At 41.9% G+C, this 142,675-nt stretch overlaps 6 protein-coding genes across 11 annotated transcripts in view; 3 read left to right on the top strand and 3 right to left on the bottom strand.

The window, feature by feature from the left end:
• Positions 1–9,139, top strand: part of TTC13 (tetratricopeptide repeat domain 13) — a 38,788-nt gene extending 29,649 nt beyond the window's left edge. The window contains exons 18-23 of one of the 2 annotated variants that reach the window (XM_066315766.1): positions 880–986; positions 2,319–2,454; positions 3,110–3,189; positions 4,323–4,401; positions 5,939–6,018; positions 8,977–9,139. In XM_066315766.1, coding sequence (XP_066171863.1) covers positions 880–986; positions 2,319–2,454; positions 3,110–3,189; positions 4,323–4,401; positions 5,939–6,018; positions 8,977–9,100 — 606 coding nt within the window. In that variant the 3' untranslated portion in view covers positions 9,101–9,139. Of the gene's footprint in view, positions 1–876; positions 987–2,318; positions 2,455–3,109; positions 3,190–4,322; positions 4,402–5,938; positions 6,019–8,976 lie in introns of both variants that reach the window. The other variant, XM_066315765.1, reaches the window with a different exon arrangement.
• Positions 1–11,885, bottom strand: part of LOC136359296 (uncharacterized) — a 12,166-nt gene extending 281 nt beyond the window's left edge. The window contains 5 exon segments of the mRNA XM_066315783.1: positions 1–91; positions 11,546–11,590; positions 11,592–11,700; positions 11,702–11,774; positions 11,777–11,885. The exon segment at positions 1–91 is cut by the window's left edge and continues 281 nt beyond it. Coding sequence (XP_066171880.1) covers positions 1–91; positions 11,546–11,590; positions 11,592–11,700; positions 11,702–11,774; positions 11,777–11,885 — 427 coding nt within the window.
• On the top strand, positions 11,875–34,002 carry C3H1orf198 (chromosome 3 C1orf198 homolog). Its single transcript, XM_066315781.1, has 4 exons — positions 11,875–12,222; positions 19,583–19,633; positions 29,008–29,559; positions 31,484–34,002. Exons 1-4 carry the CDS (start codon positions 11,875–11,877, stop codon positions 31,538–31,540), a joined length of 1,008 nt encoding a protein of 335 aa, XP_066171878.1. The 3' UTR covers positions 31,541–34,002.
• A 17,404-nt stretch (positions 34,003–51,406) lies between these two features.
• Positions 51,407–75,887, bottom strand: CAPN9 (calpain 9). Its single transcript, XM_066315753.1, has 20 exons — positions 75,434–75,887; positions 70,712–70,781; positions 70,184–70,302; positions 69,466–69,599; positions 68,944–69,112; positions 68,315–68,398; positions 67,984–68,069; positions 66,135–66,212; positions 62,738–62,898; positions 61,775–61,932; positions 60,937–61,145; positions 60,272–60,308; positions 59,098–59,178; positions 58,479–58,536; positions 57,826–57,890; positions 55,419–55,487; positions 53,947–54,025; positions 53,391–53,507; positions 52,299–52,357; positions 51,407–51,517 (listed from the first exon to the last, which is right to left on the bottom strand). The coding sequence occupies exons 1-20, from the start codon at positions 75,644–75,646 to the stop codon at positions 51,491–51,493; spliced, it is 2,073 nt and encodes a 690-aa protein (XP_066171850.1). The 5' UTR covers positions 75,647–75,887; the 3' UTR covers positions 51,407–51,490.
• Positions 75,888–86,584: 10,697 nt separating this feature from the next.
• AGT (angiotensinogen) lies at positions 86,585–98,355 on the top strand. 4 transcript variants are annotated; one of them, XM_066315750.1, is made up of 5 exons: positions 86,585–86,649; positions 92,215–93,031; positions 95,337–95,601; positions 96,057–96,201; positions 96,678–98,355. In XM_066315750.1, exons 2-5 carry the CDS (start codon positions 92,242–92,244, stop codon positions 96,867–96,869), a joined length of 1,392 nt encoding a protein of 463 aa, XP_066171847.1. In that variant the 5' UTR covers positions 86,585–86,649; positions 92,215–92,241; the 3' UTR covers positions 96,870–98,355. The 4 variants fall into 4 exon arrangements, with proteins under 4 accessions (XP_066171847.1, XP_066171848.1, XP_066171849.1 ...); XM_066315751.1 differs by having other exon boundaries at positions 86,592–86,649; positions 92,218–93,031; XM_066315752.1 differs by lacking the exon at positions 86,585–86,649 and adding an exon at positions 89,751–89,862.
• Positions 98,356–101,298: 2,943 nt separating this feature from the next.
• On the bottom strand, positions 101,299–128,310 carry COG2 (component of oligomeric golgi complex 2). 2 transcript variants are annotated; one of them, XM_066315747.1, is made up of 18 exons: positions 128,196–128,310; positions 127,527–127,688; positions 126,740–126,805; positions 125,773–125,853; positions 125,050–125,153; positions 123,742–123,850; positions 121,860–122,039; positions 120,764–120,888; positions 119,353–119,479; positions 114,850–114,989; positions 111,666–111,727; positions 110,302–110,453; positions 109,281–109,481; positions 108,461–108,533; positions 107,208–107,350; positions 106,547–106,686; positions 103,282–103,462; positions 101,299–101,736 (listed from the first exon to the last, which is right to left on the bottom strand). In XM_066315747.1, exons 1-18 carry the CDS (start codon positions 128,262–128,264, stop codon positions 101,635–101,637), a joined length of 2,217 nt encoding a protein of 738 aa, XP_066171844.1. In that variant the 5' UTR covers positions 128,265–128,310; the 3' UTR covers positions 101,299–101,634. The 2 variants fall into 2 exon arrangements, with proteins under 2 accessions (XP_066171844.1, XP_066171845.1); XM_066315748.1 differs by lacking the exon at positions 128,196–128,310 and having other exon boundaries at positions 125,773–125,911; positions 127,527–127,579.
• Between the last annotated feature and the right edge of the window lie 14,365 nt (positions 128,311–142,675).

Here is a 142,675-nt window from a genome sequence, read left to right as displayed (position 1 = left end):
GGTTTGAGTCTCCTGCATCCCCCTCCAGACTTATCAATGTGGAATGCTGTCTCACTAGAGGCTTTTTGTTCCTTTAAAATAGATGCAGATTCTCTTGAAATGAAACACTCTGGATCATAGGGTTTGGGTTAATACAAATAACTGCCTGAGTAAACATTAGTGTATACTAGTCATTATTAGTGCCTATGTAAAATAATTGTCTTTCTAATCATGATGTAATTGGGTTATTTGGGTAGCTGACAAATGCTGTATGGGGAAACCTGGGCTTTTGGCTAAAATGTGGTTCTGCCTGGTTTAGAGTCTGGCTACATATTATCTACATATTATCTTAGATACATATACATATAATATTAGATAATATAGCTCTGTAAAATTCTTAAACCTAGAGATATTTTCCTTCCCATGAGGATAAACATCAATTGAAACTGGTTCACAGTTAAGAAACTGTTGCTTTGAGTTGTATTCTGGAATTCACACTTGGACTAATAGAGCTACTTCTTAATGTAAACATAAAATGTGGTCTCAAATTCCTGCTTTTCCATTTACATCATTGCATCAAAAGGTTACCATCAATATGCAACTTGAGGAGGAATCTGTACAACTTAAACAGCTTTGTACAGCTTTTCATAAGCAGCACATTTTATTTGCTATTTAGTTATAAAGTTGAATGCCACTATGCCTCATTCAGTATTTATGGTTTCCATTAAGAAGGAAATGAAGGATGAATGCAGTAGTGGCACTAAAAGTAACTTTGTTCTGTTCTCTAAGATTGTCCATGTTCAGTTCTACTCCTAATATTGTATGTGCTTCAAAGCAATAGGTAGGCAGTCACTGCCTCTGCTTCCTCTAATACTACTTTTTTTTTTCTTTTGAAAGCAGTTTAACAGTAAAACCAGAGATGGGTTCACTGTGAACACAAAAGTTCCCAGCCTGAAGGATCAAGGGAAAGAATATGATGGATTCACAATTACGATAACAGGAGATAAGTACGTTCACTGTTTTCAGGGGTCAGGGTACATTAGTGATGAACTATGAGCAACTAATTGTCTGAAATGCCATTTCTGCTCACAAAGTGGGTTTTGTTTTTCACTAGTGGCATTTTTGTAAATAACTAAAGTTTATTCATTTGAGGACTCGATTCCTGTCGTGTTTTTAACAAAAAGGGAATATGGATAACACTGATGGAAATGAGTTGATTCTCCAACATATATCACAAAAATGAAAAAAGACTTTGTTTCTCAGCTTAGATTTTAAAATGCCTAAAGGGGAAAAATATCAAATACCTCAATCTTTATACATATCAAAATACATTTCTTCTTGTGAGACCTTGTCTTTAGTGTTGACTTAGAAGCCCTGAATGGAATGGAAATTTCTGTGATCTAAGAATAGAAGACACTCTCTATTTAAGATTTAGGCCTTTTTTATGTTTGAGATGTTTGCAGACCTTCTATCTGCAAGTAAAAATTTAAATAGTACCTGAATGTATGAGAATACAATCAGAAGGTCACTCTCTTGATGAGATAGTAAATGTCTCACTTTTTTCATTCTGATTCTTTGTCTTTTGAAAAATGAGCAAGTCTGAAGCTCAGAAGTGCTGTCATACTATTAAATCAAAACCTTAAAATTAAACTTAAAATTCTGTGCATTGGGATTTTTTCCCAGAATTTGTGTACTTTCAGTGAGTGGCATGGAATCCAAACTTCCCTGTAAAATGTTAATGTATCTCTTGGTTTTTTATTTTACATTCTAAAATACAGGCTTATATATGGTGAAAGGGCATTAAATACATAGCCTCACTATTTTGAGGAAAACGTTTTGATGTCAATAAATAGTGTAACTTTGTTCTGGACAAACTTTGTTTAGTATCATTCAGTCTGTTTTGATCCATAGTTTGTAACTGCTTTAGAAATGAAGAAAGCTACATTGCTTTCTGTACAAAGATCCTAAGTCTGTCAAGGTACTTTAAAATTTCATATTTCTTATTTTTTACCCACAATTTAAGTGAAACACTACTGCTTGTCAGGTATTCTTCAATGGAAATACTTAATCTGTGATTAGGTGGCAGTCTTTATATATTCTTTCAAACTTAAAACGTGATGTAGCATTTTTAATTCAGTGATTTTTTGGGTTTTTTTAAATTTTTTTAAATGGGAAGTAATGCATATAATCTTCTGCATAAGGAAGATGACAGGAAAAAGGTGATGTGTAACTGTAGTAGATTTGTAATTTACCCTGGATATGCATCAAGTTCTGTTCAAAAAATGTCTTACCTCCTTTTCTTTTTCCTTACCTCATTTTCTTTTTCATCTGCTTAACAGAGTTGGGAACATACTATTTTCAGTAGAAACTCAGACGACAGAAGAGAGAACACAGCTGTATCATGCAGAAATAGATGCACTATATAAGGATCTAACAGCTAAAGGAAAAATTCTAATTCTGTCTGCAGAGCTGGGGGTAAGGCTGTTCAAGGAATTATTAATTCCTTGAAAAAGCCTTTTATGTTTTTATCCTCTTTGTTTAATAGTCCTTGTTCTAATACTTTTTGACAGAGTTTTTAGGTAATAAAGTTACTTAAACCAAATTATGACAAACACCGTAAGAAGTTGCTATAATTCTGATACTTTAAAATTTGCCGTGCTTTGCCTACAGTACTAGAGAGCGTTCAGGCAAGGTCTCAATGTCACAGTGTGTTCTGGTTTGTTCTTATTTTTGTCATGGGCCTGAGTTCACCTTTGTTATCATCTCTGTAAGGCTGTTTAGGATTTGGCTTATGATGGTTACATATAAGATGAGTAACATGAGTTCGTGAGAAGCACTAGAATTGTGTTTGTGTTGGTTTGATGTGCTAGGACAATCTGACTGCTTTTGAGCTTGTGCTTTTTCATCCTTTAATAGCTGTGTAGGTAAACTGTTTCACATAAATGTTAAAGATAAAAAAATGTAGTTTATCAGAAGTCAATCAGACTTCAAATTCACAGTTTGACATTTCACATTTGAAATGGTTCTTAAAAAATAATTGTGGTAACATAAGACTTTTCAATGTGTACCTTTATAAGGTATTACCTGGCTATTAAATTATCTTTAATTCATACTTTTTATTTTCTCTTAGGAAGTAGATGCTGTTTGCAACTTGATCCTGTCACTAGTTTATTACTTCTATAATTTAATGCCACTTTCAAGAGGATCTAGGTTAGTGTTGGTATTCATCATGTCTGTTACCTTGAATGCCTGCTGTGCAATGTCCATGTCTTGCGGTATCTTAATGTATTTTTTAATATTAATATTATTTTTTAACAGAGATGTGTGCCCTGCACAGCCTCCTTTTGTGTTGCTGTGACAATGGGAACTGACTTGGTACTGTTTTAAAAGCTAGTTTGTAATTGCTAATGGTAGCTATTCATAGCTGCTTGTATATTTAAAGTGATGAATAGTCTGTATTTGTAGACATCAGCTCACACATTCAGAAGTGTCATTTTTAAATTGTAATGTTTGGCTTTCTAATCCATATTGTCTTACACCACTGTAATTTCACTTAGGAAGTTTTTCTGAAATGTGTGTTTAGGATGAAATATACTTTGGCATAACTTATTTTAATGAAATACACTAAAATAATATTTTAGCATATTGTTGCAACTGTTAGGGTCACCAAATGAAACTTAGGATTAAGTTCCATATGTCACAGAATTCTTCAACTGGAATTATAGTTTAATGCAAACCTGCTTACATCTAAGACTATTCTGAATCTCTGTTCCATAAAGCACTTAGACACTTAATGTCTTTAATCATACTCCTAGATACAGTTCAGCATGAAAAAAAACAACCCTGAGATTTTGGGGTTTTACAATCAGTTTTTGCATTTATCTTATAGAATGTAAAAATTGATGAATTCAGAAATTCTGAGATTCACAGTTTAAGAAAATAATTAAGTTAAAAATTAAGTAACTGAACATTTTTACTGTGCCTCTAGCTCTATTGCAGTAGAGTTCATATACTCATTTTGCCTACAGCTGATCTTCATGGGAACAGGAGTCTGCTCTGTTTTCAGCCCTATAGAGTCTTAAGAACTCCAAAGTCTGAAAATATAGTTCTGACTAATGTAGAAACAGTAGTGAAATTCCATAGGTTCATAACTTCATTCTAGTGATGTTGGATAGTTACAGTGATTTCACTTTTTAAGTGTTTTATGCCTGTTTTTTTTCTTCTAAAATAACTAGCACAGTAATATTTACTAGCCTTCTATGAAACAATACTATGTTCCATTTCTTTTGTAGTCTAAAATAGCATTATGGAAAGACTTACTACTTTTAATTTTATTCTTATAGTGTGATAGCTTATTCAGTGATCATGGGAGCACTAATGGCAAGTGGAAAAGAAGTATCGGGAAAAATCCCTAAAGGAAAGGCAAGTATCAAAATATCAAAGTACATTAGCTCAGTCTTGATGGAGGAAGTAATACTTGTAAATGTGGGGAAAGAACTGTAAGAATTAACAGAATTTTCATGCTTATTTGCTGGAGATGGGTCAGCTGCATGCTATGATGTCTTGCAACCTGAGAGAGTGTTGAAAATTCCATTGCTATTCTGACTGCTGGTGAATTTGGAGATGGTATGTGCAGTAGTTTGGATTAGTCAAATTTAGCAGTTTGGTCCTACAGGAATTACAATCTGTTACTGAAGCATTTCCAGTGTGCTGAGCTTGCTTTGTGAAGGGTTCTGAGAACACTGGGGCAGAATTAGCGACTCTTCTGGTGCACAGCAGAAATTTTCTGTCTGTACTCTCAGTGTATTGTAGAGCTTTTAGGGCTTGGTTAGTAGAAACGGATTTACAGCTTCTTTTGATTTCTCCTCCCCTCTGTATTTTGCTGAAGTTAAACTAAGTCCTAGTTTTTAAGTGACTACATTTGAATATTATACCTCCTTGCTCAATAAAATATTTGAGTATTATACCACTTTGTTTGATAAAGGATTTCCTTTTCTTTGACAGTTGGGGGTTGTTAGCTGTATTACGTTTTCTATATGAAAGGAGTCAGAACACCTCTGTCTCTTTAATGTATTGTCAAAAGAATCAGTAAAATTCCAGTGAGAATCCAAGTTGTTGAAGAAAATACCCTGCATGGATAACTGAAGAAAGGGTGATTTTCTCTTTTGTTCTAGAAAGGCCTGAAAACAATGTGCTCCTTTGAGTACAATGCACTCTAGTAGCTTTTAAGAGCATGCAGCATTTGCATAGCAGCAAGAAAGCTTCTTTTCAGTACAACCATTAAGCTGGTATCTTCTCCATTCTTTGGGAGTTCAAGCTAAGGTAAAACACTTCTGTGGGGTTTCTTAAGTATTTTTTTAGAACTTGATGGAGAAGTATTTTGCTAACTGATTATATGCAGGCAAGCAGAGTTTTAGGATTACTACTAAGCAGGATTTCTGACTTACCAGAATATTTGGGACATCTTTATATTTGTGGGTTTTTTCCTGAAGCAGAGTGCCTGAATACAAATAAACCTGTTTTGTAGAAAAGCTTTCATGACATGGAAGAAATTGTTGAATGAACCTGGAGTTTGTTTTTTGCTGGAGTTGTTAGAAGGGCTAAGCTGGTCCCAGACTTAAGACAACATGCATTTTCAGGCTGGTCTGAAGTCAGAGGTGCACAGTAGCCAAGAGTCCTGTTGTTGCCTGAGTCATTCAGTAGCCATGGCCAGTGTAACTTCCAGAATTGGTTGTGTTGGGGTGTGCAAACCCCAAGAGAATTTTAGTGCCTGGCTTGAATGCTGACTTCAAACAGATGGTGAGAGACAAAGTAGTCAGGGCACAGACTGCTTTGTAAGCTTACTCCTGTCTTACCAAGAACATAGGTAGCAAAGCCCTCAAAGCATTTCCTGAAGTTGAGAAATTAAAAATTCTGTAATATTAAGAATATTTTTTCTTTTGTTTTCTTGCATTTTCAGCTGGTTGATTTTGAGGCCATGACAGCACCAGGGTCTGAAGCTTTTAGCAAAATAGCAAGGAGCTGGATGAATCTAAAAAGGTAAATCCTTTAGTTCAGATGGGGAATGGGGAAATAAAATGTGAAAGACTATATGTAAAATTCAAACCTACACTTAGAAATTATGACTTTAGTAAAGGATTCAGTGTATTTTTTAACACTGTTTAGGAATTGATAAGACAAGATTTGCATTTACACACACAGTAGTATATTTCTAGTCTCACAGAGTAGTTAGTGGTCTAGACATACAGTTATGTGATTATTATTCCTTGAGGAAATTATTTGGATTAATGTCTTCTTCATTTTATCCAGTGGGTCAAATTTGTCTTTTTATATTATGGCTTATTAGTAAATGTGGCAACAAGTAAACAAAGCAAGGGGAAAGTTTGATCCTTTTTTAAAATTCCTACAGGTTTCTTCAAACTATTTATCCAAAATAATTTGCTTATCCTTTAGTTCTATTTTGATTCAGAGAATAAGTTTTCAGAGTAGGTAAACATTTTGAGTATGGAGAATTACATTACTTAGCATAAGTGCATGACTTTTGTGCAATGCTTCAAATTTTTGATTTTCATGTGAATTTATAATTCTGCATACATTGACCAGGAATTATTATTATGGATCAAGTGCATTTGATTGGTCCCCTAGTTGTTATTCCCCATACAAAAATCTAAAAATTGGGCCAGACACACCACCAGTTCTAGTCAGGACCAAGACACTTAAAGGTTCTGAGAGAATTGGCCAAGGTCTTTATAGGGCCATCTATAATCTTGAAAACATGGTGCACATCAGAGGACATTCTTGGTTACTGCAGGAAAGGAAATCTTGAGTTCCTCTTCAGGAAGGCCAAAAGGAAACCCAGAGAAACTGTAGGCTGGTCAGCCTCATTTTGGGAAAGTCATGAAGTGCGTCCTCTAGGAAAGCATTTCAGCTGATAAGAAGGAAGATGTCACAGAAAACAATCAGTGTGAGCTTCCCAAATGTTCTGTGACCCAATGATGGTTCTTTGTGATAAAAACCAACTTTTGGGGATGATGAGAGCAATCAACATTGTTTATTTTTACTTCATCAGGAGTCCCACAATATTCTCATATCAAGATAGCACATTGTGGTCTGGACAAAAGAACAACTAGATGGATTAAGATGATGTTTGGATAACCAGATTTAGGGGGTACTGAGCACTTTGGACCACACTTAAAATTCTGCATTCAGCTGCAGTAAAGACTATAATAAACCAGAACAGATTCAGTAGAGAGCCACCAATATGGCAAATGGTCTGGAGCACATGCCTTAACAGGAGAGAGCTGGGCTTGTTCAGACTAATGAAAAAGGCTAATAAGGTTCAAGGACATCTTTGTTAAACTTAGGCTACAATTCTATTTGTAAATGATTCAAATTCAGTATTCATTATGGAGTGACATTTTTAAACTACAGGTGTAGCAAGTTGTGGTTTCTATTAAAAAGTAGTCCACACAAATATTGAGACATGCTTGTCTTGGAAATAAAAAAATATTTATAGTTCCCACAATTTTTTTCTGTAATTCTCTCAATTATTTTCTTTATTAATCCTCTGTTAATGCTGGTTCTGGTTTTGTGGGCTTGTTGCTTTTTTTAAAAAAGACATATCTTTACCAAAGAGAAACTTCCTTCTTGGAAGTCAAGTCAACTTAAAACATTTCAGTGCTACCCCTGTGTTTCTGACTCCCTCATCAGTACTGTTGAAACTTATGGGACTCCATGTCAAACCAGATCAGGGAAGTCATTCATGTTAAAAATAACCTTGCCAAAACAATTTATTTTTATTCAAAACCATTTTGTAGTATAGTAGAACCTAGAGACTTGCTGAGTCAAATTAGAGATTGTAATAGGTGAGGAAAGAAGCCAGAGTGGAGAAAATGCTAAAGTTGACTTTGCTGAGAGGAAAATAAAATCTGAAGAACTGCAGCCCAAAGGACTTGATGTAATAATATAAAGGTAATTAGCCTGAGTGGCTAATTTGTCTGTGGTAGACAAATAATAGTGGATATGTTAAATAAGGCTGGAAGACTTAAAGCAATACTTTTTTTTTTCTTCAACTTTTGCTGCTTTTGAAGGCTCTTCTGTGTAGACATTGTTTTCATTCTGTATGTTGATGGAGTAGTCATGAAAAGCAAGAGCTGTTTGTGAACAGCGGATTTTGAGAATCATTGAATCATTATGGTTGGGAAAAAACTTTATGATCATCAAGTCCAACTTCTAACCCAGCACCACTGTGTTCACCACTAAACCATGTCCCCAAGTGCTGCATTTACACACTTTGGATGACTTATAGGGATGGTGATTGCACCATTTCCCTGGGCAACTTATTCCAATGTCTTCACCCTTCCCATGAAGAAATATTTCCTAATATCCAATCTAAACCTTCCCTGGCACAACTTGAGCCAGTTTCCTCTGGTCTTATCCATTATTAACCTAAGAGAAGAGACCAACTTCCCCCTGGCTACACCTTCCTTTCAGGTCATTGTAGAGAGCAGTAAGGTCACTCCTGAGCCTCCTTTTCCCCAAGCTAAACAACCCCACCTCTCTCAACTGCTTCTCCTAAGACTTGTGCTCCAGACCCTTCACCAGCTCCATTGCCCTTCTCTGGACTCCCTCCAGCACCTCAGTGTTGTTTTTGCAGAGAGGTGTCTAAAACTGGATTTGAGGTGCGGCCTCACCAGTGCCGAGCACAGGGGGACAATCACTGCCCTGGTCCTGCTGGCCACACTATTGCTGACAGAGGCCAGGATGCCACTGGCCACCTTGGCCACACTGCTGGTTCATGTTCAGTTGCTCTCAACCAGCACCCACAGGTCCTTCTCTGCCCAGCAGTTTTCAGCCACACTGCCCCAAACCTGGACCTCTTGACACAGGTCTCAAATTTGTTGGACAAGGGGATGAAGAGAAGTCTTAAGGTGGTGTCTTAACTTGCAGGTAAATTATAAAACTCATCAAAAAATAACTTTTTTTTTTCTCTTTCAGTATTTCACCTTCTTACAAGAGCCTACCATCAGTATCAGAGACTTTTCCAACCCTGAGAACGATGATTGAAGTACTAAATACAGACTCATCTCATTGTCTAAAAAAAACAATAGTTGCTGTATAATTTATACAAATAAAAGGCCAAGAGATACCACTTCGTAAATTATTTTGAATGGCAAATTATTGTCAAAATTGTTTTTTGTTTTGTGTTTTTTTTAATAGAACAAACTTATTTGACTGTTTATCACCAGTAAAAGAAATCTTTCTGTGACCAGTAATATTAGAAAGGAAAAAAAGAAGTAGAACAGCTGATTTTCATATTAAGACACGGGCCAAACTGAAGAGCAGTAAGAAACTTGATCACAGTCATGAACTGAACATACTGCAGGTGAAAATTTATTAAAAGAAAAAGAAAAGCAATATTCATTGGAAATAACACTATACTACTTGTCATTTTCTTTTTCAAAGCCTCTGACTTTTGCACAGAAAACTTAGAGCTCTACTGTGTGTGAGTAACTGGAGAATTCCACAAGCATTTTATATAGTGCAGTCCAGTGAAGGAACAGATGTCAGCTTAATAGAATGGGATTCAGGGAAACATCATTTGGAAACAAAGCAAACTAATGATTTATTTGGAGCTGGGCTCTTAGTGAGTAAATGTCAGAAACACAACACTCACCCTTTCCAAGTACCCACTGATGGTGGTGGTTGGCAAAAGTTATTAATGGATTGACAGGATCAAAGTATATTATGAACACTAGCTGGTGTTCCTTGAGTTATTTTTGTTGGATGGACTTGGCAGCATTCTGGAAAGGCAGCTTTCCTTAACCAAACCACAATAAAGGCAAATTTGACCACCTGTTTAGTACTAATAGACATGAATTCTAAACTTTCTTGATCAGAATTTCTGTAAAGGGCAAAAGTAGGTATTTCTTTGCAAGTTAGGATAAAGGAGGCTTGTAAGTTTTCATTGAAAGAATTGGGATGCTGTCCATTTGTGACACAGGTATTCTCAACATTCTATTCTTGAGGACCTTCTTCTATGCCACTAGAAATAAGCATGATTTGCTTCTTCTGTTTAAAAGTCTAGAAGTTGTAGAAATCTCTACTACATTTCATTAAGGAAGAAAGGAATTGTTATTTTCCTGGGAAAACAGCAGCCTGGAAAATATGCCTAACTTTCTACCTTGATTGTGTTCTAATGTGATCATCTAAGCCTGTAAGTTTTGTTATGCCTTGTATTATTCATTGGGAAAGGGGAATTACAGTGGCACTGCACCAGACAATCTTGGGAACTATAAAAAGGAGGGGTTTTGTTTTGGGTATTACACCAGAGGGGAGTGGAGAAGGGGTGGTGCTGAAGAAAAAAACTGCCTGGGCAAACAAACCTTGTACTGTTGTCTGGGTTTCCTTGTCCTCATTTTTTACTCCTGTGACTGACTTCATCCGCAGCCCCTGGTGGCAGACAAAAGAGATGAATGAGAGATCACAGGTGGGTTCAGGGTAACGTGTATTGCACCTCTTATGAGTGTTGTGTGTGCCTGCAAACGTGTTTCAAAGGCTTCTTTCTCTGGGCGTGATGCAGATGACTAAGAAAGAAAGCGAGCTCAAGTCAAGTGCTCTCAAACAAGTTTAACAAACAAAACAGGATTATATAACTGGGCTGGTATGTGATGACTTAGGGAACTGTAATTACCTCCTAAGAACCAAGTATGTGGAGAAATCTAATTATCATTTTCCATCCTCTTCTGTGTCAGCTGGTCTAGCGATACCATTTGAACTCTTAAATGGGAACATTAATGTATTGGAGCCCCAGTCATTTATCTATTAAGAATGATACTGAAGAAAGCAGAATGAGGAAAAAAATGAGGCTAAGCAATGAAAAACCATTAATCTGAACTTCAGTATTTGTGCTACTTTGTAACGTATTTTGAAGATAATAAAAATACCCCTGTGACTACCTAGGCCAAAAGTCAAAATAGATTTAGTCTCACATAAATCGTCTGACATATTTGTCTATCTTAGGTTATCTTGGGTTTTTTTGGTGTTTTTGTTTGTTTGTTTTGGTGTGGGTTTTTTGGGTTCTGGTGGGGTTTTTTGTGGAAAGGAGCTATGCTTCTCCCACTCCACCCCAGGAGCCTGGTCATCTTTTGGGAGTGTGTGTGTGGGGACCTCAAAATAAGGACTTGTTACAGGAAATGAGCACTTGTACAGCAAAGGAAGAGACCAGAAAGCCTAATTCTTTCAGCCTTTAGGCATCTATTTGATCAATATAACCAATGCCTACTGCATAGACTTGTTACACTTAGGCTGCACCTTTATTATCAAATTAATACAGAGGCTTCAGACCATCTTGCACCTGAAGTGGTGGAGTTGGACAAAAATACCTGTGCCAGGCATCCTGTCTCTTGTGACAGCAGCTGCTGGACCTTCTACCGTGTTAAGAAAGACGTACGACTTATGTAGGAGTGAAAAAAGGCAGGTTCTTAGCGCGGTGCTCCTCTGCCAGCTGAGGCAAGTCCTTTCCTGGTGCTCCTGGCCGCGGCAGCGTGGGAATACTACAACTTACCTTCCTCGGGAAAGAAGGGGAAGGGCTGTGGGAGACGAGCGCTACGGCCAGGAGCACTTGAGGGCCGCGGGGCCCGCTCAGCCCCACGCCATCCACGGTACCGAGACTGAAGCAAGCCCGGGAGGCGGCGGCTCCCCGCGGGAGCGGCGGGCGGGGGCTGCCGCGGGCCGGGCGTGCGGGGGGCGGGCAGCGCGGGGAGGCGGCCGCCCGGCTTTATAGGGAGCGAGAGAGGCGGCGTCTGCGGGAGGGGGGCGGAGGAGGCGGTTCTCTTCCCGTTCCCATCCCCGATCCCGCCGTGCGAGTGCGGGGCTGGCGGCGGCGGGGTGGCCATGGCCTCCATGGCGGCGGCGATCGCCGCCTCCCGCACGGCGGTGATGAACGGGAACCGGCCGCTGGACGAGCGGGAGCGCAAGCGGTTCAGCTACTTCTCCTCGCTGAGCCCCATGGCCCGCAAGATCATGGCGGAGAAGGAGCGCATCCGCGAGCGCTACGGGCCCGAGTGGGAGCGGCTGCCGCCCCGCCAGCAGGACGAGATCATCGACAAGTGCCTGGTGGAGCCGCACGTCCAGGCCCGCTACGCCGCGCACCGCGGCGCCGCCCGCCCGCCCGCGCAGCCCGCCTCCTACCCCAGCCTGCGCCTCAACACCGGGCAGAAGGTGGTGCGCTTCGGAGACGAGGTACCGGGCAAGGCGGCGGAGGGGAAGGGGCGCCCGCGGGGGCCGGGCGGGAGCGGCGCTCCCCATCCCCGGCACCGCCGCACGGGCGGGGCGCGGCGGCCGCGACCTCCCCCGGGCTGCGGTGCCTCCGGCGCTGGGCTGCCCGGCACCGCGGGCGTTCCGCACCGGCGGCGGCGGGGCGAGTTGCCCCGGTGATGAGCTCGATTCCTTTATTTCCTTGCTCCCCGGCTGTGCGGGAGGGCGGGATGTTCCCCGCGCGAGAGGCACTGGGTCGCACCGTAAAAGCAGGGACGGCGCCAGCAGCGATAGCGCTGAAGAGGATTTTGCAGAAAGGAGACTTGGAGAAGAGGACGGTCTCAGTTCCCCCGACGCCTGGGGCATGACCGTGGCTGGCGCTGGACATAGTCCCTTGCTGAAAATGGGCTGTAGGGAATGTTTACACTGAATTAAATCTCTTCCTTTTCGTTTCTAGTTTTAGACACGGTTAAAAATACAACACTGAAAACATTCCAGCTCTTGGCATGTTTGACACCTTAAAATAATGCAGCCTGTTCTATGTCACATGCCAGGAAAAACAGGGGTGTGGAAAGATAGATGGCAAAAAGTATGGATTTTGAACCTTCTGAGAGCCATCTATCCAGCAGTGAAGCGTGGCAGCACTGGAAATGCACAGTAAAAGAGTACCCGGTCTGGAGCAGTGGGTCATGCTACCGAGTGTGAGCCCTTGAGGAGAAAGTGCTTGAAGAGACCTGACAGTACTCTTCAGATACCATGTCTCTTATTCAGTGTATTTATTAGCTTTGTTTTCTGTTCTTTTATATTTGTATTCTGTTTGTTTATTCTCACATGATTACAGAGCTGGTTTCTTTCACTGTCTCCATATAATAACTTTAAGTGACCTATTGTTAATTAAGTTATGTGGCTTCTACCAGAGGAAAAAAAAATCTGCTTCTGCATTTGTAATCATCAATCCAATCTAAAGAGAGCAGTGCTACTTTTAGCCTCCTCTCCAATATCCCTTGCAATGGGGTTTCTAAGAAGCATGTGGGGCACCCATGATCCTGGGTGTCATGGATCCTGACCGGCTTTGTGCCTGTGTTTCCCCTGTCAGGAAGGTGTGATGCTGTGCTGCACACACATTGTATCTAAAGCTAGAGAGCGCAGGATGTAGCTCAGTTTTGTCTAGGTCACGATACCCAAAATTCTAGATAAATATTTGATAGTAATGGCCAAAAAGAAGTGTAGAAGGACACAAAACAACACATTTGATTGTGCAAGCAACATTTGAAAAGAAAATTAAATCTGAAGTTAGCTGTGAAAGAATTTAAGGAGTGTGGAAAATAAATACGTTCAGTTTTCCCAGCTTCTGAGAGCTCTGCTGTGCTTTCTGCTTTGAATTATGTGGATCTGGAAGCAAAGCAAGCATGTTGTAGGCTGTTGTGCTGCACTGTATGGAAATAGTAATTACCTAGAGCATCTAGAGAGTCCGTCTGAAACTGGGCAAATAGTTTTCTTTCCCCTCTCCTCCCTAAATACAATTACAGTATGCATGATGTTGGCGTTTCTGTAGCCATTAACCAAAGAAGGCATGGTTTATCCAAATACTTGATACAAAGTGTTTAAATTTAGAAGCATCTGCTTCAACTGACTTCCTCTTGGACTTCTAAGCTGAATTTAGTATAAATTGTTTCTCCGAAGAAAAGAGATTCCACTCATTTTGGCATTCGCCATTTCCATTTTAGTTCTTCCAACTGTACTGCTGAGCCTTGGAGTCTTTCCTGGCTCTTCATCTGATAGCTTCCTCTCCCCTGGCTCCCTTGCTGGCATTCGACCTGATTGCTGGACACTTGCCCTGGCTGACAAATTGTTCCTCCTTGTCTTGCTGTAGCAGAGGCACGGCTGCTGGTCTCTCGCTGGTTCGGTTCAACATCCCAGGCTTGGATGGCTTGTTCTGCAGAGCTCTGTTGGCTCTGTGTCCTGCTCAGGGAGCTGTGCCCCTGCTGCCTTGGTGAGACTCAGCTGCTGCACGCACTCTGGTCACCCAGCCCTTACTCAGGAGAGTGGGATTGGTCCTGGCTGCTCTCCCTGGCTCTCCCATACCGTTGGTGTATGGTATCCTAAGGCAGGGAAACGAGAGAGTAGCCCACATGCCTCAGAATCACTTGTGGATGTTGTAGCGCTTTCCCTGAGAGTGTTTTGGTCTGATGATGTTCTTGCTGATACACCTGCTCCAAAAGTTTCATGTTTCCAGCCACAGCTCATCTTCCCTGTTAACTGATGTTGAAATCTGTAGTGATCTACCCGTGCTTGCTTAAGCATGGAAATTTAATCTCTTTCACCTCATGTTCTTTGGAGGACTTGGTAGAAAGCAAGCCAAGGATGAATACTGAAGATACTGATTTACTGGTCCAGGCCTCTCGCTGTTTCAGTTCCATTTTCATGCATATAACCATTATGATGAGGTGGTCCAGAGGATATATGTAGTGGTCTTGTATCTCTGGACAGTTGCTTCCTTCTTTCTCGCCCCCACCATTTCCTGTGTATCTCTTCCAACACCAAATTTATCTCTTGAACTCATAGCCCAGGACTGTAAGTTCTCAAACTATAAACATCTCCTACGTTTTCAAAACACCTTTGAGTATGTTGGCTGTGTGGGAAGGGTGTTACAGAACATAGACGTGCAGTAACAGGACCGTGGCATCCTGTAGCCATGATCCAGTCATTTTATAATGCTAGAGCACTGCAGCACCATGTGTGACTCTTAGCAAATGCCTGGAGTCACTGCTCCTTCTCTTCCATCTTATCCTCATTGCAGCATCACCAGTCATGGAGTTGGCAGCGGAAGCCCTGCAGGCACTGTGAACACAGTTTCAGAAGAGAATTAGGTTAACAGGGTCATTTCACACCCCAGTGAAATAAGTTTTGGCCTGTTTGCTGAAGACTGACTTGGTATCATTGCACATGAGCCCAGCAGGAGACTGTTTGATACTTTTCTGTGTCTAGACAGCCCAGGTCTCCTGGCTGAGGGCTTTTGGGTGCTGCAAAAGAGCTTCCTCTTTCCAACAAGCCTTCAATTGCTGGCATTTCTCCATTTATAATTTCTTCTTTCTAATGCCCATAGTGGTAGAAATGAAGGTTAACTGAGCAGAGAGAAATCTGGAAATACAAGCTGAGACTGAGCATGAATGTAATATAGATGGATTATTTTTGAAATATGCCATGAACTGTGAGGGAAATAGGTGGAAAATCAGCAGTATGTGAGAGGCTACCACCCTTTGCCTGCTGTAGTGGCCAGCCTTTGATAATGCAAATGATTTGGTGTCAGTTGATGCCACTGGGTTCTCTCTGGTTGAGTGAAAGATAGTTTAGATATTCAGTTTACAGCGAGTTCTCACTGTTCTCTTAAAACCATCCCTTTATTTTTTTCCATAAGCGTGTGACATACGCACGGAGTCAAGGTCTGATTTTTCCTTTGTTTTTTATTTCCTTTTTTTTTTTTTTTCCTTTAAGTGGATATTCAGTATTTGAGCAGTAGAAGAGTTGGACATGAAATAAATAAACTTTTCATTGGAAAAAATACCATATGCTTTAGGAAGCGATAAACATTTTATGTGGAGGAAAGATAGGTAAGAGAGTTTGGTTTGCTTCATTCATTGTGTTTCAAGAGGGAAGCTTGACTTACCTGCCTTTGTTTTGCTTAGCCTTAAGAACTTTGGCACTAAGCAAAGGATCAACCCTTTTACCTCCCTACTTAAAATTGCTTTAAAGCAACAAATAATCAACATAGCAAAAACTTTTAAGTTGGGCCTGTTAGAGAGCTGTGCTTTTTAAATGCCTAAAAATTAAAGATAGCTTTTGAGTGCAGTAAAACCTCAATAACCAGCAAGTCCTGTTCTAATGACACTTCTGAGAAGCATTTATTGGTGAGTTTGTGTCTTGCCCAGCTACTGTCAGCTGTGCTGAACAATGCTCGTGTCAGACACACAGGCACACTTCTACCAGTGTCTTCCATTTTGAAATTCTGATGTTGTTTTGCAGCAAGCTGCCTACATGTACCAAACATAATTTGTGATTATTTATAATATATTTTGCAGCTGGTTGTTGAAGTCAAGTGTATGACCAGAATTTTGCCTCTCTTTCTCACTCATCTTTCTAAGCTTTGAAATATGTTGCAAGAGGCCCCATTTCTTACAAATAGGTTCTTTTTTTAACCCTGGTGAACAAAAGTTTATTTATTTTCCTTCTTTCTGGAAGAAGGCATTGTTGTGTGCTGAATACAAAAGCTGATCAGATATGGATTTTTTCTAATCTATGTTGATGACAAATAGCCTTGAATTTTCTTTAGAATTTCCAGTCATAATTTACTTTTGTTATTATTGAAATAGTTGATTCTTTTGCTCCCAGTTTCTTCAAGCATGTAAGAACTTGTTTATTCTACAAAAATCCAAAGTTACTTCTCATATTTTGTTGGTGACAAACTTGAATCAGGCAGTTTGGATAGCACAACACAGTTCAACAGTATGCTATCTTTCACTTGATCCTCTGCATATTCTCTGTGTGAAAACACATCAGGTGGAGGCTACAAACTTCCTTCCCTCCCCTGACAAGGGGCAGAACTTGTCAACTGTCTACTTCATCCTAGCCCCAGGTACATTTCAAATAACCACAGTCATCAATTGCTTGAAGGTTTGTGTCCTCCAACCATCTCTTATCTTATTCTGTTCTTTGCTATATCCCATGGAAGTTCTTTTGAATATGGACAGAGCTCCTCAGAATTACTGGCTCTGAGGTGTGCTGGGCTGTACAGCTGAGATTCAATGAGCCATCTTTTTAAGAAAAAAAAAACAAACAAACAACCCACAAAAAGATCCTTTTCTTTTAAGGAACTGCTACCTAACTGCTTCTATCTTATATAATTTATGAAACTCTTAGATGCTATCTCTGACCAGAACTTTTAACAACTCTTACCAAAATTCATTAATTCCAGGAGCTTTTTGCTTGCCTGTGCTGGAGGATGAGGTCACAAGTTGCGATGCCAGCAAGGGCAGTGATGGTTGAGAGGGCATCAGCTTCTATGAAATGGGAGGCTGACTTGCTCTGTCCTGCAGGGAATGATGTGTCCAGCTGCATGACAGCCTCATACCTTCACTCTGCCTTCCCCATGCTGCTTTTTTATCCCTCTGTGGTCAGCCTTTTGTTGTCAGGGCTGGCTCACAGCAGCAGTGTCATTGCTGAGTTGAGGGTGTGCAGGAGCATTTTGTAGAGGTGTCCCTCCCATTGCTGTCTTCTCCTGCCTCAAATACAGCGAGTGAAGAACTGGATGCTTTGGATCCAGGATGAGGATGGACTTGGCTCACTTTCAAGGCTAAAATTGGTCCCCATCTGGTTTGCTTGTCCTGTAGATGGCAAGAAGACAAAGCTTCATTTAAACTCTTTAGATAAAACCCACTAGCAGCTGTGGCTACACATCTGGAGCTTTAAGGTGCTGTGACTGCGCATAGCAGTGTTACAGTGTTCTCTGGACTTCACCTCTGTCCTTTACTGCTGTGGCTGAAGTCAGGCCCTGATTTATCCAGACCCCATGCAGACAGAAGTGTTATAGTCCTGCCTTGTGTGTGAGACTCAATCCAGTGGTTAGGTTCTCCAATCTCTCTTTGCTTCTGGGCTGTGATTACCCTCTCATGCATGCTTCAGAAATGAAGCACCAACTCCGTCTCAGAGGCAAAGGATATTGTCCTGGAAGGAGTTTGAATTAATTAGGCACATGTGCTGTGAGGCATCACACCTTGAGTGTTGTGGCATTCCCATGCAGACAGCAGGACACCACAGTGCAAATGCTGATAGATATTAAAATGCTGACTTTTGCTCCCTTTTTTCCTTTAAATGTTAAAACATCTGAGAATCTGTTCCCGGGATTGAGAGAACCTGTATTACATTTGTGTTCTTGGCAAAAGCTTCTTGTACCAAATTTCCTTTTGGCCACAATATGTGATCAAGCAGAACCCAGGCTTTTCCTCTTAGATGAGCTCTGTCAGGCCAGTTCTTTTTAAGAGCATGGAATCACCCCCAAATATGCCACAAATACCTTGCTGCTAGAAACTCTGTATTTCACAGATGAGTGATAATTGGAGTATGGCATGTTTTTATGTTTAGGAGATGGCTTTAGACACTTCTAATCATGATCTCATAGCTCTTGGCCATAAAAATCTGCCTGCAGTGAAATAAGAGAGGGTAGATCAGGAGAATGTTATCAGATATCTGGGAACTATATTTCTAGAAAGGCAGAGATGAGAAATAAGAAAAAAAAGCAGTCACAGTGAAATGTGGGGTTCCTGTGTTGTGTTAGAACATGGTTGAGTACTGTTATTCCTTGAACAGCAGGAGTGTGAGAATCCTGATGGTTGCTCTTGGCCTTTGCCTTTCCATACAGTGTTGCCATTCCTGTTCCTTCCGTGGTGTGCTGCGGTGTCCACCAGCAGTGACCTGCACAGGATGGAGGGTGCAGCTCACAACCTCTACCTGTGGGACCATCCAATGTACCAACGAGTCCCAGCCACGACAAGGAATAGAAATGCAATCATGTTGTTGTAATTCTTCAACAAATAGGAACAAAGATAATTTTTCAAATTATTTTCCACCCTTTCATTTTTCAGGTCCTCATGTATTCCTGGGGGGCATGCCTAATATGAAGAGATTGTTCAAATTTCTCAGTTTGGGATTCTTTTCAGAAATTCAGCTTCTTAGAAGGATGGATTTCAGATTTTGTGCTGTGGATGCCGTGTGGCTCCTTCAACAGCAGTGAATATTTATTCCAGAGCAGCCGTCACTGACGTGGTGTGATGATGTGTCCTGTTGGGGCTGGATCCAGCTGTGGCTTGGCCCAATGGCCACACAGCTGTCTCACTGCCCCACGACTGCCTGGTTGTGCACGTGCTCTTTGGTCTGTCAACGGGAGGAAATGGGGCTTGATTTCCCTGAGGCCCCTTCTCCTTTTGTTGTTTCTATCCCTGTGTGTTGCTAGTGGCTACCAAAGAAATGCCTAGTAGAAAACTGGAAATATAATACATTTGAAAGCTATTTGTTGAGAAACCATTTCAGGAGATTTAGACCAGGTTAAACCCTCCTAAATTTTGTAGATTAAATTGGTATAGTATCGATAACCTTCCCCTCAGAGGACCTGCTTTCAGTCAGTCTTAAAATGTAATCAGTGCCATCTTTAAGCAGTGCTTTCACTTTATAGTCAGTTCTGTAGCAGTGGGTGTTATAGTTCCAGCAGTGTAACATAATGTCATCTGTGTGATGCTTCTGAGAAGATGAAGCTGCTCTTCTGATTTTTAGTCATTCTTGAATTTTATTTCAGGACATAACTTGGCAAGATGAACACTCAGCTCCATTCTCCTGGGAAACTAAGGTAAATAAACAGCTTTTTTTAAAGTATTGGTTTGTCATTTTATACTGTTTCTTTTGCATTTATTGTCTTAATTTTGATACATGATAGATTAACATCAACTTTATTCTATGCAAACCGTATAAAGTGACCATCCATGAAATGAAACAGGACTGGTATGCTTTGTTTTACATCAGGAGAAAACCAAAATGTACTCCATGAACTAATGTTCTGGCTTTGAGTGCAGGTGTAAAACCAATTCATTACAAATTATTTGATTTTTTTTGTTGCAAACTTTTTAATCAGCTTTCCATGTTTACCAGCTCCTTTGTTTCAGATACTGTATAAACATAGCTGCATTTCACTTTTGAAGTCAGGAGTGAAGTAGCTAGAAAATGGTGTGAGAAATGTGCAGGTATCTCATAACTTCACTGGATCCTTTCTGAAAGCCTGTCTAGTACTTCTTCTTTTTATCATGAACTAGAATGTTGTCTTAGGGCAAATGTAGTGAAATTTGTTAACCTAGTGCCGTACTAGAAGCATTATATTATTTCCTTTCCAAAAGGCTCCTTTAAAAAATGATGTATTTTTCTGTGATGGGTTGATTTGGGGCTTGTTTTACACCTCATTTTACCTCTGGTATTTTGTCAAAGCATTATTTATGATGGGATTCTCACATGGCTAACACAGAGCCAGAGTTCTCCATCTTTCTGAACCTGCAGTTGTGCCATATGCGTGGTGGGAAATCAAGTTTAGTTCTTCTTGTTCAAGAAATTCTGGGAGCAAAACCACAGCTCATTGTCTTTCTCAACTGGGTATGGCCAGTATGTTAATTTAATCACACATTTCTGACTTGGTGTTTTTATCTGCCAGAGAAAGCTGTTCCCCATTTCTTCTTCTTTTTTTTTTCCTTTTTTTTTTTTTTTTGCCCTTGAACTATGTAGATAATCATGTACGACCTTATGAATATAATCTTAGCCTAATGCAGAGTAATTATTTGGAAATGCCAGTGAATACTAAATTAATCCAGTTGACCTGAGATTTAGCCCTCCCAGCTCAAGGTCACTGCCTGTAGCTGCACCCCATCTGTGCTTTGCAGAAGCTGATTAACCTATAACTTGATGTGACTCCTGGGTCCTGGCAGCCTGCAGTGCTGCAGTTTAAGAAAAACCAATGCCAGTCTTCACTTGCCTTAAAACTCCTTTAAAAGCTGTGATGGTTCAGGAACCATCAGGAGGATTTCCTGCAGTGGAAACCTGGTCACTCAGGCAAGCCCTCCTGTCTTAGGAGGACCCTTAGGACCCTTCAAAGAGGCAGCCACTTCCTTTTAGTATAATATTGTAAAGGTTTTTAACATGGATACACTTGGGTGAAGCTCCCAAGAAAGGAAAAAATGCCAGAAAAGTGTTGACCTCATTGACAGTAAGGTGAAATAAATAATACATTGGAGACAGCAGTGTTGTCTTTCTCACTTGCTGGTCCAAACACAAAACCTCAGGTTTGGGAATGTGGCGGCCGTAATCATATTTTTAAGCTCTATCTTGATAAGATTTTGTAAGTTCTGAAAATTCAAACTTCCTAGAGATACTGCTTCATAATAATGCACTGACTAGTGATGCATGATGAGATACATCTGCAATTTGAATGGATTTTCTCTTTAACTGATAGCCCTCTTTTCTTTTTAATGCTTGTGTGTCTACTGAAGCGTTTTTAAACCCAGCCTGTGGTTTATTGCTTGCTGATGAAGGGTACATCCACTGTCCTCCTGGTGTCTCAAAATGAGAGACCAAGTGGATAAATCCACTAGTTTCATCCTTTACTGTAATGAATCAAGGAACACAGAATGATATGGAAACATTTGTGTGGTCACTGAAGAGAAGTGAGGAGGGGAAAAGGTTGTTTCAGAAGTAATTGTCATGGCTGATCAAGCTGTGTTTCCCTCTTTCCCCTCTCCCTCCTTGCTGACCAGAAATAAAAGCTATGCCAGAGCTGTAAGCTGAAAAGCTGCATGACTTTTTTTTTTTTTAGGAAAAGTCTAGAGAATCCATTTTGTCTGGATTTACGGGGTATGGGTTGGTCAGTTCCTGTGGATTCTTCCTTTTGGTTTTTCCCCAGAGCCTCATATTGTATCAATCTTTCAAACAAATCCTTCCACTGCTGAGTCTTCCTTTTCAAACGTGGAGATCTTGCTTTGTCCTTAATCTTTGATCTTCCCTTACCAATACTTTTATGAGGTAAAACTGGAAGGCAATTTTTAATGAGGTAGCAGCTGAGGAAAACGTAGCCTGACTCAAGTGGTCCCATGTGAGGAAACCTGAATGAGCTGTTCAAGAAGGTTGATGTGTTGTAATGCATTGTTCAACATCCTGAGGGCCAGACCCATTCCCACTGTTATTTAAGGCCGTCTGGCTCTTTCCATTCCCTGAGCTTTACCCATGATGGGTTGTTCTTTCCACAGTACTCTTCTCCCTGATCTCCCTTTAATGCAGAGCTTTTTGTTTGGTTTGGGTTTTTAGCATGCTATTGCCTGAATGTGCATGAATATGCTCTGGCTTACCCAAGGAAGGAGACGTGGCTTTCGCACAGCAGAAGAAAGTAGACATGTAAATCAGTAAAACCAATAGGCTTTTTTTTCAGCGCTGAGACACAGAAAATACTCATTTTGCTAGTTTATTTTTCTGTAACTAACATGAGGGAAACTGAGAGAGTAGTAAGAAGTGTGGAGAAGAGGGAGGGCATGTATTCTCCCAGGTTGAAGGCTCTCAGCTGTACTAGTGATGCCAGTGGGGATTCTAGCTGATAAGGTATGGATAAATTTTTCTCACCGTAGCTAGTTCCATGGATTCCCTACTTCCATGGCAGTCAAACTTACCCAGAGAACAGTGTATTGAATTGCTGTCCTTTTGTGCAGAACATTGTTGAAGGGCTTGATAAATTCACTTGTGGCACAAGTAAACTTTCTGTATTCTCACTTTAAACACAAATGTGTGATATGGCTGCATGATTGTTGTTCATATCACAACAAACACTTGCAAGAATATCCCCACTATTTTTAGATGAGTATTTCTTGTCTCACCTTTTTATTTTTAAATCCTCAAACAAGGCAAAGTAGAGCTACGATGTAAATTGCCGAGTTGGCTGCTAGACAGTGTTTAAAGTAATATTTTTAGTAGATAACGATAACACTTCTAAGAAGCAAAACTTGGGAAGTGGTGAGTTCTCTTGGCACTGCCAATGGGCTGACATTTTAAAACTAAAGACTGAATTGGAGGGAGTGATTTGGTTCATGGGTGGAGCCCTCATGGACATAACGTCTTGAAATGTGGGTTACACTTTTAACTGGAGCTCTAGCCAGGTTTATGAATTCAGGGCATTCTATTTATGGCTTCAGGTTTACATGAGATGAAAGATGACATTTTGGCTGAGTTTAGCCTTTGAGGTTTCTTGGTTTGTTTGAAGTGAAAATTCAGTGAAACTCAGCATGGACCTCAAGATATAAATGGAAAACAAGAATCATGCCTGAACTTGGAAGTAAAATTTCTCTGCAGCTCTTCCTCAACTCAGAACTTTATGGGTTCTGAGGTTTTAGATTTGAGAGGGGTTAATTAATTTAGTAACGGGCAGAAAATATTTCAGTTTGCCACCTCAGTTAACACACAGAATGCACTGATCAGCATGAAAATAAATTGCAATTTACTTCTAATTCATGCTATTAATGAAAATAGGTTTTGTTCCAAATGGTTTAAATTGGCACATGCATATCTAAAGATTTCTTTTTCTTCATACAGATAGAATAGTTGCCAACTTTCTTCTACATTCAACAGGCCCTCAGGTATTTGCTGAAAGGAGAAGCCTCTGAGGTGTGTTTAAAATAAACCAAGAAAAAGCAAAATGAGGAAGTGACAAGCTTCCATTCTTTTAATAATCTGGTTGCTTCCTCCCTGTCCAAAATCCCTAATTATATTGCTACCGAAGTGATCTAATCCCAGCAATGATTTAGGAAGAAAACAACTATGTTCCACTTGTAATAAACATGCTTTACCAACTGTTTCCTTTGTCTAAAATTGAGGCAGTCTTCAGTATCCTTCTTCGTACAAGCCCTAGTTGGTGTTTTCTTTTAAATAAGAAAACAGTGGCAGAAGAGAATTTTTTCCTTCCTTCCTTCCTTAGCAGCATGATATTATAATTGTTTGTTACAAACTATAATTTGGTGTGATTATTTTTGCCAAGCTGACATAAATGACAGTGCTTCCTTGGAAGGAGAGTGATCCCTGAGCTTGTCAGGTCAGCCTTCCCTTTTTGATTTAGACTACATATGTTTAAAACACAGTGCTGTAAAACTTCTATCAGTCAACTAATATCGACTGTTAGTTCTCGAGGAAAAAAAGAAACCCACCAAAGCCAACTTGTGGTAATAGAAGCTTTGTTCAAGGTTTATTTTATTCTGTGTGGAGTAAGGATATGTGTAAGGATTCAGTTACCTGCATCAATCTGTGTTGGTTTTGAGCATAAAACCAGGGACTGTCAGTACAAGCTTGCTCAAGCTAGCCAGGAACAGTGGCAGACTGGATTGAGTTCATATCAGCAGAGTATGGAATGGAATTTCCTCCAAAGGTCCATACTATACAGTTTTGCATTGTCCTTCTGGATGGACTAAAATTGCTTAGATTGGGTTTGAGTGCTTTACTCTATTTTTTGCCTTTGCAATTTGCCTCTGCTGACCTAAGGATTTCTTTCTGACTCTGAAAAGATCCTGAAAACACCCACGGTGTACACAGGAAACAAAGCAAAAACTGCAGCTGCTTTGGGCCCTATATTTATTTTGGTTTTGTCCATTCAGCAAAGCAAAGTCATCTTCTAAATCTTTTAAAGATGGCTTTCTTACCTCGGCATTTATCAGAATGTGCTTAAAACAAGTTGCTTTTGACAATGTTTCTGTAGTCTTTGTCTCAACAATTTGGATTTTTCAGCCTGCCAAGCAAAACAATTTGTTTTGGCTGTATTTGCGTGACTGCTTAGTAAAATACTACACATTCCTGATGAGTGAATAAGATGCTTTAAAAGTTCCTGGGTTCTTTGTGGTCATCTTGTTTTTAATAAGAACTTATGAACTGAGACCTGATTTCATACAGTATTATTAAATCAAGATATTCTCAGTGTCTGGTGCCTCTCTTTCAGCATACATTGTTTCCCATGAGCATATAGCCGCTATTACAATTTAGTGGATTATTGCTGCCTTGAAGTTTAGTCTAAATTCTTTAATCCGGTAAACAAAATTCCTAAATACCTTCATATGGTCTTTTTTAAGGAAAGATGGGTTTGCAACCTCCTAAAACCTGCAGTTTATAGTATTATTTATATTTATGATACAGAAAAATTATCAAGACAGGATATCCTTTATTTAAACCCTTGCAGTGGTTTGGGACCAGAGGGATAAGACTGAAAAGAACATAGACTTCAAGCTTTCTGTACCTCAAAATACTTCTTTGTGCATGCTTTCACATACACTCTCTCCCACTTCTCTCCTAATGTGTTGAGAAAGATTTGCTCATGCAATATCTTGAAAATACTACTTCTGTTAATAGCTTTTATTTGAATTCCAATAATTTCTAGAAAATACAGTTGGGACTGTACTAGTCTCTCTGTAAACTCTTCTGGGCTGAACAATTCCCAGAAATACCATTTGGACAGGTGGTAGGAAAAAGAAAATATTTTTATTTTATTCCTCAAATGGGGAATTATATGTACAGAAACTGCAGCTCACGTAAAGTAATACAAAATCAATGAAAGCAGCGGGGAACTGAAACCCTCTCTCCAGAATCCCAAACTGTGCCTGGAAGACAATTCACTTTTAACCATGAAACCACACCCCACTGTTCAGAGTTTGCCTCCCCAGGGTGGCAGCTGGTAGAGGGCCACAAGTGAATTCTGCTTCGGAGTGCTGCATGGGCAGGTGCAGCCCACAGCAACTCTGCCGCAGCCTGGGGAAGGCAAACCTTTACAGGTGAGCTGCTACCCCAAGTTTGGCTGGGACCAGGAGAGATGTGCATCAAGATAACTCTCATGGCTGACAAACCCAAAGGAAAAGGACATTTTTTTCGGTGGGAGAAGCGGGAGGTTGCTGTCTTTTAAAATATCGTTTCCTTCCTTCTGCTGACGCAACCAATTGCCAATTTGCAATCTGATGTAAGGAATTGAGAGCAGAACTCTAATTAAAATCACATTTGTAGTGTCTAGTGACTCATTAGAGTGTACAGTACTACTCATTACTTAGATGTCAGCATAGGGTGTTTCACACATGGGCCTCTTCCGTCTCTGTGAAATTATCTTCCTACTTAGGCTGCTGCTTTGTTGTTTGGTTTGTTTTTTCCTTGAGGGGGTGGGTGTTTTATTGCCAATTTTTTGACTGGAAAGATATTGCCTATTAATCATTTTCTTTCGTCAGCTACATTTCTTAGGGGTTTAGATGTGTTAAATAACCTCAGAAGTCAAAGAGAAGCATTATATATTTCAGGGAAAACAGAATATCTTGTGACTGGTCCACAGAAGTTCTTGGCTTCTGGAATTAAATGCTGGAAGCAGAATTATCCGTGTGACCTCTCGGGGCTGTATTTACATCATGCTGAGACACAGTGCTTTCAGAACCTGTCGGGGTAGTCTTGTCTTCTTTGCCTTCCTTGTGGGAGAAAGAAAACTCCTGAAGAAGTGTTTTCATTTGGATTATTCTGTGTCAGCTATGTTTGATCTCCAAAGCATACCATGAGACAGATGTGCAATCTCAAGTGTCAGGTGGTCCTGTCTTCTGAAGTGGGTACACCCCCTGGGCTCTGCACAGAGGGCACAGAGGACATCCTCTCCAGAACATGCCTCCACGAGCAGGTTGGAAAGGTACAGCTCCCTGAAGTGCTGCTGCAGTGCCACACTCTTCTCTATGCTAGGAGTGTTGTGCCACTTCCAAACCGTGTCTCTGAGATGATATTTTGACCCATAAAAAAGAATATAAAATCTTGCTACAGTCAGTGGCTTTAGCACTACACCCTAAGAAGTTCTCAGAAGGCCTGGCTTTGCTTGTCTGGCTGGCTGCTGTTGAAATGCAGAAACCATCTTGTTGGTTTACTTGTTTTAATGTTTGTTTTAACAGACCCATACTTCCCTTCCATTGGCATTTTTCTTGGATTTTATTTCCAACACGCTCCTGGTGGACCTGGGGGCTGTGATGGCCACTCTGCACTCTGGGCACTGATCTTCCCTCTCCCTTGGGCTGGAGGGTGAAGGAATCGTTCTACTGAAAGTGACTGCTGCTGTGGTGGCCTTCAGCTACTGTCATCCCTAGTGTGAGCCCCGGGACAGGCTATTCAGAAGACAGCAGACTGCTGCAGGACAAAAAGTAGCACTGTTTAAATGCCTCCATGACAAGTTTTGCATGACTTAAGTCTTCCAAGATGGATGTCTTTTTTTTAACCTGTCTTTGATTTTTAGAATCTGTCTTTTGTTTTTTCTCTTGGCTGCTAGGGAATTGGAGGTCTATTTTATATTGTGTTGTGGGATTTTTTAAGCTGGGATTTTATCAGTTCTAAAGTCTTAAAGCATCTTAACTTCAGGGTGGTAAATCACTATTCAGTAGTACTGCCAAATGAGCTTAGGGAAATAAATCCCTGTATTTTAATATAGGGAATGGCAGTCACTGTAAATAATCCTCAACACCATTGCATCAATGGTTTGTTTATGCAAAATTTATCTACAGATAAATGTCCCACTCTTAATTTTACGTCATGACTTGTTTAAAAAAATAAATCAGATCACTAAGTTTTGTCCTCATAGTTTTCTGCAGGCAGGGTGGGGTGTTTAGTTGTTTGGTAAGACTTGTGTGTATCCTTGCACTCACCTTATTCTAGTTGAGCTATAAATACTTGCAGCTTGTTTATGTTCTTCATCTTTTGATAGCACAGTATATTCCCCATGAAAACATGGAGCTTGGTGCTTTCTTGCCTACAGCCTTGGAAAAAAGATGCATCTAATTCTTTAGAAAGGTCAGATCTAAGTCCATGAATCAAATTATGTGTAGTCAGCTGCTGACTCTTTAAAAAAATTGTTTTATAAATAATCAGATGCTGGGTTAACAGTTGTTCTTTGATGAGAAGTTTCTGAATATTAACTACTAGGAGTGTGAGTCCTGCTGGATCTAAAGTCCCTTTGAACTTAACATGCACAATAATGTAGGACTCAAGATCAAACACTTCAGTGAAAATTATATGCAACTAGGACTTGTTTTAGACTGAAGCCCATAGACGCTATTGCAGTTTTATTCAGGAAAGGCTGGGCAATGAAGTAGAATGGTGAAAAAACATCACAGATTTGTAATGAACTTCCAAAGGACCTTTTAACCATTTGTAGCAAAAGCTACAAGTCCTCTGAGTTTTTTTTCGAACTCAATCAGGCCCATGATGACAACGGCATAGCTTTAACAGTAGAGGCAATTTTTTTTCCTCGCATTATTTGTTCCTTTTTAGAAACACAAGTCTGTGCATTAGGTTATTCTTTCCTGGCACATATGCTTTTATGTTTCTCAGAGGGTAATAAGGCTTAACTTTTATTAGCCTGAAGAGTGTCTAGCTAGTTGAGAATCATTTTACTGAAGGGGTGGTAAGTAAAGCAAATATTTTCAAGTACTGTTCACTTTTCTGTAACTTGTAAGATTTTTTTCATGCATTGGATGTGATCACTTGCTTCCTTGGCCCAGTGTTACCTTTCAGAAATGGGTACAGCTATCTCTGCACTGCAAATGAAAACAAACCAGGGCTCCAGAATAGGAGAAAAACTGGTCCTGCTGGAGTTATTTCTCTTCCTTCAGAGGGGTATTAGAATTATAAAATTACTTACCTATGCATACCCATTACATCTAATCCTATATCTTGGAAGTAGATACACCTGTAGCAAACTATTTCAAAGACTACAATGAAAGATTGCCTTTTGAACTACACTCTAAAGCTTTTTTTGGCTTAAAATTTTCATGTGAATCGCTTCTGACTTTCAAAATGCATCTGCAGCTGCTGTAATGTTTTCATGCTGCTATTCTAATGTTTCAGTGCTGTGCATGCTGTGCACTGCTGCCTTAGATGGCACTGAGCAACTAGTGTACAGTTGCTTTCTCTGTCTCCTCTGCAGCAGGTCTGGGACTTCTATGTTTGCTTACAGTTCAGACTTTTAAAAGTCATTATTTTTATGAAACTACAGAGATAGACATTTATGGAGAAATTAAGTTAGCTTTGCTGTGGTATATGTTGTCTGAGAACTGTCTAGCAGTGGGCTGAGGTATTATGTATGTGCACTAGGGTCAAAAAGTCCAAACTGCATCTGTGTGAAGGGCTTTGAAATACTGTTTTTCTGTCCCTGAACAGAGTCAGATGGAGTTCAGCATTGCATCTCTCTCCATACAAGAGCAGGGTGGTGCCCAGCTGCAGAACGAACAGAGGCAGCCTGTTAAAGCAGCACCTGGTGTCCAAGCCCCTAAATCTTCTCAGGCCAATAAGACCCCTGGCTCTGATGGGTTGATAGCATCCAGAAAGGAAGAGGAGTCATCCTTCTGGAAGATAAACGCAGAGCGCTCGAAGTTTGAAGGAGACAAATCTGAGTTCCAGTCCCTGACCCCCAGCCAGATCAAGTCCATGGAGAAAGGAGAGAAGCCCCTTCCCTCTTTTTACAGACAAGAGCCTGCTCCAAAGGAGATGACCAAAGCTGAGAAGCCCAGCATAGCTAAACCAGAGAAGTCTGTCGCCCCCAGCCAACCTTCTGTATCTCTTGAATGGGAGAAACCTCGACCTACTCAACTCCCTACTACTTCTCTAGATGACTTCTTTCTTCCTGATCCACCACAAGATCTGGCATCTTCTAGGACAAACAAAGAAGATACTGATGGTACTATACTTACAGACCCACAAATGCCTGGACAGGTGAGTACTGCTATACTCACTGGCCTTATAGTTAAAAACTGTAGAGCACATTAAAATCTGTCAGGGCCATTCTGGAAGATCAGGGACTCCAAAAAGCACTAAGCCATAGCTCAGCTTGATGGCTTTTTGTCTTTCAAATATGAAGAAATCTATTTAACCTGTTATTTAACAGTCTGTTTAACATGTTAACTTCAATTAAGGGCTTTTTAACACATAAGATAAAGGCACAATTTAAATGTAACACCAGAAATGCTGACAGAGTATCAAGTAGCTAATTGACAGCAAGCTAGCTAGCAAGTTGCTGTAGCAAATAAAAGAGGTTGTGAGGTTTTGGGGTTTTGGTTTTTTCTTTTTTAAGCAAAACACCTACTGGAAAGAATAAACTTTTTAACTGAAAAGTAGGTGAGCTGGGGTCTAGGATACTTTACTGGTATACACAGCATAGTGGTGTGTATAGTGAACTAGTGAATGGTGAACTAGTTCTCAGCTGTTCCAAGCAGTAGCCTGACAGCCACTTCCCAGTGCTTTGTCCCAGGCAGCTGTGCTGCTTTCAAATATGTTTTCTCCTAAAATCCAAAATAGAAATAGAATGAGCTTCCAGAATTAGACTTCTCAATGTTTTTTTTAATGAAAAAAACCCAAACAACCCAACAACAAAAAATAACCTTAAGCAGCTCAATAGCCAATTGAAGCTATTTTAAAGAGCAGATGCTGATCTGTGAGAAAAGAAGGGGAACAGCAGGATATGATACAGTGAGGGAAAAAAAGGAAAGAGATCAAAAGCTTGAAAACTGTGAAGTAGAGAAGAGGAGTGGTACTTCAAGCAGAGCCATGCAGTTCTGTTTGAAATCTGTGGCATCACTCTGGCAATGGCCTGACACATTACTGTACACACCTTCAGCACTTCACACAGCTTTTCCTTTTTTTTCCCAACTGTGATTGTTTGAATTCCAGACAAAATGATGTAAAGTCAGAAAGATGCAGGGCAAGGTAACTGGTTGCAAGAGAAGTAAGTGGCAGCACTTAGGAGAGAACAATACTTAAGCCACTCCAGTATTTGAAGCCCTGTCTTTAGTTTTCATTTTCTGAAGCTGAGGGATAATGCTTCCTGAGCTACAATTTGTGAACATGGTAGTCCTTTAATTTCAATTAAAGGCTTTATCATGTTTTCTTACAATTTAACAGTTTTAATTCCTTTGTGAATGTTTTCAAGATAACTGAAATAGTTTGAAAAGCCCGTTTTTTCTCTCTGTGGAGAAACAACCCTCCCATGTGAAAATGGGAACAGAGGAACAGAGAAGAACTTAACGTATGATAAGAATTTTGTTCCTTTCTCCTTTTCTGGATTATCTTCCGTGTTCTGGGAAGCCAGGCTCTAGGGAGAAAATCCAGAGACTTAACTGTGCCTTTTGAATACTCTTCCTAAACACTAAAATCACCCTAAATGTCATGGCTAACACTGCAGGAGTGAGCATGTTCTGGATAGACTAGTAAATAACTTGTCATCAAAGTTTAATCTGCGTAGTTTTGTGGAAACAACTAGCTCTAATTGCAACAGACAATCTCTTGAATTAATGATGCTTGCCTTCTGTGTTTGTTTCATTCTCTGCAATTCCCACTGTAGTCTAAAAAATTGATCTTCATGAATTTTTTCCATGAGGAAAAAAACCAAAACATTTTGCCTGCAGACCACAAGAATATTTTTATCTGGAATTGCTTTTTTGGGCGTTGTGAGTATTTTTCCATGTCATGTCTAGCATTTTATGGTGTAGGTACTTAAGTATTCTAGACTATGGTGAAGACCTTGAAATATTATCAGGCAACATTTTAAACTTTATTTTTTACATAGGCAGTCAAACACTGAGTTTGTAATAACCGTAATTAACAACTACATCTTATTTCCTTTTTTTTTTTTACCTTGCAGACTAGTACAAGCAATGTTATCTTGAAGACTGGCTTTGATTTTCTAGACAACTGGTAAAAGATACTTCAAAACAGATCAAACCAATTTTGGGGAAGGAGTGGAATACCTTTCTCCTTGTATGTTAATTTACTAGCATTTGTGTCTTTTTCTAGAAGTAACTTTCAAACTCTTAAATGTTGCCTTTGTATAAACTTTTGTAATACCGTATGCATTTTTGTTTTTTAAACAGTGATAGAAGTGTGGTTTCATTTGGATATTTTTTTAATATCTGTTAAATTTTTTAGTAGCTACTGTATTGAGAGGATGGGAGAAGTTAGTGTACACATGATAAAGAAACACAAATGAGAGTCTCTGTGTCCTAGAAATGGAACCTACAGGACCAGATTGCAGTTTTCAGTGGAAACATTGTTAGCATGGCTTGTGAGAAATAGTTTTGCACGTGCAGTGGTTCCGACCATAATTCAGATAGCCAGCAAAAAATAGTATGAAAAGCAAGTGTCCAGAATTGCATTGATATGTAGATTTTGTTTCATTACAAAGTATCTTTTGTACCACTTTTTGAAGACACTTTTCATCTGAAGAAGGCAAAGGCATTGCCAAAAATGATGGATCCAAAAAAGCACTGTGTTTGTACCCTACAAATCTGCTAAAATAACTTAAAGAGTGTTAGAAAAATAACCTGGGGAAATGGTGTTTCTGGTCTTTGGATTGAACACCTGGGGGTAGATAGAAGGGAGTGAGACAACACCTAATGAATTGGAGAAATTCTTCAGGGAACACAATTTCTCTGCCTCCTTACTAGACCATAACTCTTCATAATACTAGTGCTGGAACTACAGCACTGGGCATTTCTGGAGTGTAGATTACCTTTGTGTCAGTAAACCACTATGTTTATGGGAGGTCACAGCAGCGTGAGGCTTTTTTATTTTTTAAGCAGCTTACCGTCTCAAGGACTCATCAACTTTGGTGCTTTTTCCTCCTTGTGGGTTCATCCTCTTTAGTGTTCAACATCTGGGTTGCATTTATTCCTAAGGTGCAGAGAGGCATCTCAAGGTGGCCCTTGGCAGCGTGGCCTCCAGTTCTGCTTTTGAATGATCTTTGGTGTTTAAAATGTAGAGAACAAGAGTAGCTGTCATTTGGATCTGTTGTCTCTGAAATGCAGCATGATTTACACACTGATTCTCACTGTGTTTACCTCACCTTGAAGCCTTAATTCCCCTACGCACAGCCAGTGACTGGTCTGCTCCAATGCCAAAGGTTTGACTTTTCCCTTTACCTCAGCAATAGTCCGACAGCATTTGTTTGGGGTAGAAGGCAAAACATAGGGCTCTAATGGGTCCCAGCCAAGGCTGTAAGAAGGTCACCATCTCCTAAGCCATAGTTGTGCTAGGCTTCTCATGGATTAGCACTTGACATTTGGTTCAGTGCCAGGGGCAGTTAAATGTGCAGAATTGGATGCGGCAGGATTTTTTTCTGCTTGTTACAGGAAGAGTTTGCAATGTCCTGGAGGAATCCTTACCTCTAATTGGTGTGCTGCTTGCTCTGAACAAGCAGAGTATGCTGATAGAGCATTAAAATTTACTTGTTGGGCAAGGAAAATGCTGTAAGCATATCCCCCGCACTCTTGCCCCCACACCCCACCCAAAAAAAAAAAAAAAAAAAAAACAACAAAAAAACCCCAAAAAACCAACCAACCAAACATCCCACCAAGGCCAAAACCTCCACTTTTTCTAGTGTTTTCTTAAAATGTTCCTTAGCTAAACAGTAAGATTGCCACAAAGTAGAAGTCATTGCATAGCATACTCTTATTTATAGAAAAATAGTTTCTGAAAAGAAGCTTTTATAGCTTCTGAAAGCTTCTCTGCATTCTTCCTGAGATGTACAAACTCCTGTAGTTTGTGGATATTATCCCTGCATTCAGCAGTTCAGAAAATATTTGTTGTTACCATCCTGGAATTTATGGCTGTTTTTTTCTTCTGTAGCATTTGCTACAAGCATCCAGAATTAATACATCTTAGAACAACTTCAACACAAATTCTTTAGGTGTGTGATTAATATTGACTTGCGCCTTCCTCTTAAAGCTAACAAATGTTAATCTTGGGGTTTACAGTTACCAGTGAATCTGATTTTCTGTACATTCAGCTGCTGAAAAGTAGTCAATCCAAAATGAAGATGCACATTCTAATCTTATTCTGATTTGGAGAGATCTGAAAACAAAATCTCCTACTGTAAAGGAGTGTTACTTTAAATCTCTGGTAATACCTTAAAGCTTCTTAGGGAAGAACCTGGGCTGCCTGTCTCTTCCATCAGCTAACTCGACCCTAATACACATTGGGACCAGCTGGTAGAACATGCTGCAGAACTTTTTACTTATCCTGGTAGGTTTTTCCTGTGCTTTGACAAGAGTTGATGCTCCTCCTTTCTTGAATATGTTTTTATTAAACATTCTTACAAAAACGAAATTGTATTTGGTCACATTTTATATTAACAATGTTTTAATAAAGTCACTTTAAATAGAACTGTCAAGGTTTTTGTGCTGCTTTGTGTGTTTTCCTTAATACTCTCCTTGCCTCGGTGCCATTGGAGTTGTTTGGGGCATCTTGAATCTGCCTCAGAGAAAGCCAAGAATAATTTGATCCAAAATTTAGAAACCAAATCTTTTTGGATCGGGGGGGCGGGGGGGGGGGGGAATCAACATGCTTCAGCTGCTTTATCAAGTCTTTAAGTGAATCTGTTTGGGGAGGTATCCTTGCTTTATTGTTTCATCTGACAACTGGGGACAGGATGAGATGTGGGAAAAACTAAAATCTATTTGTACTTCACTGTAATAGACTTCAACCTAACACACACGCTCTCCCACCAGTATCTCCAGGTAATCCAAAGCAGTATCTGGATCATTATTGCAGAAGCAATTTGAAAACTTCACGTTGTGGTTTAGCCCCAGCTGTCAATTAAACACCACACAGCTGTTCCTTCACTTCACCCTAGCAGGATAGGGGAGAGAATGGGTTGTGTGTTCATCTCACAAAAAGGAAGGTGCTGGCAGAGGCCACTGGGTAGTCTCGCTTCCTGCCTTTTGTCATGTGCAGCAAGTTCCCACAATGTAAGAGAATTAAATGTGCAGCTACAAGGATAGATTTTCTTCTGCATGCTCACATCTACTTCTTCCAGAAATGTATTTGGAAAAACAATTTGGTTTATACTCGAGCTGAATCTCCAACAGCTAAAAAGGCATTTGAAGAAGAATTTGGTTTGGAAAGACTCCACAGCCAAGTAAGGGTGGTATTCCAACTATATTTAGGATCTGGCCTACACATAATTTGCTTCAATCTTGTCTAAGCTCCCTCTCAACTTTTAAAAGTTTTCTCTACTAAAGGGAAATCCACAGCATCTGGGCACTGTCTCAGCATGAGGAGCCAGCAGGTCTGATGGATGAGTGAAGACTTGTAAGGACAGAGTAGAAAAGATGCTGTGCCTGAAGAATAGTGATTGATTGATTGATTTAGTTATGACTTTAGTGGCATTTGCTGAGGTTGGGACAGCCTTTAAGGTCATGGTTGTGGGTGCTGGTGTAGCACCCAGCAGGCAGAGCCATGCTGATCGCTCAGCAACAGCATCCCTCAAAGAGCTTGCACCTCATGCCCCTGGGATACAAACCCAACTTTGTGAGTGTTATTCACAGACAGACCCCTGGCCTTTTTGTCCAATTTGCCCATCACCCACTTGAATCAGTATGTTACTGTATATTACTCTGAGATCAAAACCATAATGTGGTGAGCAGTGACAGGACCTGAGGGAATGGCCTGAAGTTGTGTCAGGGGAGGTTTAGGTTGAATATTAGAAAAAAGTTCTTCACCCAGAGGGTGCCGGGAACATGACAGTGAAACTTGGACCTTATGCAGGATCAAGATACAGGGCTAAATGCCCTTGGCAAGTCAGGGTTTGACTGGGATGCCAACAAATCAAAAAACATATAGCTGCCCTGGAAATAGCTTACTGTAGTTTTCCTATAATGCTTGTCTCCAAAAAGAACGAAGGAATGAAAAAGAAAATAAAGTGCATGGGAGAAGGAAAGAGTCTTCTGTGATTTTTGGATGATTTGACTTCAGTGACCAAGCTGAGGTTTACACAAGGGCCTGACCTGAGCCCTAGCTTCTCATCTTACCTGAAGTGTGGAGTGCCAGTGACCCTGAAGTTCAGTGGGTCATTTATCTCCTGAGTTTGTTCTCTGAAGTCCAATAATCAGAGTTGAAAGCAGTCTTCGAAAATCTCCCACTTGCAGTAGGTGCCAATTATCTCAGGAGAAATATTTTTCTTGCTGTGAAATGCCAGCTGCTGTGAAAAGATGCAGTGGCATCCCAATGGAGATGGGAGAAGGAGAAAAGGTAATGGAAGAAAAAACAAAGTTCAGCTGGGAGGAGAACATTCACCATGTGGGTCCTCTCCACCCTGCCATTTCCAAGCTGTGTGAGCTGGGAGCGCTGGCTCCACTTAGCTTGGTGGCAAATTTTATTTTGACTTGTAAGAAGCCCAGGCTTTATTACAGCTGTTTGTTATTAAAGTTCTAACTGAACATCCTGCTCTCCTTGACACATTTTTCAGACCTTACATCTGCCAAGAAAGAAACTTCTGATGTGTGCCTATAAGCTTATATTCAAGAAACCCCGCTCCGGCCTGAGTGTTGTACTGATCCCTTTGGGTTCCACCCATTTGGCTGCAGCTCAGTTGCTCCAAGGCAAGAATACTGCAAATGTTTGTGGCCAGCAATTAAAGCTTATTTTCATAACTTCTCCATCCTGGAGAAACTGAGCTGATGGCAGTGATTCAGAGCACGTAGGAGGGCACCTTTGAGCTCCCACCAGGCTGGCAGGCATGGTGCAGTGCAGGCAGCAGTGGCTGCAGGGGCTGAGGTGCTGGGAGCTGCTGCCTGGGGCTGTGCCACTGCCTCTAAGCCCTCAGCACATCCACATCCTGCAGCCTGAGACACACTAAGCTGGCTCCAGAAACTGGGTCTGCCCAAAGTCACTGCAAAAGTACCAAGAGATGAGAATTTCTTGGCCCACCATCCTGCCAACACGGGAGTACTGCTTCTTGCTTGTCCTCTGTTTCATCCTCTCTGGCTCCCATCTCACCACGAGAATGGTTTAGCAGTCACTAAGAGTCACATAGTGCTGTATTAGGGAGAAAATGTAAAGTTGCAAGATATTTTAATAACATAGTGAAGCATCAGGGACCTGGTTTCACTGGAGCACACCTGGCATGTTGAATTTCATGCAGATCTTAACTGCTTTTCCTCCAGAAACCACTAAAAGGACTTGAGAAAGGGGAAAAAAATTCCCAGATTTTGTAATTCTGAATGCTCAATCTTAGGGTGAGTTGTACCATATCTCTACCACTAGCCTTGACCCAAGCTTTGAATCAAACAGCTAACTTTGGCATCAAATCATCTGATTGTGGAAATCCCACAAAAGTCCCAGGGAAGTTTCTCGTCACTGAGGTTTCACAAGTAACATTTCAGGAACACTGATGACTTGTAGCAAGCTTAGCAAAAAGCAAAGTACCCTCCTGGATTTTCTTTTCACCAGCTGGTTCAAAGCCAGCCCTGGCTAGGAACAAACAAATCTTACTTATGACTTTGAACAAACTTCTCCCCTCCAGCCACATGCAGTTCCTTGTCACTGATGTGTCCAGCACCTCTCTGCTCTCTGCTCCTCCCCTTCCCAGCATGGCATGATCGTGCCAAAGCAGGCCTACAGCCAGTGATGGAGACCTCTCCCTGCCCTGGCCCTGGTCTGGGTCACTCCTGGTGGACAGCTGTCCCTTTTGGGCTGTCAGGGATCTCCAGGGCTCAAGGGCTGGGTTCTTGTTGATGGATGGAGCAAGAACCATGAGTTGGCTAGGTGGGCACTAGCTGACAAGCTTGTCCAGCCTGCTTCCAGCATGGGACCTGCCCTTCTAAAGGAAGCTTTCCCCCTCAGGCTCACTCCCCAGCAGCGGGGATTGTTGTAGCTTAGCAAAGGGCCCCGTGCCAGGATGGGATACTTTCCCTTGGAGACATTTGGCCAGTAGCTCATAAGCCAGCCACCAGAGCCCACCTGCAGCCCATCGGTCCTCAAGACCCTCAGCACAGAAGAACCTTTCATCTTGAGCTGTAATTTACTCTCCAGTTTTCTGCCTTCCTGCCACAGCCCCCACCCCTGCAGCAAGCACCTTAGTGGAGAGGTGAAGCCTCGGAAGGCTCCACCAGTTACAGCAAAGTCTCCTAAAACACTCAGCTTAAAAACCCCTGGGCAAGCTTCTCACACATGCCTGAAAAATCAGGCACAGAAGTATTTGCAAAGCACTGCTATTGAGAGACTGCTGGATTTTTGTGGGCATTCTTTAAATACGTTATTTTTGTCTCTATCAACTGTATCAACTTTTTTCCTTTTTTTGTCTTGAATGGTGCAGAGCCCTAAGATGTGCAGAGTCCCGAGATGTACAGAGCCAGCCTTCGGTCCCTCTGCTGGCATCAGCCCCACCACCAGGTCACCAGCCTTGCCCCTGCCCTTTCCTCTCCTCACACTGGATCCTAGCTCTTTTCTCACTCCCACACTATTCCCTGAAGCCAAACGACTTTCACCAGTGTAAAGCCAAAGAGCAGATGGAAAAAAACTGGGTTGTAATGGTAATGTTCTGGTAAGGGAAGTTCCATGATAATAAAAAACAGAATCAAGGGTGGCTTCTGAATCTGGTCTCACAGGTTTTATGCAGCAGTCAGTGGCCCCAGTTACAGAGGATTTCAACTGACATGAAAAAAATCCAACTCCTGACTCCTTTTAACTGTACAGATTCAGTTAAAATCCATAGAAGCAATATCACTGAGTTCTTAGTTAATTTGCCATGAGTCCCCCAGGGTATAACTTTTGCTAGAAATGCCATTAGCATTTACAATTAAGTTCACTGTGAGGCACTCCTGGTTTTAATTATATAGCATTTATAATGCTTCTTCTGGCACTCTCTTAGCATGGAAAAAATGAACCTAGGATGTAGAAAGATAAAAAAGCTATTAATTCCAGGACTAGAAATGCCAAATCAGTATAGTTACAAACAGATTGCTCTCTGTAACCCAGTGCAAACAGCTGGCTTTCAGTGTTTGGGTAGGAATGCACCAAATATGACAAAAATGTCTCTATCTGGGGAAGCTAATTTTAGACACTTTTATTTTGGCCAAGCAATAGAAGTATTTGGAGAAGAAATCATTAAACTTCCAATGAAGAAGCTGTTTCTGAAGGATACATTGCATGCAGTGTTTCTGCAGCAGCCTCCCTCTGTGTCCGTCACAGGGAGACTCTGGAGCTGCTTCTCAGCCCAACCTGACCATGACCCAGCTGAAACACATGGGCTCCAGGGAAATTGCATTTGCCAGGGGCTCACACAGGTCTGTGAGAGGTGGTTGCCAGCACCTGTGGAGTCTCAGCTTCCAGACCAGCACACACCCCACATCCTCACTCACCCTGAAGAGACAAAGGTCAGGTACTGCAACCGGCGGGGGAGCAAAACAGGTTCCTGCCCCATGAAAGGAGGAAATCCAAAATTTTGGAGCTTCCCACTGTCTCAAGATAGGGCTGAGGTTCTTCATAGTTTAAATTTAAATTTAAATTTAAAAAAGGACCAACATCCTCCTAGCACACAGTTGACATGACTCAGTCTCTTCTCTGCTCTTGCAGCTGTTCAGGGCTGAGAGACTCCAAACCCACCTTGGTGAGGCAGTGACCCTCCTGAGATGAGAGGACTAAATGCCAGATGTCAGACTGGCCCAAAAAGAGCAAGCAAGCCATACAAGTGCATATAGCTTTGTAAAGAGGGTGATTATAACTCAGAGAGAGGGAAAGCACATGGCACATAAAGAAGTTGTTACTGGAGAGGTGCACTGAAAGATTTTTAATTGATCCAGAGCTCAGCTGTTTAAAAATTCATAGGCTTCAAGTTACTCTTGCCACATTTAAAATGAGTTTAACTCTAGTTTTTGAGTTTAACAACCTCAGCACTTGCAACCAACTGCCTACAAAATGTGGTCAGTTCACGACCTCTCACAAACAGCTGATCCATTTTTGTGCAGCATGTGTTCTTTTTCCATGCCCAGGTCATTGCAGGAGACAGCACGACTCAAAACCAGTGGTGGTTGTAGGGAAAGAGCATTCACAGTCCTGAAGGACACCGAGTGTCCACAGGATACAAACAAGGATATATGTATATTTTTAAACTCAAGAAACTGGGGCTGAGAAATGCTCACTCTTTGTAACAGCAGCTGAAATGCTGAAAATCTGCCAGCGGTTCTGCTCTCAGCAAAACTCCAAGGATCAGAGTCAGCTCCATCTGTCATGTTGTTTCCAGAGCAGATTGTGGCACAGCCCAGCTCTTTGCTGTCCCTTTTGGCAGCAGTGCTGGGCCTCCAACCCAGAGCACCTCCTCTTGCTCCAGTGCCAAAGGGATGGCCTGGGATGGAAGCCATGGACAGCCAAGCTGCAGAGATGAAGGCATTGCTGCAGGACACCTCCACAAAAGTCTTTGCCTGCAAACTTGGAGTGACCTTAGATCCCTCATTTCACCTAGAGATGCTCTTGCAGGCTGTCCTGCAGGGGTGCTAGTCATGTGTGTGTGTAAAACATATCCAAGGACAGTAACACTGACATTTGTTGTCATCTTTTGAGAACCAGTGAGATGAAGGCCATGGGGGCCCATGAATTGGGCTTTTATATATGAAATAGAAAATTAAAATAATAATAGAATATGAAAACCTCCTGGCCAGAGCAGTTGCTAATAACCATGGTAAAGAGGAGGTGCTCCTGGCCCTCCTGGCCTGTCTCAGCCTCAGTAATGGATGGCAGTGCTCCCCTTCCAAATTACTCATAGCCCACAGTTCCTCTCTGTGAAGAGCCAGAGAGAACACCCCTGCCTCAGCTGACTGCATGAGGAGTAGCCCAATGAATGGACACGCCAATTTTGTTATTAGAGGGCATAATTTTTTCCAGTGTTAAAGTTATTCCATCCAAAGAACTTTCCTGCACAGAAATCCTTTGGATATTCTCTTGACGATGCAAAGTACATCAAGACTCCCATTCAGAGATGTCCAGTGAAAGCAGCGGGCTCTGATCCTGGCATCAGCTCTGGCTGAATGCCAGCACACAGCTCAAAGCATCATTTTAAACTCCTGAAAAGCTGCAAAAACATCACCTGAAGTCACTTGGAAGCAGCCTCATGGTGGGAAGGACAAGAAATAGACCTTTGTAAGTCACTTGAGACTGTGGCAAAAATGCCTTTCTGGATGCCAGCTGAGATACAGGCTGCTGGTGGAGTGAATGTCCCCACACTGTGATAGGCTCCACGCTGAGTGCTGCACAGGAATGCTGCTGTGGGATGAAATTGTGGCTGGCCAGTCTACTGCCAGCAACCCCAAATCATTTCCCACACTGAGGTGTCCTGCAGAGGTGGCACCCACTGGTATGCCATAAAGGCAAGTCTTTGTTGAAGCAGTAGAGTTTATGGAGAAACTTAAATTCAAAATACACTTACAAACAAAAAAGGCTGCCAAATGTGCCTGAGAAAGAGCTTTCTATAGCCTGTGGATATTTCAGGACACGCACACAAAGTGGGACACAACCTGGAACACCCCAGCTGTAGTTGGTGGGCTTTCTCAGAGAGTTCCCAGTTCTCAGCAAGGGCACTCACCCTCACATCTCTGTGTGCTGTTTCTGGCAGGCAGTTGCTGCATGGAAATGTTTTCCTGCTTGGAAAACAGGGGCTTACTGTGCCTCCAAGGGAAGGCAGACCCTGCATTTCACCAGTGCTCATGCTGACAGAAAGAGAGGCAGCACCTCCAAATGCTCACCACAGTGCACATTTGGGGCCAGCTTTGGAGCTGCTGCTGGATGCACTTTCTACTCATAGATCCATAGCTTTTTGTTTATTTTTAACCTGCTTTGCAAACACAGCTGAACATCCTGCCCTTTGCCCAGAGGCAGTAACGAGGTTTCTCCACCAAGGATGTCTCACTGCAGGCCAGTTTTACAGCTTTCACAGGGACCTGCAGAGCAGCTGCCCTTGGGTCAGGGGGACACTGCTGAGCTCTGGTGGTCACCCCACCGTGGGGCATTGCACCCCAGCAGGGGCCAGCTGGAGCAGAAAAGGGCATCGTGTGCTGCCAATGCCAGGAACTGCCACATCTAATTTTAGCCTCCAGAGCCCTGAAAGCTCTCTTGAGTTGCCACATACCTTGATAAATCGCTTAAGTCAATGCTGCTCGGCCTAAAGCTGGCTTTCAGATGGGAAAGGCTGAGTGCTGAGTGTTTAACATAATTTTGACTGGAGCTGAAGGTGTCTGCCCTCAGGAGTAACCCAGGGCTTCTGGCTTCTGAGGCTTGTAGGGACTGTGAACTGAGACATGAAGAAGAGGCAAAAATGCCTGGGATGTTTTTGTTTTGTTTTCTCATGCAAACTTGACTGAGAAGAAATCTCTGTGTGTAATGTAAATGCAGGGTGAAAGCTAGAAGCATGGAAATAAGGAGAATATACCTACAAAGGGTATAGAACATCCTTTGGGTCTGTGGTTGGACACCAGGGACAGCTGGTGCCTTGTTTCAAGGACACCAATCACATTGTAGAGGCTTCAACAACCTACACAGCAAAGGGACCAACTAGGAAAGAAAAGGCCATTTTCAGTGAGTTCTGCATTCTGTTGCTTGCTTGGCCCTGCCACTTGGACAATATTTAGAGTTTTGAAGTCTGGCTCCTGTTTAGAGGCAAAACAAGTGGTGCAAGATTGATTGATAGGCCTCTGTCATGACAAGGTTTGTTGCACTGGCCCCAGAGGGCTCTTCCTTACAGCACCACAGCCTGGTTCCCACATGGATACACATGCACATTCCTATGTCTTTCCCTTCAGAGGTCCTTGAAGCACAAGGGAGATTTTTCAAGTTCCACGTGAATGAGTAACTGGAGAAACAGTTGCCCTTGGGACAGAGGTGAGTCCATGATTACAGGCAATTTTCTGTACAGGGCACAGGGGCTTTGGTACCCTTTCCCAGTTAATTGTGAAATTGGATAATCCATGCATGGTGAACCAAAAGTTGGCTGTCAGCACCTTCAGGGGACCAGCTGCCTCACTACTGGCAATTGTGACTGAAGCCTTGTATACAAGCTGTGCTGCATGCAACCTAAAACACATGTATATTTCTATATAAAAGTCATCATTCATATTGCATATTTTATATAAAGTATATAAGCCTGCCTTAACATACATATTAATATGCTTCTGGAGCAATAGATTTCCATATCTCCCTTCCCTGTCTCCCTATCTGAGAGCTGCCCGAGACCAAAGAGACTATGGAGAGAAAAGGAACGCTGCTCAAACAATGCAGAATTAGGAAGCTGATGTTAGGTCTTCATAGGTCTAAACCAGAACTTCCCACTCTTGGGGTAGTTTGGTGTTAATGCTTTTCAAGAACTGGTTGTTAATGATCAGGAAACTACTAAATTAATGACTCTGGAGAGTTAATTGACTGAACACTTTCAATCATTTATTAGGAAAGGAAATCCTTGCCTGTAAACAAAGCCAGTGCCGGCTTATTTTGTGTCAGGAGTGGTAGCAACACATCAAGACATACACGAACCATGAGCTAGAGCCACTGAAATTATCAACAGGGTTTAGACTTCAAAAATAATAAATTTGGATTAATCTTTATTTGTATTCAGTTTTTTTAAACTTTAAAACTTGCTCTAATGCCATTTTATAGATACTCTCGGTACTCATAGAGGCTGAAACTTCTGGTAAAAATCCTGACAATTTTCTCAGAGGTTTCTGGAGGAAATTAAATTCTACAGCACTCACAGTGCAACTGCAAAGGCTGCCAGCAAGGAAGGCGCCTTTCTAATCCAGACTGAAATTCTGAGCAGCAGTGGAATGATTTCCACCCCACATGAGGCAAAGATCATCTTTTCAGTTAGCCCAAATCGTGGGTGGTGTCTTTCTGCCATAAGCAGAGCTAAGGAACCATGTCTGGTGTCTCTTGGGCCATCCCAGGTCCCAGGTGTGGCGTGGTAATTGAGAAATTTGTTGTGAGCTGTGGAGGGACATTAGGACAGGGCTGTGTTTGCCTTCTGCAGGCATATTGTCCCTGTGCTTTGGGTGCTGTGGGAACACACCTGCACCCAGCCACAGCAGTGGGCTCCAGCAGCTGCCTGCCTAGCCCCTCACACCATCCTCATCAGGGTGTCTGGGGTGCTGCATGGCAGCATCCTGGCAGCAAAGCTGCTCTGTGTGTGCGGCTCTGCAAATGGGCTTTGGCATGGTGGGAGATTTTATACCCAAAAACAGGCATCTGTTTTTAGGAAATGCAGAAGTTAGGTGGCTGTCCTCAAGTATATGCCTTGGAGAGCATGAGGGCAATTTAAATGCAAAATCTATACACAGCTGGGAAAGTTTCTTTCCAGTGCCATCCATATGTGTTTGATTAATCAGATTGAATGGTTTTACCAGAGGTCTCTATAGGCTAAAGTAATGAAGAAAAGTGTCCCGTCCCCAAAAATTGCATACAGGCAGCCTTCTTCACCGAGGAGGATTTGCCCCATACATCATTCTTCAACATTAGTGAGCTCTATGAGATACTCAGGCCCCCCGACACATGGGTCTCTCTTCTCCTCAGAACTTCTAGGGTGGTGATGGAGCCTTTGTTTCTGGCTCCCAAGACTTAAACCCATGATAATTGTGGCTGTTTATGCCTTACACTCCTTCATCATCCTGGAAGAAGGGAGCAGCACATTCATTCCCTAGTGGGCCAGGCAAGCTGTAATGCCACCCAGTTAGGCCAGACTCACTGTGAAATGTTTGCAGGCTGCAGCAAGAGCTGCTGAGGGAGCCATCGCTCTCCAGCTCTTGCAGATTCACCATCCCACACTCAGCCCAGAGCTCATTTTCTTTTCCTCACACTGAGTTACGTATCTTTTCCCCAGGGGTTGTGCAAACTGCACAGTGACTCTTTTTCAGCCTTCCAGCCAGCCGTGAACCTGGTTTTGGCCAAAATTTTTCTACTGTAGCTCTTGTTGGCTCAGAAAAGTGCTTTGACAAGCTTGAAATTTCCTGCCTCAGGAAGAAATAACAACTCTCTTTTAGAGTGCTGTGGATTCTGTTGGAGAGGTATTATCCACGAGGTGCAGAGAAAGCTGGATTTACTACAAGGATCAGAAACTGAAATAGCCTTTGTCATGGCAGGACTAAAGATGTCTCAGAGCTCCTGGCTCCAACAACGCAACCCACAACTTGGCCTGCTGCCACTGTGACATGGCACATTTATTTATGGCACTTCTCAATCTCTGTTCCTTGGGCTCAAAAGTTTTCCTATCCCAGTTCAAAAAAATACATCATATATGATGTCTCTGTAAGGAATAAAGTCAGACAGTCTCCAGCTGAACCTGGCAGAAAGTTAAGCTGACACTGCAGCTGCTTTTGACTCATCCACTCCTCTTTCCCCAGGGACAAGAAGAAACCCTCCCTGAAATGGGAGAAATATTTAGGCAAGTTTCAATGCTGGAGAAGAAATCTCTGAGGATGTCAGCGCTGTTGAGTTTTGTCTTCACTCTCCTTGACCCATGTCCTGATAGAACTTTCAGTAAGCTATTTATCAGGTAAATAGATAAACCAGCCGTCATCATACCAACATATGGCGACAGTGACTGAGAGCTACCCTATTAATTGCTGACCCCATTTCTATTTCAGTCACTTGGCATGTCCTCTAGGAAATGAATGGGATCAGTCATGATAAATCCTTTTTCTCTGGCACCAGATTATCTGCTTTCAAGCTGGAGCAGATGCTGAGATACCCATGATAGCAGCCTGTTGCTGGATGACCAAGGGGGCTGTAGTGCAATGCGATTGCATCCCTGAAGACTTGTTTTGGGTCCCCTTTGTACAATAAATGGTTCTGCTGCACGGTACTATGTCCTAAAATGCCCTGCTGATATATCAGAGAATGGCTCAGGTTGGAAGGGACCAGAGGTGGTCATCTGGTCCAGCCTCCCTGCTCAAGCAGGGTCATCCCAGAGCACATGGCACAGGATAGTGTCCAGGAAGTCCTTAGACATCTCCAGTGAGGGAGACTCCACAAATTCTTTGAGAAATAAGATCCCACAGATTATTTCCTGAAGGAATGACAGCCTTGAATTTGGGTGTTAAACCAACACAGAAAGGCTGAGTGCCTAACAACCAGAGAAGACTGGAGAGAGGTAAATGCTATTTGAATTACTCAGGGGTTTTGAACCCAAATCTCCTCTTTCAGCTCTAATCACTGGGACATGAGATACCATAGTGTGGTGGTTGGGATCTTCTCAGCTCCCTGTGCTGGAGCTACTCTGCTTTGCAGTGGAACAGGGTAGTGATGTCTAAAGTTTTAACTTTCATGATTTCAGATTCTGTGCTGCCTAGGGCTGTAGTTCTGAGCCTCATATTAAGTGTTAGTAAGCTCTCTTCACAGAGTAGGTAGACAAAACAAATCCTTTTCCAGATGGAGACCAAGGACAACTGCTACAAGTTTTCAGACCCAAAAGCATAAACAATGGTGGACTGAAGAGAGAAGAAGGAAGGATGGGACTTCATAATCTGAAGCTGTAATTTGGAACTAACTCCAATATGTAAATGGACCAAAACTTATAAAAGTGTGAGACCTTGTGACCAGTTGTCCATTTTGTGACCATTTTGGTTCCACCTTGGGTGCAGCCCTGACCAGGCTTTTGTACTGCCCAAGGTGTATCCTTAAAGGCCTTTTAATAAATACCTAGTTTATTCTCTTAGCTCTGCCCAGTCCCTGTTCCAGGTCAACCTTCCAAAGGCATCTTTGAGATATCAGGGACAGAGAGAGTATGCAAGCATTGAAAAGTATGATTTGCTGGTGCTGCTAGTCAGACAAGGAGAATGCTTGCCATAAAACAGTGAACAGCCTAGGGGCATAGAAACTGCATCCCAGTAGTGGGTGCCCTGAGTGCCAGGCTGAAGAGCTGGACACAGATTTTCCCTCTGGCCGCAGCAGTGCTCAGTGCCCTGCACAGACACAGTGGAGCTGGGGGGCTGGAAGAGCCAAGTGTGTGTGCCCTCAGCTTCTGCAGGTAGGTGTGGGCTCCCACCCAGCTGAGAAGAGAAGCCAGCTCAGCTTGGACCCTGGCTGCCAGAGGCCCTTCCCAAAGCCTTGCAGTTGCCATTCCCCTCACTCAGCCCGGCACAGCCCCACAAACCTATGGGCATCTGGGCGAGGAGGGCAGAGGAAGCCATGGGGCTGGAGCCGGAGTGCCCTCCCAGAGCAACGCGGCTGCTTTCCCTCGGGACATTTTGTTTTCACTTTATTTGTGTCCCTGGGACCCAGCTGCTTAGCAACTGGATAAAACTGTCACAAAATGCTGGCATTGCCCCCCTCACCAGGGCGGTGGCTGGGCTGTGTCCTTGGAGGGGCTGTCTGCCAGGTGAGGTGGCCACACAACACTCATGAGGGGACCCCCATGCCTGTCCTTGCTTTCCTGGGTGGCCTCTCCCAAGGTGTGAGGGAATTTGGCCCTCATGCATGGCAAACATTGCACTGCAGGTAAGGCGTGTAGCTCCAGCTGTCCCTGGGGGCAAATGAAACATGGACAATTTTTGGATCTGTGATAAATGCTTTTTCCTCTCTGAAGAACCAGGGAAAAAGCACACTTCAAGTAGTCCAGTGAAGTACCTGAAAAGGAAAATATTCACAATTTTTGCTGTATACTTGGGGGAAATGAATACACCATCTTACTTTGGTCCAGGGCTTTTTAACTATTAAAAAAAAGGGAAAAAAGGCAATAAGAGTTATAGCTATATATTCCTTGGGTCAGAGAAGAACAAGCATGTGTCTAATAGCCTTCTTCTATCTTTGCCCTGTTTGAGTCCTCTGCCTCTCTGTATAATGCTCAAAGAGGTATCCAGGCTGCCCAGGAGGCCAAATCCTGCTCAGTGGAGCTCACTTCCTTTGAAGAGTCATGCAAAGGACAAAGGATGAAAATAAGAGATTTTAGGAGAGCAATTTATAACACACTTGCCCTTATAAGTGCCTGACGTGCAAAAGATAGTTGCTGGCAATTGCTGACATCTTGTGTGTTTACCTCAATCAGCAAGTATTTATAATTATTTTTTAAAACGCTGAAGTTCCAGCCTTGCTGGGAACATTGAAAACTGCCCTCAGCACTCTGATGTGCTTCCAAAACATATGCTGCCTAAAGTCAAAAAGCACAAAGGCTCATATATTTCAGGAGGGAAGTGGAGTTCAAATGAAAACTATTTAGATAACTCATCTCTATCCACAAATATTTAATTTTCATGACTGGAAGCAACCACAATTGTTATAAACGGGGTGAACTGTCACATCACTTCTAGCATTTTGCCTACCTGATGCCACAGCACCACAATACAGAGGATTTGCCAGCAGTGGGTTAGCCAGATTTCACTTTTTTTTTCTTTCCCCCTCACTCCCTGGGCAAAGCCTCGTGCACCACCTGTGCTGACACATGAGTTTGCAGGCTTCCAAAAGACCTAGTGGACCTTAAAATAGGTCCGTAACAAAACAAAAAAAAAAACCACCAAAAGACAAACAAACAAACCCAGAACACTAACCAAAAAAAAAAAAAAAAAAAAAAAAAAAAAAAAAAAAAATCCAAACCAAAATGAAAATGCAGTATTGCTGAGCCACTCTTTGGGAGCTTTTTGAAGAAGTGTGGGATGCTTCTGACCACCCTTGTGCCCGCAATGTTTACTGGTGGTTTCTGTCTCTGTTTATATGAAGAAAAGGCAGGGCACAATTTCAGTTTTCCAGATCTTTTATTTTTAAGGCAGTTTTTCATGGTTTTCACTGTCTATCTCCCTTCTGACCTCAGCAACAGGCTAGGGAGAAAACCTATGGCAAGACAGGAAAATGCCATTGCCAAATCTACCATCATGGTGATTAGGGTGGTGGAGGTGGCAGAGCTTGGGGCAAACCTCAAGTGAATATCCTCACAAAAGGCTTATGCCTTGAGTTGATGTTGTTCCTTTAAACTCAGAAATGTGCTATGTCTCGGAGAAGTGTCCAACATCTTGGGGTGCTGAGGTGGCTGAGAAGGCACAGGGGAGCAGAGGAGAGTCAATCAGCTCCAGGGCAGCAGCCAGCTCCTGCTAACATCTAACCTAAGGCTTTAGCAGCAGGTTTAGGGTGATATTTTTATTTTGTGAGGTAGTGGGAAAGCATGCTCAGATTGCAACCCTGTAGCTAAGTGATTCTTATTTTTTTCCACTCATATAATTATGAAAAATGACTCTCATGTTCCCCATTAATGTTGCTATTAGCAGACAAAGCAGGGCTTCCCAGCATGAGCCATTCTTGCTAACAAGGTCTGTGTGCACCACTCTGGGGAGTGTACCACTCATCTTCCAGAGCGCTGAAAGGGATTCGCCATAGCTCCTGTAATGGTACAGAACCAAATATATCTGCATCTCATCTCATGTCGGAAAAGGCAGCAAGATCTAGCTTCAAGGTTCTTGATCAAAAGAAAAGAAGACCAGCAAGCCCAAACTCCTACTTCTGGGCAAAATTGCCCTACTGCTCTAGCACCAGGCAGGTGCAGTGCTGAGAAGGATGATTGTATTCAGGTGGGGCTGTGGAATCAAACCTCTCACTCCCCCCCTCAGTCGCTCACATGAGCAGTACAACAGCACACAAAACCCCCACCTCATCAGGGATTCCATAATCCTCCATCTTCAGCTGCAAAAGTTACTACTCTTCCCTTTTTAGGGTGGGCCTTGCTGCAGTGCAGGAAGGAAATGGTCTAGCACGTAGGACAAGGGGGAGCAATTACTGTTCTTCACCTTTATATTGGCAAGGCTTTCAGCACAGGCATCTGTAATACCCTTCCAGCCAATGTGTGGGGACAGGGACTGTGCTGCAACAGTGTCTGAGTGGCCATGGAGCAGCCCAGTTGTACCCACAACTTCTCTTGTGCTTAACTCCCTTATGAGCCCTCTGCTGTGGCTGTGGGTGTTGTGTAAACCCCAAGGCAGGACTGGGACTGGGCTCACTGCACAGAGCTGGCTGCCCAAGAAAGAGGCTGATTCCTAAAGAACTCAGATGCTATCTCTCAAGTTCCTTGTGGCACAGTCAGCAGGCAACTTCACCGAGTGGGCACAAAACTCAAGTGATTTTTTAAAATGCGTTAGTTTTGTTCTTAAAGCTGAGGATACTTCTGCCTGTACCTCATTGCTCCCACCTTTGTTTTTAATTTTTGTATAGCAATCCTGATTTCTCAAGACAACACCAGCTCTGTGGAGAGGAAGAGAAAGCTACACTGGTAATGCCAGGTATTGAGGCATCTCTTTTCTTCTGCATAGCATGTGAACAACGGTGTATTACAACAAATTCGTATCCACATCTAAGCTTGTACAGTGAACTAGTTAAGGATCTGTGATTTGGGGATGTTTTTTGTTTCAAATGTGTGGACAGATTTTAATCCAAACTTTCACAGATTTAGACAGCTGTTTCTGGTGCTGTAAAAGGGCATACAATCAGCACATCTGAAAATCAATACACCTCATGGGGCTGAGTACCTCAGTTAATCAAATACTGCAACCATCAGCTTCTGTTCAGCTTCCAGCTAGCTCTAGAATATTTTCTGCTTAGTTACAAGATTATAAGTGCAAGAAAAAAGGAAAGTATTTTAAACACCATGATCTGTATGGTTTTTCATTGTTTGAGCTTCATTTTTACTGCAGCTTGATTTTCTTTCCTGAATCGTTCATTAGGTCTGAATCTAGATGAAACAAAACCCTGTCTGTCCCAGTGATCCGGGACAGTAGGGAATGCAAGGCTAGCCTAGGGCCATCTGTTACACTGCAAGAAAGGTTTTAGAAAACAAAGCCAGACAGTTGATTCACTGTAAAATAGACAGAAGTTATGACAATTATCATGGAAACAAATCCTATGAAGACTTCTTAAGTCCCTGGCTGCTATTACTGTTATTTTTTAAGTCAGCACTGGCTACCCACATCACATGAATAATACTGTATAAGTCACAGATGCAAAACAGCATCTGCAGAGATCAGGACCTCACCAATGGATACATTTAGTTAATCTAAAACGATTACAGTTGCTCTTCTGGAGCATGGTTGTTGTGGGATGGAGTCTCAGACTGCCTGGAGGGAAACGGCCCCATGCAAGCACTCACTGTTTTAGAGGCCATGTGTTTCTCTGAACTGTGTGCAGCTCTGCAGAGATGGGCCTGTGGGACATTCTCGGGCTACACTGCAAAATGGGAAGCAGAGGAACTTTGCTGGAAGCAGAGGAAGGACTAAGAAAAGGTGAGATGCAATAATTTTTCCCTAAAGTATATTTGTTATGAATGTCAAACCTTAGCTTAAGCACCCTCCTAAGGAACCCTGGGCCTGGGACCACAACTATTAAAAAGTGAGTTTTCATCCATGGAGTCTCTAGTCTTTCTTTGTCCACAGTTCACCAGACTGCAATTCATGTGGCTATGATGGGGTACTTGTTGTGTAACCACACATTATGCCTGGAAATAAATTCCAAATGGGACAAGTTTTATGCAACCTTGTATTTTTGAAAGCACTTTGGAGTAATCAGTGGACAAGCAGCAATAAAGACTTTTAATCACTGTAGTCTGTGCTATGCTGAAATTAAACACAATCCTATTTCATAAAAGCCTGTGGTCACTCAGGAGCAACAGTTTCAGCCTGCTTGACAGGCATGTGTGCCCCATCCAGATGCTCAGTGCCAAATCCAGTATCAGGCTCTACCAAAAACACATGATCTGACGCATGAACTCATCCACACGGCTGGAGAACAGAAAGGGAAGGCAGCATGCATGTTTCTCTGCAGGAAATCTCCTGGTGAGGTTTGCATGTGAAGGGGACGTCAGGTCTTGGGGCAAAAGTCTTGGCAACAAAGTCGAAAGAAACTCCTGGCATCCCATCCAAATCAGACTTCAGATGTTCATTGCCAGGTTGATAAACTAATATCAGGAAAAGATCAACTTTACAATAAAGTATTTCAGGTCCTTCTCCCCACCCCCCATATCTTTCCCCAAATGAGAGCCCTTCCAAAGCAGTGTTTTGCTCTGAATTGACCTCATGCAGGGAAAAGGGCCTTTGCTCATTTGGCTTTTACATCCTGTCATTAAGGAGAGACTTCAGCCAGCAGGAAGGAATGAGGCAAAACTCTCCAAGCACTAAAAGCTGGAAACAGCAGTTACTTTATCTGCATCCCAGCCGTCCACATGGGTTCCCACATTTCTTTTCCCTGGGAGTTCATTGTGCCTCACCCCAGGAAGCTTTGGCTTAGTGTGAAATGAGAGACAGCTCACAGTAACAGGGAGACAAGGAGAGCACAAGAAAATAAGAAAGCTGTGCTGAGCAGTGTGAGAAGAAAATGATAGACATGCACAGGCGAGGCTGATCTGAATTCCTGGGGGATTCATGGGGAGTGAAAGACCAGCCCCCCCTCCCCCATCCCCATCTGCTCCTTCCTCTTTCCCCCACTGAAACCTGGCACCCAAGGAAGGAAAAAAACCAGAGAAACTAGAAAAGGGCATGGGAAGCTGTCAATATGCCCCAGGGCAAGGAAGGAAGGAAAGAGCATGGAGGAGATTTAATCAGTGTGTGGGCTGTAGCAGATACCCCCCTGCACTCATGGACACCTGAAGTGTCATGCAGAAATACTCCAGCTCCTAGAAGACGGCAAAGCTGTAGAGAAACCCCATCATTTTGTCAATATTTATGAATCTGTGCTCATACCTCGCCTATATTCAGGTTAATGAACTCCTTGTTTTTCGCACTCAGTGCTTGGAATACTCCTGAAATGAGAAACGGACACCAGTGCTATAAATACACCTCATCCATATTCATACACGAGCTCTCCATCCCACAACGATGAGTGGCCATGCCAAGGAGAGGGAAGGCCTGGCACAAGGGCAGATTGCTTAGGATTGCTCCGTGGTGGTAGCTCCTTTGACAAAGCAAAGTCCTTGCAAGAGGAAATGTCTTGCTGACTTAAGGTCTTTATGCAAGGCTCACTTCAGGACTTGTCTAGAAGAAGTGTCCTGAATGTGTTAAACAGTCAAATTTGGAGGATACTCTGAAATCAAGCCAAGCAATTTGCATTTCTTTATATATCTTATTTAACTTCTATCTCTCAGGAATTTAATAATTCTATTGCTACAGTCAAGGCAGAAAGTAAAGAGAAGAACAAAAGCAAAAAAATCACTGAGGAAAGTTGATTTGTCTTCTCATAGAGTGCATTGGGTTTTATTTGAATTCAGAGCCACACTAATGATCACTTTATCCAGCCATTTATCCAGCCTTTTAACCTATCTCTGCTAGTGTTGCTTTGTAACGAGAGTGACCCTGTGCAAGACGTGAACTGAGACCTTGGGTGCCTTGGTGTACAGGGAACCACATCTGAAGCCAAAAGGGAACATGTTATGTAAAAGATGCAGGAGATACCTGCCCAAGCACGTGCAAATTTTCGCTTTCCATAAGGCACAAGTAATATTTGAACCTTGAACTTGCATGATCCCAAATTAAGCTCCTGAGTGAGCCACAAGAAGGGTTACAACATGGACTTTACCAGCATTCTTCACATGCCTTCAACATTGCTGCAGAGTTTATGTAGCAAGCTCTATTCACATGGGGAAATTTTCCATCAGCAGCAGAACATTTTTCACGTTACAGGAGAAAAAGCCATCCTAAATGCAAATGCTAAACACAGCTCCTTTCTGTTGGCCTTGTACTCCATCTCAGATATTGTGCAACAAATATGCTCAACAGCTGAAGAAGAAGAATTTCTTTTTAAAGGGGGATGAAATTCCAGAGGAAGAAGATACTCACGACTCGCATTCTCCAGGCGTATTAGGCAGTTCAGAAAATCATCAAATTCAATCTGGAACTGCTCATCAGAGTATCGGAGGACAATCAGTTGCAGCAGGTAATTGTTGAGCTGGTATCCTTTCCAAAGACACACAAAGTAAAAGTGAGCAACCTCACACATCAGGGGCAATCTACAGATCTCTACTAACTAATCTTGAAAACCACTTAATGGAAGGATATCCTTTGGCACACATCTGTCCAGAAAGAGATCTAACCACAAAGTTCCTTAAGCCTGCAAAGAATAACAAACTCTGAACAGGATATTTTTCAGGCACTGCAGTTTCTAGACCATGAAAACTGTAATGTATGAGAGACCATACTGTCTTCTTGAATTTGGAGGGATTTCTGTGAAATTATCTGCTTTAATAAAAATAATTTGTGATGAAATGCTAATGCAGTGATTGCTCTTCATAGCAGATTACTCACTATTCCTTCAACCCTTAAATGTAGATTGTCCTCTGCCCCTACACTGATCTGCCCAACAGGTTTACCAGATAAAATGCAGTGCTTATCTTACCTGCAGCTTTAAGAGCACCACGAAGCTCATAGGAGGACATGGAGCCAGATTTATCAGAGTCAAATTGAAGAAAGATACTCTGTTATGAAAGGAGCACACAGAAAGCTCAGTACTGGCATATGAAAGGGAACACAGATATGGCACAGAAAGGCAAGGTGTTTATCTCCAACTGCACAGTATAAGCATTTAAGAAAGCTGAAAAGGCTTTGGTCTAGATCCAGTCTTAGTTTATAATGGAGGAGCAAATCTTGGTCCCAATTCTCATTGTCACATGAGCAGGTGGTTGTGACTTAAACAAACTGCCAAATCCAAGCATTAAAAAATACTGAGTTGCCCTTCATTAAAAATGTCATGATTTTTTTAAAGTGATTTTAACTGGAAAGATGCATTGTTCTCTGACTTTTTACTCTTAATTGACACATTCTCTTAATCTTCTTTTATGTTTTTCTCCGTAATTCTGAGCACTGGAGACAAACTTTTTAACATGATGTTAATATTGTCACTTATTTGCTTCTAAGTATAAAGGTCCGAATAGACACATTCACAGTACAACTAAGAAAATTGGTCAAACAGTTTGAATTTTCACCTAAATATTAAGCGATTTTCAAGCTGGAGTTAAATTCCATCCTTTTTCTGAGACAATAAATACAACTCTCCTTTGGAATATGAGTTATTTGGAGCTGTCGTCACATTCAGCTTAAAATTTTCCAGCAAATATATGTGCAAATCTTCCTACAGGATACAGGGGCTTCTCAAGCCCCTTGTTCAAACACAGTGTGTCCTTTGTTAAAAGAGATGTGGCATTAGTGCCCAGAAAAAGTGTTGGCCATTTCTAATGGGCTAGACAAGAAGCAAAGAACTGCATATTTTGAATGCTTTGGTGAAGCACGAATTCAGAAAAACCTATTAATGGCCATAAGGAAACAATTATAATGTCTTTTATTTGAATATTCAGTCTGTGATTGATTCTGCAAGCCTACTTATTCTTACTGCCATATACAGTGGCAGGGAAATGTGTTTAAAATTAGAATCAGCATTTTCCCAGACTTCAGTGCAGTTGACTCCTGAGAGATCAGTAATGAAAATGCAGTGACTTAGGAAATTATTGTTCCCCACTAGTCATGAATCATCACTTTCTTCTTCTGTACAACAGCAGTTATGGAAATTCTTTAAGTTTTATTTTGATTGGCTTGGTTATTAGTGTCCATTGCATTCTTTATCCCAAACATAGTTGATTAGCTTACAAAAATCTCAGTTATTTCTAGAAAACCATTATGGTTTATCATCATGGAAAGCTAAGAATGTCTTTGACTATCCAAAACAAACCTCACACTTTTAAAACATTTGTTTTGTGTTAAAATTCATGGCTTGAACACACTCCTGTCTCCATTTTTGTCTGCATATACCTAATAAACTGTTCAGGAAGTAGCTAATGAAATGGAGGAAAAATTATAGTGGATAATGTCACCTACTATCCATTTCTTCATTTTTTCCCAGAAAACTTTGAACTCACTGAATTCCAGTTTCCCGTTGCCACTGGTCTGGTAATATGAACTGAGGAAAAAGAACTTGTTATATGAAAGCTCAGATTCAGTCTGAACTTATCAGAGTAATTCCTTTAATCAGAAAATGTTAAGTTGACTGGAAAGCCTATGATGCTGCTGAAACTGGCACTGGGATTTCTCATGAGGTAGAGTTCTAGCAGTTACAGTCATGCCTGTGGCTGTGATACTGCAGGAACATTATGTGATATAAAAACACAGCTGAGCAATTCAGGCACTACATGGGGAAGAAAGACAGATTATTCTAAGGCAAGAACAGTTTGGGGTGTAAATGGGATATAAATGATTCAGAGAATTAAACTACCTGATTAAAATAAATTGCCACTGTACCCAAAGGAGTTAGTCAACCAATGTGCTGTTCAGTATTTTTATCTCGAGACCAGGCTGTGTTGCAATGGCTCAACCAAAAATTAATGTGATTACTGGGGTGAGACTGGAAAATTCTGGTCCTTATGGTCTGAAATAAATGCCTGTATAGCAGTTTTAGGAGGCAGTGGTTGGATCTTCCTGGCCTTCCCTCTGCCTGAACTGAGGGACTTATTTCACTAAGTTACTGATGCCCTCTAAGCACAGTTCAGTTCCAGGATGAGGCACCTGCTCTAAAATGCTAAATAAGAAATGGCCCCATTCTCCTTCCTTTTTCCATCTTGCCAGGACAAAGCCCTTGCTCAGATGGACACTGGCTCAGTGAGAAGTCACAAAGGTCAAAACATGCCAAGTGGTGTCTGGCTAACACCTGCTGTTCTTTGAGCACCTACGCTGGAGACATTGTTGAGGGCACTCACAGATCCTAAGGACATTCTCACTTCTGCATGTTTTTACCCAGGTAACTTCTTCTTCCCAGGGTCATGTAGAATTCTGTCCCTGATCCTCACCACCACATGGTGACTGCTGCCAGGGAATTCAGTAACATGTGACACAGAGAAGACTGTGCCAGGATTGACTTGGGTTTGCATTTTTATGGTTTTGCTCCTCCATTGTGCTCCAAATAGCATGTCCAGAGAGGGATGATTGTGTCTGTGTTCCTGGTGCTTCCAAAGCAGAGGAAGAGACGTCTCCCATTTATTCAAAACTATGCAAAGATTTACTTGGAAGCATTGCAAATGATGGAAACTATTCAGCTGTATCCTAAATAGTAAACCTAGAACTGCTCCCATCCTTCAGGGTCAAGCACAGGTCCTGGCTCTGTGCCAATACCATGTAAGGATGAGATGTGATCTTGGACCAGCTCCCTATCGAGGCTTGGTTTTTAAGCAAGGAAATTTAGAACTGGTCCCCTGTTCCTCATTACATGTGCAGGGTGACTAATCTGCATTGAATTTTAATATCATGAACTAGCTTTCACAGGATAAAATTTTGTCTGTTTTGGTTTTCTCTTAGAAGTGTTTGAGTGGATGTTACCTCTGTCACGGACTGAAGCAACAAAAGCAAAAGACATCTCAGCTGAGCAAACAAGACATAACTCAAACATTAGATACCTGCCTTGGGGGACAGTTTTGTCTCACGTGTAACAAAACTGTTTATTGGGAAAGCATACTGCAGAAGCAGCTCTACCTCAGGAGAAGCCATGCTAAGCAGGAACCAGAACTCTGCAAAGGACAAATCTGGTGGGGAAGCACTGGCTGTGATTCACCTCACCTGCTGTCTGAGCAGTCATTTAGCAGCCCTCAGTTAGGTACATCCAGAACAATTAATTACACATCCCCTTTTGCTGTCTACAAAGGAAGTCTAGAAAGCTGGCTTAGATGTAGATGCCTACACCACAAATGCCTAAATTTGGACAGACAACTCTCACCCACATGTCTGTTTCCTGAAGTCCCAGGGACTAGCTGAAAGGCAAGATTTTCCAGTTTTTAAACTGATTGTCAAAAAAAGAGTTTTGGTATCAGCAATTTTCACCACTGCTGATCCTTAATTTCTGACCTATAACTTGCATGTGTGACTCTGTCTGGTGAATTTAGCTCTCCAGACAACAGACTTTCTGAACCTAAGTCTTCTAGGTCTCTTTCAAATAAACTACAGCTTAAAAACTGCATTGTTCTACACAAAAGTAGCTTGAGATTTGCTTCTAAAGGTGGTTAGCATTAAAGCATCTGCGTCTAAATCTGCAATAGAAAACAGTTTGTCCTGAAACTCCTAACCCTAAATTTCTAAAATAAAAATCAGGATAAAAATCAATCAAAGTATTTTTGTTTTCTTTGGGTACTGATCTGCCATGACATTATCAAATCCATTTCTGACATCCACGACATATAATGTTACACACAATTACATTCATTCCTCATTTAAGCTTGCAGACACTTATTTGAAAGGATACATCCATAAGAGAAATGATATTTCGGCATGAAATGAGACTTAAGTTCTTGAATTTTATGTTCTTTGCTGAAAAAGAACAATAATAGGAAAGAAATCATGGGCAAAGGTGTCCTTTATAAACAGAAAGGAGAAAATAGGACTCATGAACAGAGATAGCTGACTCTTAGTCCTTGTTGTGGGATGGCCTGTGAACTGGAAGGTGCAGGCAGCTCTCACTACAGAGAAGTCTCAGTCCAGACAGACATGCATTTGTTGGAGACATGGCTGGAAATACTGCCCTTGATTTGTAAATCAGAGAGTGACAGGTTTTCCCCTGTACAAAGGGCCTGTAGCAAGATCAGGAGCTACATCCTGATCTTAAAAGTCCCAGCCTAGTGTCTGCCTCTCCCCTCTCCCCAGCAGGATGGCAGTGTGATATAGAGCTGGCCTCAATGAGCTGACATGGATCATGCTGGAGGCGGGGCAAGCTCATGGTTAGATCATGGACCAAATGCTTTCCTGGCTCTGCTCTTGCTGGCTCAAGGACACCAGATTGGGGTCATTAATTTAATTTTCTATATGTAAATGAATTTAATTTTCTATATGTAAATGAATTTAATGGCAGATTTTGTACAGTTGTATACAGCCCTTAACTTAAAAGTTGTCAGCACTTACTTTTTTTTAATACAGCATTCAGAACATATTCAAGTTCTTCTGCGGATATCTCCATGTCCTTCAGAAAACAAAACAAAACAAAACAAAAAACAAAAACAAAAACAAAAACAAAAAAACCCACAAAAAACCCCAAAAAAACCCTTAAGCATCTGTTACTTGAATGTTTCTGTAGACACACATATCAAAAACCTCAGAAAACACAAACATCACTCATCTGTACTTGATTGCAACTCAGCAAAAGAGAACCAAACAAAACCCAGAAAAAGCTAAAAATTTAAGGGCTGAGAAAATACAGGAGTGCTGCTGTGCATAAGTCTGTCTGCAGGAGATCTCAAGCGGGAGCTGCTGATTGAAAGGAAACTCAGCTGCGACTGAACATTAAACCAGGTAGGCTCCTTCATAGCTTGAGTTCTAGCTTTGGTCCTTCTGCTTGCTCACCAGGAACTGCACCTTTATCCATCGAGCCACAAGGCATGGTGACATCTGGTGCCCAAACACCACACTGCAACTAAGGATACTCCCAAAATATGTCGGGTTTGTTTCATGTGGCCCTGGATAGGAGCAGAAGTCTTTCCCCTCTTTTAGCATCTTGCTCTGACCCAAAGTGTTTTGCACTCACCTTTCCCGAAATCTGCTCAAACAGTGCCCGAAACTGCTTTTCTTCTTCAGTTTCTCGTGGGCTTGGGGTTGGGTGTAGAGGCTGCAAGACCAACCACACGAGTCCTTATAAAAATTGTAAAATGTGAGTTTTCTCCTGCAAATAGCCCCTCTGTGCACCCGGGATCAATGCACATCTTAAAATAAGGATGCACATGCTCCTGAACCCTGCCAGATCTGAGGGCTCCCAGCCACCTCTCACTCTCTCATTTCCTTTGCCTGGGCAAGTGTGTAGTGTGCCATTGCCCTGGTAAAAAACCAAGAGCATTCATCCTGGAAAACACCTCTCCTCTCATCCCACCCTGCATCATCCTGTTTCCCTGGGCCTCCAACAGCCACAGCGCTGTTGAGCTCTCTTCCCACATCGTCCTGGGACCCCTGGCCCTTCTTGAGAGCACTTCAGCATATTACCCAGCACAGATCAATTTTGCTACAGAACATGGCCCTGAGATCCTGGAAATGAAGATGTCATTGTTAGCTGAGTCCTCGGAGCAGAGTTTCACTAAAGAGGGACAAATTAGATCTTGGCTTAGCTTGTTTCCATGGAAAGGAACATCACAATTAATGGCTTATTTGCAGGGATACACTTAAACAGGAGCTGACTCAGACCCAGCTGCAATTAGTGCTCAGCAGGCAGACCAAGCCATTCAAAGCAAAAAGAATTCAATCATTTCAGTAGGCACGTGTATGTGTAAGCATTCCCATTCCCTCTCAAGTCCTGTGGATCCTGAGAAGTAAAATAAAGATATTTACATGCAAAATTAATGTAGGTCTATTAGACATTCTCTTGTTCTTACTTTTCACAATAAATAAAATTTTTAAAGATGTGAACAGCCATGTGGCTCCCCAGTACTAATGGGTGGTGCTTTCACTGCACACGTGGTGGCTGACACCCACCTCTCATGCTGACTGGCACTGACTGCCTTCAAGGGGATGGGAAGCATAATGATTATAATTTTGATTGTTACAGCTCTTTTACCATATTCAGCAGAGCTTAGCATTTCAGTGACATACACAAAGCTGGCAACTGTGTAACATTCCTGTGAAATGAACGTGGTTTAGCCAAAGACAGTAAAAGCAATGTGCGCTGGCTTCTGCTGAGCTATTCTCTTGCTATTTTAACTCTGTAGACTTACCTCAGGGAGATCAATGGCAACGTTTTCATCTAGATCCCTGGAGAAAACAAAACCTTATTTGGTAGCTGAAGGTATTCAACATCTGCTTGGGGTAGAAGCTTGCTTATTACCTTTTCCCCAGGTGGATGATAAAACAGCGGTTTTTCATTTAACAGCTTACATTTAGCTAAAATTCATCAAACAATCAGATTTTTTCACTTTTAAATTTTGGTATAGGCCCTTAAAAGAGACATTAGGCAGGACTCAGGGAGGACACAGCTGTGCATGTCATCTGCTAAGTAATTAATCTCATTCTTTATTCATTATTCATTGTGAACGTATTTTTCCTCAGTATGTTTTTTAACATGAAATTGTCTTTTGGACAAACTTTGGGAGGAAACAAATAGGAAGCAAACACTGCTGTATTCACAGAGATCCAAACAGTGCCAGGCAGCTAGCAACTCTTCCCTGTCAAACTTCCAGCAGATTCATCATAGCATGCCCTATTTCCCCACCTTCTCAACTCCTCTTAAAAAAAAAAGTCAGGTTTAGCAAAAATGGGCAAATACAAAAAATCTCCCAAATGATCAAGGGTTTGCCATGCGGGGTCCCTGCTGTAGAGTTGGCTGCCAACAACCCCACGTGCAGGGGAGCACCGGAGGACCCAAAGCTTGCTGCTGACTTACTCAGTGGTGGCCTTCTTCTCAGAGAAGATCCTCAGGCAGAAATCTGCCTCCTGGTGCGGCTCAAATGTGGTGGGAATAAGGATGTAATCACCTGGTGGCAGCTTGAATCGGTGGGATACTTCCCTTAAATTGATGTAGGTTTTGCTCCTGGCCTTGGAGGGGTGGTACCTGAAGAAGTCTTTGCCCAAGTGTCCATCTCTGCCAGGGCTCTAGGATGGGAAAAAAAAGGCAGTGCTGCACTGGCCAGGGTGTGTTGAAAGCCATATTCACCCCTTTCCTAATCACAGAGCCAAATTCTCCCTGGCACAGTTATTACCCCAGGCTATGATCCTGACTCTCATTTCCTCTCCTAGGTGCTTACAGCAATTTAGCTCTCACCTTATGGCAAGGACCTATTACCACTGCCCTTTCCCACCCAGAAGGCAGTCTCAGAGTACTCTGGGACATTGTCTTCCTACTTGAACATTCCCTGCCGTTAAACATCACCATCCCAGACACAACGGCACAGAGCAGTGACAACAGATTCACCAGCCTCAGCCTTACTCAGGGACGGGTGTGTGATGTGTCCCAGGATGCTCAGAAGAAGCAGCATTCCCTCTCCCTGAGCCAGGCAGGAGGTGACAGAATCATGGGGCTGAGGGGTCTGTCCAAGAAACCCATGGCCACTGTGACAACTCCTAAACTCTCCTCTGAGAGGATTCCATCCTCCATGGGGTTTGATGTAACTGAGAAGATTATTTTAAGAGCAAGGGCCCTAAAAATAGGGCAGGGATACAAACCCAGAGAAAGTTCTAAATGCCCATAGTGCAGCTCTTGTGCTGTAGCAGCAAAGGAGTACCTCATAAATAGAGTAGCCAATGGTCAGCATTTCAGCTCCAAGCTTCTTGAGTTTACGGCGACCCTTTTGCATCAGAGCTGCAATGAATGTGCACTCATCTTGTCCATCGTCCTTCTCTGCCAAATGCAGCTTGATTTGTGGATTTGTCCAGAAAGTCTCTGCCAATGTAAAGAGCACCAGAGAGTCTCTTGACTCAGAATAATAAACCACCAGCACTACTACACAAAAATACCCCCACCAAACCAAAAAAGACAATGAAGCTGAGGTTTTGCTCAAACTTAGTTTTTCCATTAATCATTATACTTCTTTCCACGAAGCTTTGCAAAAAGTAAGCCAAATCCCAAAGTCTTCCATGGAGCTAGGTGTAGGAAAGATTTTAGGTCTGGCGCTTTATTAAGTTACCATGGTTCAAATTAAGCTGTCAGCTGAAACTTTGTTAAAATTACATAGCTACAACGATCCCATGATGCTGGTGCAATCTGCACTAACACAGTTCAGATCCATGACACTTCAGAATCAGCTTCAGATTGAGTTAAGCTGGGCTTTTTTGTCTCATTTTACTCTTGCTGCTAAAGTTAAACTGGCTTATTTGAACCTAGTCCTGCTCATGCAGATGTCATTAAGAGGTAAATCATATCCAATGAACCTGAGAGCAAAAAAAGGCAACTCTTTCGCCACAAAGTCTCAAGTGGGACCCTATGAACATTTATCATTTTGTTCGTTGCTGATTTCTTCATTCAAAAGGCCAGTCATGGAAAGGTTTATCTTTAAAGTACAGCACTCTTAAAGCCTGTGGTTCGAGTTTCCTCATTTGTCCCTTTGGCTGGTTCCTGTCCTGCACTGACAGCTGAACTGTCCTGCACCCACATCTATGGCTACAGAGCTTCTCTCTGAAGAGCTATAGCTGAGAGTGGGTAAAGATTTCAATGCCTGTTTCTCATTTTCAAACTGATATGTACTTACCTAGGAAATTTCTACATCCTCCTGCAGTGGCTCCGCGGACCCAGCTTCCCTGGTGGATGGTCACTTCCCATTTGTGGGCAGTGCTGTCTCCCAGGGCATCTGGAGTCAGGTTGCAGATCTCAACTTTGTCAAAATGCACTTTGAAGTCTTCAAACTTCATCCTGAGTGAAAGACACAGTAAGGAACAGGCAGCCACTCGTTTTTGTGAAGGATGCCCAGCAGAAGTATTTATCCCCCAGAGCCAGATCACCAGTTCATGTAGGGCACTTTTGGTGACCTTGGATATATGCCAGTGTACAGCAGGAGAGCAACTAGCTTTCACTGACTGTGGTGTAAAGCACAAGCATCCTTTTTGTCTGCATCTCATTCTAACACATCTTACATTTTATTCAGTTACAATTTCTTTTATTGAGTTACTATTGAGTCAAAGATGAAATAGAAGTGACACTGGCATAAAACCTACAGAGGAAAGAGTTAGTTCATCAGCACCATCCTGGCTCTAACAGCTGCATCTGTATTGCCAAATACTCAACCAAAGGATTGTCTGGCGTGTGCAGGAGCTAGATCTTCATACAAATAATCTGTGTGTTCAGTGTCAGGCACAATGATAGCACAACCAGTAACACATGGCAATGGATTAGTGAAGTCATGATTTGATTACCTCTCTGCATTGGAATTAAAGTCTCTTTAATTAAAATTAAAGACATTTGGGTCTCTGCTAAGGTTCCTAGGCTTAAGTTGCTCCCTTATGAGTGCCTGGGACCTTGTTCTAGCAAAAATATACACCGAACATGAGAGATAAAGTGTGTTTGGACTTGAGAAATGTCTCCAACCTGCCCTTGAAGGTAGCACAGACACTTGCCTGCTACTGTGGCCCACAGACTGCACTGCACATATTTTATGCCCAAGGTGGAGACATGTAAATGGCAATGGGAATGAGGGAGCAAATGCCACAATATGGACAGTTTTGAGCTGCTAGGCTGGGCTGGTTGAAACTAGCCTGTTCAGCACATGGAGAAGCAGATATGCCAGGAGATTTTATCCAGCAAGCACAAGGGCAAAAAGATACCCGTAGTCCCATTGGCCAAGGGGACTGAGGAAACAGCCAAGAGAAGGGACACTCAGAGCCAGGCACCACTGGGCACTGGGTGCAGGCCTGAGCAAAAGGGAACAGTGCACAGAAGCTTTCTGAAGGACAGCAGCTTGCATGGTGTGCACCACAAGGACAGGAGGCACATATTCTAAGCCTGAGGGTAGCCTTGGTAGGCTGAACTTCCCTCTGTGATGCATTAGGCCTTCATGAGGGCAATTTGGTGTCTGGATATGTTTTCTGCTCTGAATTGCTATCTGGAAGAGCCCCCCTCTCTTCCTGGACCATAGAAATAACATGCAGAAATGGATCTCCTTCCCAAAAAAACCTCCTGTAACTATCCTTTTCCTCTTGTGGCAGATGCCTAACAACAAAATGGAGTAGCAGGAGGCAAAAGCCCTCCAAGAGTCAAGTTTTATCTGTGGCAGTGGCAGATAGGACCCAGCTAACCCCCACTGTGCCTCATCCAACACAGCTAGTTCCATTTTTCTTCCTCATAACAAATATATGTCTGTGGTGGTATTAATTTACACTTGCTATGGGCCATTTTACAACTTGGTTTTGGTGTTGAAAGAAACAGCAGGGTTTGCTTTGCTAGTTTAGCCCTAGGCACTGCTAATTCTCACTCTGATGCTCAGAACACTAAAGCAGGGGCAGCACAGTAAAATCTGTCTCCAAATGGCTTGGTTTCCTGGCCACACTATGCAGTTTTGGGCTCTTTGGAAATGTGCTGCAAAGCAGAGGAGGGGGTTGCCCTTTGTAGATTAGATTTGACTTCTAGGAGGTAAAACACCTGTTCTGATTTCCCTAGAGCTGTTCTGGGTTTGTACTCATGAAGGGAGAAAACGACTCTGACCCTATGATCTTACGAGGGAAGGGACTAGGATGAGTGAGAAGCTGATTTCTTAGCCAGCCACAAGATGCCCCTTTGCATCTACTGGAAGCACCTGGACAAGACCAATCTGAACTGCTAATAGGTAGCCAAAATGTCTTTGGGGTAGTTAATGAGGTAAAAATGGCCTCAGCACAGTCACCGTGAATATTTTCTTCAGTTCTCATAAGTCCAAAGAACAAAAGGGTCTAAAAAGGGATTTTGCCATTAATTTCACTAATCATTTGATGCCTACTTGCATACTTTTACCTCCATCACATGGTCAGGCTTTAAGTTCTGCCCTGTATTGAGATACTTGCTGGAGTTGGTTTGGTTCCGTGTAAAGTCTTTGTCTCCTTTATACTCACCACGTAAACTACAGCTGCAGCCAGGTCAAAAACAGACAAAAACCCACCAAATCCAAAACCGAAATAAACACAAAAGATTTTGAAGAAACTGCAAATGCAGTTTGCCCTAATGCATTTGTTATGTCAATGGCAAAATAACTCAAAATATCTTCAGTAAAAATGCAGGAATGGAACAGCCACTAGACCTACTTCCCTCCAGATACCAAAATTTGAGATGAATCATTTTGTGTGACTTAATGTGATGCATTGTCTATTTCAAATAACTTCTCAGGCCTGAAGTTGAACTTTGGTTTAACTTGGAGGGAAAATCTGGAATAGCTCCACTGCACACCTCTCTAGATTTACCTCTGTGTAAAACAATTGAGCATCTGGCCCTCAAGAATGTGACCCAACACATTGTCACAGCACAGTCAAGATAGGGGGGATCACATGCAAGTTAGCCATCTGCTCTGAGATCACGAACTTGGCATGAAGAGTACTTCACACTTCTAAAGCATTTTCCACCATGTTGGTTTCTTTTTTCCTTCTCTTTTGTTTTGTTTTGCTTTGTTTCATTTCATTTCATTTCATTTCATTTCATTTCATTTCATTTCATTTCATTTCATTTCATTTCATCTTTTCTTCAAATTTTCCTCAATTTCACACATATCTCAGTGCTCTTTTACTTTATGCAACTAGTAGTATTGCTTCTCAGGACTCATTCTCTTCCATTGCATGCCCAGAATGAATCTTGAAGGCATTTCATAGCTGATACAGTGCCATAAAATGATCCCTTCTGTATATCTTGCCTTTGTTCATGGGAAGGATTTAAAGGGTGTTACATTCATAGGAGACACACAGTATTTGAAATACCAGTGCCATTAACTAAACTGATTTTTGAGGGCTTTTGTTATTGAAACAGATATAGGCACACATGAAACACAGAAAAAAAGAGAGCATTATACCTGCCCTCTCTTAGACAGAAACTGAGAATTGCAGCACTCCAAGGCTTCCTCCCTGTTGCTTGTTTCAGCCACTTGCACTTTGATTTCTAATTAGAGTCACACACTTTAGAAACCTGTGGCTTACCAGAACTCTCCATCATCCCGTGCTGCCTGCGACAGGCGTCTCTGCTCCTCTGGGCTGACCAAGCGCCACTCTGCAGAGCTACAGGAAAACAAAACCCACCTTTACTACAGGGATAGGGCAATTCATTCTCCCTGGCTCAGAATGACTGGCTGGGCATAGCAGGAGGCTGTTCTTCTCTCACATGGGTTTTATTTGTGCAGCTTACACAAACACAGTTGCATCTAAGAGGTTTCCTGATCCTGCTGGCACTCATTTATCATTGTACCAATTAGTACAGCCAAAAGCAACACCAGGCCAAAGGTCCCAAAGCTGCTCCAGAGTGGTCTTAATGTGAGTTATTGACACTGGGACTGGTCTCAGGTGTTTGGGTTGGAGATAGTAGGGCTATTGGTAAACCTCAAGATGTTGGTAAGTAAACTCTCTCCTTAAATCTGTATTCCATCTGTTGCGTCATCTGCTTTTTAATTCTCGTTGCTAATTTAGGGCCAGATGTTTTTTTCAAAATTGAGTTAATGGGAACTGAATGGGATTGTTCTCCTGCACAGAGAGATTTGGTGGAGTAACTGGGGCACCAGGTTAAGTCTTTGCCTCCTTTTCACTCACCCTTTCAACTCCAGCTGTGGCATGTCAAAACATAACAAAAACTGATAAAGCTTTTCAGAAAACCTGGAAGTATATTATATTTCCAATTTGACATACTAAACTTACAGAGTAGAAGGCACGTTGTGTTGTGGTTTTTAATTCCAGCAACCACTGCAAAATGTTAATACAGGCTCCTGTACTGACCTGCAAACCCCTCTGCATCCTGAGTTCCAGAAAGCTTCCCAAGTGCAGAGTCAGAGCTCTGCTTTGCAGAGACAGTCTTTTTGATGAACAGCATAAACTGCCAGATGCCTGTCCTGATCATAACCTCTCCATCTTTTTCAGATTTAAGAACTCATTATACATGTCAATTATCCATGTTTTTCTTCAAGATAAAGGATCTCAGCTGATGTGGATGTATTTAATTTACTTCTGAGCCATGATAAGGACAGGGAAAATTAAAGTAGTCATACAAATGATTACATGTCCCAGCAATATTAAAGGGCCAGGCAGGTTAAGGTTCCTCTCCTCTGAATCCGTGTGAATAAAAAAAAAAACCTCAGTAGAAAAAGTGAAACAAAATTGAAACAATGTGTATGTGCAAAAATATACTAAAAGGTGTGTGTTGGAGAGGAATGTAATATTGATTTTTTATTACATATTTTTTTTAATTTTGTATTGCTTGCAATTTATTTACCACTAGTAGTAAACCTTGACTGGTTTTCAGGCCAATCCTCTTGTGGTTTGGGGTCCTTCCACAACTTTGGCATGGAGAGGGTCTCATTTAATGGCCATATATTAAGATATTACTCCTGATGTGTTTAGAACCCCCAAACACTAATATAGAAAGATGCAAGCTGTTCAGAGGGGATAATACACTCAGTTTCAGCTTATCTGTAGTAGGACAAAGTATGGATGTTATGTTACAAATACCACAGCAATGAACTTATAAATACTTAACCAAAAATATCACTCCAAATGTATAACTTTTACAATTTGGAATGTATGAAAATTAACTTACTTACATTAATGCATGATTTCTGCTAATGTTATGTTTTGAGGGCTAAACAACCTCAACAGTATCCCTGCATGGTGCTGCTTTGAATACGCTGAGGGGGAGATGCTGTAGGGCACTAATACTGTGAGGCATGTGCAAACTCTTGGTTAAATTTCCTATGGAGCAGCTGAGGCTGCTGGAAGCCAGCTGTGGAGCAGAAGCTGGGATTTGGCCTTTGCAAGGCCACTGTGTAAGGGACAGTGCACCCACTTGTCACTCCAAGGGCCGTTCCACTCCACCTGTCCCCACGGGTTCCTGATCCTTATGAGCCGCACTTGCCGGCCCCTATAGCTCACCTGGGGAAGAAGGAAATAGAGAAAATATCAGATGCCAGGATCTGGGAGCAAGGCATCCCCAGTGTGCAGAGGCTGGTGTTAACAGCTGGGCAAAAGGTACAGAGTGCCAAAGGAGGAGTGGGAGGGAAAGCTAGATGGGAATTTGGGCAACTTCCCCAGGATAACCTCCCCAGTCACCTGAGGCTGAGGGGACACTCTCTTATCTTTTCCCCAGGTGTCTCCTTGTCCCCAGCTGCTGGACATACCTCCTCAATGCCAGTCACAGAGTACGCATGGCCTTTCACAAGGCCAAACGGGGTTCGGGCTTCTGACTCGGCAGCACTGCTGGTCTGGAATAGGGGAAATAATGTGAATTAACCTCTCTCTTCAGGGTGAGATCCCAAGTGGTGCCACCTGGTCCCTTCCAAGAACCAGGCTAGCCAGTGGCTAAGCCGTACTACAAACAGGGAACTTGTCTTTCTGCTCAACCATGGTGCAACGGCCCGCTTTTGGGGGAAAAAAAAAAAAAAAAAAGGAGGGTTTTAAGTGTTTTTCACTCAGAGCAAAAAATGAGGTGGTTCCAGGGTGGAATTCCTCCTCTGCACCTATGATTTTGTTTCAGCACCATCAACATTTCCAGGATCTCAGTTTTAACTCTCAGACTGAGATCAGGAGTTCACAGGGTCACATTTCTTGTAAAAACGCTGAGATGGACAGTGATGGTGATGAAGGGTCCCATCAGTCAGCTGAGTATCACACTGCCTAGTTCAATAAAAATTTAACTAGTCTTTGCAAGCAGCAAACTTCATCAGTAGAAAAAGTGAAACTCAAACCAGAAAACACTGAACCCCAAAGTTGAGGGCTCTGAGAAACTGAGACCCAATTTCTTACTTACATCAATGGAGCAGCCCACCATTGAGCATCTTTTCAGGGCTTTATCTAGGATTTCATAGAAATTGTCAGGAGCCGCCTTGACATCATACATTTCTCCTATACCCCCAGTGAAATCCTCCATGGCCTCTATCGTACTGCCACCCTTCAGAGACTCGTAGCTGCCATTCAACCTGGAAAACACATGCTGACTGTGAGAACTGCTTTCAAGATATCCATGCTTGAGAGCTTTCTCACACGTGGGTCGAATTGCAGCAATAGCACTGAAGTCAAAATAAGTAACCCAGAGAGTACCCAAGCAGTAGTATCAGGGTCATTCTGCTTCCCTTTTTAGGTGCATTTTTAATTCATCCATTTCTCCATATCTTTAAAGCCTGGGGGTGTTCTTTCTTTAATGCCAGTTGTCAGGCTGGCAAGGGCAGCAGCAAATGCTAGAAGCTGCTCCCTAAAATTGTGAATACCATATGAACAAACTGTGAATAATGTATGCACAAGTAGCAAATTATGTATGTGCAGTGGGACTTACTTGGCATAGGCTTTCTCTAGTAAGGCACTCCAAAATTCATTGAGTTCAGCTGAGTGCAGGAAAACCAGCCGGCCCTTGAAGGTGGGTAATCGGTCATCAATCACGACATCCAGCCACTCGTTGTGCTGCCAGAACTGTTTAGAAAGCATGGAGCATGAGTTTGCTGACAGCAGGGCACTGCAGGGTTCTGGTGTCCCAGCATTTCTAATTGTAACTGAGTGCTTGATTAGAAGACATGTAAATCATCTGTTCCCACCCTGCCATGCAAGGCTGCTCTCTAGGAAGGGTGATCTGTCTTAAGGAAACACCAACACTAAATGTGCAGACCTGTACTGTAGCTCCTTGTCTGTCTGGATAATGTCACTCATGTAGCTACACAAGTGTTCACCACATAATTCAAGACTCCTTTAGGACACACAGGTGTTGCAGATCCCAGTTCAACTCCTTTAAGGAATTATATCCAAAGTGAGGTGTGTGTGCCTAGGAAAATATGATTTCTAAAGCCATATATCTGTCCTCAAAACAGGAGTTTCTGTGCCTGTGTGAGGCTGATGCAGTCCTCTAGTCTGTTTCTCAAAACATGAACAACATGAGTGTAAGCTCAGCAATCCTATTTTTTTCAGTGTTTCCTCTGCAGTACCTGGCAACCTCACTGCAAAATAGACCGTGAAATGTAATGACAGAGATGTGTTCATTCTGTGACAGCTGTTCACCTTACCTGGAAGTGAAATATTCCAGCATAATCTGGCCCAAAATTTTGATCCAGTGGCACCACTCTTGCTAGTGTTTTTTCATTCAGTGTGAGAGAAGCTATGGCTGCTAATAGCCAGCAGTCACCTGTGGATTAAGGGGAAAAGAGGAACAAAAGGGGTCAGAGGAGATATTATGACAATTAGCTGCCACTTCCCCTGAAATCCAAAAGACAGCCTGCGTGTCCCCAGAGAGGGTGTCCCTGCCTGGCCAGGGCAGACTGTGCTTCAGTCTGGAGGTGCTGGTAGACAAAAGACTCCCTTGGGCTCACAGTACATTTGAGTGAAGATCCTTCCCTGATCCTGAATCCCACTGCACCAAGATGGTCTCTGGCATGGATGGAAGGGAGCTATCCAAGAGGGAGCTGTGGGCCAGGTCTCTAGCTCCACTGCTCCCACCAGTTCAGGAGGGACAACATCCCCTCCCGTGTGAGGACACTGCTGCTGCTCCTCATGGTGGTAGACATGAACACATCCACCCAGGGCGAATCACTCACCAAGATCTCCTTGACAAATGTCAGTTCTGGTGGCTCCTCCAAGGATAAACTTGGGGTCTTTGACAATGTCCTGCAACAGTGAGACAGAGAAATTACTTAGACTGTGCCAGGAAAACATCACCATCACTCTGAAACAGACTTGCAGCAGTGCTGACAAACCCCATGTGCCACGAGAGCTGTATTATCCTGCAGCAGTGTTGCCACCACAAAGAGCAAGATGGGGAACACTTGCTAATTAATTACAGTGTAGAGCAATTAAAGAATAAACTATCCTCATTTTTTTCATAATTGCTTGGCCGCTAATGAAAGGCTGGCATTCTTTATTCATCTGTAGGCAATTGTTAAAATATCATAGCACAAACTCATCCAGAAGATTGATGTCAGGTTGCAGCCTCTGTTAACAGGGCTGTTTGCTTGCTTTCCTCCAATGGCCGGGGGGGGGAAAAAAAAAAAAAAAAAAAAAAAAAAAAAAAAAAAAAAAAAAAAGACCATTTAACTGAACATTAACTGAACTAGTAAGCCTTTTATTTACTTGCATGTAATACCTGGAACATACAGGGTGTGACAACCATGAGACAATTTCCTCCTCAAAAAAGCAAACAACAAAGACATCTTCAGTCCTGTTAATTTTTAGGAGGAGCTAACACTACCTACCCCATGTGGTTAGAGGGAATGGTGCTCATGGTGGCATTACAGCAATTCTCAAGCATTCATTAGACTGGTTTAGTTCAATTACTAGTACCGTGGCTGGACAGAAAAATAACAGTGATAAACCAATAAATGGGGCACGAATTTCTCTTCTCTTCTCTTCTCTTCTCTTCTCTTCTCTTCTCTTCTCTTCTCTTCTCTTCTCTTCTCTTCTCTTCTCTTCTCTTCTCTTCTCTTCTCTTCTCTTCTCTTCTCTTCTCTTCTCTTCTCTTCTCTTCTCTTCTCTTCTCTTCTCTTCTCTTCTCTTCTCTTCTCTTCTCTTCTCTTCTCTTCTCTCATTTTTCCCATGAACAGTATACTGAATGTAATTGATTGAATTGAATGGAAAGGGGGAGAGGAGAATATCTAATATGTCACTGAAGGAATATGCCTGTAGTAATCAGTCTGCCCTGATACATTATTGCAGACCCTGTGGCATGAAGCAGATCCTTCTAAGTGGCAAATTAGACAAATTAATGGAGAGGGCGGGGGAAATAGAAGAGCACATTCAATCATTTAATCCCTGCATTTGCCTGGATTAAATTGAGTGGCTTTGTGTTCATATCACTGCATTTTCTCAGACCGTAGGGCAGAATATTGATAGTTTTGTTTAGCTTCCTGCACTTACTGCTGAGGCACCTGCTGCTGGCCACTGCTGGAACCAGGGCACTCCCCTGTGAGCCAGCACTGCTGCTGCCGAGCTCCCCCTGCAGAGGCAATATTGAGGAGGAAGCTGGTTTGCATATTTTTTGTTTGTCTTTGCTGGGGAGGAGGTGGTGGCCAGGTTGTGCCCCGGGGAGGAAGTACCACACAACATCCTGTCCCCAGTGTGTGGAGCAAAGGGAAATCAAACAGCAGCTCCTCCTTGCCTGGCCCGCCTGCTTGTTAAATACACTCAGTGTTGTTGGGACTGGGCATGAACAATAAAACCACAGCTCATTGCCTTTAGACATTGATATAGCAATGGCTGATAAAGTAGCTGATCTTCAACGGCACACTTTATTTCATCACCATTGCTCTGAGGAGATGTAATTCTCATTGCAACTAATGCATTTATCTGTTACCAAGAAGCCCTGTGTGTTAGGACAAGATAAAAAAACCTTTCCACTGACATGGGTTTGATTCATGACTCAATTGTATTGTTTATTACATGTAATTGTTTATTACATTTCTCTGTAACTCACATATGGAAAAATGTTTTCAAACCTCCTATGTTTAAAGCAATAAAAAAAATATTAAAATATCAGTAAAAAGGAATTGAAAGGACTGGACTTGTGCCTCATTCTCTGATGCACAAAAGAAAACACACTGCAGTTTTTGAGTGGGTGTTGCAAAAATAATTCATAAAAAAAGGACTTTCAGACGGTATAAGAATCTATCAGGACTTTTAGCATGCTAAAGGACAAAACCCAGCATTTATGCACAGCATGCAGTAATAAAAGAATTCACCTGCACAAGAATATTGCCTAGAAGTAGGAACATGCAGTCTTCAGGGAGATGAAACACAGTGACCCGTGACTGTCCAGATGCTGCACTAAAGCTGTGTTTCTTTAAACACAAAAGAAAACAAATTGCATCCCTGTGCCTGTCTTGCACAGAGTAGAGGGGATAGAGACCTAAGACACGCTGGGGGTGAGATGGTTTAGGTGGTTTCTGTGATTACATTTCTCTGTCTGGTCCCAACCGGTCATACTGGTTGTCCTTAGTTGTTCATACTGGGAATATTTCTTTCTTACTTCCTCCTGTAGACCACAGATTCATTTGACATTGGTAAAACCCATTTGTCTTTCCTTTTTTGGGTTGGGTTTTTGTAATTCTTCAATTTCTACATCTAACTTCCCAGACATGGGGAAGGGGAAGCGGAAAGGGTCTTCTGTTCTTCAGATTGTTCTAAAATTTTGAATTTGTAATTAAAAAGGATTTTAAAGGATTGCTAAACAAAGTCACTAAATATCTTTCTAAATCTTGGAGCTCTTCACTTAAGCAGAAAGTCAGATATTTATCTGGTGCAGATCCATGTAGCTCACTGATTGCAGTGGGAGATTTACAGATTACTCCTGCTGCTACAAACATGTATACATGCAGATATATGCATGTCAAAGTAATGAGAAAGCCTTCTCTACACTCATTACTAAAGATTAAACTCTAACAGATTGTAAATCAGAAGATTTAGATTATTTGTCCCTGCAATTACACACATGTACTGTGCTACACTTCATCCAAGCTACTATCAAATACTGGTGGGAAAGGCAGTAAAAACCAGTCACCAAGAAAAGAAGTTGGAATATAGATACCCTACCCAGAGGCCATGTTTTTGTGCTCATCCTCTCCAGCTGTGGCAGCTCACCTGGCACATGCTCCAGGCTCATGTTCCCTTTGCATAGTAAAACGTGTTAAATTGAAATTGTTACAGCACCTCTATTTTGCTGTTGCTCCTGATGGATAATAGAGATGAAACTGATTTAACTTAAATGCTAAGGAGCCAGAGCAGAGCATAACTAATACCCTGTCCTTACACATCCTCTCAGCCTCCCCTGAGTTTTATTTCTCACAGTGCAGCTCACAAAAGTGCGTGGGGGGGAGTGGAGTGTAAAGGCAGATGCCATTTGAGGTAACTTACTCATCCTGGAAATGTTTCCAGTTCAGCACACAAAGATCCTGAAGATAACAGACTATTCTCCACTGCCCCTGTGTACCACACACAAGGACACAATGGCTCTCAACCACTCCTGGTCACACTTTACACCAAATTTTAACTGTTCTGAAGCCATACAAAGACAAACCAGCACCTAAGAGCTGGGCAAAGGAAAACCATTCTTTATGATTTAGTGACAGCCACGTGCATTTTTGATGCCTCATAGCACTCCAGAGTCACCACACCCGAAGCATTTCAGCCTCACATCCCTCTCCTGTGCTGGGAGATCAGACCTCCAGACCACCTGGGTTTTTGGAGTACAGATAGGCAGCAGTGCCTGTGGGGGCTGCACTTAGCACGTGTAGGGATCTCCAATTTTTTCCTAACTGAAACTTGTCCAGGAGTAACAGCTTTAATTCTGCTCTGTATCAGCACTATGTTAACTACCAGATGCTGAGGCACTGAATGCTTATCACTGTGAATTAAGATAATTTAAACCCTTTTTTAAGCTTATGTTGTTCATTCTCTCCCTTGATATCACTATCACCAATTAAAAGTTTTTTACAAAGAAAGAAGCTTTCAGACTACGAAAAAAAAAAAACACGAAAAAAAACCAACAAAAAAAACCAACAACACCCAAAACCAGAATAAACATCAGTCTTTAGCAAAGAAATGGAACGTCCCACATTTTTTCTGTGGTTATTAGTTACAGAGTGAAGTGGGGAGAAGGAAGCTGGAGTGATGCTGGGTTTGTGATCTGAGAGCATGTGATTGGTGCAGCTTCAGGCTCCCACTGTGTTATTAATGACTCTTATGCAAGATGCATTAAGAGATACTCACTGAGCCCTTGGCTACTGCTGAATGGCTCAGTAACCACGGCATGCATCTGTAATTTCTCTGCGTTCCCTGATGAAGGTGAACAAGTAAGACTCTTGTACTCGAGAAGTGAAAAGGTTTGAATTTTTGAAGTTTATCTTAATTATGAATTTCCTACATCAACAACACTCAATTTTACACAGTTAGAGCATTGTCATAATGTTTTTTACCCTTAATTCCCTGCATGGACTCTTACTGTCATCTTTCGTGTGGCAATAATGTAAGACAGAAGCTGATTATGGGTTCTTTATGCATGCACACAAATACACATGCATAAGTGTGTCTCTACGACAAGCTACACCTGGAACATGGCGTGAAGCCTTCCAGCCCTCTCATCCTGCAGCTTGAGCTCTTTGGGGAGTGGTATCCCAATCCTGAGCCACTGCTCCTGAGGCGGGAAGGGTTTCCCCCTCACACTTCATCTCCAATCTCCCTGAGCACTCCCCGTATTTGGTGCATCCCCGAAGCACAGCGGTGCCTGACTTGGGGCAAGACGGGAGGAGCGAACACCACGGCATACTCACCCCAGGCCTCTTCCAGACGAAGGGAATGGGGGGGTTTTCACTGAAGAAAAGAGACGAATTGCAGGCGGGGAAGTCGCAGTCCTCAAAGAGCACTCCCCGGCTCAGGCACTCCTGCTTCAGCTGCTCGTAGCCCTTCCCCGAGCTGTGGGTGCCGCGGGCAGCCCCGGGGTGCGCAGCCGGCCGCGGCTTCGAGTCCTGGTACAGGTAGGGCATGTCTGCCCCAGGGAGCCCGGCGAGACAAGGCTCGGCTGGTGACGGGGCAGAATGAGGGCAGGACAGGTGGGGAAAGAGAGGGAAGCAAGAATACCTCACGTGCTTTGTGAAGGAAAAGGGGGTGGAAAGGACTCTGTGTTGAGGGAGCCGGCAATATCTCCAGCCCTCCTCCGTGTCACCTCCTTGAGCTGCTGCTGAGTGAGGCTGACCTCCCGGCTGCTCTGCGCAGCACCGGGGACAAACACCCTGAAAGCAAACAGGGAGGGAGGGCGGCCGGTCCCGAACGCCCTGGAGCGGAGCCGCCGGGCGGGGAAGGGTGTGCGCGGCCCTGGCACGGCTCCACTCCCGGCACAGCCCCGGGGATGGCTCCGAGGTATGCAGAGCCCAGCCAGGGCCGCTGAGCTGAGCCCTGGGGGAGAAAGCAAAGCCCGCGGCGGGCTGCGGCCGCAGCGCCAGCTTCCCTGGCTCTCTCAGGCGGGAGAGCAGCCTGGCCTGGCTGCGGCAGGGCCGCCTCGGCTGGCTGGGGCTGTCCCCGTTGGACATCATGCGGGACGGACAGCGGGGCCAAGGGATGCCCGTGGCCAGGACTGCTCTGCCGGCAGGGGCCTGGGCACAGAGCAAGCGCTGGGTGTGCGCAAAAGGGGTGTGCAAAGCTAGGGGGAGGACTTGGAACAGGACACTTGCTGGGCAAACACAGGAAAAGCATTAGAAAATGTTATCCTGAGGAGGGATTCTGATGGGCCACACACTGAAGGAGTTCTCCGTGCACTGTATCACGTAATTTAAAAAACAAATACATCCTTGTCACCGATTTCCAGGTTTCATGACCTTGTTCACCTGACCACTAGTAAAGGATCTGAAGCACAAGTCTCGTGAGGAGCAGCTGAGGGAGCTGGGATTATTTAGCCTGGAGAAGAGGAAACTCAGGGGAGACCTTATTGCTCTCTACAACCACCTGAAGGAAGGACGTAGCCAGGTGAGGGGTTGGGCTCCTCTCCCAAGTAACAAGCAGTAGAGCAAGAGGAAATGGCCTCAAGCTGCACCAGGGCTAGTTTATGTTAGATACTGAGGAAAATTTCTTCATGGACAGTGTTGTCAAACATCGGAACAGGCTGCCCATGGAAGTGGTGGTGTCACCATCCCTTGGGGATATTTAAAACATCTGCAGATGCTGTGCTCAGGGATGTGGTTTAGTGGTAGACTTGGCAGTGTTTGGTTGGTGGTTGGACTCAATGATAAGTCTCTTCCAGTCTAAATGATTCTGTGATTTTTCTGCTTAGCAGCTTTCACCTGCACCATTGTGTCTCACACTGGACAGTAAAACACTGTGCTGGAAGGATGCCAGACAACACGCCATGGATGCACTAAAGGAATAACACTCAGAGCCAGACTGGGATATTCATTTCTGCTTGGAAAGGGAGGAGATGCCACTCTTGTGGAACAAATTACAGTTTGTGTAGTATAAAACACACCCCTGAGTACAAACAGCACTCAGCCTCCCCTTGCTTTAATGGGCCCTTTGGTGGACCAGTTTAGCTTGCTGCCAAGAAATGATTTATGTGGAGCAATTAGGTGAAACAGAATTAGTTCCTTTCTGTTCTGCTATTTTTCACAGCAGTGCTGGGAGGAAAGCTTTCTTTTTCAGAACATATATTCCCATGTTTATTCCCCGTAATTGCATCCGTTGTTGATGTCTGCAGGCTCCCTGCTGAGACCATATTGTGCAAATATATGGATACTGTCCAAATGTGTGAGAAGAGGCAGGCCTGGTGCTCCAAACGTAGCCACCATTTGACCAAACTTTAGGTTTGCAGAATAGAGTCCAAGTTACTCATGTCAGCTTTTCTACAGCTGGTGAGAAGATTGAAATCCCCAGAAAGTGACTCACTGTGTACTCATCCTTAAGATCCCTCCAGAGATGACTGTGTCTTTCATTTGCCTCTAGACAGACCCTCATGGACTAGCTTAAGGTAGATGCACAGATTAAATACATACAGTTGAGTGAGAGGAACCCCACACAAGGGGTTAAGGTGGGTGGAAGGCTTTTCAGTGCCAACACAAGCCCAGGGATGTGAAGTACCCAAAATCTCATATTCAGCCAGCAGCAAAACCAGGAACTTTATCCACAACACCTCTGTGTGGGCTGAGGCAGATTCTCATACACCAGAGTAACATGTTGACTGGGGAAGGAGAAGTTCCGTTCCCTAGACATACAGACTGCACACCTGCTATGTCCCAAGGAGAGTTACTGTGTATCACTTCAGGAAATTTCTTCTTTTCAGAGTTCAGCTGCAGATGAAGGTGTGTGGACTATGAACTCTACTGGTGCAGATTCTCTCCCATGTGAACATTCTGGTGTGCAGTAAGAAATTTTTTCATGCTGAAGCCTTTCTCCCAGAGGGCAGGGACAGCCTTTCCCTCTCCTCACCTTGTTGCTTCATGTCGTGAAACTGCAGGAAAATTCTTGTCTCTAAGATGTCAGCCGTGGTGTCAAGCCACTAAAAGTGCACAGGAGAGATGGTGTCTGGGGTCTGCAGGTGGAAAAAAGAGGAATGAGCAGAAAACACTTATAAAATGCCTCAGTTCTCATGAAAATACAGTACCTTGCCCAACATATGTTAAGAATCATGGCCTCTTTTTTTGAAGGGCAGAAACAAACAAATCTATGTATCACTTACATGCTTACTCCACTCCAGAGTTTTACAAGGACTAAGCAGTTTTGCTCTTTTACCGTGAAATACCCTTTTGAAAGCAGTGAAGAGAATTTCTCCCCTTAGATGACTTGTTATTCCTGCTACTTGGTGCTCTCTGCAGATATTCATGGTGGGAGGAAAATGCAACACGTCCTGTGGTAATCCCTTATGGACAGACATACTTTCTCAGGAGAGTGGCAAGCAGGATTTGAGCCACTGACCTAGAACACCTTAGGTGTTGCTCCTTAGGTGTCCTGGTTCAGTGAGTAAAAGCAGAGTGTATTTTACCACTCTGGAACAGCAGGTGAACACAGATGACAAGAGGCTACAACACCATTTACATTTCCATTTGGCATGCTGTAGCAGCAAACATATTGTGACATTTAAGCAACACAAGACAGTACCAAAGTCTTGTCACACTGAGTAATAAAGTCCTTCCTCCAGGATTCCACTGTCTCAGAAACTGTGGGCTTGCAGCCCACTGGGCCTCTCCCAGCAGGGATGATAGTGCAGGTCTGTCCTTGGTCTGTGCAGGCAGTGAGTGCCTGCCAGTGTGTGAAAACGCTGCTGGCCGACAGAGAGCTGTCAGATCGAATGCAATTAATTCCTGGTGGGACTGCTCTGGACACCATTAGGCTCCTGCAGACTGCAGAGATCTCTCTACGAGCTGCATGACCAGGCAAGATTTCAAGGTGACAGCATAACAGCATGAGTGATGCAGAGGCTGGCAACATATGTCAGAGCTGAACTACATTTTGTCCAGGTACCGTCACTGAATGTTTGTTCCTGAAACATCAGGAGTTTTATCCATTACCTTCAGCCATGGGAACGAAGCACTCAGGGAGTGTGAACACTGCAATTACAGCTGCCCACAGGCACTGCCCTCCTGCCGAGCCACACTGCTCATCCCACAACACCGACAGAGGGGGCCAGATGGGCATTGTGCAGAAGAAGCAGAGGCTCCGGCAGAGGGTGAGCATCCTTTGCCAAGAGCAGGTCTCAGGCACACTTACTGCTAACAGAAACAGTGTCATTTCTGACTGCTATTGGGTCAGACTTCTTTGGCCTTCCTATTTTCTTTGAGAAAGCAGAACGTCCACTTTGGTTTTCTGTGGTTTGAACAGTTTTTACTCTAGAAGAGACTCTTATTCACTTTGTGGCATAATTCATGGGATAGAAGGTGACACAAAAGCTTGATGTAGGAAACTATGGTTTCCACTTCTTGGCCTCCTTGCTTAGCATCATGCTACAGCTCTGGCTTTCACCCCCTGCTGTTCAGCACTTGGCATGTGCTTTTCCTGAGTCTCACTTATGTAATTCCTTCCCCATAAATATCAAGTAGACCCTGGTCATTCAGGATTTAAAGCTGGTTATTCAAATGACAGCAGCTTGACTAAGTCTTTCATAACACTGCTGTCATTACACCTCCTGCCCTGTCAACAGTTTAACATTGGAGGGTTTATTCCATTGCCTTTGGCCTGACTGATCCCATGTTCTCCAGTGCTTGTTGCCTGCTGGCTAAGCCCCTTCAGTGTCATCTGACCTTCTCTAAGGGACTGGTTGAGGCTGGAATATCTCATTTTTGTGCTCTTTCTCCAGGGGTTTGAGAGAAATGATTGGTTTTGTCTTGTCACATCCCTTTATGTTCTCCTTGTATTTGCAAAGATTTAAGGGGAGATGTTATGTGGACTGAGATACCACCTGTGAAACTCGGCAGCTCTCTGTCCTTCCTCCTCCAGATCAGTATGAAGTTACATAAAACATCTTTGTTCTGTCTCTGAGATTAGTGTCATTTCATACTGCCTGGCACCCTCTGAACTTCACTTTGATTTGAATCCAAATGCCACAGTCACAGTCACATGAAACCACACTGTTTCTGATACTTTCCATTACTTTGGCTCAGTGCATTGCATGGACTTTTGCCCAGTGGCTTGCAGCCTGGCAGGCTTTGCACATGCTCCTGCACATCTCCTTGCTAACTGGGGACATCTTCTATTGCTCTAACAACAGCTGAGACAAGATAAAATTAAGCCTAGCTTGGAGCTGGTTATTTTAGGAATTTTGTCTTGTCTTCTGGCAATAAGGTAATATACACCTTCTCTGGAGAAGACATGCTTGCTGCAGAGGGGTTGGAGTATCCTTCTCTCCTGCATTTCCAGGCAGAAGTGAGGGAGAGAGCTTTAGGGGTTCTTCAAGACACACTGAGGACTGGAAAACCCTGCAAAATGTTGTGGACAGCCTAGTGAAAAAGGCTAGAGAACAATGAGAAGAAGAGTACAGAAAACCAAGGGGAGGGTTTTAAATAAGTGCCCTTTGAAAATTGCTGATTAAAGGAAAAAAAAATACCTTGGAGGAATTGCAGCATATCAAAGTCTCATTCAAGGGAGGATCCTAAAATAACAGTGAATGTAAGAAGTCTGGTCTCTTTCACTGTGCTGTGCAAAAGCAGTAGGTTCTTCTCCTAGAGAGGCATCAGTCCCCGGTGTGGTCTCAGGACTAAATGTGTGTTTACACCACCTGCAGCTGTGCTGTCACTGCCCACTGCTGTGGCTGGCTGTGGAATGCTGGTGTGGTCCAGCCCCTCTGCAGGGCCGAGGGCAGCGGGTGCTGAGCTGTCACCCTGAGCGGGGGTGACCCCCGTGAGGTGGCTCCCCCACCACAGCCACCTTGCCCGGGTTACCCTGATGCTGACAGCACTGCAGTGCCAGGAGGCAGCTCTGCTCTGCCTGTCCCCTTTTTGCTTGGCCTCTCTGACCGGCTACCACCCCTTTTACACACCCAGAAATGTGAAACATCTTTTTGTGTGCATGGGTAAGTAAGGACAACATTATCTGTGCTGGCAGCTGAAGTATCATCATTAGACAGCCATCTAAGTGCTTTACCCAGCCAAACAGCACAGCTTTCTGAGCTGTTGTTCCAGGCTTTTGTCAGAGCTGAGCACACAATGCTGCATTAATTCATCACTTCGGGGAGCAGCAGTTTTACAAACAAAAGAGGGCTTTAAAGATTATTTTTATTCTTTTACTTAAGACTGTGAAACACCAAGTGGCGGTATGGGAGAGGAGCCAAGCTGCAGTATGTCTTCAGCTCCCTGAGTCAGAGGCAGTCCCTAAAGGAGCTCAGCTTTTCCTGGGAGTAATAGAACAGCTCCAAGAGCCTTCAGTGATTTTTTTTTTTCTTTAATGAGAGGAGTTATGGTTTTCAAAGGCTTTCATCAGGGTTTGTTGCCAGAAGGTAATCTTAATCCTTTTTTCATCATGAATATTCTGGGCTCAGTAATACTGTTCCTCTGATTCATCCCTCAAGCAGTAAGCTAAATTGTTATTTCATGTTTTTACAGTTAAAACAGAAAAGGTAGAAAAATAAAGCAAAGTGAAAATAAAAATGAACCCAAAACTGCAGCATTTAATCCTTTACTTAAATATCATCCAGCAAAAACAAAAGAGCAGGAAGTTCTGATCTGTCTGGAGATTGACTTTTTGCTACTCTATTGAAACCCCAGAAACTTTAAGTTATGAGCTCTTTCATTATTTCCTGTAGAAAAAAAAAATAAATTACTGGATATAAATTTAACTTTTCCCTCCTCTTGCCTCCGGAACGACTGGTTTACCAAAGGGCAGCGAGGTAATAACATTTCCAAATGTTCCCGGCCGGGACAGCCCCGGCCCCGGGAGCAGCGATGCGGCGGAGCCTCCGCACGGCGGCAGCTTCGGATAAGGAGACAATGAAGGGATCTGCTGCGGTCCTGTGGCCGGGGATCAGCGCCGGGATCAGCGCCGGGATGATGCACACCGCTCTCCCTTCCCGGCAGAGCTCAGACCTGCCAACGCTTCCACAGCGGCGCTGCCCGCGGGACTTGGTTCCCAATTCTGCGTGGCACGGCTGGAGCTGGTGCTGAAGGAAGGGGTGGATCTGTTTAGCAACCCGAGCAGGGAGATCCTGCTCGGCCCCTGAAAACTGAGCAGCCCCAAAACTCAGCCTCTCTGCTTTCCAGCAGGATCCGAAAGCAGGAGAGAGTCCAGCGTAGCCAAACACTCGTTAGTTGCGCACCCCTCGAATTAACCTGAAAGCCCCGCCCCTATCTCAGGTCGCAAAGGGATCTGTAGGTTGTATTTGGAGCCCTGAAAATTGCGGCTGCTGTCCCAAGGGAGTTGCAGTTTTGCCCGTGTGGCTGGCTGAGTGGGAGCTGCTGCGGCTCCAGAGGATGGAAGAATCCCGTCATGCTTGCAGTGAGGAAGGAGCCAGTCTATTTCTCACTAATGAACCCCACAAACTGCATATGATTAAAAACACTCCTTGGGTGAGGCAGGAGACCACCACAGACAGTCTGCTCAGAGGAACACCCAACAGTGCCCAAAAGAGCGGTCCTGTTGCCCACCCAGGCAGAGGAGCAGGAGGAGGGGTGGAGGTGTCACGAGAGAGGCTTGGGAAAATATAAAGGAGCGCCTGAGTTTGTGCAGGGAACACGGATATCTTATCTTCCAAAGGTCTTTCTATAGCTATGCTTTGAATTTCCAGGCCAGGAGACAAGTATTGTGCATAGTGCCCTGTGGACAATTTGGCTGGGGTACAAAAATTACAACCAGAGTTTCAAAACGTCAGTAGTGACAGGAAAGATTAGCCACCAGAAATATCACTTAGGAGGTCCTCAGGGAGTAAGTCACTACTGAGCTTACTGAAGCACCCTTGCAATACCGAGGGCAGCCAGATGTTTAGTGGTGGAAGCTTTTGGAACTGAATATTTTGGCATTTCCCAGACAGTGGTCACCTGGCCGCATCCCTTGCTCAACTTGGGTAACAGTTTGAAAACTTAAGTGGCTGACCCAGCTGGCAAATATTGGGACAGTGCAAAATCCCTAACACACAGGCATCTGCCAGAGTCCTGATAACAAAGCTGGCAGCTCTCTCAGGCAGAAAGAGCTCTGCTGGTGCTGCCATCCCTGCTGCTCTGCCTTATCCACACGACTGTATGAAGATAGAGTGTGATCTAAAAGGTAAACACGCTGGGCTGGGAGTAGAAAAACCTGGATGTTTGTCCTTGAGATGTTGCCAACCTGTTGCACGACTGAAGGTGATTCATGTCACCTCTGTGTCCACTTGCACTCCCAGGACAGACTGCTCTGTCCTGGCTGCTTCAGTCTGGGATTGTGTCTTGCTCCTCACAGGCTCAGCATGTGCCACAGGAAAGGACCCAAAATCAATTATATGTTGCCGATGTAACAGTTAGACTGCAAAGTATTTTGAAGTCCTCAGGGAAGGAGGTTTCCTCTGTCCATGCACACAGTGGGCCTACAGTCATGCTTCTGTGTGCATGTGCAGGCTGTGCACAGATCATTCTTAAAATGCTCTTAAAAACCACATATTCCACTGGGACAGACAAAAAATAGGGCTACAAAAATTCGAAGCAATCTTCACCATCAGGGCCTGCAAACACATGCTGTGACAAACCAAATGTAATGTTAGGCTAGAATATGTACTAGCATTAATAAAAGCTTCCCTGAGAAGCTGAAAGAGACGACAAGATGGTGATGCTCCCTCCTCCAACAGGGAGGATTTGTGGCACTGCCAGGGTGTGGGCAGGCCAGGCAGCAGGCTCAGCCAGGGCACCTCTCCTGTGGGGAGGGAGCACCACGCCCCACCAGCCCTTCCACCTGAGCTAGCACCTCTAAGCCTGCCCACTTCATCATGTGCATTTTGCCATCATCCAGGCAGTTTCCCTCCACCCCAGCACAGGAATGACACACGTGATCCTTGGGGTTTATGAGAGCCAAATTACCAAGTTTTCCGCTGCTCCTTGCTGTGAAAACCCATGGCAGAAGCGGGATAATCCCTCTCTTTCATCATCTGTACTTTGAATGTTACTATTGAAAAGCATATTTGCAATCCTCTTTACACAAAAAATTGGGCAAGCTGAGTACATCCCTCATGCTCACCAGAAGCTTTCACGGAAAAGTGGTTCCAGCCAGCATGGGCAGAGGTCAGGCATACAGAGAAAACACAGGAAAAATCACACGCAAACCTATTCCTGTTTTATTAAAACAGCTAAAACCTTATTATTTTGCACTGCCCCATCAGAGACAGCAAAAATAAACAAATAAAATCAGGCCCATGGCAGCTGGCCACAATTCTTACAGACTGGGGGGAAAATAGATTTATTGAAGTATAGAAACTTGCCTGACACATTGCCAGAGTGGTACTCCTTTCCTACTTATTCACTCTGGAAAAAGTCACCAAATATTATGTGTGCAGCTGAAGTTAGAACAGAGCCATAGGTCTGGCAGGAGATAGAGACACATTTTAGACCACAATGCAGTAACTCTGCTGCAATTAGTAAATGTACCCTGATTAAAAACCAGAAAAATCCTGAAACATGGCTAATTAATATTAGGAGCCTACCCACAGTTTTTAAAACTTATCATATTTTCCAGGGTCTATGTTGATTTTGAAGAGATAGCAGCATGTTCCTAAATGCCCTGTGCACAGGAACAATGCTGAGGCCGAGGGCTGGGTTTGCTGAGTGCAGTGTTTTGTTAGTATAACTCTACTGAAAGAGTGTTTTCAGTCTGTGCTGCAAAACGAACCAGCATAAGCTGGCCTCAGATCAGACATCTCTATTTCCACAGCAGCTTGAAGACAATCCCTTGGAGAGAAGCATGAACAACCAAAATTCATGACAGCTCTCTGTCTGGGGCTTTCCCAAGTTAGCAATCACACTGGACCATCATGCTCTGCAGAGGCCAATGACCACACCCTGTTATTTAATCTCTTTTTGTACCAAGATTTTTGGTCTCTGCAGCATCCCGTGGCAGTCTCTCCCGCAGCTCAAGCATGCAAAAGGGTTATTCTTTTATATTTGTTGCCTGATAATTTTATTGAGAATCCACTGATTGTGGCAATATTACAAAACAGTGATTCCAGGCTTTCTGTTCACCTTCAGCATTTTGTGTTTATACTTACCATACCAGTGGATTCTCTTCCAACTTGAAATGTCTTGGTCTCGGTAGGCACTCTACTGCTCTACAAAGTTTTTTCCTGGATGTCTCACAACCATTCTTCCATTCCATCCTTAAGACCCACTGCCACACCGGGGGTGACCACTGAAGCAGCTGATGAAGCAGTAGACCCCAATCTTCCTTTTCTCAGATCCTCTCACACAGGCATTCTCTTTTGCCTTTCCTCCCTATCCTTTTCTCAGTGCCTGTTTGCCCTCTCCATTTGGAGCCTTCTTAAGAGTCCAGGCTGTGTTCCCTTACCAAAACAGATGAGAGAGGAAACACTGTGAGTGTTGATGGGATGTAGAGGTTTGCAATTACCAATGTCAACACATAGGCTGTATAAGCAAACTCTTTGTGGCCTGTTTCTCACTCAAGATACTTTTAGGCTTAATAAAAGAAACCCTCAAATTTGGTAATGAATTATATATGCCACATACATGCTATTATGTCTAAATTAGCCATACATTAATTCCTAATCTATGTATGTCAGCCATGCCAGCTCAAGTAAGGAAGATGTCATGCGAAGGTCTGTGGTCTGAGCCTGTGAGCAGAGTAATTTATTATCCCTCCTCCAGGTCTGCCGCCTCGCAGGAGACAAGAGCATCCTCACAGAAGTATGCCTGACCCTTTTGAGTTCAGGTCGCAGAGCAAAATTCGGGAAAGCTGGAAAACAGATGGAAAAGAATAAAATATTTACTATTGTCTCCACACAAAGTGCTGAATTTTATGCAGCTTTTCCCAGAACAATATAGATCAATTAAAATGCTTTTTGACAAAGTGGAGATGCGACGTCTTTCGGCAAAAGAAGAGCTGCCTGGTCGATCAGGTAAAATTCTAGCTTGGACTAAAACATTTTCCCATTCAAGGCTGAATTACAGGCCACTGTCTGTAGGGTTAGTGTTCTTTTGCCAGGGTAAAAATTTCTGAACCCTTTTTGGAAGTATTTGCATGAAGAAGTGCTGGGGCACCATCACGGAGAAATTTTTTGCAGAGCAAGGGAGTGCTTCCACATTAGAACTTGAGAACAGTGAGGCTGACCAGGAGATCTGATCCCAGGATGGCTGCAAGGAAACCCATAACTGCAGCACCAGTGTTTTTCCACCCCTCTTTGCTTCCTCTCAGCAGCTACCATGAATAACAAGCAGGAAAAACAGAAGCAGGTTTTGAAGAGAAATGAGGGCAGAGGTGGGGGGAAGGGGGGCGGGCCCGGCTTATGCAAGAGTGGGTATAAAAGGGGCAGCCGAGCACCCCTCCAAAATCGGAGAGTGGGCAAAAGGAGAGCACACACCTCACCGCTGAAGAACAGGTTTGAGAGGTCTGTGTTTCTTTGTACCTTTACTGTGGCTGTTGCAGGGAGAGGTTCATTAGAAAATGTGTGTGGGCCACAGGCTTGTTTTGGATAGGGGATGCTTTATTGAATGGCCTTGCTTTCACCTTGGGTTCCTTGTTGCTGGAAAGCTTTTTGCCCAAATTTGGCCCAGTGCAAGTTCTCTGGCACAACTCTCTTTAAGGGGCAAAATCCCTGGGCACCAGAGCTGAAGGGTAGGATAGAGATTCCACTTTCTAAAGTTGAAGCTCTATCTCTAAGCACACTCTCATTCCTAAAACCATGGCAACCCAACAACAACAAAAAAAGCCTGACAACAGAGTCCACATATAGTAATTGCAGTAATGTTCATGCACTCCTGCTTAAAAATGTCTCAGAAGTAAAATGAAAGATTGTCTGTAATTAAGTACTACTAGGATAAAATACGTTGCAGATGTGGCAGGATATGTTCTTCCTAATCTGAAACCTTCTCCTTTAGAAGAAACTGTTAGAGAATAAAAGACAAAGATAGAAGAAGTGTGCTGGTGTGTGATGCATCTTAATAGGGGAACATTAATTAAGTGAGCACAAATGACTGGCAAATGAGGGAGGGATCTGTGTCTGACCTTTGTAGTAGTGCATGAACATAAGGTGAAATCAAAGCTTCTCCCTCATTACTGGGGCCAGCCAAATTCCCGGTGGCCCAAAGCAGGAGGAGGACTGTGGTTAAAACAGGACATTGAACATTACCTGGTGAAACTTCTTTTTCTGGAGAAAGCTAGGTATTTTGATTACCTTACTGATGCAAGGGTGGGGGCCAAAAGATAGACTTCTGTGTTCCTCAAAGACACTGACCATTCTTTATTCAACAGAAAACAATGGAACTGAGTACACAAACACCAAAAGACACCCAAGGATCAACTTGGCTGAAAACCCTGACAATATTCAAGTAAACTGACCTTTATGTGACAGAGCCACCAGACTGGCATTACATTTGTTGTTCAGGTGACTCCTGCTCCTCGTCTTCTTCAGGGCAGCATCCCCTGTGGCCAGGGCTGCCTGTTTAGTGCTGGTACCTACAGCAAAAGGAGACCAACAGCTGCAGCATGGCTTGGTCATGACCTTCAGGGGAGCTGGAAGCAGGAGATACCCAAACAACATTGTCTGGATGCTACAGAACAAAGGCATAATGATTAAAGGAAAAAAAGTACAGTGGGTGAGGGGTTTGTGATTTTACCTTTCAGTGTTTATTATCCACAGCAAACATGTAAATCTGACAGCAGTACTATATGTTATTAGTATTACTTGTAGCTTATTAGCCAAAGCCATTAAAAAGTAATTTTTAATATTTTAATCCTTATTTTAATAAGGATAAAAACATCCTTATTTTTAATAAGGATACTTTTCAGGGTTTTATGGACTACAAGGTGCCCTTCCGCAGAACAGCTTTCATTTGTGTCCTTTTATGTGTGTCCTTGATACAGAGAGTACTGGGATGGGTTTTCTTTTTACCTGTGTTCAAGCCTCACCTCAGGGGACAGAGCAGGGCAGCTATAGCCCACAGGCTCGGCGTGGTCTGGCCATTTGTGTGCACTGCTGGTGCCTGCCCAGTGCCTCAGGTGGACCCACATGGGTGGTGATGCAGGAGATACAGATTTGGGCTTGCTCACATCCCACCTACAGCTCCACTGGCATCTAAAGGACCGGCTGGCTCCTCTGGTCTTCCTGTGTGAGGCAGTGTCCAGGGTAGAGGGGAAAGAAAGGAGATTGCAACCTGAAACCTAACTTGATCTCTTAGCATTAGCTGGGCAATATGTATTTTTCATTCTTCTCCCTTTGCCTGTATTTTTTGCTTGGCTAGAAGCATTTTAAAACTATCTGGAGATGGTACAAATACTTAAGGATTGTTCTGTGGGCAGATGCTTCCTCAACTGAGATGCTCAGGCAGCAAGAAAACACCTTGAATGTTTCAAGTTGTTTGTTTAAGCCTTTCAGTGCATGAGGGCATGTTATACAAGCCTGGGCTCAGAACCATTTTGGACCTCATTACAGATAGGGTAATCAGGTTGTTTAAATAAAAAGCAGGACTGCAGAGACAGAAATTTCTCATTTGTTTGGCATTAGGCACCTGGCATACAGCCCTTGGGCTGGCAGGACTCAGTGTGTCCCTGTCTCCACCTTCATCTCCAGCTGCCCAGGGACACTGAAAACATTCCCCTCTCCCAGCTCTCTCCTTGAACCCGACATGTACCTGGGCACTGCAATACAAATCATCCCTGACTGCCTTTCTAAAATCGAAGGCCAGATGATAAATCAGCCCTCTCCCTGTTTGAGCCATGGGATTTTAATTACTAAGAATAGCAGAGGCACTGAACAACACTCAGTCTAACCAATTGCATTGCCCCTGGTTTGATTCACTGTTTATTTGCTTAAATAGGAAGAAGGGACACATCAAAATTGAAAGACCGTTTCAAAAGCAGCAGAAAGATCTGCAAATCCCAAGCCCCTTTCCCAAACGGGACTTGGGAAGCTGGGACAGGGAGGGATGAAATCTTTGTGATCCAGCTCTGGCAATCTCGCCTATCTGGCTTTCATCTTCTCCATTACAACGTGTGTTGTTCAGGAGGAGAAAGAACAAAGCCTTGACATTCTGAACAGTTCAAGAGGGAAAGAAGGGGTAAAAGCTGAGCGTTTAATCACTTTATTCTGCAGTAGCATACGCGTCTCACACACCCCTGGGTCCTCAGGCTACAAGGTAGAGATTAAAGGCAATTTATCTGTGAAGACAAAAAAATCTGATCCAACTGTACAACAAATATAAGTACAAAGGAATCTGCATGCCTTTCAGTCTGGCACAAAATGATGTCCTACAATCAGGTATTCTGCATAGTAACACGCCTGTGTCTGCCTCGGTAAATGTGTAACTGCGGCTGCACAGGTGCGCCGGGTCTGGCTAAAGGTTGTGTGTCCACCCTGGAACTTTCTATGCAGCTGGTGTTAAGCCGGGCGCAGGTTTCATTGGGCCCGGCCTGGCCTGAGGTAACTTCTCTCGGCCCCGGGCTGTGATGTAAAGCTGCTTTGCGCAATGTGGCCGCAGCCCTCCTGTAGAAAGGGCAGAATTCCATCGGCAGTCCCGGGGAGAGAGGTGCCCTGAGGAGCTCGCCTGGGGGACAGCAGCATCGGAGGGGCGACAAAGGGGTGACACCCCCAGCACAGAGGCGAGTAAGCGCTCTTATTGGATTTGCTTTGAATGCTGCTATTTCAACTCAGGGTCCATGCTTTTCCAAAGGGCTCGGGGCTCTCTTCTTTAGCCAAACAAACACACTGACTTTCCGCAGATGAGGCTTAGGGTAAGTGCTTGGCAGTGAGAACTGCTCGTCTTGCTTCTGCTCTTGGAACAAAAGCTGATGGGGGGCTCTGGCAGCCAGAAAGAAGTGACCACTGGGTGCCAATGATGCCTAGTGGCATAGCCTGCCTGGGTGGCACAGGTTCACCCTCCCTACTATGCAGGAAAAATTAAGTAATCCTTCAAAAGAGTTGTGTGATGGAGAGAACAGTGTGGGAAGGGCATTCCTTCTAATTTGTGGCTTTTTGGTTCATTTTCCTGAGCATCCCAATGTGAAAAATGTGTTGAGTCATCTAGAAATCCACTAGCAGTTTAGCTGACCTAACTGTGAAAGTGAAGTTGGGGAAGGCACCTCCCAAGACAATTTTTAAACTAGTCATAAGCAATGAATGTGGTCTGTCATGCATGTCACACGCTACCAGCAGGGTTGGGGAGGTGAAGAGGGGACAGCAGCAAGGCTGGGCTGCCCATACAGTAGTTTAGAGGATGAGGTGGGAGTTAATGGGGAAGAACAATCCTTGGGTGAAGGCACAGGGACAGAGACCTACAGCAGGTCCTCCCCTGTGCCTCTGGGGGGGCAAACAGTTTCAGGCTTGAGCCACAAGCATTCAGTAGGAAGACACTTAGACATCCTGAGTGACCACCACAGCAACAGAAAGTCCATTTGCAAGCCCAGCTGTTAGATGGGAGCCTACAGCCTGGGAATGTAGATATCCATGCTAGCAGGCAGACATACTTAGCAGGGTGTGTCTAGTTACTAAGCATCTGCACATCTCAGTTTTTCTATGTGCAAGAAAGAGAGTGGTGATACTGCAAGCTGGGATATTATTATTAGGCATGAAATGCTTGGGGACCCCTCAGGGGAAAGACTAAGGTTATACATTGTAAATTGGGCTGGGAAAGGGCCAGGTCTTGAATAGATGGATTTAAACACAAGCAGTTCCACCCTGTGTAAAGTGTTGGTGAGACAGACATTGCTCTGTGTCCTCTCAAAAGGCTCAGGCTACCAGAATTACAATACCTGACAGGCTGATGTGACTCAAAAAACCTTGGAAAAAGAAAGCAGAGAGCAGGGCTTGGGTACTGGCAAGGCTGACCACATTTTGCCCATCCAATGAGCTCTCCAGAACTTGAAGTGGGTGGAAGGGGATGAACAAAGCTACAATAAAGAAGGATTTACTAGTAGAATAAAAATACAGCTCTGAATAACAGCATTTTGGCTGATGATATGTGTTACAGATGCATAATTTTCAACACATTTTAATTTGGATTTCAAGTACACAGATCAAAAGTCATATACTAGAAATCAAAGAAAGGTATATCAGAGCTATTAGTTACCAAAAGAAATTGATATAGAAAAAGAGAGAATTCTAAAAATATAAAATTTATCAGTGGGTATAATTTGTCAGTGTGTGTGTCCATGACATTCTCATTCCCAATATGCATTACATCCTAAAACACCAGTAGCATCCATATACAGTAAAATTCTTTACTTCTTGTCAAGAAAAACAAGAGCAGCAAGTGGTTTTTTACCTCAGGAGAAGACTGCACAGCTGAGTAAAACAGCCTACCCCTTCTAACTCTGTATTTAGACATAGAAAGTGCAATGAAAATGGTTTCAGTGTGAGCACATTTGTATAGGGCAGCCTGGAATGTGTTTGTCTAAAAGCTAGAATGAATGTTTGCACTGGCCTATGAAAACATAACATGTTCTGCTAGTGCCAAGTATTTTGCTGACTAGACATACAAAGCAGGACCATTCTATGTTTGGACCTTAAGTGAACTGGTTTCCAAACCCAATTCCTGCACAACAGCAGGCACATTGCTAGCCTGCCCATGTGTCAGCAAGGCTCAGTGCAGCAATTTGCAGAGATGGCTCTCAGCCGGTCTCAGGAACAAATGTTTATGCATTTGTTGCAAAACAAGGTTTTGCAGAAGTAAGCATGCTCTAGTTTGCAGGCATAACCAGCATCCACAACCATTCCCATGCTAAATCCTTAGGGTACTGCAGTGGGTAATGGAGTCACATCTGCGCTTACCGTTTCCCACCTGCTGCCATTGAAACTGGTGTCTGTCTCATCGTGGGCTTTTTGGGGGCAGAGTCAGACCAAATGCAACTTAATACTGAAATTCCCACCTTTGTAACTCCAACACAACAATAGCATCTCACCCTGTGATTAATAGAAACTGACTGACCAGTCTCCTTTCCTCCTCATTTTTTCTTTCAGCAGACACCGTGGAGGCAATTTTCCAACATGAATCTGGTAACAGATCTTCTCTGCTTGTTGGCTTGCCTTACGGTGGTGACCTGTGACCGGGTCTACGTCCACCCTTTCAATTTGTTTTCTTTCAATGAGAGTGACTGTGACAAGCTGGAAAAATTGGTTCAGGAGGGAAAGACTATTGTCCCTGTCTCCATTGAGTCCCAAACCACACCTGAATATGAAGGTGACGTGAATGACAAGACTAAGTTGGAAGCTCCAAGCCTCAACACCTGGGGGAAGGAGGAACGGGGCTACCTGAGTGACTTGGTGTACGTGCTGGGCATGCGGTTTTACAGCGTGCTGCAGAAAGCACAGAAGGGCAAAAACGTGCTCCTGTCCCCAACCAGCCTCTACAGCTCCTTGGTGTCGTTCTACCTGGGTGCTTCAAATCAGACCGCTCTTGATTTGCAGGGTTTGCTGGGAATTGTTCCCCCCTCTGGAAACCCTGACTGCACTTCCACAGCAGTCGGCAGCAATTTCCTCTCCAGCCTGAGGACTATCGAAAGGCTTGTGAAGAGCGGGGATGAGGAGCTGCTCTTTTCCAAGACACTGAGCCTGTTTTCTGCCCCTGGCACACCCCTCTTCCAGCTGTTCATGGAGCACTTGCTCCCCAGTGCTGATGCATTCTACGCTCGAGCTGTTGACTTTACAAATCCAGACGAGGCAGCAAAACAAATAAATGCCTTTGTGGAGGCCAAAAGCGAGGGCCAGAGCAAGGGCTTACTGGCCAACATCGACCCATCTACTGAGCTGTTGTTTGCAGTGGACATCCACTTGGCAGGTATGAGGCAGCACTGCTCCTTTTGGGAACAAGCTTGGGGAAGGATGGGAGGTAACCCTGCTCCTGGGAAGGAAGCAAGGTCACACCTGGCCAGTGGGGAAAGGGAAGGGCTCAGATGAAAGGCTGGACCTCTGCCTCCCACCAGTATGCCAGGGATCCTGCCAGCACTCTGCCATGAACCAGCAAGGGCAATAGGGAGTGAGGAGGAGGCAGATGGCCTCCAAGAAAATTTCCTTCTCCAGGAAACTAAAGTTTAGGAAAGGTGCTTGAGAAAGAATTGTGCAGCATCTCTGGCTGCAAAGGAACTAAAAGTCATGAGGCGCCTCCAGCAAGATTGATCAGGGTGTAGTTTTAAAGAAAGGTAAAGGAGTTGAGGGTAGCAAGCCAGAGGTACAGATACAAAAAAGGCAAAAAAAATACAATGATTATGACTCCTCTTAGTGGCTATTAAATACAGAAGTCTGGAGGCAACATCTGGCTCAGGAAGCAACAGAACATCATCAGTTATGGAAGCAGGGCAGCTTATATAAACCTAAAAGAAATAAGGCAATCCCTTCGTTGCCTAGGGTCATTCCATGCTGCTGTCCCAGAAATCCCCCAGCAGTACAACTGAGCCTTCTCTTCTGAGTGTAGCTGCTTTCCTAGATCCTTGTGACTGGGTGCAATACCAAAGACTGCACACTTCAGACAGCTTCCCTACCTGGGACTGTATTTCAGAAAACTTGCAGTAAGCCCTAAGTTCCTGAGTGGGCCTCTACTGCTGAAGGTGGAGTTGTGGTGCCCAGGAAACCTTTTTGTGCCTCCAGCTTCCCACCCACCTCAAAATTAGATGTCAGGTTTTCTTTGCCTTTCATGGTGCTGTCATTCTCTCAGCTAGCTATGGGCATCAGCTCTCTCTTCATTGTAAGATCTAGCACAGATATGATACTACAAAAGTAATTGTGTTACAGACCTGGGCATGGTCACAAAAGCAGAGTTTTCCTTTAGTAGAACCATTCTTTTTCCTCTTCTTCTGTATCAGAAACTTGTTATTTGTATAAGCTTAGAAATGCATGTTGAAGGATCTGCCTCACTGGGTAAGGCTGTGCTATCTTCTCTCTCAGAAGGTGCATTTGAAATGTTGCAGTCCCCACAGCTGGGATGGACAAAATTGTCTCAAGAACAAATGAATTACACAGGCAATTATCTTCCAACAAACACAGAAGATTACTTTAGTGTTTGGTTTCCCCTTTGGTTGTGGCAAGGCATCCATGACAGCTGATGCTGTCTTGCTCCATGTCTGTCCCTATAGCTGCAGAAAGGAAAAAAGTATGGTTTTTTTCTCTGACACACATTCTATAAGCTCTGAGATGTTATTAATATCCATAGCATTGATAAAGTGACAGAAATCATACTAAACAGCAGCTAAATATTCCAGAAGTCTCTAGTGTTGTTCACTTGCACGCAGTTTTCTTCACATTTGTAGACTTGCTGCCAAGCAGGGCCTGCCATTTAGAATGCAAAGCAAAGCATCAAGCGCAAGTTTCACTGAGAGCAGTAGTGTCTTTAAAGCTAAACAGGATTATCTGCCCAGCTGGGCAGCAGCACTCATCTGTGGCAGTGAGAAGACAACATGTAGAAATGCAAAGCTGCACATAAGTAGTGCAAGGTGAGAGCAAGGCCTCTTTGTGAACTGGGAAAGTTGTTTGATAGTTGTCAACTGGGAAAGAAGTTTGTGTTAAGGTCTAGTAAGCATTCAAATATATCTTTTTTAACCTCCTTGGCTCAACCAATACTTCAGTGTTGTGCTTACAGCTTTCCCCATTGCTTTGGTTTGTAAGATGATGAAGGGTGAAACCTCAGACAGAGTTTGTGTTGCCTTCCCTCTCCTGAGCCCAGCCGGCTGCCTGAGCAAGGGCTGGATCTGCTTCCAAACATGCCATCGTTGCACTCTAGGGACAGAGAGGAAACCAGGCAGACCCTCTGCAATGACCTGTGAGCCGCTGGGGACCATGTGGCAGCCTGGGAGAAAGCAGGCAGCCACACAAGCAGAGACACTTTCCTGTCCCCAGGAACAGCCACAAAGCCACCAGAAACACAGCAGCTTTAGTCACAGTCCTGATGGTCATGGTCCCTGTGCTGTGAGCTTGATGCCACCAGAAGGCAGATTAAAAGGAGGAGACATATGATTATGGTAGCTAAGTGTGATTTTATACATGCAGTCCTTCTCTTAGGCACAGTGTGTTGTTCTTAAATAGACCAGCTAAGGGGCAGAGGGGAGAAGGAAGAGAAGAATCAGTTTCTCCTTTCTTGATCTGTTTTTCAGTGAATGCTAAGCAAGCCTTCCCACTCAAAGACCCTCAGGAGTTCTGGGTGGATTCAAGCACAAAGGTCTTGGTCCCCATGTTGTCTCTCATGGGGACATTCAAGTACAAAACTGGTGCCAGTGGGACTTTTTCCGTGGTGGAAGTGCCCATCAGCAAGACAGCACTTCTGGTGCTGCTGCAGCCCATCAATGGCAGTGACCTGGAGCACGTGGAGTCCCAGCTGACATGGCAGTCCTCAGCCTGGCTCCAGCGGCTGTCCCCAAGGTAGGGAAGGGCCATGTGCACCCTCCCATGGCAGGGATGGATGGGATGGGGTGAGCCACACTCACCTGGGGCCTGCCCGCTCACCTGGGATCAGATCCTGTCAGGGAGGCTTTACTAGTGAGCACAAGGAGAAACCCCTCACAGTCAGGGGGCTCACTGCAAAGGAGCTCCAGTTCAGTGGGAGCAGCTTTTCACTTGGGGGTATTTCAAGGAAATGAGCAAGTCCCTTTGCGTCCCACCCATGAAGTGGGATGATCTGGGGTTTAGCAGCAGATCCTGGGTGTAGTCTGGGTGAGCTTGCACTTGGAAACAGTAACAGGCACCCACAGTGTTTGTGCCCACTCCCCAAGAGTTGCAGTTGTTTTCACATACCCATTCCCCAGGACTGCCCAACCATGATGCTTTCACAGCGAACAAGCACTCACTTGCCTCTCTCTGTCCCTCTCTCTGTGCAGAGAAATTAAAATAACATTGCCAGCATTAACACTAGAAGACAGCTCTGATCTACAGGAGCTTCTTGCAGAGATGGAACTGCCTGCACTGCTGGGGAAGGCGGCAGATTTCAGCAAGATAAGCAACACCAGTCTAACAGTTGGAAAGGTACAGTACATATCACTGGCATTCAAAAGACATTATGGTTCCTGCAGTGTTTCAGCCACCTAAACTGAATAAATTTACCTAGAACAAAACAGCCAGAGCCATATAGGGGACATTCTTGGTAGGGGACTGAGTATCACATATACAGTGTGTTTTGAATTTAGTAGGAGAATAATGCTGATAATGCAAGGGTTTTATTTGTTGGGAAGTGGTGGGAGGAATGAGTGAGCAGCTGTGTGGTAGCTAGCTGCTGGCTGGGGTTAAACCATGACACAAAGCTAACAGGACTACAGACTAGCCCAGTGTAAAAGCAGTTATACAGCTTTTGCAAGTTATGGGCAAGTACTCCAACATCTTTTTTAAACATCTATGGAGTACAATGTGCATTATCACATTTATTAACTCAGACTCTCATTTTTCCCATCACAATCATGCTCTGATGACTCCAGAGTTACTCATATGGTTTTTTTTCCTTACAGGTAATAAATAAAGCCTTTTTCAAACTGGCCAGTGATGGAACAGATCAGCCAGAAGACCCTGCAGCACAGAAGGAAGATGGGGCCTACCTGGATATAACACTGAATAAGCCATTCCTCTTTGCTGTTTTTGAAAAGCAGTCAAGGGCAATGCTTCTTCTTGGGAGAGTAGTAAACCCCCTGCATGAGGATTAAATGCAAACACAGAGGAAAAGAAAGGAGTGGAATGATGCACATTTCCCATCACTTTTTCTTATTCATCAGATATTTTTGTGATGTTGTTGAGTGCTTTACTTAGCTTTGGGATGAAGCAGTTAGTGTTTGAAATACAGCTTTTTGAAAGCTAACACCTTGCAACATTTCATCCTTGTTCATCTATTTCATATGAGGTGACTCACATCCTTCCTCCAGCTTCCATTTTATTCATTGTCTCTCTTTTGCTCCTAGTTCCCTTTTTGGATGCAGTGGGGCAGGGAAGTAACTCGATGCAAAGCATCAACTTGAAAAAAACAGATAGATAAGCAGCTTTTACTATACTACTTTTATTTACTATAGAAAAGGACCTCTTCATTCTTTAAAAGCTTTTAATTGTATGGTCAGTTTTGCAAGAGGGACTCCCTTTTACATTACAGTGATGACTTCACAATTATCCACAGAGATTTGTAGCTTCATCAGCAACATTTCCCTTTAAAATGCTGCCAACAGCACAGGCAGGCTCTACTTGTCCCACTGAGACAAGATTTTTTGCCTTGGAAGCAAAAACATGCTTAGAGGATGTCTCTTCTTTCCGCAGCCCAGATATGTTCACTTCTTAACTCTATGAAAATGCTAAAAATAGGGTTTGGTAGTGTTAATGAACTGTGATGGAGTTAAAGTCTGACAGAATTATCTCCGATTTTTTAGGAAAGAAATCCCACAAGGTCTACTATTCCAAGACAATTCCATTTCTTGGATTACTTTATAACCTGTGAGGCATTTCTTACAGCCTTATAGCAAAGACAGACATTACTGGTTAGAGTCCAATTCTGTAAAACCATATGTTCTTTAAAAATAGCATTAATGGCAATAATATATATTAGTATGAATAGTGGATGTGGTGCAGCTACTTGTGAATAAAATTATTACAGCAGTCCAGTCCAACTCTTAACAGAGTCATAAAAATTTGAAACATTAAAGTGGAACAACAGATTATTAGGTGACTCTTGAATTAGGATGTGAGGAATTGGGAGACAAACCTTGGTACTGAGGAAAGCCTGGAACAAGGATTTCCACCTCTCATCTCTCGATTTATTGTTAGCACTGATGGCACTTAAAAATAACTGCAAACCTCTTTGGTTCATGCGAGATGTATCCCACAGCGCACAGCAGCTCATTATCATCCACAGGGGCCCAAATGTGTATCTCATCTAAATGCACTAATGACAGCAGCTTGCTATCAGTGATGTACAGATGTGACATGTCCTTGTAGCTCCATGGAAAATGCCATAACATTATAAATAAAATAACCCTCAGAATACTAGGATACAGCATCCATGTATTCATCCATTTATACTGTATGTACGCCAGATGCTCTAACATCTAAATACTGTACTTGTACTATATACAGGAATAATTAAGTATGAACACGCAGAGGTAGAAACATGCAAATAAACTCACTTCCAAATTTCTTTGCCACAGTTCAGTTGGGGTTTTGTCCATAAATAAGTTCTGACTTCTGAAATCTGCTCCAAATCAGATTTATGGTTTTGAGATAGTAAGTTGCATGCTATCAAGCACTACAGCAAATGGTATAGGTCTAAGCATGAAAGAGGCAGCTTCATACTAATTCAAATGTTATCCCATTTACTTGTTGAAGTCAGAAGGTAGCATCATCTACAAATAAAATTTCAGACCATGAAATGTTCCATTTTTATGAAGAAGGTGGAAAATAACAAGAGGGTGCCCCTGGACACACTGATATAAAGTTCAAGGAAAAATACCTTTATTCATAGGTGGGGCTGCATGCCCTGGAACTCCATATCCCTGTTCAGCGGTTACAGGCAGAAAAACAAAACAAACCCATTGAACACACTTTTCAGAAAAGAAATTTTGTGGTGGAGAGCACCTCTCCACTGAGACTCTGGAGAAGGAAAGGAAGAAGGAAAGGGCAGAGACAGGGTACTTAAAGTCAACTGACCAGAGTAAGTGTGCAGAGATCTCAGAATGTGCTACTTTGTTGACAGCTGTTGTAGAAATTTAATTGTATAGCTGCACACCTGCTGAAATGAGCAGTTGCACAGTGCATTTACAATCCTACAATGTCAGTCTCAGGCTCCAACTTACACATCCATTTTATAATAAGAAAACATTGCTGAAAACAACAGTATCTGGAACTCAGAAGATGTGTCTACTCCTGACTCTTAAGAAAATTAAGAGGTGTGGGGAGACCAAGCTTTCAGTGTTCATCTATTAGAAACCTGGAAAAATATAATAAGTACACGAACTTCTTGTTCATAAGCAGTAAGTTACATCCATGCATTACCGTGTGCCTAAGGCTGAGGATTTTCATGTGCCTGAAGGCAACAAACAAATCTGTCATCTGACAAGTTGGTCCACTTTGCTGTTTCTTTTTTCAGCAATACATTTGGATGCTCCCACGATTGTCTATGTGCCATGAATGGAGAGAAGCTAAGCAAATTTAAAAAGTCAAATCCTGCTCTCCATTACTCAAGATTGAATCCAAGCACCACCATGTAATTTTAAAAAGCAGGACTTTCCTCACCACCTCCCTTAAAAAAAAAAAAAATTGCTTCAAAAGCACCATGATCACATGGTTGTGTCTCTCAATTAAAATATGATCAGCTTCCAACAGTGAGGAATGAAAGCCCTCAGGGTGTGAAAGGTTTGCTCACTACAGCTTCATTTCACACAAGAGCCATGTGCTACAAACCTCGCATCTCTAAGTACTTGGAAAATTTGTACCATCTGGGTATTAAACCCCAAGCTCTCTAAATACTTCAGGAAGAAATAGGTATTTTTAATTAATAACCAGGAACTAGAACCCCAGTGTTAAATTTTCACAAGCTAAAGAAAAAAAGAAAGGAAAAAAAAAGATCAGAACAAAACAAACAAAACCAGGGCATTCTCTGACTTTAAAGCCTTAAATTCACCTCCCACTCTGCCCAGCCTATATTGCCCATCCTTCACATATGAAAGAGAAGCATCAACAGGCAGATCACTCTAGGTTCAAGAAAGATCTTGGTTAATCCTTCTACCATTTTAAACCCGACTAACACTTTCAAATTTCCTGCTATATAAAGATGCACCTTGCACTGATGTAACTAGGTTTGAAGTTCTACATGTATGCTGGTGAGTTCTAATAGATAATAGAATACAAATCAGAAACACACCAGCCCTGAATAAATTCTAGCTTAGTGAATTAAGTTTTAAGAAAAACAGTCTGAATGTAATGACCACCAATTAGATATTTGTAGTAGAAATTATTTTAAAAATTGCATGTGCTTTATGAGCTTTTGTCATGCAGCCCTTCACACCAACGTGTGTCTGTGGGAAAAAACCCAAATCAGTTAAATAAAAGCATTCAAAACCCAAACAAGAGCTAACCCTATCCCATCATGAGGGAGGGCAGGTAAGTGCATAGCAGTAATGAGAAATAGCAGCATCCTGCTCCTGTGAGCACTTTATCCCAGGAGAGCTGGAATAACATTTGGAAGTTTTGGACACCCTGTTAAGAGTTAAAGCACACAGCTGTCTGTCTCAAACACTGTGAAGGCCACAGACAGAACTTGCTGTAAGATAAGCTGCCACAGCAGGAATCTGAGATAAGCACAGAAGGGAAGAATTTGTGACAGAAGGAAGGTGCTGTCAGAGGTGAGATCTGGTTAGCACTTCCTGGTTAATGCATCCAGACAAAATTTCTTTGGCAAACTGTGGGAGAGAAAGCAAGTGCTCATACTTGTATCACTACTCAAAATCACCCTAAGTTATGGGACAGTCTCCGAGCACCACCAACCCCAGTGTGCCCCCAGACTCATTTCTGGGGCCTCCCACCAAAGGACTGCACGTGATCCACAGGTTAACATCAGACAGCCTAGAACTCCCCAAGGGAGGTACCAGGGCATTCCCACCTGAACCTAAACATGCATGAACTCACTGAACTCTTTGTTTCATGGGCTTCCCCCACCCCTCTTAGATGAAGACTGTGACCATCACTTTGACCAAAACCTAAAATGGAAACAATCAAGTCTTGTTACTGGATCTATGTATGGTGATATCTTTCCTCTCTACTATGTACTCGTATGTTCTCTTTCTCTTTCTTTTCCCTATGTATTTTCCCAAGTGACATCTTTATACTTGCACATTGTTCTATTTCTATAGACAATAACCAAAACAGCTACATACCTTTCTTCCATTGCAACCAGACTGATCTAAAATAAACCTGAGATAGATACAGAGATACAGCTCTATATAAACATATAGATATGTAACCTCTGGTCACTCACCGTCCTTTCACTCTAATTAAGGGTTCTGTTAACAAGAACCTCAGTTACTTTGCCTCTGGAGCAGGTTGTAGCACAGTCATCAATCAATACATTTGATTCAAAAACATATGGGACATCAAAAGTTAGGCAGACAATTTATTGCATATTATTTTCAACACAGAACTTTGTTCTTGTACATTTCAAGCTGTACAACAAAAATAAGAAAAACATGTTCTTCTACTTTTATTCCATAGTAGAAAGTTTAGAACTTTGATTGCTTTCCATATAATGGATAACTGATAAATTCTTAGTCTTTTGGTGAAGCAAGTTTATCGAGGCAGAAGATACACTGATTTGCTGCTCGAGATACTTTAGGAAGCACTTCATTGCTATTTATTTGGTAAAACAAAGAAGAGTTAAATTGTCTCTCTTTCTTTTAGGGACATTGTTTATCTTCCATCACATGCTTTCAAAAATATCTAGGATGGTTCCGTTGTAGCCTGATCCTTGGCAGTTAGAACCAGCTCTGCAAGGGCTGAAAAGCTTTTAATGCTGCTTGTTTCCAGTCCCATCTTTCGTATCTAAAAAGATATAGAAAACTCATTAATTTTCTTTAAAACATTAAAAGCACACTAATTATTCTACTTAAAACATTTAGTGAGGCCTATGTTTTGTCCTGCATTGACATGTGGCAAAAAACACAACTGCATACACTGCAAACTATAAAAAACTTGAATCCAACTTTGCTCAGTTAAATCTCTCCAGTTACAGAAGTCTTGCAGGGAAATATTTCACCATCTTCTAGGCAACATGTAACCAAAGCCAGCTGGAAATTTCCCAGTGAAGCAATCAGAAAGAGAAACTTGGCAATAGTTGGTTTTAATGCATTGATTTTCAACTGATTCTTTTTTTTCCAACTCCAAATGAAGTTTCTGGGCAGTAGTTGAAAGATTAATGTGAATATACCCAAGAAGAGCCAACAGCGTAACAGTGAAAGTACTTCAATAGGCTGCAAGAGCCTATGGTTCTAGCCTTGAACTCCCTGGGAGACAAAAACAACTCTACAATTACAGAGGCTTCTGCAAGTAATTTCTTAGCCAGGAAATCTATTGCTCTGAAAATAAGAAGAATCTGGATCTAACTAAAACCATAATGAAGTGATTCTGAAAAGGTGTTTGCTGCTGGAAGTCTTTGTAATAGTCACATGTACCATAACATCTCCCAAGTGATTATAAATAATCTGTCCCAGTTCATCTTAAATTCACACTGCAGAGATGGAAAAGAAGAACAAAAGCTCAACCCCGGGCAAAATCAGACAAATAATAGTCTTTGTGAATAAGATTTCCACAGTTCCACCCAATTGTTATTAGTCTCATATATGAGAAAAGCATCTGCTCACACACAAGCAGACTTAATCTACCTTTTACAATGCATCAACAGCATCTGGATATAAACAAGATCAATGACAACTCCTTGGCAACTAATGACATGAACTCTTAGTTGGAAGTTTGTTTATATCTAAATATGATTTTTAGAAATAAAGGAGCACAAAATAGTATGCTAATACAGTCTAATGTAACTACTGCATACATTTTCTGGAATTTTTTTTTCTGTGTTTTGCTATTTAAAATTTCATATTTGGCACTGAAAAGCACTTAAGAGTTGTGCAGCACAACAAATCAGGCTGACATCCTCACAGCTCTTGGGAACAGACCCTGACCACGCAGGAAGTCAAGGCTGGAGACACCCCGACAGAAGGCAAACAAAAGGGCCATAAAGAAGTTTCTATTAGACCTAAGTCAGGTCCCTGCCCCCTCATCTGTAAACACAGTGTTTCCTCTTAATGCTACCAAGCACAGAGCACTACTTGAATTTTGAGTAGTAAGAAATTCAAGCTTTGCATTTGTATAAGAAAGGACAGGAAAATATGCATTGCTGAAGTGGTGTCTATAATCACCAAAGTCTGAAATTGTCTCCTTTATACAAATGTGAAAACACAAAGCAAAAACCCAAACCCACACCAACAAGGCTTTCAGGACCAAAATCTGAGCCAAGGTTCCCTTTCCTCTTCCATCTCCCTTCCAAAACCATTAATAATAACAAAAAACTAGCTACTCATAACTTACCTGTTCTCCAAAATACTCAACGTCTAAGGCTAGCTGCAGTCGGATTTTGTTATCATCACTCATGCCCCCATTTGTACCAACAGGGTTTGAAGTAGCAGTTTTTCTGGCTTGCTTCAACCTTTTTAGACTCTCTTCCATTTTCTTAACAGAACTGAGCACATCAGATACAGTTTCATAATACCTAAATTAAGGAAGGTTAATGAGAAAGAAAAGATCTCACTTTACAGAAGTGCCTGCTTCACACACAGAAGTACATCACTGGCCCTGCTGAACAATGCCAGAAGGAATGGCTTCCCTTGCAAAGAAGCTACTTATTAGCATTATCAATTAGTCAGTATTTCCATTAATAATTCCAGAAGTTACTCTGAAGATTACTATTCAGTCTTGAAGACCCCTTATCACAATACTTTTGGCTTCTTCAAGATGTTTGTACTCATTAGCGACCAAGGAATACAACTGCTCAATTTTAAACAGTCAAAATCAACCCCTCTTTACAATCAATAGAATATTGAGCAAAACTGCTTTTACAAACAGGACAGAAATAACAGCCTGACAGACCAACACCCACATATTTTTAGGCAAGTTATAAAAGTGTATATGAGAATGCACATGTGCACACCAGTAAGAAATGCCTATTTCTAAAATGAAGAAAGTGATTTGAACAGGAGTCTCAGGAAGCTGGCAGGAGAAGTCAGAAGAAGCCTAACCCTAACTTAGAAATGGTAGAGATAAAATAAGACACCACTGCCCATAGAGTGGGATCCACATTAAAGAAAGCATAGAATCAAAGTACACACATCAACTACTCAACTAAAGTTCAAAAAGCCTTATGGATTGAAATCCCATGCCTAAATGGGAAGAGCATACCATAAAAATTAACAGATGCCCAGGACAGTGAGTTAAGAAGAGAAAAAAGAGCAACAATAGGAAATTAAGAGATCCACGAGAGAAGTGACCAGATTGAGCCATGCTCCATAATTTGCTTAAATATCTAACTTTCAAAAAGACTTTCTATGAAAACTATTATTCTAACAATTAAAAAAGTTGAAAGAATCTTCCTGATGATAACTTTTAAACAAGGAGGGAACAGAAATCAGGTAAGCTTTTTTAAAGGGTAATTAGATAGGGATGGCTAAAGAAAAAGTGCTTGCTAGTGCCATGGAAACTTGTTTCATGATACCATTCTATGAAAAGCAAAAGTATTCCAGTAAAAATCAGTCGTGTCCTCTTTTTATATCTTGGTATTTCCTAGTCCCACTCACTTGTGATTAATTCCTACTTCTGTTCTACTCCCAAATCCTTCTGTCATTTAAGCAAATTTAGCCCCCAGTGATTTTTAACTACTTTATGCTCTTTTCTGTTTTCTTCATTTGGATGCAAGAATGTACTATTACAGCAAGAAAATATTTGCATCTGTATTCTCAATAAATTAACTACAATATTCCTCCATTTAAGAAATTCAGTTTCTCTGACTCATCTCTTGTCAGTGAGGATACTTTAAAATAAAACGATGAAAACAGTAGCAACAAACCATGAAAACCAAGAAAATTCTAAGGAATTAAGAAATGAACCTGCTAGTCTTACTGGTGTTTAACCACTGCCACCATGTTTGACTTAATTCAGTTTTGGAAAAGCAAAGAACTGCTTTTTGAGGGGCAAAAAAGTTCTGGTTGGGTCCAAGGAACTACATAACAGCTACATTACGTGGTGTCATCAGATTTACTGAAGCTTTAAAAGCAAGACTAAAACAGGCACAGAGATGTAGAGAGACAGCCAAGAATTCACCCTAAGATAATTTAGCTCGATAACCTTGAGTGGCTTCAGATTATAGGAATTTTTGCAGTTCTTCAGCAGTGTTACTTAACAAATGCTGTAGGTTACCAATAAGCTGATTTCTATGCACTAAAAACTGATTAAGAGACACCAAGTTTGAAAAAAGAGGTTTTGTGCAAAATTAAGATAACCAATGCAGTCAAGACCAACCCAAGCTTAGCCTTGCCCAAAATACTTAAGAAAAATTTTAAGAACAGTTGGTGAACATGTAGAATTGTCTTACAATTTTAAGTCTATTCTGAAAGGTACCAGAAGAGGAAGAATTGGCAGGCATAAGGAGGCACAGGGCAAAAAAGAACTTGTGTTCTGACTAAGGTTTAAAACCTCAGTATTGCTATGTGGTTAAATATCAGGGAAAAAAACCCATCTATGCTCAGCAGCAGCCAACAGACAATATAATATGGAAAGAATTATTAGGAAAAACCATGTAAGGACAGACAGGAAGCACATGTTATATTTTAACCTGCATGGATTTTACTGATATTATTGTCTATAGTCAGAAAGGTCAAAGAAAAACAACAAAGCATAACTAAAAAATGGGAAAAGGAAAAAACCCCATCAAAATAGGCTAAGGTCACTGTTTATTTTTAGGCAAGGTTAGAGATATAAAAAAATATAGCTACCACAAAGAGTAAATTGTCCACAACTCAAAAAGTAGGGAGTATTCTGTGAATTTTTCTGGCAGAACTTTCAACACAAGCGAGCATTGCTTTCTCATGTTACATGCTTTAACTGGCAGACCTCACAGAATGCAACATCTCTGCTCAGTAAGAATTTAAAATACAGCAGTAAGAATTTCAAATACAGCTAGACAAATGGAAAAAAATCCATTAAGGAACCTAATGCATATGACTACTGATGTTCAAAAGCTCTCAAGATGCTAACTAGGAAACAGAAGAGCTGCTAAAGAAAGTATTGCTTCATGCCTGCCTTATTAAAACTGTGAACAATTAGCTCTTCAGCAGTTTAAAGTGCCCAAGGTTTTTTTTTTTAGACCATTAGAAAGTTGGATAATCATTACATACATAAAAAAAGTCAAAGGACAGAACTCAAGTCCTTGAAAATTCAACCAGTGTTCATTGAAAGTAACATGAGGTTAAGGTCTCACATCAATTCTGGAACAAAATGCACATCTTTAGTTCACTGTTGCATTCCCAAAACTAACCAATTTTTCAAATGCCCTATCCACCATGTCATGGTTTGCACAGACATGAGCAGGAGCCAGGTCTTTGGATTCCCTGCCCAGCTTTTCATCTGCTGAATACACAGCATAAGAGTAAATCCAAGGCAATACATCCCCCCTAAACAGTGCTGTATTTTGATTTTCTTTACAGTTGTGTTAATTCATAATGTTTTGATTTTTTTCTGTGCCTGGTCAATTGTCATTGGAGTTTTTAACTACGGCAAACAATGTTCTGTATGGTTCTCTTACTTCTGTGTGCTTTCAGAGAGAGCACCTTCCAACCACTGATGAATCATGGGCTGCTTCAAGGTATCTCTGTAGTCATTCTGCAGTCGGTAGAAGGGCTTAAGAGCACTGTCAACATAAGGTGAAGCTTTAGTTGGCACCTCCTGGCAGATGACAGGGAAACAAGATGGAGAAGAAGGAACCAGTCATTTACTTATTGGAAGTATCAACACCCAATTCTAGCACATGTAAAGAAATGCTAAGCCTGGACCTAAGCAAAGAGATACATAAACCATTTAGGGCAAGTCAATGAAGAGATCATTATACACAGGAAAGACACCGTCACAAAATCAGTAGTGTTATACAGAGTGATATAATATAGAACAAGATTCAAAACGCCCAAAGCTTTTTCAGAGATGCATGTGCCAACCATTCCTATTACCAGGCTATGATCCTAAAAGTTCTTTCTGCTCATGCTGATTCCAGAGAAAGCTGAGCAGACTCAGTGCCCAAACCAGACTATTACACCTTTCTTAAAATACCTACAGCTTTGTACTATACTTCCCTAGGTTGAAGACATTGTCATGGGCTCTGACAAGCAGATAGGGACAGGCCTGAAGAACTCCTAACAATCTCAGCACACGGCCTTCTGAGATTTATTTTTTCATCTGCAAGCAGCACTAACCTTGTTGGTTCTCCTATATAATCTTGGAACTTCCAGTGCACTCTTCAGGTATGCAAAGGAGGACTCACTGAGATCCTGGATAATCCTGTTATTCAAGGTAGGCACACAGGCTGATAGAGAAGTTTTTGAATCTTCCAAGGCTCCTATTAAAGTAAAAATGCTGAAGTTTAAAGTGAGCTACCCTGCCCAATCACAACACAGATTATATGAATCCCCTCATCCTCCTAATTCCACTCACTATCCGGTGTCAAGTACAGGATATGCTTATGAAATAAATATACACCAGCCATTTATACAGCATTGCCAGTAACACCAACCATTCTTCAGCCAGAAACACGGATAGAGGCAGGGAAAGACAAATGGAGTAAAGTAACATTCTCCAGATTCAAAGTCTTTCCAGTATCACCAATGAAGCAAGGGCTTGAATCAAAAGGATCTGACCTTTCAAAGAAACCATATGAAATTCTCCCTAAATTCCCTATGGAATGACTGTAATATGTTCAACTCAAAGCTGTGATTGGCAACAGACCATCTAGGGGGATGCATTAGCAGGGGATGTGCACAAGCTCCTACATTTCTAATAGACTTGCACATCTACCAGTAGTTCTGTTTTAGAGATTTCAGTGGAATTCATGATGCAGAATTTCTGCCTGTGGTTGCAGACAGCGACTAGTTCACTCATTCAGCTACATGCCTAGCTTTAATTATTAAAGTAAAATCAAACTCCATATTTCACATAAAGAATGATCAGATTAAAAAACCAAACAAATGAACCAGAGACAAACCCAAAAACCAAATCAACCCAAAACAAAAACGCAGAAAGAAAAAAGGAGGCTAAAATACTGAATTGCTTCTACCCTCTGAAGTTGTTTAACAACCCTCTGCCTCCCATGACTCATCAGGCTTGAGAGAGAACAGTCATTTTTGAAAAACATTTTAATTTCAACTGGGTAATGGAAAGTCTCTCTTTTTATCTTCTTCCCCAATTCTTTCAAAAGTTCAATGAATCTTCTAGGATAAAGTCCTCACTTTCTGGAGAAAAATCCTAAAAGCACTTTAGACCGACTCAATTTTAATTGTTAAACATTTTCCAGACTCAACAGGTTTGCTCAAGATTGTTTCTATTTAACAATTTAAACAGAAGGGAAATTTCATTAAGTATTTTCATCCTAAACAATGAAACTGTAAAAGTTGATTTCGTTTGTCTGGCAGAGGGGATTTGGGAGAAAGGTGAAGGAGCCTCTCAGCTTTACCTGCAATGCAAGATATATTCTTGAAGCCAATCATTTCAAGCTTTGGTTTAATCATGTCTAAGATGTCAGGAATCTGAAAAAAAAATAACACCAACCCAAGAGAGATATAGTCATATAATAAACATTTAATTATTTTTCTACATCCTATAAGTTTGAAGTGCATCACAAGACACCCTCAATTTCTATGGCTTTACTGTATTTCTATACAATCAATACTAGAAGTTTACAACATGCAGAGGAATTTAGACTTACACACTAAATCCTCTACCTCATTACTGTACTCAGAGGAAATGGTTTAGAATTAATTAAATCCACCTGCAATTTACAACTTCACAAATAAATACACAGGAATAACCCCCACTGGGAGACAATTAACACCATACATCTCTCCTCAAGATTCTGGATCATTAATCAAGTATAATCATGATAATAAAATCTTTTCCAACCTTCAAGACTAAAACCAGCAAGCACTTAAAAGAGAAGATAACATTAAAGCTGAACGTTGCATCATACTCCAAGGTGCAACAGAGAATTTACCAGAAAAGTAAAAAAAAATGTAGAAAGAGATTATTTTAGGAGTTAAGTCCAGCAGCTACTGAGAATTGAAAAACTGAAGAGAATTTAAATACTTGAAGTGGTTTGCCCATAATCTCACATTCCAAAAAGCACAGAGTAGACCATGTATTTCAGGTATCAGACATCCCAAGTTTTAGCATTTAAGATTTTTTTTTAAATATGGTACATTATTTTAAACAATTTAATGCCCTTACAAGATGCCAAAAGCATCAATGAAGATTCTAAGTAAGTCAAAAGCACAAACCTGATCCTGCAATTTGTCCAGATCTGCAGCAACATATATCAGCTGAGTACTAGATATAGAAGACACTGGCAGACTTTCTGGAGAAGATCCATTCCCTTGGTCGTCACTGGGGTTGAGGCTTAAAGAAGATTCCTTTCTACCAACTGGAACAGGTTTTTTGCTTTCCTTTGTATTCTCACTGGAAATGGGCCTTACAGAAACCTGAAACATCAAATTGAAGTGTGAACTCTAGCAATAGTGAAAGCAGTTAAAGCTGGACAAACTGAAAGAGTACATAAAGGATTTCTAAGACCTCAGCATTAGAATGCCACACCTTCAAGGGATGTTACCATATACCATTAATAAATTATGTAAAAAGTATATTTAAAAAAAATTTGAGTGCAGTATAAAGTTGGATGATTTAGAACAAATTTGTCAAACTAAGGTTAGTAGAGGGCAGTCCAATCCTGCTGTCAAACAACTCTTTTTTTCCCACCTCCTCAAACTCTCTGCTGTCAGCAAGTGCTTCCCCTGACTACTGTTTTAACTCTGGTACTTACCAGTTCTTTCCATCAGCTAATTTAGCTGAGAGAGCTAAGTCACTGAGTCACAAAAGAAATTATAAATAGAGACCTTACTGCTGTCTTCAACTACTGAAGGGGCATGTACAGAATCATATCTTTCCTTGAGGTACAGTGATAGAGTAATAGGCAATGGATATGTACTGTAGCAAGAGAAATTCTGATCAAATAGAAGGAAAAGGCAAATAGGAAGAAAAACCAATCAGACATTGGACCAGAGTTCCCAGGAAAGAGTGCAATCACCACCTTGGGATATATTCAAAATTCAACTTAAGAGGCTTTGCACAACCAGTGCAGTGATACTTTTTATAAGCCAAACTCATTAACTGCTTGAAGGTTAAAAACCCTTCACTTCACAAAAAAACTCCTAAAAAAAGTCACATACTTTGCTTCAAAAAGTCTGTTTCTGAAGTAAAGTACATAGCCCATCTCCAACCCCTTACAGCAGGCTGCTCTCTCACCTCGCTGATGAACACAGAGTAGCGAGCCAAGACTTGCAGGCTGAGTTTCCACAGGCGGTGCGCTAAAAGCGGTAAAAACATCTGGTCCGACCAGCACTTCACAAGACTGGCCCACACCATGTGAGTGGCCAAGAGACAGAAGGAGCTCCCAGCTAGAAACGATCAGGAAACAAAGGTCAAGTTCCTAAGCATGTTTTTAAAAGATGCAACATCAGTGTAACTGCATTACCCAAGATTTAAAAAAGCCACGTCTTCCTAAAAGATACAATCATAAGATAGAAATGTATTAAGTTTTGCCTGAAACAAACTCTTAAAATACTATCTTCTCAATGCTTTAGATTTCAAATTCCACTAAGGTCTTGCTGTAGCTATGCAAGCAAAAGCAAGAAATGAGAATTTGCCTGCATAAAGGCAGAAACAGCTTGGTCAAATAATTCACTTCAGGAAATAACATTTCCAAAATAAGTTTTGGCAGTCTTTTGAAGAAGTTATATTAGATACACCTGCCAGCCATAACACTCCCTTAGCACTAAACTATTGCTCTTCTCCCAGTTATATGAGATAGTTGCTATAAATATTTATTTTAAACACTGTACAAATACTCATATTTAAACAAAATACTTTTAAAGCAGTTTACACAGTAACATTTTAGAAAATACAATCAGAAAGATAAAGCATGTGTCTGCAAGTTCCAGGCCTATGCCTTGAAGCGGTAAGATATATATATATTTGTCTCCATTCGGATTTTTTTCTCCTGGCTTGCTTCATAGGCCATGTGTGAATACACACATACAGACATTTAGCTGGCTCACAGCTACCTTTTTCATAAGTGTTTACTCTGATAACTGAAATTAGTTTTCTTCTGATTACAGTGTGCTCCTAATGCATGTATCAGGTTATACCCTTCCACTCTTGCTCTTCCTGTGCATACCTCCTCATCTCCTCATAAATCAATGTCCGTTTTTGGAGCAGAGACCAACACTATGAATGACAGCAAGCCTAAATGCTGCCAACAGACAGCGATTTTCAGCACTACACAGTGCTACAACAATTAAGAAAAATAGCCTTTTGGTTGTCACTTAGAGGATGTCAAATGCTAACAACTCCTTCTTGCGCTGAAGGGATAGTTCCATAGGTATGTTAATGACAGATCCTAAAGAGGGGTTTTTGGTAAGCAAAGTGATCACTGAACAGAATTCTCACATTGCCATCTCTGTAACAGTGTTTTATACTGTTTGATCAGAAATCAGGAAGCTCATGTGAACCACAGGATGCATGTTACTGAATACTCAAGAGACAGAGTGATCACTGCTACTTATACAACTGATTCCTTTACAATAAATATTTTTTCAGTAAGAATTTACCTGGTGCTTCCTCTAGTGTATCTGAAAGTGCTTCTTCTAAGGCTCCTGCTATTTCTCTGAATCTGAGAGAAAGAAAAAATTTGAATATCACAATTCAACAGTTGCTTAAATTGATGCCTAAACATTTTTCAATGTTTACTTTAGTATTATTTCAATGTGCTATCAATGGTCATACATAGATTTTAAACCTGGGGTTATTTTTGCCAACTTAACACCAGCATTCAAACATTTGAAAGAGAACCTTTGACATTTACAGGCACATACAAAGGTTATACTTTGGGATATTATGGAAGTCATGGTTGCAAACATCAAAATGATAGCTCAGCTTCCCTAGGAGGGAAGCCTTTTGTTTTGTTACTGTTTTTAAACTAAGAGCAAACAAATTGACACATAATTTCTTTAACCTTCAGATATGTCACCTGATACTAGAGGTCCAGCTCTCTACCTGTTTGCTAATGAGCAGTAGCCTAAGATTCCACAAACAATTCTGTACCTAATAAAAATCAATAGTTCCTCAAGGACGCCTGTTGTTTTTTTTAATTCCCCTTTTTAAAATACATTTTTTTAAAAAATTCATCATTCAAAGCAAAAAAAACTCCACCCAAACCAAAATGACACCTCCAAAATTTTTTAGGTGTAACAGCAAAAGTTCTTAAAACCTCTGATATTTTTCCATACTTGCATCATTTTAAGCTTCCCTGTAAGGTAGGAAATTCTGTTGTCACTGGTTTCCTCTTTTTTGCTTTTATGTGCAACTCTTTAAGTCTTTAGTAAGTTTACAGTAACTCTGTAAGTCTTTCTATCAAACTTACTAATTAAAAATCTGTAGGGTTTCTCTTAAAGTCTCTTAACCATCATTTCTAGACCAGGACAGGGGCTCACCTAACTCCTCTTGCTCAAACTCCTAATGGACTAAGATGAATATTGAGCAACTAAACGTTTGTGAAACAGCTTCAAAATCTCAGTTCTGCCCATGCGCTGCTTCCATTAACAGAGCAGTGTCTTAAAGTCTTATCGTGAAAAGGATTAGAGAACAGAATTTTAATGATGACATAATTTTTGCTGAGTATTTCTTACACAGGAAATAATTTCCCCAGTGAGGAGATCACTACAGTTCCACAATCAGCAGTACTGACATCACTGAAAGAATGAAACACAGGGAAGCGTTACTGGTGCTGTTTGTGTCAGCACTGCTACAGAGGAAATGCCTGAAAATCCATCTGTTCTTCCCTCAAATGATCATTTCTAAAGGCTTTAGTAGTGACTGATTTCTCTGGGGAATTTCTGTAATTGAAAAAAGAAAAACCCAAACAATCTTAATTATAAATGCCAAAGTGTGAGATAAGAGTTCAATAAAAATCTTGTATGACTTAAAGGCTATCAACACACATCAAGAGAAAGCTTCCTTGATATATATAATTAATATGTTGCATTATTTTCACAATTATGCACTAAAGAATTCACGGGCACTTGAGTTAGCAGATTATTCCAATATAAAGGAATAATATGGTTAAAGATGAATCAGCTGCTGTTATCCAAACATTTCTCAAAATAGTACACTATTTAGACTTACAGTAATCTTGGATTAAAGGAAAATGATTTTTTAAAACTGTTTTAATCAATCAGAGCTCAGAATAGCTAATGGGAAATATTTCTGAAGAGAAATAATATACTGAAGCTCCATTTCAATTTTATGAGCAAGATTCTCAAAGTTTGATCAATTTGTCTCCTACCAGAAAACCTGCACTTGAAACAAAAAGGGCAGACACAGAGAACTAATGATGATACATATCTGTTAAAAGGGTCATAATGGCTGCAGTTCCAGGGACACTTTTAGGCTGTGCATCACTATGTAGTGAATACTCCTGCCCTTTCCTTTGGGCCAGCATGAATATTTCACAGTTAAGTAATTTGGGGAAATCAGCTGGGGTTGAACATCAGTCTTCTTTTTGTCCTGAGCAACAGGTCCTTATCAGTTCACTACACAACTGTAGGAACAAATGTGCAAACAAAAAACCAAACCAGGGTAACAGATGCTGTGACTACTGCTCTACAAAACACCATGAACCACCAAAACACTAAGGCCTAGCTCCCAGCCCCACACTCTTATCACTTATATCAACTCTACCACTCCTATAATTCCTGGATGGCATTTTTCAGCACAAGTGTAGATCCCCCCTGGATTTAAGAAACTCTATAAATGTGACTGTGGTGGTGTTATTGCCAAATTACAGGATTGTGCAATCAAAAAGGCCACTAAAGTGATTCTGGTTAAAAATAAACATAAATTTCTGTTATCTTTTGGAAATTACACTTTCTTTTTTTTTTTTTTTGCCCAAAGAGGCTCTCAGAAGGCTTTGGACCAAGAGAGATCACAAATGGCACACTTTGGTCATAGCAGACTTCATCAATGGTTCCTTGCCTGAAGGGTTGCTCTCCAGCCCTACAATCAGACCTGTAGACTAGACTTTCTAAAAACACAGTTCTACTTTCTATTTTGTTCATTACAATTCTAACATTACTAGAATTAGAACAGGGCTTTCTTGGGTCCCTCTGTTCTTTTCTAGCTGCAAGGTCTGTAAAAGGAAATATTACAGATACATCAGACCTGCTAGTAAAACAACCTAAAAGTTATTACCTAGCTCCTCAGGAACAGGAAATAGGAGGACAATCTTTGGGAAACCAATACTACAAGACCCAGCACTTTAAAGAGTACATGCTGTGAGACAAATAGAATGTCAAAAACAGGAAAACAGTTATTTTTGCTCTTCAGTCCTTTAGTTCTACATGTCTAAGAAAAAAGATTTCTTCCCTCACATTAAGTATTCCTCCGGCTTTGCTCAAGTAGCATCTTTCAACATATAGCTTAGTTTCAGGGACACTGGAGAAAAAGGATTTGAAATAAGAGCTCAAGACTTATTTAGACCTGTTCCTGAAAGCCTTACGAGTAGCTTATCAAATCTGATGTAAGAATACAGTACATATTGAAGAGAAGTTATGTAGTTTTTTGCTAAATTGTTGAAAGATACAAAAAAGTTACTTGGCTTAGTAAGTAAATTCTTTGATTTCCACTATGATTTGTTGACAAGTGAGACTTTGAACAATGAGATGTGACCTTAAGCCAGATCATCTTGCTGTGACTAACCTCTACTTTTGACAGAGTGAACAAAAAATGCATGCCAACCTTATTTGAAAGTACACAGGCAAATTCCATTTGTTGTTAAAGCTGTGATAAGAGGGATGAGCTCTTAACCGTTTCACGCTGGCCTGGGAGCCACACTGTCGTTCAAATTTCCGGACAAAATCCATACTGGTGGTGTACTTCTGCAGGGAGAGAAGGAGCATTCTGATCACACAAAGGCTGCCAGCAATATAGGAAAGCCACCATCCATTCAGCAGAACACTTGTATTGTGCTACAACTAAGCTCAAGGGTCAGGATGGACTGACACTGCCATCCATCACCTAACCATATGAGGCTAAGAGTCTGGACTGCAATGAAACCAAAACCAAGCTTAATAAAAAGTGTTACTTGGTATCTTGGGTTTTGTAACAAAAAAAAAAAAAAAAAAAAAAAGTTTATTCTTTTCTATCTGTTGAAACCTAGTTGGGGAGGGTTTTTTTTTCTTTATCTGTTGCAATTCCAGAAGGGAGGGGATAACTGCCTTCTCTTATAACAAGCCAGCTGTTAAAACCGGGTGGGGCATTGTTTCTTATCTCTGCTCAGTCTTCCACTACCCCCATGCGGATATCTTCTGTTAATGGGCCATTAAAACTCACCAATGACATGATTCATTACATCATCCCATTGTGAGATGCTCTACCCAGAGAAGTGGACCCAAACCATTCCCACCTGGATAAAAAGGAGCCACAAGTGTCACCAGACATCATTGTTTGCATGGTACTCCCAAAAGAAGACTGGACCCATCTCTGGACCCTTTTTCTCTACGGGACCATCACTGCATCCAACAAGACCACATCTGCCACTCCCAGGGGGGTTTACTCTTGGACTATTTCCAACACCCTGACCAACAGGGTGTCAGGTTGTATTTCTGACTCTGTCAGTGGTCTTTTGTATTATTGCATTTATTTAATTTATTTTTTCCTCTTCCTATTAAATTGTATTTTTGACTTGGAGTGTCTCACTGGTTTTGCTTTCAAACCACTACACTCTGTGGTAAAAAAAGCTAGCCCAGGACACTCCTAAAAAACATAAAACTGTCCAAGTACTCTGACTAAGCAGAACTGATCAGAGGTTGGTGAGTATTTCTGAACCAAATCACTGGAGTGGTGCTGCACAGTACCAACAGAGACAAGTGCAGCAGATAAAAGTATAAACAAAGAGAATTAATCAGGAATGAAACTCAGAAGTACACACAGACAACCACACATGAGAATGGAAATAAAATATTTTTGTCTGTTACACAGGACCTGTATTGCAAGAATTTCTGGATCTGTTTCCCTGAAAATGTTTCGCAAATTTCAAATACACGCAGAAGAACTTCAAACAATTTCAGATAAACTGACTTCATGCAGTGTATTCTTCTAGTAAGATGTTTATGAATAGTATTAAGTTGGTTGCAAGGAAAAAAAATTACATTAATCCCCAAGCACATTGTGGATTTGGTCTCAACAGTATGAGAACACTGAAAATAATGAAATGATAAATTAAATCATGCACAAAGCAGGCCAAACACTCAGTGAAAACCAGAAGTAAAACGGTAACAAAATGTTGTTTCATACAAAAATAGACCTCTCTAACAGACCAAGAAAGTTATGTAAATGAATTTGAAATCAAAACACAACTGCAGCTAAAATTACTTCTATGGAATGAAAACTAGTTTGGTTTCTATGCAAGTTTCTTCTATTAAAAAAATAGGAAACACCCATAAAACCCATCATATAGTTTCATAAATCCCCTACTGAATGAATTAAATAAGCCTGACTGAATCTCTCGGTGCTTCTGATTTCACTGCTGCATTAGGGTTCAATCCACAATCCAGAGCACTATGGGAATGATGTGATGTTGCCCCTTGTGAGGCAGGAAAATGTCCCCAGGAGAAGCCTCTGCATTGTTGCTTAGAAAGTTTGCTCTCAAAAACTCTCCTATGAACAAAGGACATGACCTGCCACTGGGATGTTTTTGTATTTTGTATCTCAGTAAATTCGAAACTGTCTGTTAAAGGTGTAATTACGGAAAATCTTTCTTCTGACATGGCAGTTTCAGTGTCAAGACACTATTCTGAAAAATGCACACGAAAGCTTTTAAGTAACTTCTTTTCTCCTAACCTGGTTGTATTTGTAGCCTATAAAAGGTATGGGAGGAGTTAGACCCATACTGAATGACAGATTAGTTCTTTTTCAGGCCTCCTTTCTTAGATAATAAACCCAGCACTGTACAAAGGCAAATAAGCTGTTAATGCTCTGCTACCCTAAGTGTAAGTCCGAGATATAAATCAAACACTCTTTACAGAGCTTTCAAAATAGAAGGCATCTCAAGAGGCACTTATCTCAGTATTTAGAACATTATATTCAGGAGAGGAAACTAACTTCAAGATTGGTTCCTATTTCAGCTTCTAGGGTTGGATTATTGACTGCACAGTTATTTAAGAGAAGTAAAATCAGGAACCAAAATGGAGCCATTTTCAAACAGAGAAACATAAACTTAATCTTGACTGTTTAGGGATTAAAGAAGTATTCTGTTCAAATCTATACATCTAACTCAAGTAAGGGCACATCAACCTGAAACAATTTTTGAAAAACCACCTTGCACAAACAAACACTTATTTTAACATACTTAATATTGCCAGTCAGACTCTTAAAACATTTTAAAACAAATGTTTCATTCCCTCTCTCTCCTCTACACCTAAAAACCTCTTAGCAGACAATACTGCATATTCAAACTTTTCAGCATTAAACCTATATAAAAATACATATGCAAATAAACATGGAGAAAAAGACTTTTCTGCATTTCTATCAACCTAGAAAATGGAGATGAAAGATTATTGCCTAAAATCTGTGTAGCACTACTTGACTCATCACCAGTGCAAAAACAATTTTAAAGGGCTTTTCTCTCCCTCTTAATTCAGAACTATTAGTCTTTATATAGGTGTAATAACATTTTTACACTTGGCATTTCAACTTTGTATTGATTTTAAAGTAAAATATTTTAATGAGTTTAATGACAATGAGTCATTTAAGTAGTCAAATGAAGTCTGGAAAGTACTTTGGACTTACTACATGATTTACCTGGAAGTCATGGGTGGGAGTTGGGTTTTTATGGTTTTGGTTTTTTTTGCATTCTTGGATGTTTTTTAAATAAACACAATACCTTCCTTGGCCAGTATCGGTGTAACATAAGACAGGCCTTTTAAGCAAACCCAGCATATTTGGAGACAAAATACACTCCTGTACATCATGCAGCACAGTACAGCAAAAGCCCAACAAGGCTCACAACCTGCATTAGGTAGGGCATAAGGTGAAAGCTTGAAGAGTGGCTAAAACTTAATGGTAAACTAAGAATTCTCATAAGCGAGGAAGAACACGTTACGGTGTCACTTGCATGGCACTACCACATCTTTCTTCAACATCCATGTAATTTGCTTTTTATTCAGAGACAGCACTGCAAACACACTCAGTCATGCCTACCTGCCTTCACTTATTCAGCCTATCTGTACAAAAGAGATCTTAAATTCCAAGAAAAAGTATCTAAGTGTTTAGTAAAAGCAATTTTGCAGGAACACATGAAGAATAACATGCCTTATAAACCTCCACCGGCAAGCCAGCATTTCCTTAAGTCATCTGTCCTGATACACCAACAATGCCTTCCTTCAGACAATTTATCACTGCTTCCCATCTCTATCTTAAAAATAAAACGTTTCACACTAATCATGAGTCAAATTGCCAGGGGAAAAAAAAAAATCCAAATTTTTCAGTAATCACGGTTAAACACGAGGAAAAGCAGAAGGTTCGTATCTTCTACTTGTGACATACTGTAAAGCACTGCCAGAGCCAATCTTCACAGACCAAGAAATCTATTTCACCATTAGTAAAAGATGATGTTTTAGAGACAGAGCAGCACTACCAATGAAGAAAATACAAGACTGACCAGTACATATATTCATTATTTAATGTAAGCTTGTGATACCAGAGAAATACTACCTCTGTTTCCTAAACCTGATGGCGCTGCCAAGTATTTTCAGGTTTTAGTTGGCTCGTGTTTATAATCACAACATAACCTTCAGTACTGCAAGAGAGCAAAAGCTGAAACAAGCAAGTGAAACAAACAATTTTTTTAAATCTTCCCATAGTAAAAACCAAGTTGTAACCCAGACATTTAATTAACATGACAGCTCTTGCTGGACAGAAGTTCTAAACTTGAGTGAACACTGGAGTCATCCACTGCCACCTTTAATTAGGTTGCAATTTTATGCCCAAAATGAACACTTAATCATCTGACTAAATGGTGTCCAATAACTTCTGTAGGAGCTTTCCTAACAAACTCGAGGGGAGAACTAATTCCTATGAAAATTGAACCAAGTGATTTGAGATAACCTCCTCTTCCAAGCCACGCAACAACATGAATTTAGACAAAAGCAGCAGCAGTGGGAGGGAAATTTGAGAATAGTATTATTTCAATTTTTGTGTGCGTCACAGAAATTAGAAATGGAAAAAATGAAAATCAATTACCTCATGAAACACATCTGGGTTTCCAGGGTTAAAAAGTGATGGTAATTTCTCTTCCAAACCGCGTACTATTTCTGGCCACACCGAATTCACTAAGAAATCATATCCAGGAACAATATCTGCTTTTTCACTGAAAAAAATTGCAATTATTCCATGGTCATGTTTTACCACTAGACTTCTATTTGGAGGCAGGAATCACTAAAAAATTGATGCAGTGCACTAGACAAAACACAATGAAATCTTCTACATATTTATGCTGATCCTCTCAAATGGTTCTTCCTTTGAATATTTCTTATGTAATTCTACAGTATCATCAAATCCAAGGTGTTTTGTAATGCTCAAAATGTTTTAAAATTTTATCAGTTATATATTTTGCAAGTGTGTACTGGAAAACGAGTACATTTCAGCTGAGAAATTCTATTATTATTGGTATAATTCAAGTTTTAATAGCTCAAATCTTATAAGACCTACCAATAATGTGATTAATGCAATGAAAAGAAGAACCTTTTCCTAATTGTTCCAAACTGTATTTATACATATTGTGTTTGATCAAAAGATTAAAAGATACCTTGATTATGAAAACTTAAAAATTGAGAGCAGAAGAGATAAAAGCATTCAATTCCAATTTAGTACACCACACTACAAAGTAGAAACATTCCATTATTAAGAAGAACGATTAAAACTTGCTGAGGCATTAAAAGAATTAAAATGTTAGTAAAACTTAAGAGTCACAAAAAGCTGAGCAATGGATGACTAATTAGAAAAGTAATTCTGCAGTCCCTAGGGGCTACATCCATAGTTCTGCAAATTACAGCAGTCTACTGTATTAACCATCCTGCAAACAGATGAATAAATGGATACAAATCAGTAGACCTGAATTATTTAAGCTTGAAAACAGGCAATTTAATTGCATAAAGAATTAAGCACTTTTTGAGAACACAGTGGAAGCACAAATCAATTAAACCTGCAGTTTCAGTATATGCAATAAATCAGTCAAACCTCTGAGGATCATCCCCACTTGTCTGATGTGCACTAAAAACTCAATAACTTCTGAACTTATATTTTACTGGCTTTATTATGCTCTTCTCCTTGGATGAGGTGTACAATCATATTTAATGGGTTCAAAAAACCAAGTTATCTGACACATTGTATTATGCACAGGACTCACTTCTACTACTGAAATATAGGATTGTCTTTGTTTCCTCTGAAGGTCTGGGCTGCAGCACCAGGAAGGTTTGCTCACTGTTTTGTTTTGAAAAACACAGGCATGAGACAGAAATCACACTTGACTATGAATCTTCAGGAAAAGCCAGATAAGTCATTAGTGCATGAAAGCTGATAATGCAAAGACTTTCAAAGCCTATGATACTTGTTGTAACTTCAGTGCAGCTGAGAGAAAGCCCAAGATATTTACCTGGAAATTGCTCCCCCTGTTACTTCCCGCAGGAGACGACAATGATGAGGAACAAACTCCAGCAGCCTATTGTACATAGCCTGAAGGCCATTAGGGTGGGATTGCACATACTGCTCCACCATCACCTGCCAGGAACAGCTCAATGTTAAATGCCAGAAAAGTGAATATAAAATATGCTGTAATGTAAGAGTCATGAAATGCTTAACACTGTAATCTCAAACACTGGGATAGTCAGTATATTGCTTACTTTTTATTATATTTTCCAAGTATAACTTGCCAGCTTGAATTATTACTTCCTCTAAAGCAGCACTCTTAACTGCCAAGACTAGCCCCAAAAATGGGAAGCAGCTCCTTTCTTTTAAATGTGAGCTACTGTATCTGGCTCCCAACCCACTGCCACATCACTGTCACCTGAAGCAGTCTGTCAAGCTAAACAAGCAACTGGTAAAAGCTAACCAAACTCAGAATAAAGTAAAAACTCCTTCTAAATGTTGAGGTTGTTGGTCCAATCCCAAATACAGGCAAGCCAAAGCAAAGAATCTTCTGTGACATTGCTAAGCCTTTAATGCAGCTAGCAAATCAGTTTGTCTGGACAGTACCTCATACTCAGTGAAAAGGGATAAAGAGAAGGAAGACAGTGGGAAAAGAACAATAGCTTGTTTCTGGTATTCTTCCAGATGTCTGAACACATTTGCCTATTGCTACATAAACAAGTGGAATGTTGCAGAAGTGGTGGAAGAACAGACCCTGAGAGAACCAAGAGGAAAATTACATGTCCCACACTGTAGCAGCCTTACAGCACTTAGCAGACACTCAATGGAAACCCATCCTAAATGGGAGAGGCTTGGTTTTTTCGTTTTTCAGCCCAAGAAAAACAGAGGTAAGAAAAAGAATCCCAACTGGATATAACATGAAATTGGTGACAAGCAGGTAAGAGGATTCCTCTGTCCTTTTTTTCTTAAATAGCAACAACAACCAAATTGACATTTTGTTAGGGCTCAGTTCTCCTGTTCTCTCCACAAAGGTATTTTGAAGAGGTTCACAGGAAAAATAAGCATGTTTGGAAAACAACCGGAATTTTTTTACGTTATCTTACCTCATCTACATAAGGTTTTACAAGCACCTGACCAACTAATGCCTCTGCATCTCGCGTTTTGTCAATTGTTGCGTAAGTGCGTAGACAGTGGCGTATTATGTCAACATTTGAAGTCTGAAGGCCTTCCAAGAGCAGCCCTTCCAGAGACTGCTGCAACATGGCTGTTATTCCAGCTATACGCTACAAAGAAAAAGAAATTAGTCACAAAAAGCCTTGTCATCACTGTTGAAGTAAATTCATCCAGAAGTACCTAATTCAGCTTCCTATCCTCACTTGAAAAGTACTACAGTTTTGAAAACTGCCGATGTTGAACAAAAATTAACATAAACTAAATGGGTTACTGATACTATATAAGACAGGATTTATTATAAAAAAGCTAAAGACAATTATTTTCTTCTATATGTTGTAAGTTACATGGTAACTTATATCAGGTCTGCTTTATCCTGAGGAAATAATTGTTCCTTGTCCAACTGAACCAGTATGTGACAATAAACAAAATATTTACAATAAGTGACTGGGGTAACAATTGTAGCATTTATCCCTCACTGTGAGAGACTAAACAGACAGTGTGTACCCAGCACTACTTGTGAAATTACCAGAAACCAACGACACTGAGTGACACTAGAAAAACCAAAGCAATTAGATTCCTTCTGGCTTCTGTCAAACAGCTTCTTCAGTCTACACAAATTTTCCTTTTAGCAAACCATTTTTCCTGATTTCCCATGATATTTTTCTACTAGATCCGACTCACTGCTACACTACCTCCAGACATACTCCTGGCCCAAGATGGTCCCCACAACTTTGTATTTGAAGGAAATGCAGCAATACATATTAAGGTAGCCAGAATTGTACTATGTATATAGCCAGACAAGTATCTTCTCTCCTTTTTTACATGCTGATGTTGTGTCCATCCATCTAAAATGATTCACACACTTTGTACTGAATGTGCAAAGTCAGGAACCCAAGTGCTGAATAGTCATGAAAGCTACATTCTGACGAGCTTTAGCAACAACAGGTACAGGACAGAAGTAATGGTGGCAAACACCATTAAGAAAGCTATGTGACAAGTGTTCTCCCACCACATACACTACTCTGCTGCTCACGCTCACTTGCTGTTATTATCCAAATTGGATAACTCAGTGACCAGAGGAGTCCTGTAAACTGTCCATGTAACAACATGATTGCATGGATGCCTGGAGCTGAAGCAAGTTTATATTGCCAACAGGAAGAGAAACAAAGTGAAAAACTGGAACTCTGAACTACCCCACTAGCTTGAAAGCCATTAAGAATGACACCATCATGTTAATCAGCTTAAAGCATTACCCCATCTCTATATTCACAGCTTTCTTTGAGCACAAGTTTTCATTTATTCCCTCTCCCCACTGAATGAAGAGAAGAAAAAAAAAATCACCAAAATATCAATTAATCTTTTACAGTAGGTAAAACAGTGTGCACTGGGAGATTAGTAATGGCCAGCATAATTTCATGAGAAGACAAACTTGAATATATTCAAGCCAGCCACTGTGTAGGCACATTCCATTTATATTCTGGTCTGTACACTGCAGGTAACAAAGCCAATGTAAATCTCTAGGACAAGGCCTCAGTATCAGTAAGGAGACAAACTGCAAGACGCATTAGGCTGACAAAAACATCTGTTGCATTTCCTACTCTTATTCTCAGTAATCTATCCTAAAGAAGTAAGCAAACAGGTCATAAACCCTCAGAAAAAGCAATAGTTCTAGTCAATTGATAAAAATGATCCCATGAAACCTATTTTTCTCCATAAATTAATTCAATAAAACTCTGTGTAAACAACCATTTGTCTTCCAATTATACTGGCTCTGCTTGACCGTGCAAGCGTTAAGTGTCATGCAATACTTACTGGTCTCACTTTGTCTAAAAGGGGCATTCCTTTGCTTTGTACTGCATGAAATTGTAGTTGATTAAATTCTGTGGCAATTCTCTCTAAAACTTGTCCAGTTAGAAGTGGACTAGAAGAGAGATGATACAAAATGAGAATGCATAGTTAGATCTTTACAAAACAACTCACTCTCATCTGTAACAGATAGATAGAGCTCTCCCTCAATTTTTTGTAGTTTAAATATTTTGAATTCTGATAGGTACTACCATAATTATTACAATCAAGCAATAATGATCTGGAGCACACTACATGCTTAATGCTGTTTTGAAGCTCTAACATGAAGTGGGTGAAGCAGAAGCTGAGAGGAACATAAGCTCCTGCCTCAGCAGCATGAAGCACTTTTTTCTAGATGGCAGTTTTATTATCACATGAAAAGTCAGTCTTAAGAGAGCTCAGAAACTGCACCAGGTGACCTTCACCACCCAGATTTGTTTCTTTCTTACTCTGTCATATAGTAAAAAATAATGACAGTTATCTCTAGAGAAACAGTCCTGCCCTTCTCAAGTCCACACAATTCAAATAATGAGCCAATTTTTCAGTTGTTCAAGTATGATCGTAATTGCAAACTTAATTCTGCAAAGTGCCTCACCTGACTGAAAACATCTGCTTTTGTCCTTCAAGGTATCAACCTACTTTCTGGTACACCAATCCCCCATGACCATGTGACCCAGCACACTGAGCTGAAGAGACAATCTCACACTGTGTCTTCCCTCCAGCTTAAACTGTACTTGCATCTCAGTCAAGCCTTCCAAGTGCATGACTAGGTACATCAGTTCCAGAACTGGCGGAAAGACATCTTGCAATCCTCAGCAAAGGCACAGGAAGAGGATTATCACAAACCTTCCTTGTACTAGGTTTGCCTTGCCTGCCTTCAGCTATTCTTGCAGCAGTCCTTTCACTTACACGTAAGCAGGGAAAACAAGAACTTAGAAATGACATTGGAATAAACTGTAGAGGGTATTTCAGACATGGCAGGATTAGTGACTTCCAATAAAATGAAGTAAAATAAAATAATTGCACACTAACTTCAAACAGCTTGCTTACTGAAAGCACCCCAAGTAATCTGGAACTTTGGAGTCTGAGTGACACGTTCTGTGAATGACTGGCTTATAGAAGACTAAAATCAAGAAAATACTAAAATTTTACTAATTTATTCCATCAGAGTTACATTTCCAAAGATATATCCTACTGCCTGTAAATTCACCTTCAACAACACCATGAAATTAGTCCCGTTAATTGGAAACAAAACTGAACATTACAAATTTTTACCTGTTTCCTTCTAATGAGGACAATTCTTTAGTGCCTTGGGAGTGTAGAATCTTCTCAATTTTCTCAACAGACTGAATAACATGAATAAGTCTCAGGACACACACCTGTAATTAAAGGAAGATTTATCGTGTCTAACCCCAATCCCAACTGACATCACCTAAAGAAAATATTTTAGATGGTTTCTTAGTTCTTCGTAGTTTTTTCTGGTTAAGCTTCCTCCCTTTATCTTAACACTTGAGTCATGTCTCAGTTGAAGTATTGCTCACATAAGTCCATAAAACATCACAAATATATGTTTGGTACAGATGTAGGACAGTTGTTCCTATTCCTGATGTTTTTCAAAGTTAAGCACAAAGACACATGTTATTGTGTCTCTTGCCCACAAAAAAAACACCAGCTGTACTTCAATTCCAGTCATAATAAGTAAGTTGATATGCTACTGAAGTCAAAAACAAGAGCAACTACAACTAAAAAAAAAAAAAATCCAACTAAATCAAACATATGTTTTGGGCAACTACAGTAAAACAGATTTATGATCAACTAGGCACTGTAAAATATGAAGTCTGTCAACCAAAATGTCAATATATTTTACAAGTACAAAATCCTGCACAGTGTGCATCTAGACAGCCCAGAACTCTCTAAATTTCATTCTCTCTGGGTTAGTAGCAAAACCAAAGTCATCCTAAGGATGATCTTTTAAAGGTAATAATTAATCTGTTGTACCTTTTTTCTTCTAATGTCTTCTTGTTTAGTCATCCGGTCATCTACTGCTTGAATTCCTTCACTGACACATGACTTAAGACTCTGTGAGAGAAAAAGTCAGTTTGTAAAGCTTGCTTCCCATTTAAGGGTTGAGAAAAACCTAAAAAAAAAAAACCAATCTAAATTTAAGACACAGATTAATACGATTATGGGACTAATAAAAGCTACAGTGCATCAAGTGAAAAAGCCATGAATATAACCAAATAACTAAAAGCAAAACCTGCTCCTTAGGTGTTGCCACTGCAAATAAAATTATTTCCACCAGAACTGTTTTTTTAATACCTTAGAGAGAACAAATGACCTTTGTCTAAAAACAGGCAACCAACCCAGTATGTTTTCATGTCTTGCAACTGAAGTTAAAAACCAGTTTTAAATAGTATTTTTCCTTTAATAAGGATTTCTCTAAGCTAGCTCACCTTGCTTTCTGTCAGACATGAAGGGTGTTATATTTTGAAGGCACACTTATGCAGCAAGCATCCCTTTGAACTGGCTGCCAAGATAACCAAAAACTGCCCCTTCCTATAAATACGAAGTCAGTGTGAAAGAGACAGAATAAGATCCACCTTTAAGAGGGTGCTGTTTTATGGCTAAACCACACACCAAGCAAAGTAAGTCCATAAAGGGACTGTGCTGCATCTGAATTTTTTCCCATCTTTAAGTTACTCAAATATTAAAACAATCTCAAGAGTCTATTCACTTCTCAAATTTAGGAAACTGTTTATCTCTTGATTGAAATGTACTCTAGGAAGCATAAATTTACTGCAATACAAGTGCTTGAAAACACAGTGTTTCTCTTACTAGCAATCCAGGTCATTGATTTTCAAAGAGAAGTTTATTGTAACAAATATTGAGTAGAAGACGTTCTGTAGATCATATGAGAGTGAGCTGAAGTTTACCAAGCTGTTGACAATGATTGTTTTGAACATACCATAACTTCTTCCCTTAACTGTCCCAAGGGTACTGAAAGCTGATTGAGAGCCTTGTCCATGCCAACCTAAAGAAATTACCACAAACACATTTATTACTTTTTTGATAAGATCATATGCGAATTACTGACAAAGCCTATGCTTTTACAGACACTAAAAGAGAACTGAGAAAACATAACTTCTTTTACAATTCCCAGTTTTAAATTAAATGCAAAAATATGTTATCTCAAGTACAGGCATAAAGATATGAGACTGCTTTCACACAAAGCCAAAAGATAAATAAAATTTCCACCTATGGAAATTCTTCTTCTCAGAAGTATGTTAAGTCTCAAGTCTCTGCATAGTTGGAACAATTACAATTTTCAGACACAAAATTGAGGGTTTTTTGAAGATATTTTGACTACACAAAAAGTTAAAAGATTCCTAAAAGAATCCTTCAGAACAGCTTTACTTTTATCATTGTTACTCCATTTTAATAATTTATTTCCTTCAATTTTAAAAGTGCTGACAGTTTGAAACAAAGTTTGCCCTGAGTCTAACTCCCTAACGAATCAGCTTTTCAAGACAAAATGCATATATATAAAACATCTACCACAGGCCAACAGCAATTCTGTACAGCAGCTAAGTTCTACAGCAATGGTGTATCAGCGCAAGGATTAGAGACCTCAGTCTAAAATGTCAGAAATCATAAAATGCCAAAATAAAAGCCATATACATTTCATATGAAAAATAAAAATCCTGCAGAACCACATTAAGCCTGAACTACACAGAACAACCAGCAACACTTACTAGATTCGTTGAGAGATTAACAAAATCTGCATAGTCCTTATTTATGAGCTCTACCATAGCAGTTTTAAGGAGTTTGTAATAGAGCTCCAGATCCTCTCTGAGCTCTTCCAACTGCACACGCTTCCTGCAGTCCGACACAAAATGATCAACATCAAAATCCGCCTGAAAGTGAAACAGGAAAGAGAGGAGGACATAAGCAAACAGTTCACACAAGAACACACCCAAAATAAAGTACTCAATACGCCTGTGAGTTGACCAAACTAAAGCTCTAGGGGGCAAAAGACCTCTTAACTTTCGGTTTTCAGGATGAAAACCACCGACTGTCGTGGGGCTGAATACCCAAAGACCAGCTCTCCAAAATACAGGAGACTTAAAAAACCCCAAACAAACCACGAAACAACAGCCAAGAGTGGAAATTCAGTACTGAGAACCGCACCAAGCTCTGCAGGCAGTGAGGCCTCCCGCCCCCGTCCCCCTCGGAGGCCGGCCCTCCCCGGGTCCCCTGGCAGTGACACCCTGGGCGGCCCCCGCCCGGGCAGGGCCGCGGCGGAGCCCTAAGATCCCGACCAAGGCTCCGGGCCGCTCTCTCCCGCAGGGAGCCCGCCACCCGCATCCTCAGGAAGCTCCTCGCCCCTCCTCGCCCCTCCAGCCCCGGCGGCCCCGGCGCACCTTCATGAACTCGTCCTTGTCGAAGCAGAGGTTCTCGGGGCCCCGCGGCAGGTTCATCCCGGCCTCCATGCCGGCCCGGCGCGCGCACCGCCCCCTCCGCCAGCGCGGCACCGCCCAGCGCCCCCTGGCGGGCTCCGGGCGCCGCTGAGGGCGGGCGGCGGGCGGGGCTCGGGGCGGCCTGCCCGGGAACTGCGGGCACGGCCCGGAGTCACGGGGAGACTGCGATGGAAAACTGGGGTCATCGAGCCCAACCTGGGACTGAGCACCTCGATATCATGGCATTGGGTGATTTCTTAAACACCTCCAGAGACTGTGACTCCACCACTTCCCTAGGCAGCCCATTCCAATGTCTAAACAGCCTTCCTGTGAAGAAAGTCCTTCTAACGCCCAATCTGAACTTTCCCTGGAGCAGACGGAGGCCATTTCCTCTCGTCCTGTCGCTGGTTGCCTGGAAGCATAGGCTGAGCCCCGCCCGGCTACAGCCTCCTTTGAGGCAGTGGTAGAGGGCAGTGAGGTCTGCCCCGAGCCTCCTTTTCTCCAGGCTAAACACTCCCAGCTCCCTCCGCTTGTCACAAAGGACTTCTGCTCCAGACCCTTCACCAGCTCCATTGCCCTTCTCTGGACACACTCCAGCACCTCAGTGTCCTTCCTGACCAGAGAAGCCCAGACCTGGTCGCTGAACTCAAGGGGCAGCCTCACCAGTGCAGAGTGCAGGACGTAGTCACTGCCCCGGCCCTGCTGAACGCACTATTAGTGACACTAACAGTGACAGAGGCCAGGATGCCAGTGGCCTTCGTGGCCACCTGGTCCATGTTCTGCTGTTGTCAACCTGCACCACCAGGTCTCCCTCCACCCACGTTTCCTCCAGCCTGTAGCACTGTAGCTGCTTTCCTCCAGCACTGTAGCACTGTTGTAGCCGAAGTGTAGGACCCGGCACCCAACACTCGTACTCAACCTTATGTTCTGTGGATTTACAAAGCATAAACTCAGTCCCCTAATCCAGATAATCCAGTAACACTACCACTGTAACCTCTAAACCATGTCACCCAGAGCCAGATCCAGATGCCTCTTGATTCCACTATTTCCTCGGGCAACCTATTGCAATGCCTGACCACCCTGCCAGTAATTTTTTTCCTAATATCTAACCTGAATCTCTCCTGTCTCACCTTAAGGCCATTTCCCCATGTCCTCTCAGCGTAGGCATAGGAGAAGAGACCAGTCTCTACCTCACCACAACCTCCTTTCAGGCAGAAAGCAATGACTTATCCTCTGGGCCACCTCTTCTCTAGACTAAACAAACCCAGCTCCTTCAGCTATTCCTCATAAGACATATTTCTAGACCCTTCACAAATCTTGCTGCTCTTCTCTGGACATGTTCCAGCACCTCAGCATGCTTGAATGATTTGGGCTGGAAGGGATAATGTCCTTGAATAGGTTAGGTTAGAAGGGACCTTATAGATCATCTAGCTTTTACACTCATGCCATGGGCAGAGACACCTTCCATTAGGCCAGGTTGCTCAGAGACCCATCCAAGATGGCCTTGAACACTTTCAGTGTTGGGACATCCACATCATCTGGGCAGTTTGTTCTAGTGCTTTACCACCTGACAGTAAAGACTTTCTTCCTGATATCTAACCTAAACCTATGGTTCTTGCCACCCTGAGATGCCAGGGTAACTGAGCTGTGCTGCTGATGTGGGTGCCTGGTGTGTGCCCCACAGTGGGCACCAAGTCCACCAAACTGACCCAGTCATGTAAAGCTGAAAGGGCCCAGCCATCAGAGCCCACAGCACAAGCCATGGAGTTGCAGGGATGTGGAAGAAGGGGGCTCCAGAGGATGGAAGCTGAGCAGGGTCACCCAGATCTGGTAGCCCACAGCCATGTCTCTTTAGGTTTTATGTATTACCAGAGGTGGAGGATACCCAGCCTCTATAAGCAAGAAGTGCCAGGGTCAGACCATTCTTTAAAGGAAAATAAGTTTTTTTCATGTTTAAATTTATTGTAGTTTATGCCCGTGTGATCCTGAGTAACAGGAACTGAGTCAGAGCATAATTTACTTCCCCCATCCTTCTTTTCAGCAGTGTCTCCTCTTAGCTCTTGTTTCCTTCAAAATCTTTTGTTCAAGGTTGCTGATGCCTTAGCGACGACAAATTTAGCTCTAGAAAGCCTCCCTGCTGTCACATGTGTTTCTGTTTGCGCCTCGGGATGGAAGACAGCAAATGATCTTGTTCTTCGCATGAACATTTTATGGATTTAATTTTGTCTCAGTGAGCTCAAATGAGGAGCTATGCCAGTGCCTTACCAAAGAGTTGTAAAGGTGCATCTTGTACAACTGTTTCTCTGCCAGCTGCTGTGTGGATAATGACAGACCTGGCAAACATGGGCTCAGTGGTACACTGGGTTGAAAAACCCCAGACCTCTTGGGCAGCCAACATTTTGACAGCACCAACACACCTCCCCTCTAAGTTGCTCATCGCTTCCACAGAGCCTGGCTGGTCTGTAACCAGCAAAGATTTGTGCCAGTGATTCATGGCTAGCACTGAGTTTCTCAGGACTTCCCAAGTTTCTAGCAGTATGTAGAGCCAAGTGGGTCAGTGGTGGGCATGGTGGACATGCACCTGCTGGCTGGTTCCGTGTGTGCTCCTTGCCTCCACTTGCTTTCACCCTGTCCCTTTGGAAAGCTTTTCAAAACTGACATATTTCAGAGTGTCCAACCCTCTCAGAGATCTCAGAGGTTGGCAGGCATGATTTATAGCTGTCGTGTTGTCAGCTGGAGAGCAGAAAACAGTACACCCACCTCACAAATCTACACTGGCACTTTTTTTTTTCACTTTTTTTTGTGCGTGTCAGGTTTCTTACACTGTGATATTGAAATGTCTACATTCCGGTACAAGAACTATTGCTTAGTCATATTTTAATTTAATGAGCTGGATGCTTGAAATTAAAATTCTAACCAGCTTTTAATGTTAACTTTTTAACAAGTAGTTACACCTACTTCTTCTAAGTGTAGTAGCTAGGACAAATCTTACTCTAAAAAGAATTGCTGTTGCCATTTATGGTTTGGTTTACAAAGGTCTAATTATGATGTGCTTTGAGAAAATAAAAACTATGCTTCTAACTTGAATTTGTTTATTGATGAGCTCTTACACCCTTCATATTTATCGATATAATTGTAAATTCAAATATGAAGTTTGTGGAACTTAATAATTTACCAGCACAGACTGGAATATGGGACTTTCAGTAAGTTAATGCTAAAGCCAGAATTAGGAGTCATAGGTCATTTCCTTGTGCCCTGTGTCTCTGCACAGCCATTTTCACCTGGGGCAGTGGTGCACAAAATAAAGTTTCTCCAAGATGGAAGAGACAGGCAAAGCAGTGAGGAAGCTGGCCATTCCAAAGAGTCCTTCAAAGCTCCCTATACTTCCATTACTTTGGTTTACTTAGTCTGTTTGTACTACAAGCCTCTTCATCCCTTTCCTTTCCCGATTCTTGTTACTGTCATTCCTTCACTTCCTGGCTTACAAAACACAGTTTTAAACACTTTTTCCCAACCACAAAGATGTAGCACCTAAGAATTTCTTGAAAACTTTTAATCACCATTTAATCTGGAGTTTTTGAATAACATATTATTAATGGACCCATTAAATGAATGAAGACAGAGCACATAAAAATGTGTCTCAGTATTACTGTTATTATCTGAATAAGGATAATGTAGTTGCCTGAGAGTAGATGAGCTACTTTTAGCTGTTGTGTGGGCACTAAATTTAAAAGATTCCAGGACCATTTCTTGTTCTCAAATAAAGAACATTTCAAGGGAGCAATAATGATACAACAAATTATGTTTAGGAAAATTGCGTCATCATTTTACTGAAGGCTGTCAATGACCAATCCACTGTCTTGGAAATATTGGTATATAATAGTTAAATTGGGAAGGAAAACAATTAGTTTTACCTTCCACCACATTCTTGAAAGTCATCTCTGGTTTTATTATTTTAAAAAGTTGAAGACATCACCTACAATTTATGATAAATGGAAAAGTGTGACTGTGTACAACATGAAGGGACAGATATACTACAGTTAATATGTGGTACAACACTCCAGGTACTGAGAAGTTTCAAAAATTTACGTAGTATTAGGCAAACTGGGGTGCCGGCGTTATTGTATTATTTTGAGTACCTTGCCTTCCTAAGATGACATCTCCATCAATTTATCTTCTGGCCTTCCAGCAAAACTGTGTAAGAAATATTCTGTGTTGGTTGCTTTCAGTAGATATTAAAACCAAAGTGCATCAGTTAATAAGTAGATGTTCAGGACACAGAAAGGGATATTTTCCTAATATTGACATCTTAATGAGTGCCTTTATTTTGGTTTCTTTTGGAAATTAAATTAAATACATGAAAAAGGCTTGAAGAGTTTCTATACCTGACTCCAGTCCAGAACACTGAAGTCAGGGAGTGAATGCTGCTCATTTCTGTGGTTAACGTCAGTCACTCAACTCCAGAGTGTTAATAAGCCTACTCAGCTGGTGAGAGTCTAGTCATGCTTAATGTCAGTAAGTAAATGAAAAAAGGCTTGGTCCTAAAGAAGCAAGCTAAAGAAGAAGTTTGGAAATTCCTCAAGTGTTGGGTCTTAGAAGACAACTATAACGTTGCTGTAATGACATTGGGATGTGGATATATCAAAATATGAATTTATATGTATGATGTAAATATGCATCTTGACATAATAAAGAAATTATTTTAAGCAATCATTCACTGGAGCAACCTTCCCAAGGACATGGAGAAATGCCCATGACTGCATCACTGGAGGTTTTCAAGATGCAATTGCACAGGGTGTTAAATAGTTTCACTTAAGCTTTCCCTTGTAAAGAAAGGTTGGACCAGATAATCTCTGGAGGTTTTTCCCAAACTGACCTATGCTACACTTCTGTGGCACGTACTACAAGATCTGTAGGGAATGTACATAAAATGTAGAATTGCAGTATGAAAGTATGCCAGCTTAAAACCAGTTTTGAATATACAGCATCTTAAAATGTTTTACAGTTGTCCTCTTTCCCTGATGGGGTAAGTGCAGACTGACACTTTGTATCAAAGATGTGTTGAGTACAGTGACATGAGAAAGGAGAGAGGCGGCCAGGGAGAGAAGTGGAGGAGGAGGTTTCAGCTCTCTCATGCTTGATTTACCCAGACAAGGCATAGCGTAAAGGAGCTGCCTAACTTAGGACATCCTGCCTCAGGGCCCCACGTAGGTGAAAAAAAGGCTGTGGTTTTCCACCTTCAGCTTCTCCTGACATGCTCACAATAGCAGTTAGGAAAGCTCTCAAAATGGAACTTAATTATTTTGAGTTAACCTGAAAATTTCTTCTCAGTTGTTGAGTTAGCTGGCCAATTGGAGTTCAATGATATCCCAGACAATACAAAAGTAGCAAGATTGGAGCAGAGATAAGTGCATATACCTGATTCAGCAGACTATTACCCAAAATTCAGGGATTATCAATTTATTTCCATCAGGAGAGGAAACAAATGGCAGAATTGTTTATCACTATGATAATGTGCTTACTACTAGAAATTACAAAAGGCTACATTTTAAAGACAGAACATTGAAACAACAGCACAATGTGTTGGTTTATAGAGGTTTGAATCTCCTTTAGTCAGTGCTTTGCCCAAAAGTATCTGTTAAACTTTTGATCAAGGTGACGTTATTCACAAGCAGGGCCATGAAAATCATCGTAGGGCTTGGACACCTTTTTTATGAAGAAAGGCTGAAAGAATTGAGGATTTTCAACCTGAAGAAGAAGATCTGTTATGGTTTATTTCAGCCTTTTCATATGTAAAGAGGGTTTATAAGAACGATGGAGAGAGACTTTTACCAAGGCCTGTAGTGTCAGGACAGGGAGAAACGATTTTAAACTGAAAGAAGGTTGATTTAGATTGGATACAAGGAAAAAAATTTTTTACAGTGAGGGTGGCAACGTGCAGGAATATGTTGTCCAGAAAAGTTGTGGATGCCCCAGCACTGTAAGTGTTCACAATCAGGCTGGATGGGGCTTTGAGCATCCTGGGCTAGTGAAAGATGTCCCAGCCTATGGCAGGGAAGCTGAACTAGATGATCTTTAAAGGGCCTTTCCAAGCCAAATCATTCCTTAGTTCTGTGGTTCTGCAATGCTGTGACTGTCCAGAAGATCACTGCTGTTCCTTTTCTTTCATTCTATTTGTTATTTCTTCAGCATGTCTCATTCTGCCAGGCAAACTCCTTCCTCAAACACTACCGAGTGAAACCCTTATCTGCATTTGGTTTATATTTCTCAGCATTTTCATGTTTGTTTGTTTTGTGTTGATATGTATCTGTGCTTTGATTGAAAGTGGCATGGTTTCAGCCATTTGATTTCTTAAGGCAGCTGAATGGTTCCTTAGAGGAACTCTATGGTTTCTTACAGTTGTCACAAAGGAAAGACAACTATTCAAGTTAGTGAGATTTAATCAAATCTACAATGTGTTGTGGAAGAGCTGGGAAACAGAATTTTTCACCTTTCTCCTTTTTCTAATAGGTATCTCTTAGAGAAAGAGAGGGAAATTTAGGTGTCCCTTGACAATAGGAATTATGAATTTTTAGCATTTTAGCCACTGGATGTCACTAATGATTCACAAAAATATAGAAATCTGTGCACTTTTTCCAAAGGGTAAAAAATTATTTAAAGAGCACAAGATTTGGAGGAGAAGAATTTCCATCTGAAATGGGAGAAAATTTTATTAGCGTGCAGTAAGCAGAGGTCTGGTTGGGCTTGCCAAGTTTTGTTTAACTTGATGACTTTTAAGGTGGCAAACAGATACTTTGTTACAAGATTCTGAGGAACAAAGAGGGCAAAGTTTTTTTGTGCAGCTCATTTAAGAGGCGTGAGCTAACCAAGCTGGAAGAGAAACTCTGCATGGGAAAATGTTGTGAGTTGTGGCGTATGTATCACAGATACTGCATGTAGTTGTGTACTTACACACGTGGAGCCCACCTAGCAACAGAGGAAATAATGAAAAAGGCTCAGATGTGCCGTTATTGTAAAAATGAAGAGGGAAAATACACATCTGAGGATTTTAATAAATGTACTTTAGGATGGCAAAGCATCTTCTGGCCAAAATCCTCATACAAGTGCCATCACTGCTGTGCCTTTTGCACTGCAAGTCTCAAGAACAGCAAGTGACTTAATGCTGTTGTGATTTTTGCATTAAATTAGCAATCACTGCAGTACCTGTTACAGACGTGTGTAGGACTTCTAGACTTCTCTTCAAGAAATCCTAGAGAGTGATTTCTATTTCTGCAGTGCACATGTCAGATACTAGACATACCCCAGCTGCTTCAGACTTGCTGAATGTACAGATGAGCTGTGCAGCTGCTGTGCAAGGGATGCTCTCTCTGCTGCAGTCCAGGCATGGGTTTGGTCAGGTCCACTGACCACAGACACATTCCTTTTGCCTGGAATGCCACGTATTTCCTGACATACCCAGTGGATCTTCTCAAGCACCACCAGCTGTCTGCCAGGGGATGCCTGATTTCTAGAAATTGCAGAAAAATAACCAGATTCTGCTTTTTCTTCTAGGGCATAAAATGCAGGAAGGAAAGGAGGGCATGCTGATCAAAAATGAATCTATGAGCAAGAATACAGAGAGATTTTACTATAGATTTAGGCAACAATACTATAAATAAAGAATAACCATTTCAGTCTGGAGAGCAGCCCACATGTTAAGCAAGTTGCCCTTATTTATAAACACATATTTGACCAAATTGTCATTTCAGTCTTTGGGGTTTTTGCTATCTCAGTTTTGAAGACTATTATTTTTTGGTTTGTCCATTATCATTTCCGTTTTAAAGTTTCATCCTGGTTTCTAAGCTGTAGTCATGTCAATGTTTCTGTGCTTATTAAAGCCCAGGCAGAACTGAAAGTGATAGTGGCAGTATATTTAAGATGGCAATTTCACAGTGTGGGTTACAAAAAAAAACTCAGGCAGACTTTGATGAGGCTCAAATGTACTAACCACCTTGGTACAACTCTTATGACTTCAGATGGATAATATGGATTGAATAAAAGTTTAGTTTCTTAGTGTGTACAAAAGCACATGCTGTGCCATGAGGCACAATCATTCAATGGGTGCTGAACATAAGAGAGACATCTGTGCTTTTAAGGGACTGATCATTCACAGACAGCACACCCATAGCTCTCTTTTATCAGTGCTAGGGACCAAGGACAGATACTACAAGATGTGCTATCAGTTCCTTTGTGGGACTGTATCCTTGTTTAAGGCCTTGAGGAACAGAAACTTGAAATCACAGCTCTGACATTAAGTTACTTTTGATCAGAGACAATGCACTTACTCTTTACTTGTACATTTTTAAATGTACATTCTTGTACATTTTAAAATACTCTACACAGCTAGAAACTTTAAATGACACTATTAAAAAAAATCCTCAACTTAAAAAAAGGAAATTAAATAAAACCTCCCTAAAAATAATAATCCTAAACTTTATTTAAATGAAGCTTACCCAAAGGCTCAGAAAAGTGATATTTGATTGGAATTAAGTTTGCCTTTTCTTACCAGGATGCTGTCAGGCTGCATTATTTTTTTTCTGAGAAGAATTCTTAATCCTCATGCAGATGGGAAGTAACAATAAACACCATCTGCTGCAAATTAGGTTACTCTCTTAGCAACGAGTGAGATCAGGCTGTCTCAGCCTCTCATTTTCTGTGCTGAAGTACACACTGGCACTTCAGCCTGTAACGGAGCAAGTGATCAGAAACAAAGTGGAAATAAGAAATGAAAGATCTTTCTTACTCCCCTCCTGGCAAGATCCTTCCTGTCCCTGACAACCCCACAGTTTTGTTGCTGTGCTGAAGGGTCCAAGATCTTCTCATCACCCCATCTTCCTCTGGCTCCCAGCTTCTCCTGTGGGAGTGGGAGCAGCATCATGAAGTGCTGGTGATCTCTCATGACTGCTAGGTGCTGGGAGCCAGCCCAGGAAGTAAATAGGATCAGCGGGGAAGGGCTTTGTATAGTTGAGAATGGATTTGAAGCTATCTGCTGCTGGCAGAGCTCACAGGGAAGAGGGCCAGTGAGACACTCTGCCTGGCTTCCCCTGGCAGAGCCCATTCCCTGACTCGCCTGCCCCGTGGGTGCCACTCACCTTCCGTTCCCCAGCTCCACCCCAGGACTGCTCCATGGTTACAGCATGTCAACTTGTTAAGGACAGCAGGTGTTGGAGCAGATGCTTCTCATTAACTTGGCATGACATCTCTCCACACAAAGCTCTCCTGTACCATGACAAGGTGATTTTAAAAGAGGATGGTCTGTTATTTTCCATTATTTTATACTGTGTCTGATGAACTTTCTCTGTTGGTAATGTTCACAGTGTCTCCACCATGTTCAGGCAGCTGTTAATTCAAGTGCTATGCAGTTCACAGATGTACACTCTTAGAAGATAAAAATGCAAGGACTTTAGAAGTCATATAAAGCATCTTTCTGGTGCAACTATATAAGGAAATGTTATATTTGCCCTCAAATCACCAAAAATACACTTGTAGTTAAAGGACTCAAGTTTGACTCATTACCAGGGAAAAGTTCTCTCTGCTCCTTATTCAAATATTTGTGGAGAAACCTGCACATCTTGACAGTTTCAAGAACTCATAGAACTAATGTTTGTGTCATTCTCTTTTTTTGTATTTGTCATACTGTGGTTTCCAGTTAGTGCACAGGTAGGTGAGTGTCAGCACGATTAGTCACAGGGAGCTTTTTCAGTATACTCAGAAAATTTTACTGGCTCTGCATTGGATTTGGTAAATTAACACTGGTGATACTCCTTAAGTTTTAAGGCTCAGCTAAATACTAAAAGCCATACAGAATATTCAATTCTTTTATGATACATCTCCTGAGCATGTACAGATGTGCTCATCAGCTGGTGCTCCTGTGAAGGGTACAGGTCATGAGCACACGTGCTGCACCATCCACATGGCCATGTGCTGGTTCTGCAGGCCAAGCACTACTAACCTATTCTGCTGATGCTCTGAGGAAATATCCCCATGTTCCAGATGTACAATAGGCTGGTTGGAGCTAGTGAGAAATACTGCCAGCTGCTCCAAAATCATAGGCAAATGTGAGAGATCCCTTCCTTCTGCCCAAGAAAAAATTTTGAGTGGAAAGAGACCATACCTGAGAGGGATGATATCCTGAACTACATAGGGCTGTGAGTCACTGCCTTTGTCTAACACTGTGCAGATAGAGAGGTGGAAAAACCCACCAAACCACAAGACCGTGATTTTCAGTCCTCATTCTGTCTTTAGGCTAGTTTTGTCATACTTTCACTTGGGCTACAAAATAATTTACACATGGCAATAAATGATTGGACATGAGCTCATATTTTCTGTTGATTCTACCATTTTCTGCTGGTCCTCTGCCATCTAATACTAACAAATGGCTCTTGTCAGGACACTTGTGCAGCCAAGTGCCTTTGTTAAAAAAAGTTTTCCTCTGGCCTCAGCTGCAATACAGAAAGATATGGCAATTGCAGATGAAATTTTCAGTCAGCTAGTTTTATGGAGCTTTTGGTTTAGGTAACTTAAAAGATTTTGGAGGGACTGCATATTTAAAAGCCATGCTTGAGGCTTCTTGTGAATCAGATCCCTACAAAATGGACCAAATTTCAGCATCTGAAAAGCAAGGCAGGCACAATCATGAGTCATTTATTAAAAAAGTAGGACGTATCTGTGCTTTACCAGTGGTGTAATTATATGCACTAGGTTAAGAAAGTTCTTTTTATTAAAAAGAATTTTTAGCATGTACCCTCCCAAGATAGAAGAAAAGAAATAAGCAATAGAAATTACCTGATTGGTCATTAAGTCCATCCCTTCACAGCAGGATAATTGCTGTGCAATAAAGAAAACAAATCGCTCCAGTGAGCTGAAATTTGTCATGGGGAAGACTAAAAGCAAGATATGATTTCTTTATACAGATTAAAAGGACTTGTCTTGATGAAGTTGTTACCACTTTGTTATATATTAAAAAAAAAAAAATAAAAATCTTTGTGCCAGAAGGGCAATGCCCAGCCTGTCCCAGTTCTTCAAATGCAAAAACTGTGTTTTCATCTTTTCCCATGTCTTTGAGTTTACAGTTCCTGCAAGATACAGAAAAAATGTGCAATGGAGATTGATTAGAAACAGGAGTGCTAAATATCTTTTGCTATGAGGAACTCCTACTCCTCCCTTATTGATTACTGGCATTGTCCACTTTCTGAGAAAATATGTGTGGTCCTATTCTGCAAATCTTGCATAAGGAGCACTGAAGCATATGGAGTTTTCTGCTGGGGCTCCCCAGACACATGCTAAATGTCAGGTAGGAGGGCGGGGTGCCCACAATATTCCCTGTGTCCTTTCTCTAAAGAGACACAGCCAGGCACCCCTGGGTGACCCCACTGTGGGGGAAATCCCAGTGTGAGGGAGGCATTTATGTCATCTGCTCTTAGTGCTCCCACTGAGATTATAAGTCTCACAATGCAGCACTTGTTTGCTTGAATTTCTCTTTCATTTCTCTTTGTCATAGCCAAACGGCAGAGTGGACAACAACTGTTTTTCAGTACTTGGATGAATCCTTGGGGCCATGTATAGGGGAGGAGGTGTATATATTTTATTGACAGATAGAGAAATTAGGAGGACTTCTCAGACTGAGATCAGAGTTTCACACCTCCCTGATACAGGGTGCAACCCAGAGATAGGCTGACAGGTGTTTTTGAGAGTGTTCTCTGGGTTGCTGTCTTTAAAAGGTTGTGTCACTGGGGAAAGCCCCAGAGCATATTGCATGCTACTTTGCATTTTAGAATACTTGCATCTCAGGTAAGGAGAGCAAGAGAGCAAAAACAGAGGAAGAAAAATAACAAAGGAGTCAGAGTGATCTGATCTTACTAAATAAACGCATATATAGATGCTGCTAATATGCCCAAGAATGCTGTGTGAAGCATTTGAGGTAATGTAATCACAGGAAATGAACCTGGAAGAGTTACAGGACATCTGGAAATGCCAGAGAAAGTGGATTGAACTCAAGGGAAGGAATAGTTCCTGCTTCAGTTATGGGTGAGACTCATGAGGAAAACAATGAGGCTCTAATATTTAAGCTTTCTGAAGCTCACCTCTAAATTGTTGCCTTCAAAATTCTTGGCAGTGCTGAGTCATCTGGTGCTCTCTGATGACAATTTCTCTTGCTGTTCACAGCTTGATTACGCTTGACCAGATCTGTCTCCATTGCCTGATTGGTTTTGTACGCACCTGAAGTCTCATAAGCTGCATTTCTCATGGCTGTAGTAAGTGATTCCCAACTGGGTATGTTGTCATCCACAGCAATGACTTTGTTTGATAAAGAGAGAAAAGAGCCTGGGAGAATTTTCAAGGTTAAAGTACCTCTTGAGTGGATATAAATAGACTAAAGCTATCATCACACCTGCTTCTCTTCTCTAAAGTCCTGCAGATCACAGGCTCTAAGTATCACACTCAGCAAGGACAGGAGAGTACAGAAGAAAGAAATGAGTGCTGCAGGCAGTATAAAAAATACAGGGTTTAAATTTATTTCTGACTCACAGACCCTAAACCATGACTATTTTGTGCAAGTTGTGAGTTCAGCCGTGAAAGCACCTTGGGTCACCTTGCTACAAATAAAACTCTGCTATTTTCTCCCATTGTCCCATGAAGTATGGCAGGTGAAATTTCAGTTCTGCTCTTTTGTTCCAACTCTCTTACATTCTGCAACATCCATCTCCTAAAATGTTTTATCTAGTGCCCTCTTTAAATTAAAAATGTTTCTAATTCAGGTTTTGGGGTTTTTTAAGATGATAGCAGTTGCTACAGAAAGTCTGATTGACAGCTCAGCTGGCCCCACATTCTGTCTTTGAAGGTGTCTAAAAAAAAAAAAGAATATTTATTAAATCCCTGAAGGATGCTCTACTGAAATCTCTCCCTAGATAATACTCAAAGGAACTCAGATGCCTCAAAGCAAACTAGCAACCTGAGAAAAATCTCTTTTATGACAAAAATTGATTGCAATATCCTCATTAAGGAAACAAAAGAGCAAGACTTAGGCTTACAGTTAGATCCAGCCTCAGTCAGATTCAGTGACTGTCTTAGCCTTGTGTTTATAAGGACCCTGCCACATGCCAGACCCTGAATCCTGTCAAGCCAGCCCTCTGCAGCAACCACTGCTTGGAGGATTTAACTGAAGATAATTGAAGATCTCTTTCTCTTGGAAGGAAAGACTGCTTGATACACACTGTAGCACAAGTTAGTAGTGATTCTGGGGCAACAGATGTGTTCTTGTGGCATGTGGTTAGTTTACAGCTCCCAGATGTCATCTGCAGTGCCCCATGCAAACACTGAGCCCACGCTGATCTGAGCCCAGACCAGCACTGTCCTGTAAAAGTCTTGGTGAGGCTTGGGAAGTAGGATACAATGTGGAGTGATGCACTGGAGGTGAGTAAAGAGAACGTGGGAGAGGTGGAAAGGATGAAAACAGTCATAGGATGGACTCTCACCACGTGGGTAAAGGAAAATGTGTTTATTTTAGCACAACTTAGAGTTCTGAATCCAAGTTTGGCAGATGGCCCAGTTTTATTTCAGGCCAGTCTTTACAGCACACATTCACTCCTCACTAGAGAAGGAGGAAAATTTTCTTCACAACATCTGAAATGACAGGGCCAGCTGGAAGCAGATAGCATGGAAAAGAGAAAGTAGACTTTGAACTGGTCTTCAACCAGCTTGGATGATGGCAATAATGTAATTTGTTCCTTCAGCTCAGAGGTTTTGCAGAGGGCAGTGTCTCATCAGCATCCCAGTTTATCTTTGTGACTCTGGGACAGAAATCTGTGCTTCCATTTTTTGCACTGACCTCTCAGATTTTTGTTTTCTTTTGTTTTGTTGTTTGTAAAAGAGGGCAAAAATGTTCTGACAGCATTTGCCATTTATTATCCTTCATCTCATTCAGATTATGTCTTGCAGCTTTTGCTCACTGGGGAAGTTTGCATAATAGTTTCAGTTCACTTGTTAACAGTAATTATTTTTTCAAGTCTCTCTTTTGATGTCAGCTGAATAGCTTGGCCTCTAAGAGATGTAATTAGTGATTCCTGCAGTTTGCAATGGAAGGGGGCAATGGCATCATTAAATTCAAGATAAGTCTTAACTTGATGTCTCAGACACTCACATAACGTGTTATGCAACAAGGAAATAAAAGCTACACAATTCTGCCCTGTAGAACTTTTCCCCAGTTTTTTCTCCCCACAGCTTCAATGCAGAGGAAACATGGATTTCCCATTGCAGATAAAAGGACATCAGCTGCTCACATAGCTTAGCTGGCATGTGGTTGGCTTGTGTGACATGGGATGAGGCAGTGCAGCTCTCCCTCTCCGCCCCCCCACCCCCCCCCCTGCCCTTTTGTCCATGCAGCTAATGGAGTCTGGATATAACGG

The sequence above is a fragment of the Sylvia atricapilla genome, chromosome 3 (genome assembly GCF_009819655.1).
Source record: "Sylvia atricapilla isolate bSylAtr1 chromosome 3, bSylAtr1.pri, whole genome shotgun sequence".
NCBI classification, from domain to species: Eukaryota; Metazoa; Chordata; class Aves; order Passeriformes; family Sylviidae; genus Sylvia; species Sylvia atricapilla.
This window is presented reverse-complemented; position numbering and strand designations above follow the sequence as displayed.

Bases quoted from the DNA above. Each gene is read 5' to 3' on its own strand.
- C3H1orf198 (XM_066315781.1), top strand. From the start codon at position 11,875: ATGGCCTCCATGGCGGCGGCGATCGCCGCCTCCCGCACGGCGGTGATG. The intron at 12,223-19,582 runs GTACCGGGCAAG...ATTTTATTTCAG, and splicing joins TGGTGCGCTTCGGAGACGAG to GACATAACTTGGCAAGATGA. The intron at 19,634-29,007 runs GTAAATAAACAG...GTCCCTGAACAG, and splicing joins CATTCTCCTGGGAAACTAAG to AGTCAGATGGAGTTCAGCAT.
- CAPN9 (XM_066315753.1), bottom strand. From the start codon at position 75,646: ATGCCCTACCTGTACCAGGACTCGAAGCCGCGGCCGGCTGCGCACCCC. The intron at 61,933-62,737 runs GTAAGTACATAT...TTACATTGGCAG, and splicing joins AGGATGTAGAAATTTCCTAG to AGACTTTCTGGACAAATCCA. The intron at 55,488-57,825 runs GTATCCTTTCAA...TCATATTACCAG, and splicing joins ATATCATTTCTCTTATGGAT to ACCAGTGGCAACGGGAAACT.
- AGT (XM_066315749.1), top strand. The intron at 95,602-96,056 runs GTAGGGAAGGGC...CTCTCTGTGCAG, and splicing joins CTCCAGCGGCTGTCCCCAAG to AGAAATTAAAATAACATTGC. The intron at 96,202-96,677 runs GTACAGTACATA...TTTTCCTTACAG, and splicing joins CCAGTCTAACAGTTGGAAAG to GTAATAAATAAAGCCTTTTT.
- COG2 (XM_066315747.1), bottom strand. From the start codon at position 128,264: ATGGAGGCCGGGATGAACCTGCCGCGGGGCCCCGAGAACCTCTGCTTC. The intron at 125,154-125,772 runs GTACAACAGATT...CTTTAATTACAG, and splicing joins AAGACATTAGAAGAAAAAAG to GTGTGTGTCCTGAGACTTAT. The intron at 108,534-109,280 runs GTTTGTGCTTTT...TTTTTTTTTCAG, and splicing joins TGGACAAATTGCAGGATCAG to ATTCCTGACATCTTAGACAT.